Source organism: Cervus canadensis, chromosome 1 (genome assembly GCF_019320065.1).
Source record: "Cervus canadensis isolate Bull #8, Minnesota chromosome 1, ASM1932006v1, whole genome shotgun sequence".
In the NCBI taxonomy this organism is placed as follows: Eukaryota; Metazoa; Chordata; class Mammalia; order Artiodactyla; family Cervidae; genus Cervus; species Cervus canadensis.
Genome location: NC_057386.1, coordinates 101,129,030 through 101,270,888, shown reverse-complemented (window position 1 = coordinate 101,270,888; position 141,859 = coordinate 101,129,030). Strand labels below are relative to the sequence as shown.

The following is a 141,859-nucleotide window of genomic DNA, read 5'->3' as shown; positions in this document are numbered from 1 at the left end:
AGTTCAGCCAGTGACAGTCTCCAGCAGAGATGGGAGGGAGGGAAGAGGAGGAAGCTCCTGAGAGGGGGCCCTCCCCTTCGTCCAGCCCCACAGGAGTTAGGCCCCGGTGCTGCCGGGTCTTGCGGGCCCACCACCTACCCCCATGCTGGCCCTTCACCAGGTGTCCACGCTATGCCCTGCTGCCACCCCGGTGGCCCTGAGAACCCACTGCCCACAGCCCGTGTCCTCTTCCGATGCCTCAGCCGCGCTCCTGCTGCAGCATGCAGCAACAGGAGGCCAACTGGCAGAAACAACTGGCGGCCTCTCCTGGAGGGGACGCCCACCCACACACATGGACACACCGCCTTCCAGGTCACTGCCCGCCTGCCCTCAGGCCGGCCGTGGGATTGAGCCCCCCAGGTGGGGCCGGACTGGGTTCCAGGACTCACCCAGGGCAGGCACTGGAGCAGGATGCCGCTCTGGGGGACGCAGCGGCTGGGGCTGAGCTCGTTCAGCCGGATGCAGCACTTGCTGCGACACTCTCTGTGGTAGTCGCAGTAGTCCCAGTTGGGCTGGGGACAGAGGTCGGAGGTCAGAGCCGGCGGGCGCCTCCCTCCAGCCCCGTGGCCCCTGGCCTCACCTTGCGCCAGGGCAAGCACTGCAGGAAGATGGTCTTGGCTTTGCAGTACGTGTCCACCCCGTAGTTGCTGATGGCACAACATTTGCTCTGGCACTCCAAGTGGTCCTTGCAGATGTACCCATTTGGCTGCAGCAAAAGGAGAGCGGTCCGCTCTGCCAGGCCCCCGGCCCTCCTTTCAGGGGCTGCCCTCCCCAGCCCCTTGCCCCCCATCTGTCACCCGCCCGGGCAGGACAGACCTTCTTCCAGGACAGGCACTGTTGGAACGCGGTCTGGGCGGTGCAGAACTTCTGAGGGTTCAGGCTGTTGGTGACACAGCAGTCGCTCTGGCACTCACTGTGCATCTCACAGGGCTCTCCGATGCTCTGCAAAGTTGGGGCTCCTTTACGTGCGCCCCCACAGACCCAGCGTCCCTGCAAGGCTGTTGTCCAGCCCGGCAAACTTAGCTCGCCTGCCCAACACTGTTCCGGAAGGCTAAGGGAGCCAGGCCCAGAGGATGAAGGATGCTGGGGAGCAGAAGCAGCTCACCTGGCCCCCTCCACGTGCTCTCACATTTTATAGGTGAGATGTCACGGCTCAGAGAGGGTAAGCGACTTTCCCAGGTCACACGGCCAACTAGGAGTTGGAGCGGAAGCCCAGTCCTGCTGCCTGCCCACCTCCTGCGAGGAGGGGCCCTCGACTTGGTTCTCAACGTCTCGAAACTCCTTTACAAATGCAAAATTACTGGAGGCTGCAAAGAGTTGTCGTTGCGGGTTTACTATTGGGTGTGAGTAATTTTACCTCTTCTTGGCTGAGATAAAAGCCATCTGGGCTCAGGAACTGGAGGCCAGAAACCCAGCGGGGGAGCGGGAGGGACAGAGGCGGGAGCTGCATCTGGGAAGCAGCAGCCACACAGCGAGGTACCCTCCCTCCTGCGTCCTGCACAGGGGCACCTCGGACCAGGCAGGATGTGGGGATCAGGGGTTGACACACGGCCCCTAGGACTGACAGACTGTGTTGTCTTTGCTGTCGCTCCACGACGCACAAGAGCTGGTCACATCACCCCACCAGACCACCCACTGCCCCGCCTCCTCCCATACTGCCTCTTCTGCACACACCCCCCAATCCCGTGCGGGGTCCCTCGACTTGGGACTTGGCATCAGGGGTCTGGGTGTCCACCAGGAGTCAGTCATCCTGGGGACCTGAGAGCCTTGGGAAGCAGATGCATTCATGAAGTGGGGGTGGGGCAGGAGAGAAAGTGCGGAGCACCTTGCAGGGAGGGGGCTGGGAGCCCGGGTGCCCTGGGGTGGGTCTGGCGAGAGTTAGCCCTGGGCCCTACAGAGACAGGGACGTGGCGCTTACCTTATGGGACAGCTGCTGGTACTTCTTGATTGTCAGCACTGGGGCCATGGGTAGCAGGCAGAGCAGTGGCAGCAGCAGACGCCCAGCACTGGCCATCGCTCGGCCTGTTGGTGCCAGAGGGCATGGATGCCTGCCCACGAGGCTCCCCCTCCCCTCCCTCCTGCCTTCCCAATCCTTCTCCATCAACATGGATTTTCAAAAATGAATAGACAGGGACTTCCCTGGCTGTCCAGTGGTTAAGAATCCAGCTTGCAATGCAGGGGGTGTGGGTTCGATCCCTGGCCAGGAAATTATGATCCAACTGTGTGCTGTGAGCTCAATCACTTCAGTCGTGTCTGACTCTTTGAGACCCTATGGACTGCAGCCCACCAGGCTCCTCTGTCCATGGGATTCTCCAGGCAAGAACACTGGAGTGGGTTGCCATACCCTCCTCCAGGGGATCTTTCCAACTCAGGGATCGAACCCATGTCTCCTGCATTGGCAGGCAGGCTCTCTACCACTGAGACGCCAAGATCTCACAGCTAGTGCAGCAAATAAGCTCACTAGCTCTGGAGTCCACAAGACACAACTGGAAAGAAGCCCTCACGCCACAAAGAAAAAAAAGATTCCACGTGCCATAGTGAGAACTGATGCAGCCAAATATATAAACAAACAATAGTAGGGGCAAAACGGCATGGTGTTAAAAAAAAATAATGAATAGATGTGATTTTCTTAGAGGGGCTTTGTTTACAAAACCGTGTAGGATGTGCAGAGAATTCCCGTCCTTGCCCCCCCCTCCACCTCCATTGTTAACTTCTTAATTGGATGCATTTGCTGTGACTCATCAGCTAATACTGACACATTATTGTCAATTTAAGCCCACTGTCATGAGGGTTCAGTTTTGGTGTTGTACCTGCCATGGGTTTGGACAAATGTATGATGTGTACCTGTGATTGAGGATCATACAGGGTCATCTCACTGCCTGGAGAACCCTCTGCGCTCTGCCTGTTCACCCCCCACCCCTGGCACCGCCCACCCCACCCCTTTACTGTCCCCACGGCTGTGCCTTTTCCAGAGCATCCTGGGGTTGAATCGTGCACTGTGTGGCCTTTCAGATGACTTTTCCCCTTCCTGATACACACCTGAGGGCCCTCCGTGTCTCTTTAGGGCTTGGTAGCAAATTTCTCTTTATTACTGAGTGGAAAATAGATTTTCAACAGCACTTTTCTCTGGAGACCGATCAAGCCCTTTTTTGCTTCAGAGGAGAATGTCTCTGAGGTTAATGTGTGCCCGGGGGGTCTACCCTCTGCAGCCTGCTTCCTCCCGCGCCTCCAAGTCCCTCAGCAGAGGCCCTCCAGACCCCCAGCCTGAGCTGCTCCGACCCACTGGGGCTATGTGTTGGTTTGCTGGCTGTTCATAGAGCCAGCAATTTGGTTTCCAATTTATTCCTAATTTTTTTTCAATGGAGATGATATTCAAACAGCATAAAATTAGCCATTCGGAAGTGGACAATTCAGTGGCATTTCATGCATGCATTTTTAATGTTGTGTAACCACCAGCTCCATCTAGAACAGGAGTCCTCAATCCCTGGGGCTGTTAGGAACCAGGCTGCACAGCAGGAGGAGACCGGCAACTGAGCAGGGACGCTTCATCTGTAGCTACAGCCGCTCCCCATCGCTCACATGCTCACATTACCGTAGCCTGAGCTCCGTCTCCTGTCAGCTCAGTGGCGGGATTGGATTCACACAGGAGCGCCAACCTTTCTGTGAACTGCGCATGCGGGGGATCTAGGTTGGGTGCTCCTTATGAGAATCATCCTGAAACCATCCCCACCCCCCAGCCCTGGAAAAACTGTCTTCCATGAAACTGGTCTCTGGTGCCAAAAAGGTTGGGGGCCACTGATCTAGAATATTCTGTTATCCACCACAGCCGGGGCCCATCAGCAGAGCCACTTGCACAGCGCCCTGCAGGGAGCGGAAGTGATCCGAACACCGTCCTTCCGAGTCCTTCCGAGTCCTTCCGAGTTCTGCCGAGCACAGGGTAGAAGCCGAGAAGCCCTGGGAAGGTCGGGGGTGAGCGGGGAGGGGTTCCCCAGGCTGCCGAGTCCCCTGCTCCCCTCCCTGCCTCCATCCCATGTTCCACAATCTCTCCTGGCTGTCTTTCAGCCCCACCTTGTCACTGGCCCCTGTGGTCTCCAGCTCAGGACCCTGTGATGTGACAGGAACAGTGTCCTCAGGGACCACAGCCCCCCCCCCGCCCTCAGACTCTCCCAGGTCACTCTATTTGTTGTGGGGCCTTGGGGAGACCACTGGGTCTTTGGGGGGGTCTGGTTTCCATCTCTGTGAAGTGAGGGGTGGGCTCCCTTTCAACTGATGGTTTTCAGATGATTCTGTGAAGTCACGATGTCATCTGCCTTCCAAAGCACAGTGGAAATCTGCTTTTTATACTCCCTGAAATGTTGAGGTCCCAAGCCCAGGAACACGCCCAGCTCTCCAGGTTGAGTCCTCCCCATCCTCGGCCTCCCCCATCTGGCTGCCTCGTCTGGGCCCCATGCTAGGAATTCAGAGCCTTTGGGAGAACAGAACTGGGGAGGAGCACAGACCGGGGCAGTGGTGCGTGAGGGGGAGTGGTTCCCTCCCACCCAGACAAGCCGACCAGGAAAGTTTTGGGCAGTGGTGTTGGTGGGGAGTGGGACAGCACTGGAGATGTGGGGGTGGGCGGGCAGGGGTCTGGCTTGCTTCCTGCTCCTCTCACCTCACACAGGAGCACCTGATCCAAACGAGCGAGGCTGGTATTTACTCCAGAGCCGTTACTGTCAGCACAGATTCTTTTGGCCCAGTACAAATACTGAGAAATAACCGTATGCCTCCCGTAAGGACAGAACTGAGCAACACAAAACATCTCAGAAAGGCAAAAGGTGTTTAGCCTCATTTATATGTTTTTGTCAATGGAAATAACAAATCAGGGCTTCCCTGGTAGCTCAGTGGTAAAGAATCCGCCTACCAATCCAGGAGACTCAAATTCAATCCCTAGCCCGGGAAGATCCTACATGCCTCAGACCAACTATTGAGACTATGTGCACCACAACTATTGAGGCTATATGTTGCAACTACTGAAGCCCAAGGGCCTAGAGCCCGTGCTCCACAATAAGAGAAGTCACTTCAATAAGAAGACCACACACTTCCACAAAGAGTAGCCCCCACTGGCAGCAACTAGAAAGTAGCCCCCGCTCACCACAACTAAAGAAAAGGCCACACAGTAACAAAGACCCAGCCCAGCCAAAAATAAATAAACAAATAAAAATCATATAAAAAACAAGTCACAGGATGCGTCACTGCTCTGAGTTTCGGTTTTCGGTAACTTTAGATTTAAATGTATTGGCAGTAAGCCATCGCTCATGAGCCACAAAAAGCATATGCATGTCACTCAGAAGTTTTGCTCATTGCTTCAGAAGAGACACAATAGCATGAACTCAGAGCCCTGTTTGGAGCTATTTGTCACTGAAAAGTGATAAAGATGAAGAAAAAAGAGACCAGAGGAGGCTGGTCTTAGTGACAACGATACCATTTCTCTTTTAAATCCTGCCTTTAAAAAAGCAAGTCAAGGACTTCCCCAGTGGTCCAGGAGCTAAGAATTCACCTTGCAATGCAGGGGATGTGTGTGATCTCTGGTTGGGGAACTAGGATCCCGCATGCCGAGGGGCAACTAAGCCCTTGCCCAGCAACTACTGACCCTGTGCACCACAACTAGAGATTCTGTGCAGCACAACGAAGACCTACCAAATAAATGATTTTTTTTAAAAAAAAGCACCTTCAAAGTCTATTTCAACATGTGACAACAGCGTTCTAAACTTTTCCCCTCAGAAAAAAAAAGAAAAGCACCTGTAAAGCTGGGACACACCTTTATCACATGAGCATCCTACATGTTGACAGATGTCCAGGGGTGTGTGCAGGTCTCCTAGCACCTCACTGCGGCTCTGCAGGTGTGAGCAGGCTGTTCTGGGTTCTGGGGACTCACTGGGAGCCCCTGCACCTCCCAGTCTTCCCACCCAGACTCCTGACCCTCTACTCCAAAGTGGCCCTTGGGAAGAAGACAAGTGTTTCCATGATGGAACCCAAGACACAGTTCCTGGTCCTGGGAGACCGAACCTACAGACAGACCCACAGCCTAGAGCAGCCAGTCAGGGGAGCCAGTCAAACCTCTCAGTGACCCCAAATGTCCACCGTGGTTGTGCCCCTCTACCAACTCAGGACCAGCCTGAGAAGCCAAATGTGCCCCCTAACCCATCACACAGGACGCCCATATCAGTCTGCTAGGCTGCGTAACAAACACCACAGACAAGGATGGTCTTGCATCCTGAAGGCTGACAGGCCCAGATCAAGGTGTGGGCAGGGCTGGTTCCCTCTGAGGCCTCTCTCCTTGGCATCTCCTCCCCATGTCCCCACATGGCCATCACTGTGTACCTGTGTTCTGATCTCCTCTTATAAGGACACCAGTCTTATGGGATGAGGGCCCACCCTTTAGACCTCATTCTACCTCAGTCACCTCTTTAAAGGTCCCATCTCCACAGAATCACATCCTGAGGTCCTGGGGTAGGATTTGGGAGGACACAGTTCAGGCCATGACAACACCCCACGTCTAGTCAGTCGCCCCACCTCCCCCACCGACATCCTCCCCTTGCGTGCACTGGAGACGATCTTTCCAGCCATCAGTGTCTGCACACCGCCTGTCTTCAGGTCTGGTGCAGGGATGGACCAGCCCGCATGCTGGGAAAGCTCTGGATCAGCTGCCCCTCGTCCCTGGCTGCAGCCTCCTCCCTGCAGCTGACCACCACCCTTCTGCCTTCCTGCTGATCTGTGAGGGCCATCAGCAGAAAGGTTGCAGGAACTTCGTTTCCTTCACGGCAGGTCAAAGGTCTCAGATGCTGCACACACATCACATGATTTGAGGAAAATGACACCAGACAGTTGAGTCCTATAAACATGTTCCAAGATAAATGGCAGCCCCACAGTCATTGTTTGAACTTTGTACACTCTGTTTCCCTCCCATGTCAAATGTATCAAATACAATCATTATTTCCAAACTGAATAAGAGCTAAATTTCAATCACAACTTGAACATTTTAACATTTCAAATCTGCAGTGTTCTTTTTTTTATATTATGGAGAAGATTTTTCTAAACAAATTCTTTTATTATTATTTTATTGATTTATTTGGCTGCACAGTTTCTCAGTTGCTGCATGTGGGACCTGGTTCCCTGACCAGGGATCGAAGCCAGGCCCCCAGCATTGGGAGTGAGGAGTCTTAGCCACTGGAACACCTGGGAAGTTCCAAAGTAGAACTGGACATGGAACAACAGACTGGTTCCAAATCGGGAAAGGAGTTCGTCAAGGCTGTATATTGTCACCCTGCTTATTTAACTTATATGCAGAGTACATCATGAGAAACGCTGGGCTAGATGAAGCCCAAGCTGGAATCAAGATTGCTGGGAGAAATATCAATAACCTCAGATGACACTACCCTTATGGCAGAAAGCAAAGAACTAAAGAGCTTCTTGATGAAAATGAAAGAGGAGAGTGAAAATTTGGCTCAAGACTCCACAGTCAGTAAACTAAGATCATGGCATCTGGTCCTATCACTTCATGGCAAATACATGGGGAAACAATGGAAACAGTGACAGACTTTATTTTCTTGGGCTCCAAAATCACTGCAGATGGTGACTGCAGCCATGAAATCAAAAGACACTTGCTCCTTGGAAGAAAAGTTATGACCAAACTAGATAGCATATTAAAAAGCAGAGACATTACTTTGTCCACAAAGGTCTGTCTAGTCAAGGCTATGGTTTTTCCAGTAGTCATGTATGGATGTGAGAGTTGGACTATAAAGAAAGCTGAGCACCGAAGAATTGATGCTTTTGAACTGTGGTGTTGGAGGAGACTCTTGAGAATCCCTTGGACTGCAAGGAGATCCAACCAGTCCATCCTAACGGAAATCAGTCCTGAATATGCATTGGAAGGACTGATGCTGAAGCTGAAACTCCAATACTTTGGCCACCTGATGTGAAGAACTGACTCATTTGAAAAGACCCTGATGCTGGGAAAGATTGAGGGCAGGAGGAGAAGGGGACGACAGAGGATGAGATGGTTGGATGGCATCACCGACTCAATGGACATGAGTTTGAGTAAACTCCGGAAGTTGGTGATGGACAGGGAGGCCTGGTGTGCTGCAGTCCATGGGGTCGCAAAGAGTCAGACATGACTGAGCGACTGAACTAAACTGAAACATACTTTATTTTATTTTTAAAAAATTTTGGTCATACTACTTGGCATGGCATGTGCGATCTTAGTTCCCCAACCAGGGATCAAACCCATGCCCCCTGCAGTGGAGGGCAAAGACTTAACCACTGACTATGGGGGAAACCCTATAGTGTTCCTTTTGTATTTTAAACCAGGGGGGAAATTTTTTTCTGGTCTCATATTTTTTCTTAGGCCCTTGAAAAGTACTCAGGCCCAGTTTCAAAATTGGGTACGTTGTACCTGGCCAATCAAACAGCCCCCACAACACAGAAGCACTGGGCACCGCTCCCCCCCACCCTCAAGAAAGCCTAGTTCATGGAAGGTCACAGTCCACCTGTGCTCACAGACTATCACTCACAACAACCAAGACAGGGGAGCTGCCCAAGGGTCCATCAGTGGATGATGGGCAAACAAAATGTCTGTCCACATAATAGAATATTACGCTCCTTAAAAAGGATGGAGACTCTGATGCCGGCTACAACATAGAAAAACCTGGAGGGCATCACACTCAGTGAAATAAGACAGACACCAAGGGACAAATTCTGTATGATCCACTTTTATGATCCTCCCTAGGAAAGGAGTCAAATCTGCAGAGAGGGGTCTAGCAGAGGGGTTATTATTTTATGGGGAGAGTGTTTCCCTTTGGGAAGATGAAAGAGTCCTGGAGAGAGATGGGGGGAAGGTTGAACAATGAAAATGCACTTAATCGCTCTAAACTGTGCACCTAAAAATGGTTAAGATGGTAAATTCTATATTGTATGTATTTTACCAGGGTTAAACTCAGGGCCCTGGAGGCATAGTTATCTCATATTTGCTGCCTCTAGTTATTCTGAAATATTCTTTGCAGAGAATCTGTTTTCTTGAATATTCGTTTATACATCTCTCAAATCAGGCATCTTTGCACAGGTTTGCCTTCCAAACACCAACATCAGGTATGATTCCATGATATCTCAGTCTGCCCAATAAAAGCCTGATATCAAACCTTGCCCAAAACCTTACAAATCTGAATAATTTAAATTATATGATCAAACTACAGTTACTGTATTTACAGCATAAACCCCTTGTGCTGGAGCCATACCCACGCTGCTTGTTTCGGTCTCTGCACAGGGAGGCAAGCCTAGCCTCTGGTGCCCATGAGAAAGGTGACCCGAAGGTGCAGCCCAGATGAGGGGTCGCGGGCAGGTCGCCCGGGACATTCACACACAGAAGAGCAAGACTCGCCAATCACCATGTGAGACTGGGCATCCCTGTGGGAAAACCGCCCTCTGGTAGCCAGCTGATAATGGGTTAAGTTCACAGCGATCCTACCTTTAAATCTTGGGGCCCACTTGCTCCTTTGTGCGGAAGCGACACTGGCCAGGCTGTGGCCACAGAAAAGACGCCCAGCCCAGAAGCAGAGCCTCGCCCAAGAGAGCTGCTCAGAATCACTGGAGCGGCCCCCAACCCCTCCTCTGCTCCCACCGTGTCCCCATCTCTGCCCTCCAGGAGAAGTCTCTTCCTTGTTCAGGAGAGACCAGATGCACAGTGGCCGGTGGCCAGGGCGCTCAGGTCAGCAGGACGCGGGCCCACACAAGAACGCCAGAAACCAGCCGCAGCCTCTGCAACCGCGGCCGCCGGTCAGTGACCGCAGCCTCCCCGGGTCTGCCCGCCTCCACTCGGGACCAGCCCCTAGCCCATCACCTGGGACACTCCGCTTCAGGTCAGCCGCCCTGCCCTTCCCACCAGCACCCTCAGGGCCCCTGGAGCCCACCTCTTTCACCCTCAGGGTCCCTAGCTGCCTGCCTGGGGGGCTGCCGATTCCAAGCCATGCTTGTTCTCATGTGGGTGGTGTGAACACAGTGTTCATTCAATTAACATTGAGTGACATTTACCTTTGGCTCCATGCCCAGCTCTGGGAAGAAGCCGGTGCGTCAGCATCTGCCTTCTCACCCGGAAAGGAGTTCTGGGCTTATTGCGGGGAAGAGACCCGTGCACAGACTACCTAGAGACTTTAGGGAAGCAGTGGGGATGCCAGGAGGGAGCACCGGGGTTCTCCAGGTGGAGTTCCCTAGGTGGCGGGAGGCAGGTCCCGGCAGAGCAGGGGGATGGGCTGCGAAGAGGCTCCGCCTGGGTTTGAGGGGTGGGTGAGAGGGTGGGGCCGGGAGAGCCGGCGCGAGAACCTTCACGGGACAGAGAGCGTCTCAGAAAGCTCGGGCACCACGTGGGACAGGACGAGATGGCACTGCCGAACCTCGGGGTCATTGGGCACTGAGGAGCAGGCAGCTGCAAGAACCAGGACTGGAGGACTTCCCTGGCGGTCCAGTGGTTAACAACCGGCCTTCCAGTGCAGGGGATGTGGGTTCGATCCCTGGTGGGGGAAATAAGATCCCACATGCTGCGGGGCAACTACTGAGCGCGTGCTCCGCAGCAAGAGAAGCCTGTGCTACAGCGGAGACCGGCACAGCCAAAAAAGAACTGGGGCTGGGTGCTGACCGTGTGTGGGAGGTGAGGGCGTCAGGGACCCAGGGCAACTCCAGGTTCTAGGGGTGAGGCTGTGAGGGGCTCTGTTCTGCACAGCATGTCAAGGGCCCACCACTGCCAGCAAGCCCCCCAAAGCTCAGTGGCCCAAAGGGCAGTCTGTGACTGCCTCTCTGGTCCTGTGGATTGACGGGGCTCGACAGGGAGGTTCTCAGTGGATCTCACACAGCAAAGGGCAGTCAGATTGCGCCAGGCTGGTGACGTGACCTGAAATGAAGCCTCTTCCACCGAGGTAGCTGGAGCTGGACCGGCTGGGGCGCCTCCCCCACACGGCTTCCTGGCAACACAGTCCCAGGAGGACCCAGGCCGGGAGCCAGCACCACCCCCGGAGATGCCTGGTCAGCGTAGGAGATGGGGTGATCCTCCCAGAGCTGAAACCCAGGAGTAGACACTATCCCTCAGGGAGGTCGCAGAGGGTGAGGAGGGGCCGCTGGCTACGGGATGTGGTTTCTTACAGGGGTGAGGAAGACAGTCTAAAACAGAACTCTGTAATATACTAAAAACAATGAATTCTACACTCTAAATGGTGAATTGTATAACCTGTGACTTTTATCTCAATAAAGCTATTTAGGAAAGGAAATTTATTTGAACTTTTACTTATAACTTGATAGTTTTATACATTTTAAAAATTCTATTCTTACTTTACTTTTATTCTTATCAGAGTAGCATTTCCTTTTAACCAAAGGTTTTAGAATTCAATTGTGTAACTTGATTTTTTTCACTTGTAAAATGACTTTTTAAGTAAAAAAAAAAACAAGAAAACCTTTATAGGACTCAATCCTCCTAGACTAATTTATTTAACTTATTATTTTTTAACCATCTTTTAAAATTGAAGTATAGTTGATTTACAATGTCGTGTTATTTTCTGGTGTACAACAATGTGATTATTTACGGGAATCTCTGGTGGCTCAGCAGTAAAGAATCTGCCTTGCAGGAGAAACAGGTTCAATCCCTGGGTTGGGAAGATCCCCTGGAGAAGGAAATGGCAACCCACTCCAATTTCTTGCCTGGAAAATTCCATGGACAGAAGAGCCTAGCCGGCTACAGTCCATAGGGTCTCAAGAGTCAGACACGATTTAGCAATTAAACCACCCACCACTATATATTTATATATAAAGAGAGAGAGAGACTAGAAATCAACTACAAGAAAAAAAAAAACAACTGCAAAAAAACACAATCATGTGTCCATGCTAGACAATATGCTACTAAACAGCCAGTGCTGAGGGGAGATTTGCATCCACTGGCCTCAGGGCAGGGGTGGGTGTTGGTGTCAGCCACTGTTATAGCCACGCTTTCCGGGAAACAAACTCACTCAGAAGGACAATGCAGATAGTGGAGTGCAGTTTTATTACACCGGCGGGCCCAAGGCAGAGTCTCCTCTTAGCCAAGGGCCCCAACCAGCATTTGTGAAAATCTTTTATACTCCATGTGTACCTGTCCAAACCCACTACCCTAATTCCCTTGAGACTTACATAAACAAAGGAAGGGTAAATACAACTACAATAACCCCATCATTCACGTGTTATGTGTTCAAACAGTCAATAATCAATAAGCCCGCAGTTACATTCCAAATAGTTAATAACCGATAAGCCTGTGCTTACATTCTGATAGATGGTGTCCGGAGGCAGGGGTGATTAGTGTCTGTTTTCTCTTCTTCAAGATTCCCCTGCCCAGAGGGGGTCTTATCCTTCCATTGTCATTCCCACAGGCGCTAAGCACAGAGTTCAGAGTCCACTGGAGAGGTGGCCGCGCACAATCAGCACAGACAGGCCTGAGATGGAGTCCAGGCCCTATGAATTCCTTCTTCACCAGAACCCTTAAGGGACCCACACCCTGGGCTCTCCCCCTCCACCTGGCCAGCCTACTATTCACTCTTTGTCTACCTCACGTTGTCCGCTTATCTGGAGCCTTCACAACCTATGATCCTCTAGTTAGCTCTGTAGGTAAGTGGGTGAGTGGGTGAGTCCGTCCGCTTCAGTGGGGAGATAGCAGAAGGTGAGAGGGTAACAGGCAGGAAGGCCAAGGGTCTCCAAACGGAGGAAATAGGCTGCAGGTGCCAGATATTTTTATCTCTCTTAAGCGGCAGGAGGAAACAAACCAGCGATATGTTTTTCCTTCTCTATACTAATTTAAAAGGAGGTTTCTCTTAAAATGCTGTGTTGCCATGACACCTGGTCTCACCTGAAGCTAACTACTCTCAAACCTTGAGTTAACCAATACATTTCTTTTTCTTATGGAAATGTTGTCTTAAGCTATGTTAATGTACCCCAGACTCTATCTTCAAGTTGGTTCCACCAAACGGCCTAACCTACTTACTCAGATATTGTTCCCTAATCTATGTAAACGAAACTACTTGTTGGTAATCTGCCCTTCTACATGATTCAAGTCAATCGTTTTATGGCCAGGGATGAATTATCTGGTCCCGTTCTAAATTCTAAGACATTCCTTTCTTTTCATTAACAGACTGTGAGTGACTATATAACTTACAGCTAAAGACTAGGAGGCGGGTACTCTTTTGCCCCCTTCTGATGCCTATGTCAGAAGCTTTCTCTATCTCCTTTATACTTTAATAAAACTTTATTACACAAAAGCTCTGAGCGATCCAGCCTCGTCTCTGGCCCCGGATTGAATTCATCCCCTCCTGAGGCCAAGAATCCCGGCGTTTTATCGTTCAACAACAACCTTTCAAAGGTCTCCACTCCAGAAGGAGGACCAAGCAGCATCCTAGAAATTAGCTTCGCCAGAAGTAAAATGGGTATCTTGCTCACTCTGAAGAAGGAATTCATAGGGCCTGGACTCCATCTCAGGCCTGTCTGTGCTGATCGTGCGCGGCCACCTCTCCAGTGGACTCTGAACTCTGTGCTTAGCGCCTGTGGGAATGACAATGGAAGGATAAGACCCCCCTCTGGGCAGGGGAATCTTGAAGAAGAGAAAACAGACACTAATCACCCCTGCCTCCGGACACTATCTATCAGAATGTAAGCACAGGCTTATCGGTTATTAACTATTTGGAATGTAACTGCGGGCTTATTGATTATTGACTGTTTGAACACATAACACGTGAATGATGGGGTTATTGTAGTTGTATTTACCCTTCCTTTGTAAGTCTCAAGGGAACTGGGGTAGTGGGTTTGGACAGGTACACATGGGGTATAAAAGATTTTCACAAATGCTGGTCAGGGTCCTTGGCTAAGAGGAGACTCTGCCTTGGGCCCGCCGGTGTAATAAAACTGCACTCCACTATCTGCATTGTCCTTCTGAGTGAGTTTGTTTCCAGGAAAGCGTGGCTATAACATTTGGTGCATGGGCCGGGAAACTCCTCACTTTGAGGAGACAGGTCTCATTTGAGGCCACCCCGAGGCTTTGTAGCTTGAATCTCCTAGAGGGGGGAAGGCGCCTCGCCCCTCTGGAAGAATTCTGCTTCTCAACGCCCGGACCTTTCACGTCAGCAGGTAGTGGACGGAAGCAGGGGAACTGAGCGCTCAGGTGAGGAGGAACCCACCCAGCAGGGTGGAAGAGGGGGCCTGATCACCCCCCTGGGAGGGACTAGAAGGGGCGGGGACCCACGGGAGCCTGGAATAGGCAGGCGGCGATTGCTTGGTACACAGGTCGACGAGCGTGCTAGGGTTTAGGAAGGAAATTTGTGAAGGTCATTTAGGAGGTGTGTCCACGCCGTCTCTGGGAAAATTATTACCAAGCGATCGCCAGGGGATTTTTAGGATAGGAAACTGGTCCTTGTATGCTTGTATTCTGCCCTCCTCCAGGAGGTGTCCTGTCTGCTGTGAAATTCTTGACCCCCTCGGAATTGTTAGGCTAGAAGGAGGGGGATACAGAAGTGAGTATGAATTGGCTTTTCTGGAGATGGCCTGGGACATGAGATATTTAACCCATCTGTGTTTTCATTCGCACCTGATCAAGCCCACCAAGGCAGAATGGACTTTAAGGGAGAAATAGTCTTGGACCATGTGATGTTCTGGTTCAGCTGTGCTGACTGGCAGGTGAAGACACGCCGATCCCCCTTCTCCCTCTGGGGTCTGGCAGGTAAGGCTCTTCTCATCCCAATTAGGAAGGAGGCAGAATGGTAATTTAAGTGTCACTGAGTGGAAATATCAGAAGTACATAGGGTACTGAGAACTTCGTAGACAGAACGAAAAGGAAAAGTAGAAGAAGGTCTGAGAAGGTAAGCAAGATGGGGGGAAGTGAATCTAAGCAACATGATAAAAATTTAAAGAAGGGATTAGGAGGAGACTATGGGGTGAAGATGAAGCCTAACTGCCTCCACATACTCTGTGAGGTCGAATGGACCCCTATGGGAGCAGGATGGCCACCAGAGAACACTGTGAACTTAAACACAGGAGAGCCAGGACACCTGGATCAATATCCATCTATTGACTCACGGCTAGGTTTAGCTTGAGACCCTCCTACTTGGACAAGGTTCTGTATCCAGAAGGGAAAGGGAAAAATATTAATGGCACAAAAATTGACTGATGATAAAAAAGGAAATTCTACAGGATTTGGACGGGGATGACCTGACCCCTCCCCCATGCTGGATAATGACACGCCTGCCTCCCAGTGCTTCACCAGGACCGGAGGCCGCCTTAATGCCCGATCCAGGGCCAGGTGAAGTTTCTGCAACAGCCACTGCTCCTCCGCCAGCTTTCCCGGAGCTCGTAGAGCCGCCATTTGGGCAGGCTCCGATCCCGGTGACAGAAGCCTCCGGCCAACACTTCCAGGATCCGGCTCCAACCGAACTGCCCAAGCTATACCCGCCTCTCCCGGTGAATACTGACACTGGAGGGAATGAAAGAGAACAGACAAGAGACTTGCAGTGCAAGCTGCTGCTCTGGGAAAGTCTATCTCGGGCCCTCCGGAAAACCTCATCTGCCCCAGGGACAGGACAGTCCTTCAGCCTGTCCCAAGGGAGGTCCTGGGCCCGTTACAGCCAAACCAGTGTGCCCGGCGCTGAGCTTTTGGCCACTGGAAGAATGAATGCCCTAAGGCAAGGAAGAGGAAGCTCCCGCAGTTGTGGGGCTTGCTGACCTGGAAATTAACTAGGGCTGCCAGGGCTCAGAGATATCAGGTCCCTGAGAGCCCATGGTAACCGTAAAAGTGGGGGACCAAAACATTGACTTCATGGTGGATACAGGAGAACTGTCAGTAGTAACAAAACCTGTGGCACCTCTGTCCACAAAGACTACCGCTGTAACTGGGCTATCGGAAGAAGAGATGATTAAACCGTTTTGCCAGCCCAGAAAATGTCAGATGGGGGGGGGGGCACCAAGTGATTCATGAATTCCTCTACATTCCTGAGTGCCCAGTACCCCTGTTGGGAAGAGACTTGCTCTCCAAACAAGTGACTTTCTCCCCTGAGGAGAGGCCCACCTTCTGGACGGACTCTATGACTTATTTGCCCTCTCTCTCAATACCAACCCAAGATGAGTGGAGGTTGCATGAGCCTCTGAAGGCAGAACCGGGTGGGCCAGAAGAGCATGAGAGAGCTAACTCAATTATTCCCTGAGGTCTGGGTGGAAGACAACCCCCCCTCCCCCCAGGCTGGCTAAACATCACGCCACAGTGATAATGGAACTCAAACCAGGCACCATCCCGGTTAGAGGGTGCCGGTACCCGCTATGGATGGAGGCCTGAACCGGCATATTGCCCCACATCAACAGATTGAAACAAGCAGGCATTCTAGTAGAGTGCCAGTCGGCTTGGAATACACCAATCCTGCCAGTCAAAAGGGAAGGAGGACAGGACTGTAGGCCTGTACAAGATCTCAGGCTAGTCAACCAGGCTACTGTGACTTTACACCCCACTGTTCCAAACCTATACCTTACTTAGCCTCCTCCCACCGAGGACTAAAGTTTACACTTGCCTAGATCTCAAGGATGCCTTCTGCATATGGCTTGCCCCAGCGTCACAGCCCATCTTTGCCTTTGAGTGGGAAGATCCAGTGGGGAGCACCAAACAACAGCTCATCTGGACTCCCCCACAAGGGTTTAAAAACTTCCCAGCCATCTTTGGGGAAGCCTTGGCTTCTGATCTGGACTGATTCCATCCAGAAGAGTATGGATGTCAGCTCCTACAATAGGGGGATGACCTGCTGCTGGCTGCCTGAGACCAAGGAAAAATGCTGGAAAGGGACAAATGCACTGCTCCAGCTGTTGATGGAAGCAGGTTACCGGGTGTCGAAGAAGAAGGCACAGATCTACAAAGAGGAGGTAAGGTATCTGGGGTTTGTTTTAGAGAAGGACTCAAGGTTCCAGACCCTAATTGGGTCCTACATACTGATGGCACTAGCCTGATAAAACAGGGACAACAGCTCTGGGGTATTCCAAAGTGGAAGGGGACATCAAGACTGAAAAGAGAGGGTGGGAATTGCCAAGTGGCAAATTATTGGTACCGGAGGAGCTGGCACACACTCTGGTAAGCCAGACACACCAAGCGACCCACCTAGGCCATGCTGCCTGCTCACAGGTTAATGCTGCCTCTCAGGTATTCAGACAAAAACCTCCGGGTATTCAACTGAAAGGCACACTGCCCCTTGAACACCTGGGAGTGGACTTCACTGAAATGAAACCTCACCGACACTACCGTTACCTGCTGGTCATGGTATGTGCATTCTTGAGATGGGTAAAAGCTTTTCCTACCTGGACTGAAAGAGAATCAGAAGTATACCAGTGCCTGATTAGGGAAATGGTTCCTAGATTTGGATTTCCTACCAGCATTGGATCAGGCAATGGCCCGGCTTTTGTAGCTGATTTAGTTAACAAGTAAGCAAAACTTTAAATTGCACACTGCATATAGGCCCAGAGTTCTGAGATGGTGGAATGAACCAACAGACACTTAAAGAGACTCTCCAAGTGGATCAGAGAGACTGACTGTTCCTGAGTGGACTTGCTTCCGATGGCTCTGCTCAGACTCAGGATGACCCCACGGTCCCAAGGCTATTCTCCATACGAAATTGTGTATGGGAGGCCTCCTCCCATAATAAAACAGGCGTCAACAAATTTGCCTCAGGTAAGGGGGGGATAGGATTTCACAGCAGATGGAACTGGGTAAGGTAATAAATCGGGTAACTAAGTTTGTACAAGAAAGGGTGCCGTTCCCCCTTGGGGAACAGATTCATGAGTTTACACTTGGTGACCAAGTGTAAAGACTGGAAACATGATTTGCTAGCCCTTTGGTGAAAGGGCCCTTATGTTATTCTAACTACCTCTACTGCAGTTAAAGTTGCAGGTATTGTCCCTTGATCCATCACACCAGAGCGAAGAAGGCATACCACGCTGACCCGGAGGACGCCAAGTGGACCACCCAGAAGGACCCCACCAACCCACGGGAAACCAAGATCATTCTGAGGAGGAAGAAGAAAACGAGGTCCCGGACGAGCCCTCTACAGGATGGAGCTGGGTAAACGACTCCTGCTGCTCGGCCTCACCAATGCAGTTCTGAACCTGACCACTGCTCCTGCACAGGACAACGTCTTCATCTTGTGGGCCACAACTCCGCCAACTGTTGGGTATGTGGGGCTATGGCCTTGTCAGTAATGGACAGACTCCCCTGGTGGGTATCGCCACTCCGTTCCTCTCTCTCACAAACCATAACCTTTCTTTGCTCTCCTGCTGTAAGAAGAAGCCATCAATGGGCCAGGGACATAGGGTTACATTTAACATGAACACCAGCCTTACGGAGATAACAAAGGCTTATACCTCATATATGAGAATTAAAGAGGAAAAGGGCTCCCTTACAAAAGGGGGACAGGCCTCCCGGTGCCTTGAGCAATACTACCAGGTCTGGGATGAATATTTCTGGATGACTCCTGAGAAAGGACAGTTGATTGCCCCTGCTACTATTTGCTGGGAACAAAAAGAACAGAAAGTTGGATTTGGAGACCATCCCCTAGACCCAAAAGAATTGTTATTTGTCCCCTGAACAAAGTAAACAAATCTTGGAAGTTACCTCTCACCCCAATCAGTCTGCTCAGTGGCCCGGTTCCGACTGGAAATATAATCCTGGAATCCGCTGGGTAGTCCCCAATGGGACCCAGTGGCTCTGTGGGCTTAACTTATGGCCATGGTTACCAGTTGGCTGGGTGCGGCGTTGCACATTAGGATTTGCTTTCGCCCATGGCAGAGTTAAGCCTAGCCTACACCAGCCTCCAGTCAACCTGCCTTATCTGCATGCAAGATGGACACGATCTGTGTTCCAATGGTATGACTATCTTGCTGCCTTGTTTATATCCTCTGTAGGGACAACGGATATCATGGTTAAGGTAGAGGCCTTAACTAATTTCATTAAACAGGCCCTCTTAAACAGTACTAAAGCCATTCAAGCTTTGAATGAAGAACAGATTCAGATAAGGAAGGCAGTAATTCAAAATAGGATGGCATTAGACATACTCACAGCAGCCCAAGGAGGGACTTTGGCGAATGGTGTGTACATCCCTGACCTGTCTGAAAATGTATCTGCTGCCTTGGAGGATATGCAAAATCAAGTGAAAGCCATGTCTAATGAACTGTTGTTATAGTAATCTTGATCATACTGCTTTGTGGGCCCTGCTTCCTACAATGCCTTGTGAATTTTGTAACCCAGAGGTTGATAGCATTCTCTCATGTGGGTGGCAGGAGGGCTAAGGTACAATGTATCTCAATAAATGATGCTCGTTATGGAAACTAAGAGCATCAAGAGGGGGGAATGAAGAAGGAATTCATAGGGCCTGGACTCCATCTCAGGCCTGTCTGTGCTGATCGTGCGCGGCCACCTCTCCAGTGGACTCTGAACTCTGTGCTCAGCGCCTGTGGGAATGACAATGGAAGGATAAGACCCCCCTCTGGGCAGGGGAATCTTGAAGAAGAGAAAACAGACACTAATCACCCCTGCCTCCGGACACCATCTATCAGAATGTAAGCACAGGCTTATCGGTTATTAACTATTTGGAATGTAACTGCGGGCTTATTGATTATTGACTGTTTGAACACATAACACGTGAACGATGGGGTTATTGTAGTTGTATTTACCCTTCCTTTGTAAGCCTCAAGGGATTTGGGCTGGTGGGTTTGGACATGTACACATGGGGTATAAAAGATTTTCACAAATGCTGGTCAGGGTCCTTGGCTAAGAGGAGACTCTGCCTTGGGCCCACCGGTGTAATAAACTGCACTCCACTATCTGCATTGTCCTTCTGAGTGAGTTTGTTTCCCGGAAAGCGTGGCTATAACAACTCTCTCTTACTCCTAGTTTCAGTTAGGTTGGCCCCTAAATTAAAGAAGGGATGGTGGTTATCACAGCCGTCTCCAGGGAATCTGTGCTGGGACACATCTGAGTTGCAGGCTCATTTGTCTCTTTTGAGCACCAGGACTTGAAATTTAAATCAAGCTAGATTAGATGATGTCAGTCAGAATGGATTAGCTTTTAAGTTAATAAATGAACTGGCACAGAACTACAACACAAACATTTAGGAATTTTGCTGCATACATATATTCAGGAAGATTCACTATAACAGACAAATCTCAGGAAAAGAGAGGCAGAAAATACCTGTGTCTGTAGAGTCAGAGAAAAGACCAAAGACTGATGCAGAAAACAACCTGTCTCTTCAAGACAACAGAGATGCCTCTTACTAACCAGAGGAAGGATCATATGAAGAAAATAATAATAAGAAAAACAGAAGTTTTATATGATATTTCACTATATCTGCGTACTACCCTATGTATGAAAAATAAAAGGGGTCCACACAAAGATAGGGCTTCCTAGGTGGCTCTGTGGTAAAGAATCTGCTGCCAAAGCAGGAGCTGCCAGAGACACAGTTTCAATAAGCTGGGTCAGGAAGACTCCCTGGAGAGGGAAATGGCAACCTTCTAGTATTCTTGCCTGGAGAATCCCACAGACAGGTGAAGCCTGGAGGGCTATAGTCCTTGGGGCACAAAGAGTTGGACACGACTGAGTGGCTGAGCATGCACTCACACAAAGGTAATCTCCAAATACAGCGTTTTACTTAGGAAGAATAGGATCAAGCTCATCAGAAGGGTCCCAGTGTGTGGGATAACCACTATCCCTTCTTTTATTTAGGGGCCAACCAAACTGAGAACTAGGAGTAAGAGTCAGAGAGTGAGCAAGATACCATTTTATTTCTGGCAAAGCTCCTTCTAGGATGCTGCTTGGTCCTCCTTCTGGAGTGGGGACCTTCTGCTTAATTGCAAATCATGCATTAAGCCAACAATTCTGATAAACATGGTAATTCAAAATGAATAATAAATAAAGCTTGTCCACATTCTGTCAGCTAGGGGGACTTTTGGCTCATGTAGTGCTTGCTCATTTTCTAATGTCCCATGTCCTAAGTGCTATGGGTGTGCACACATTCCACCTTCTGTTCTTCTTGGAATTGACTTTGTAAAGGTCATCACTCCAATTGCTTTATTTCCATGTCATAGAAAAGTACTCTGCACCAACAATGGATCCAGTGTAGCTGGCTGTGACCCAAGAAGACCTATAAGTTGGCATCCATTTAATTGAGGACTTAACAATGGGATTGATCAGTCTTACACACTTAGATGGAGAAGGAAATGGTATTCTTGCCTGGAGAATCCCATGGACAGAGGAGCCTGGTGGGCTCTTGGGGTCACAAAGAGTCGAACACGACTCAATGACTAAACACAAGCACACACTTAGAACAACCTCATTTGACAGTACACAGAAATGAATCTGCCTACTGGTAGCAGGCTGATATTACACTAAACCCATGCAAATGACATGAAACCAGTCACTAAGGGAGATTAGATTTTGCCAGAACAGGTGGAATTCACGTGTAGGATAACAGTGTCAAAGAGAATCAAGTAACAATCAAGCTAAAGAGAAAGAAAAGAGAATTTTACTCAAGCCAAACTGGAGATCATAACATAGGAAACATCCGAAGCTCTGAGAACTGCTCCACTGATCAAGAGTTATAGATATATTTTGAGACAAGGAACTGTGCACAGTTCATCAAAGTTTTTTTTTTTTTTTCAAAGTTTTGTTTTAGTCATTTATGCATGTACAGAAAAAGCTTTTGGTCAATGTGACTCCTTGAAAAAGATGAAAGATCCATTTACAAGATGAAAAAGGAGTATTAATCTTAGAATCACAGTACGATCATCTGAAGAAGGAGACCAACTTTTCTCAAAGGTTGATTTCCTCCTCCGGCTTTGAAGAGGTCTGGTTAATATATAATGTGGATGCACACTGCCCATTGAGAAAGGTCTACCACAAAGTGGGAATGTCATTTATTTTTTTTCTTCCTGTCTTGGTTAGATTATCCTGCCATAGAAAACTTATGAGTTTTCGTCGTCACAAGTATTTCTTTCTATTTTCTAAAAGACCAGCATCCAATTATGCCACTTGTAGTAGAAAGAGCCCTAAAAGCACATCACCATAGCAACAGACATGTGAATTATGACATGTAGGCTTCCCTGGTAATTCAGTGGTTAAGAATCTGCCTGCCAATGCAGGGGACATGGGTTTGATCCCTGATCTGAGAAGACCCCACATGCTGTGGAGCAACTAAGCCTGAAAGCTGCAACTACTGAGCCCAAGAGCCTACAGTCCAAGCTCTGCAACAAAAGAAGCCACTGCAATGAAAAGCCCACACACTAGAGAATAGCCCCCACTCTCTGCAACTAGAAAAAGCCCACACAGAGCAATAAAGACCTACCATAATCAAAATATAAAGTAAATAAATAAATCTTAAAAAATTACAGCTTGTGCTAAAAAAGAAGCTCTCATCCCATTTTATGTTAAATTTATAAACATAAACAGAACAGTGAGGTATATTTTAATGCCAGAGGAATATTTTAATATTTATTTATTTAAATTTTTATTTGACTGCCTCCAATCTTAGCTGTATCATACAGGATCTTTCCATCTGGTGTGGAGACTCTAGTTGTGGCTCAAGGACTCACTAGCTATGGCACATGGGCTTCGTTGCCTTGCAGAATGTAGGATCTTAGTTCCCCGACCGGGGATCAAACCTGTGTCCCCTGTGTTTCAAGGCAGATTCTTAACCCTTGGACCATGAGGGAAGTCCAGGAATGTATTGTTTTGCTTTGTTTTAGTCATGTTACTAAAATTTAATAAGAAAACTTTGTATAGCTTTCATCTTTAATACATTTGCTTACTTTATCTTCTTGTTCTTAATCATTATGACAAGCCTAAAGCAGAAATCCTGCACTCTATGGAATACATGTGATGGAACAATTAAGGGTCACTTCAGCATAGAAGAAAATACTTTGAACCAGCAAAACCTGATGTTCAAGATCAAAAACAGTCAGAAGCTATGACCAGGAATTACTTAGTTTGAGACTCTCAGGGGTTTGTCAGTTATAAGAGGATGAGCTTTTTACTCCGGTTTCCGTGACCTGGTATTTTATGCCAAGTGGGCTGTTGTGCCAGGTATGGGGTTAGTCTAAGCATGTTACTCACTCTGTTAAATGGACTGGAGGCCACAGATCTCTGAGAGTGTATACACTGGAGCAAGGGCTGCTGGGCTGTGGTGTGATTCAGAGATGACATCAATGTCATAGCTTACATGTCAACCAAAAACATTTTGAGATCTTTCAGAAGAAAACTGTGAAATAAGAAGTTTGATTTAATATTTGCTGTCAATGATCCACCAATTTTAAAAGCCTACAACCTGAAGGATAATTTCTTTCATTTTAGTGACTGGATCTCCTGATTAGTTACCTCTGATGAAATTCCAATGCTATACCAAGGTATGGTGCATCAGTTTACATTAGTTCATATGAGAAAAGATCTGTAAAATAGCCACATGTTAAATCCTTCAATAGGGTTGAAGGACATTCAGACTTTACACTAATAAGGGATTAGCAATGTTTGTGGGTAGAAAGAGATTATGATCACTGATCTCTTGGGGAAGGATGAGAAAGCTACAGCCAGCAGATAGAAAGTAGCACTGAAATGAGCTCTGAATCTCCCCTTTTTATGAGGCAGCTAGTCATCTTTCTTAGTGAATCTTGGTCAGGCGTTCCCACTAGTAGACGACTGACATTTCAAAGTAGTCACAACAGGGGACAAAACTCAACACTGGAGAGAGACCAACACTGACAACATCAGAGGCAGGAAATAGGGAGGAGAGGGGGAATTAGAGAGGCCAAGAATGCAGGCCAAAGTGGAGAAGAATTAAGGTTGATTAGGCTGCTGGTTGTAAAGAAAATCCAATTTTGTGCCCAGTGCAGTTCCCACAATGCCCTTTGTGAGAGGTATCTCTAAATTCACACTGAAAATGCAAAATAATATTAAGTATGATAACACTGCAAACTGATCATGCCCTAGCACTATATAATTTCATAAGCAATTTACAATATTATCATGCCTCATTAAAAAAAAAAAAAAGAAATTGAGGCTTAGGTGGAGTAAGGGACATGCCGTAAGTCATATCAACCATGAGGTAGAGCTGAGATTCAAAACTATCTCTGTCTTTTTTTTTAAATTATTTTTTGCTGTGCTGGGTCTTCTTTGCTGCATGGGGTTTTCTCTAGTTGTGGCAAATGGGGGCTACTATCTAGTTGTGGTGCTAGGGCTTCTCATTGCAGTGTCTTCTCTTGCCACCGAGCATGGGCTCAATAGCTGTGGCTCCAGGGATCTAGAGCACAAGCTCAGTAGTTGTGGTGTGCTGGCTTAGTTGCTGCACAGCATGTGGAATCTTCTTGGACCAGGGATCAAACCCGTGTCTCCTACATTGGCAGGTGGATTCTTCACTACTGTGCCATCAGCAAAGCCCTGTCTGTCTTTAGTTCTACACTGCATTACCAGATGGAACACAAGGTCAATCAATGATCAGGTCTTTGGACAAAAAGAAACATCTGACTGTAAGTACTGTATGGAATTTTAAAGCAATGGACTTATTTGATAATTTGATAATTTTATTAATCAAAGAGTGTGTGTGTGTGTGTGTGTGTGTTAGTCCCTCAGTTGTGTCTGACTTTATGTAACCCCATGGACTATAGCCCTCCAAGTCCCTCTGTCCATGGAATTCTCTAGGCAAGAATACTGGGGTGAGTTGCCATTCCCTTCTCCAGGGGATTTTTGTGACCCAGGGATCGAACCCAGGTCCCCTGCATTGCAGGTGGGTCCTTTACAATTTGAGACACCAGGGAAGCCCCAGTCAAGGATTAAGTATTATTAAATTATATAGTGCCTTGGTATACAACCATCTTGGGCTTCCCAGGTGGTGCTAGTGGTAAAGAACCCACCTGCCAATGCAGGAGATGTAATAGATATGGGTTTGATCCCTGGCTTGGAAAGATCCCCTGGAGGAGGGTGTGGCAACCCACTGCAGTATTCTTGCCTGGATAATCCCCTGGACAGAGGAGTCTGTCAGGCTACAGACCCCATAGGGTCGCAAAGAGTGGGACACAACTGAAGCGACTTAGCATGCACATGCAACTAACTTATCCTTTATTACCCACCAGGTGGCAGACTGGATGACGCTGTGGCTTCCTCAGCTGGGAACCTGGAAAGACCTCTGTTGTCATGGTGTTCCCTCTTCTGTCCTCTTCACCTCTAGCCTCTCTCTGATGTGACCCCTTCCACAGGCACCCCGAGGTGTTTTGTTTGTACTCTTCAACTTCTGTGTGTTGCTCTTCTTTCCTGAACTTGCTTTCCTCTTAGATGGCCTTCACTATGCTTGATTCACACTCAAGACCCACTTTTCACATTTCTCTCCATCTGCTTCAAAGTCTCTGCCTCCTCCAATGCTACAGCCTTCTCTCGGGATGTTGGACCCCTAGGGAACCTCACGGTCCCCTCATCTTCTGGCTGTACTGTGCACAACTTTCCTGGTCTCAAATATCTTCACCCACTCTGCCCACCCTGATTACACGGCAGTGCTGGCCAAGTCCTGCTCATTGCTGTGGTGTTAAGGAGCTGTCCACACAACTCACCCCTCCAGAGATTCTCACTGCCAGGAAGAAGTTGTCCACTTCGGGGTGAGGAACAACAGTGACTGTGACATGTTGGACATCTCAGTGAGGCAAGGGAACATGCAGAGTCAAGGATGAAATGACAGGAAGCTGTCTGTGAGGGGAAGCTGACCAGGGCAGCATGGGCAGCCCCTCTGTCAAGGGACAAATTGACACTATTGTTGACTGAAGCAAACACATATCAACCAGAGTCCCAGGGGGAGATCTGTTTGGACTGGTTTAGAGCAGTCTGAACTGACTTATACCAGTCTGGTCCAGTTTAGACTGGTTTGATCTGGATTAGGCTGGTCTGATTTGGTTTAGGCTGGTTTGATCTGATTTAGACCAATTTTTATTTTAGGCTGGTTTGAACTGGCTTAGATCAGTTTAGCTCAGTTTAGACTAGCTTATATCAGCCGCAACTACTTTAAATTTATGGAATGCAGCTAACCTATGGGATGCAGCAAAACATTTCTAAGTAAAATGTTTATAGCAATACAGCCCTGCTTCAAGGAAAAACAAAAATCTCAAATAAACTACTCTTACACCTAAAGCAACAAGACAAAGAACAAACAAAACCCAAAGCTAGTAGAAGGAAATAAATCATAAAGATCAGAGCAAAAATAAATGAAATAGAAATAAAGAAAATGATAGCAAAAATAAAATAAAATAAAAGCTTGTTTATTGAGAAGATAAACAAAATTGATAAACTTTTAGTTAGACTCATCAAGAAAAAGGACAGAGGACTCAAATCAATAAAATTAGAAATGAAAAAGAAGTTAAACTGACACTGCAGAAATACAATGGATCATAAAAGAATACTACAAGCAATTATACACCAATAAAATGGACAACCTGGAAGCAATGGACAAATTCTTAGCAAAGTACAACTTTTCAAAACTTAATCAGGAAGAAATAGAAAATATGAACAGACATATCACAAGGAACAAAATTAAAACTTCTGAATTATTTAATCACAACTTGTGATTAAAATCTTCCAGGGCTTGATAGCCTCACAGAGATGAGCTAACATCTATTTTTCTCAAACTCAAAAAATTGCAGAGGGAGGAACACTCCTAAGTTCATTTTATGAGGCTACCATCACCCTGAAATCAAAATCAGACAAAGATATCACCAAAAAACAAAAAAAAGAAAATTATAGGCCAATATCTCTGATTAACATATATGGAAAAATCCTCAGCAAAATACTAGCAAACAGAATCCAACAACACATTAAAAGGATTTTACACCACCATCAAGTGGGATTTACCCCAGGGATGCAAAGATTTCTCAATATACACAAATCAATTAATGTGATCCACCACATCAACAAATTGAAGAGTAAAAATCATATGATCATTTCAGTAGCTGCAGAAAAAGCTTTTGATAAAATTCAACACCCATTTATGATTAAAAAAAACCTCCATAAAATGGGCATAGAGGGAATCTACCTTTACATAATAAAGACATTATTAAATTTTGGATATTAAATTAACTATTGATTTACTAGTTTTTGAGAATTTTTGCATCTATGTTTTAAGGAATTAGTCTGTTCTTGTCATGTCTTTCTTTTTTTCTCACAGAGTAATACTAGCTTTGTAGGATGAGTTGGGACCTGTTCCTTCCTTTTCTAACTTTTAAAAGTTAACGTTTAAAGAAGAATTAACGCCAATCCTTCTCAACCTTTTCTAAAGAAATTGAGGGGGAAGGAACAAATTCTAATTCATTCTATGAGGCCAGTATTACACTGATACCAAAGACACTACAATTAAAGAAAACTACAGACCAATATTCCTCATGGATATAGATGCAAAAATCCTCAATAAAATACCAGAAAACTAAATCCAACAGCATATTATAAGGATCATACACCATGACCAAGTGGGAATTTTTCTAAAATTGCAAGAGTAATTCGATAATGAAAATTAGTCAGTACAATGTACCATGTTAATAGCATTAAGGGTAAAGAGTGCATGCTTATCTCAATTGATGCAGAAAAAATTTTTCTGACAAAATCCAACATTCTTTCATGATAACAATCAGAGAAGTAGTAAAAGGCAGGAACTTTCCCGACATGATAAAAGGCATTTATGAAGAAGCCACACCTAACATCACACTCAATGGTGAAAGAGTGAAAGTTTTTCCCCTTGCATCAGGAAGAAGACAGGATGCCTGCTATCTCCACTGCCATCCACACTGTGTGGAAGTTCTAGCCTGAAAGATCAGACAATAAAAGGCCTCCAAGTCAGAAAAGAAGAAAAGTCTGTTTGTAGATGACAGGGTCTTTTTTTCAACTTTTTATTGTATATTGGGGTATAGCCAATTACCAATGTTGTGATAGTTTCAGGTGACCAGCAAAGGGACTCAGGATCCATCCTCCCCTAAACTCCGCCCCTATCCAGGCTGCCACATAACATTGAGCAGAGTTCCCTGTGCTATACAGTTGATCCTTGTTGGTTATCCATTTTAAGATAGGATCTTATATACAGAAAATCCCAAAGAATCCACAAGAAAACTACTAGAACTAATAAATGTGTTCAGCAAATTTTCAGGATAGAAAATCAACCCACAAAAATCAGTTGTGGTTCTACACACCATCAAGGAACAATTAAGAAATTAAGAAAATCATTCTCTTAAAGTAGCATTCCAAAAAATTACACAGGAATAGATTTAACCAAGGAAGTGAAAGAGTTGTATAATAAAAATGACAAAATATTGCTTAAAGGAATGAAAGAAGATGTAGATAAATGGAATGACATCCCATGTTCATGTATTGGAAAACTTAATATTGCTAAGATGACTATACTAGTCAGAGCAAACTAGATTCAATGCAATCGCTATCAAGATTACAATGGCCTTTTCTGCAGAAATGGTACTACTGATCCTTAAATCCATATGGGATTGCAAGGGGCACGGAATAACCAAAACAATATTGAGAAAGAACAAGTTGGAGGATTCACATTTTCTAATTTTCCTATAAAGCTATAGTTATTAAAACAATGTGGTGCTGGCATAAGGACATACAGATAGAACAATGGAATAGAAAAGACAGAAAGACCGGAAATAAACTCTATGCCTGTCAGTTCAGTTCAGTCGCTCAGTCATGTCACACTGTTTGTGATCCCATGGACTGCAGCATACCAGTCTTCCCTGTCCATCACCAGCTCTTGGAACTTGCTCAAACTCTTGTCCATTGAGTCAGTGATGCCATCCAAGCATCTCATCCTCTGTCATCCCCTTCTCCTCCTGCCTTCAATCGTTGTCTTCAATCCTCCTGTCTTCAATCAAGAAGGATGAGACATAAAGAATGTCTATAGACATAGACAATTGATTTTCCACACAGGTGCTAGACTCTCAGTGGGTAAAGAATAGTTTCTTTAACAAACGGTGCAGGAACAACTGGATATTCACATGCAGAAGAATGAAGTTGGAGCCCCTACCTCACATCATATGCAAAAGTTAACTCAAAATGGATCAATAACCTAAATATAATGTCTAAAATCATAAAACTCTTAGAAGAAAAGAGGGGCAAAATTTCACGACCATGCATTTGGCAATGGATTCTTAGAAATGACTTCAAAAGCAGAGGAAACAAAAGGAAAAAAAAAGGATAAATTGGACTTCATCAAAATTAAAGACTTTTGTGCATCAAAGGTCATCATCAATAAAGTGAAAAGACAATTCATAATGGGAGAAAATATTTGAAAAATCATATATCTGATAGGGGTCTACTATCCAGAATACATAAAGAATTCTTACAACTGAATAATGAAAAGGCAATCCAACTGAAAAATGGGCAAGGGACTTGAACAGACATAATCCAAATAAATTATATAATTTCACCCAGTAGGGTGGCAATTCAAAGTGAGTGGAAAGTAACAAGCGTTTACAAGAATGTGCAGAAATTGGAATCCTTGTATATTGCTAACTGGAATGTAAAATGGCCCAGCTGCTTGGGAGACATTTTGGTAGTTCTTTTAAAAGGTTAAATACAAAACAGAATTACCATGAGAAATCCAGAAATTCCACTCCTAGGTATATATGCCAAAGAATTGAATGTAGGTGTTCAAATACTTGTACACAGATGTTCATAGCAGCACTAGTCACACTAGACAGAATATAAAATACAAAAGCTCAAACCTCTATCAGTGGGTGAATAAATTGTGGAATATCCATACAATATTATTTCGCAATAAAAGGGAATGGAGTACTGGCACATGCTACAACCCAGATGCACTTTGAAATAATTATGCTAATGAAAGAAGTCAGACACAAAAAAGGCAAATATTCTAAGTCCATTACTTGAAATATCCAAAATAAGTAAATACTAGAGAGAGAAGGTAGATTGGTGGTTGCCAGTATGTGGGAGGAGAGGGGAATAGGAAGTTCTTATTAAGCATGGGTTTTATTTGGTGATGATGAAAATGTTTTGGAAGTAGATGATGGTAGTTGCAAACTATTGTGAATGGACTAAATTTCAACAAGTTGTTCATTAAAACGGTTAATTGAATGCTGCGTGAATTTCATCTCAAATGTGACATTTATCATTTGTGAAACACTATGATATCTGAGATTTGTTCCAAACTAATGAAGTGAGGGTAGAGATACAAAAAGTAAAAACAAAAACAAAACACAACAGTGTCGGAAATCGATAGAAACCTGGAGTGTCAAGTTACTGCCGGAATCCATGTGAGAAACGAGGCTGGGCGCTTGGGTGGAGGAAGAGGCTGGAACCGAACAGCGCTGAGGTGTGTCTGTAGATAAAAGCAAGAAGACTGGGGCAAGAAAGAAATCCAGATTTTTATGTGAACCCTCGAGGCAGGGGTGTCTTTGCCGAGCTGCGGAGAACCGCGGGCGCGAATCAAGGGTTGCCCTTGGGAAATCATCTCCTTGTACACCTTAAACTTTACTTCACGTGCCGATTGTATCTCAATAACATTGGGAGAAATATACATATATTTATTTTTAAAGAAATTGCTATTCGGGCTTAATGCGCGCTGCGCATTCGACACTAGTGGAGAAGCCGAGGAGGCGGGCCGTGCTCGGGCGTCTTAAGTGTCTGATCTCCGAGGGACGCGAGGGTGTGGTCCGTCTCCACGCCCTCTCTGAGCGGGCTGGGCCGAGGGCTGCCGCGACCCCGGGTCTGCCAGCTCGGGGTCCCATCTGGTGACACCTGCCAGGTGCGCTGGGCGTCTCCGCCCCGCGCCCCGGCTGCTAGCGGACTAATCTGGGGCCAGAGGCGGGACAGGGCGGGGCGCGCGAGGCCACGCCCAGGAGGCGGCGCGCGGGAGCCCCCCAGCCCTTGCTCCCAGCCCTATCGAGCTCAGGGCCATGGCGGCCGCCGAGCCCAAGACCCCCGCCGGGGCGGCCGCGGCCGGACGCCTGGCCAGGAGCTGCTGGTCAGCGTTCTGGGACTACGAGACGCCCAAGGTGATCGTGGTGAAGAACCGGCGCTTGGGCATCGTGTACCGCGCGGTGCAGCTGCTCATCCTGCTCTACTTCGTGTGGTGGGTGCGCACGGGGCCGGGCGCGGGGAGGGGGCGCGTGGGGCGTCCGGCGGGAGGGGATGTCTGGCGGGTTCACGAGGGTGGGGAGTGCTAGCGGCTAGGGCTGCTTGGACGTCCCAGGTTGGAGGGGCAGCTCTAGACTGTGAGCAGGGAGAACGGGTCGCAGTGGGTGGAGAACGCGGGCGACTGCCGGGCTGGCCCCTCGGGCTCCTGCAGATCCTACCCGGCCCTCGAGAGGCGGTGACGCAGCCTCGTTCCCGCCGGAGTCGAGCTTATTCGGCATGGGAGAGGTCCCAGGCCTGTCCCAGGATCGTCCCGAGAGTCGGCCCTGCCCGTCCGCACAGGTACGTGTTCATCGTGCAGAAGAGCTACCAGGACAGCGAAACGGGCCCCGAGAGCTCCGTCATCACCAAGGTCAAGGGCATCACCTTGTCCGATCACAAAGTGTGGGACGTGGAGGAGTACGTGAAACCCCCGGAGGTGCGCAACCCGGGCCCCGCCCTGCACCCCGCGCACCCCGAGGGTGGGACTGATCGGTGGCCTAGCTGCCCCCCGCCGGCCGACCGTCCCTTCTTTCTGAGCCCAGGGGGGCAGCGTGTTCAGCATCATCACCAGGATTGAGGTCACCCCCTTCCAGACCGTCGGAACATGCGCCGAGGTGAGGCTGCGTCGAAAGCAGAGCTGGGATGGGAGGGAGGGGCCCTGCCTGGTCAGCTGCGCCTGTTTGGCTCCTGAGCAAGCGGTCTCCTCCATAGAGTATGAGGGTCAGCAACGCCACCTGCGACTCGGACGAAGACTGTGTGGCTGGGCAGCTGGACATGCTGGGAAACGGTCAGTGTGCACCAACTGAGGGTGGGGGCGGGCCGCGCCCCTCGCCACCTGAGCGCGCGTCTGCCCGCAGGCGTGCGGACCGGGCGCTGCGTACCTTATTACCACGGGTCCTCCAAGACCTGCGAGGTGTCGGGCTGGTGCCCGGTGGAAGACGGGGCCTCAGTCAGGTGTGCGCGCCAGGTGACCCCACCCACCTGGGACCAAACTTCTTCGTTCCTTTCTCCTCACCTACCGGGAGTCGGGATGTGTTGGGGGAGGGGGAAGGGAAGGACAGAGCAGCTGGGAGGCTGGGAGAGGCTTTGGAAGGGAAGGGAGACTAAACACGCCCAGTCTGCCTCCTCAGCCAATTTCTCGGTACGATGGCCCCCAATTTCACCATCCTCATCAAGAACAGCATCCACTACCCCAAATTCCAGTTCTCCAAGTAAGAGCCATTAGGGTGTGGTGACAAGGGATGGGCTGGGGTGGGAGTTGCCTCTTGGAATGTGTTGTTTGGGGGAGCATGGCTTCTCAGCATCTGATGCCACTGGGCCTTGTCCTTAGGGGCAACATCGAGAACCGGAAGGATGGCTACCTGAAGCATTGCACATTCCATGAGGTCTCTGACCTCTACTGCCCCATTTTCAAGCTGGGCTACATCGTGGAGCAGGCAGGGGAAAACTTCAGAGAGCTGGCACACACGGTGAGGGTGCCTGAGAGTGGGCAGGACAATTGTCTGGCCAGGTGCTGGCTGTCACCTGCATACAAAGGGTCTCGTTACAGCCCAGTCCCTTTTCAGTTTTGGCCAGCCCTGGCCCTGCTCGGGCAGAGGAAAGAGAAACAAGATCGGCTGACCCATCTGGGTGTGTGTGACTGCTGCTAAATTATTGACTCCTGGTCACACAGTTGCCTGCTGGCACCCATCGTGCCTTGGAAGCAGGGCACTCAACAAGCCCCCTTCCCCAGTGAGCTGCCCTGGGCTGCCTGGGTTGCCCAAGTATGCACCCCATGGGCAACCTCAGTAGGACCCCAGGGCTGTTGAAGGTCCCCTGTGAGCCCGTCCTGACCTGTCTGTGTCCACTTCTGGGCAGGGTGGTGTCATTGGGGTCATTATCAACTGGGACTGTGACCTGGACCTTTCAGCGTCAGAGTGCAACCCCAAATACTCCTTCCGGAGGCTGGACCCCAAGCACATCCCAGCTTCATCCGGCTACAACTTCAGGTACCTTGGCTTTCAGATGCTAGGTCCTGGTCTGCCCTGGCTGTGGATGTTCAAGAACCAACAGGGCAGGTCCCCCAAAGCCCAGGGACACCAGTAGTTGGTGGTCTTGGAGCCACCCCATTGGGCAATGGGCGCACCCCACTGTCATGCTTCCCAGGGCTCTTGCACCCAGGTCATCCCATCTCAGGTACTGATGTGCTTCTGGGTCATCCTGCCCTAGGTTTGCCAAGTACTACAAAATAAATGGCAGCATCACCCGCACACTCATCAAAGCCTATGGGATCCGCATTGATGTCATCGTGCACGGACAGGTAGGCCAGCCCACCCTGCTTACATGGGATCCAGGCTGACCCAGTCTTGGTCTACCCTACCACACCCCACGCCTCCTTTGGGCCCAATCCTGACTATCTAAGGTAGTGCCTTTGCCCCCAGGCAGGGAAGTTCAGCCTGATTCCCACCATCATTAACCTGGCCACAGCGCTGACCTCCATCGGGGTGGTAAGAAAAGCACACTAGGGTCGGGGATGGGTGTGTGGGGGCGAGATGGGGGCAGGTGCCAGGCCCTCATGCATCTGTCTTGCTGGCCTCAGGGCTCCTTCCTGTGCGACTGGATCTTGCTAACATTCATGAACAAAAACAAGGTCTACAGCCATAAGAAATTTGACAAGGTGTGTACTCCAAGGCACTCCTCAGGCAGCTGGCCTGTGACCCTGGCCCTTGTCTTGGGCCAGGCCCCTCCCCCACTCTATCCCTGCTCTACAGACCCAGGCCAAGCTGGCCAACTGCAGGGTGAGGGGCAGAGCCAGGCCCGGGCTGTCCCACCCCCATGGCCTTGCTCCACCTCTGCCCCATCTGAGCAGATGGTGGATGCTCCCGAGCAGGGTGCAGGACCAGGGCTTTGCGCTTCCGAGCCTTCCCAACAGGACTGCGTGCTCACAGATGCCCGAGGTTTGGCCCAGCTCTGAGCCTACTTCCACCTTCTGCCACACTGCACTTAAGGCCCTGGGCGTGTCAGGGACCCCTGACGTCTGAGGCCCCAGGACAGCCCCATGCTCTCCAGGGCAGCACAGCTGGGACCATGGACACAGGCCCCGCCCACATACCTCAGCAAAACCAGCAGCCAAAGGGTCTCCATGCAGCTAGGTCATGGGGTGACATGAATGGGACGACCTCCTGCTCCATCTTAGCCCCCAACTGATCAGGGGTTTGTAAGGGCCAAGTCCCCACCTCCTCCCTAGCTGCCTGCCTCCCAGGCTCTTTGCTCCTGCCCACCCACCCAGCCCTACTCAGACCCTCTGCTTGCCTCATAGCTAAGAAATCACACATCCACTGTCCAATAAAACTGTGACCAGACCTTCTAGCCTCATCTTTGGGGGAGAAGCATCTTGAGCCTCTTGACAGACACACCATGGCAGGTCTCTGCACACGGCGGGTGGTAGGTGTGCCTGGTCCTCATCTTCCCCTAGCCCGCCTGGGCACAGTGTGTGGATGCATCTGCTGCCCCCAAATCCAGTCAGGTTACAATCAGGTCTCATGGGGGATCAGTGGTGGGGGACACACAGGCTGAGGGCATCCCATCTGTCCTTCAGCTTCCTGTAGGCATCATCCCAGACCCCAAACCTCAAAATAGGGGGAAAAGGGTGGTATGTCTAGAGGAAGAAAGTCAGGAGGCGGGCAATGAGAACTGTACCCAAGGAAGACAACAGCTTAGGCTGACACCAAAACGCCCACCCAGAACCCCATTTAACATGGGGATGGGGGCCAGGGAAGGAACTGGGTGCTGGGGAACAGGAGTGGACACAGCGGCAGGGGGAGGTTGGAACAGCCGGCACTAGCCGCATCAGGCCTACGGATAATCTGGTTATGAACTTGGATGCTACAATGGTCACTCCACTCAGCAGCTCTGACACAACTTGGCAGATGGTGGTTTCAGTTTCCCCAGCAACAGCAATGACCAGTGCACAGGTCTGAGGAGGCACAGTGCCTCCCACAGATCATTTCACCTGTGACCGTCACAACCAGGGTCAGAGCTGGTCTTCCCACCTGCTGACTGGACCAGCACCACTCACTGGAGCCAGCAACCCCCCAAGAAGCCCCCCTCACCCTTGCAGATCCTCCTGTGCCTGTGATGTCAGCTCCATGGGCCACTGAGGTGCTCAGAGCTCCAGCTCTAGTTTTAGGGAAACTGGCTTTTCCAGTTGGGGCTGGGCTGTAGCTCAAGAATTTGGGTCAGGGGCTCAGGTTTCCCATCCCCCAGCATGAATGACCCTGGGACCTCCACCACCCCAATACCCCCAGCCCCAAAGCTGGCCTCTGAGGGGACCACTGGGAGCTGTGGTGCCCCTGCCCTGCTGCAGGGAGCACAGGGTGGGGGTGAGTCACACAGCCCCAGCTCCTCACACCTCCGTGCTCCCCTGGGACTTCTCTGGCTCCGTTTCCAGGAAGGCTGGTGAGTCTTCCTCCTCCCCCACCCAGCCCTAATTTGATTTGCTCTCCATCTGGGGGCTGCCAGGCGCCATTACCTTCCAAGCAGAGTCAAGTTTCCTGCAGTCACTGGACCTGGACATGCCACGGGCAATAGCAATACCCAGCCAACAAACCTAGCCGGACAGACGTCAGCTACTAAGTCTTCTTTCCTCCTTCCTTCCAGAGACCCAGGCGCGAGCACGTGCGCGCACACACACACACAGTAAAGACTATAGGAAATGTAGAAGTCAAATTGTAAATTAGGTAACAGGGACAAATCTAAACCAGGCTCCAGAGCCAACAGTGTGACTTCCACTGCCCACCCGTTTGGGCTTCTGAGTTTATGATTTACATTTAATGTGCCTGCTGCCTTGCCAATCTGACTGGTTTTCTTCTGTTTTCAGTCGCATTTAGTTAAAAATGAGGTACAGGCAGTCAGTCTTATGTTCTGGAGTTGCTGGAGGTACAGAGGGAGCAACTCCGGCTCAGCAGAGGGTTCCCCGGGCTGCTGGCAGGCAGACTCTCCAACCCAGCTCCATCCTGGAGGGGAAAACAGCACGGCCCACATCTCTGTGCAACAACAGGGCCCTGAATAAGCTGGTGGTATCACCTTTTAAAGGCGGCACAGGCCAACGACCCTCTTTGCCTCAGGCAGTCAGAGGCTGGGCAGGCCCTTGGGGTCAGAGGTCTTGGACTGATCCAAGGCTGAGAAGAACAACACAATGGCCTCAGTCCTGGTAACATTTCTGTTGCCCTTTTCTCCATCCTCTTCCCCGCACCGCTCAGAGCTGAAGGAAAGAACCTAGTGTTGCGCAGGAAGAAATGCTTTTCGAGAATCCAGGTGCTGACATATGATGTCAAAGTCTGCGATAACGGTGTGCCTCAGCCCCGCTGCGGCCCCAGACCTCCTGCTGCAGTGGTCCCCTCACAGCAGGTGCAGAGGGAGAGGTGCCGGGCCCCTCTGTGGCTGAGCCCCAGTCTGAGCCCCGCCCCCTACTCAGCCTTCCTGCCCCCAGCCCAGTCTCGCTGCTGTTGACGAGGTGACTGCGCCATATACAGACAGTCCAGCAGACCTCACTCTGACCCTGAATCTCTACCGACAGAGGAGCCCAAGCCCCGGAGCTCAGTGTATGAGAGACGCCCAGGTGACTGCGGGTTCAGTCAGGATCCCGGGATGCAGCCCAGAGGCTTCCAGCGCGGAGTGTAGAACAGCACTACTCCTGGAAGCCGGGGCTGCACACTCCACTCAGGCGCCCCTTCACCCTGGGTCTGGCTCCCAGGCCTCTTCAGGACCCCAGCTCAAACAGAGGACCTCCGAGGGCAGCTTAGGGCAGCAAAGGAGGGGCAGGAAGGGCTGGGGCTACAGGAAGGGCCGAGCAGCAGCAGCAGAGTGTTTGTCCAGTGAGACCCCAGCCCTGGGACCCCCTCGCTGGAGACGCTTCCTGGGCCTAAAGAGGGCTGCCCTGCTCAAGGCAGGGAACCCCAGAGAGATGGGAAGTGAAGCCACTTCTTGCTCTGACTGGTTCACGCTTCTTCTGGGCTGTGTGACCTGCTCCCCAGGGGCAGTCCACCTGGGTGCCCATCTTGGGTGTGGGACATGGGAGCAGAGAATAGGGCCACTGCCTAGACTGCTAATGGCCCACTTGGGGGTTCTGAAGCTGCAGCCAATCCAGGGTCTCCTTGAGGTACGACATGCCATAGTGCTGCGCGATGTTCCGGAAGATTCCGATCTGTTCCATGAAGACCTACAGAAATGACCAGTCATAGTGAGACCTAGTCCCAGAGGAGGCACAGGGAGGCAAGGGCAAGGCTCAGAGAGGACAAATGGCCCGGGTGGGGGAGGGAGGAGAGGCGAGGGTGGCAGGGTCGGCTGTCCATGGGAGCCCCCACCTTAGTGTGGATGGTGAGGGAGAAGCCCCCCGCACAGCTGCAGTACACGGCCATGTTGGTCTCCTTCACACCCCGGCACTTCAGGCAGACCTGCAAGGAGAAGCAGCCTGGGTCAGAGCCTCCCCGCCCAGGCCAGAGCCGGCCAGTCGCTTGGCACCAGACAGGCTTTTCACCTCAATTACAAATAAAATCTGAGACGTCATATGGGCTTTATCCAAACATGCCAACTGCTTCCCAACACCCTCCCTGTGGACACCTCCCTTTGAGTCTGCGGTCCCCTATCCATCACACCAGGCACCAGCTGTTCCCTGCCTGAACCCCAACACCTCCCTTGGGTCTTCACTCCCCTATCGAAGACTGAAAGCTTCCCTCTTTCACACACACACTGCCTGTCAGTTCTTTACTCTGACCATCACTATCTTGTCTTGTTTACTGTCTGTCTCCCTCAACTAGAATAAAGGTCCATGAAGCCAGCAATCGGCCCCTGTGGTGCCCAACAGATGCTGTAAGAGTCAGCTGGGCCCGTGGACGAGGCTGACCCAAGAGGTGTCACCTTGGAGGATCAGGTTACAACTTGAGACTTGCGCACACCTCTCATTTCCTATGGGTGCAAACTGCTTACTGATGAGGCCTCCCCCTACTGGAGGGGTGGTCAGACTGGTTGCAGACCCAGCACTAGGCCCGCCGCTCACCAGGTCCTGCAGGGTAAAGGCCATCAGCTTCTTCTGTAGGGCTTCCACCAGGGCCATCTCAATGACTGATGAGTCGTAGGCAACCTGACAGTTGGAGCAGAGCCACTGAGGCAGCACGGTCCCATCCTGGACAGACAGGGAAAGGGACAGGTCACCTTCCCTGGTCCCCAGTGCTGAGAAGGGACGGAGGGATTCTCGATGAGAAGTGTGCCACTGCGCTCACAGCTCCAGGGCACACTCACATCTCCACTGTCATCACCCATGTGATTACCAGGACAAGGTTCTGGCATGTGGCAGCTCAGTGGCCTGAAAAAGGGTGCTTGTTTCTAACTCACATCAGAGTTGATTGGGGGCCCTGCAGGAACCCCCGATCCGCTGAGGCCTGGATATTCTGACTGTACCAGCAAGGGGCCTGAGGGAGTCGGCCCACCTGAGAGAAGGAGGGGTCTTTGCACAGGTCCAGATCCCGGCAGAAGTTACAGTTGTGGCAGATGACCTCAGGGAGCACGTAGGAACGGCAGGGGTCTCGGAACTGGGCCTCCTCTGAGAACTCGCCTACATCTACCAGGCGCAGCAGATCTCGGTTTAGCTTGTTCACCTGGTTTGTGATGTTGGTGTCCAGAGACAGGACCTGCAGAGAACAGAGCCCGTGTCAGGGACGGCTCCCAGCCCTCGCTGTGGTTGTCTGGACCAGAAAACCCTGCAGCCAGTTCTTTAAGCTACAGTTTCTCAGAAGCATCTCAACTCTTCCTTTTCCTGTTAGAAGCATCAGAGGTAAGAAGTGCCTCTTGCCCATCAGTGATTCCCCAAGTTAGGGTCAGAGGCATGGAGGCGCTGCCCCAGGCCTCGGGGTGTCTGGGACACACCAAAGCATGCTCTACCTGTCACCCTTAGGGACTCCTTCTTCCTCAATGACAGGCAGCCCCAAGTCCACCAGAGCTTTACCATCTCAAATGCAAAGGGGTTGACTTCAACCTTCCATGGTGGAGGGATTTCCAGGCCAGCCCAGAAAAGTCCCTGGAGCAAACGTGTATGTTACAGCCCGTGGTGTGGACATGGGAGGTCCGACTCCCACCGTGGTGCTGGCAGAGCCATAGGGAGTCATCAAGTTTCCTGTCTGTAAATGAGAGGACAGGACCGACATCTTCCCCAGGTCTCTCCCAGCCCTAAAGCTCCTGTCCTAGCACAACACCAAGACCACAGAACCAAACACCACTTAGGAAATGTCTCTGAGGGGAGTGTTTATGGTCAATGTGAAGCAAAGTGGGTGAATTTGAAAGTATATTTACAATGAGGATCGGTGGCCTATTGGGAACTATTGTTTAAAATATATATACATTATACTCGTCCCTTACATAGGGAGAACACTGGACTTAATTAAAAGAGACAGAAAAAAGTGAAAGTGAATTTACCAAACATGAAGGAAGAAGTAATACTGTTCTATACACAGCATTTTCCAAAAAACACAAGAGGGAGAACACTTCTAACCTCACCTGTGAGGCCAGCATCACCCAGGTACCAACACCAGACAAAGACCGTGTAAGATAACTAACGACTGTCATGTGTACACACTCAAGTATCCTCAACAAAAGACGGGCAAATTGAACCCACTGATATTTTGACCAAGTGGGATTTACCCCCGGAATGCAAGGCTGGATCAACACTAGAAAATCAGTGCAATTCACCAAATCAACAGACTAACGAATAAAAACCAATATGATCATTTCAACTGAGGGAGAAAAAGTCCTTAACACAATTCAACAGCCATCCATGATTAAAACTCTCAGGATGGGGCTTCCTTGAGGGTCTAGTGGTTAAGACTCTGTGGTTCCCAAAACAGAAACATAGACAAATGAAACAAGATAGGAAGTCCAAAAATAAACCCATGCACCTCTAGGTACCTTATTTTTGACAAAGGAGGCAAGAATATACAATGGGGCAAAGACAGTCTCTTCAATAAGTGGTACTGGGAAAACTGGACAGACACATGTAAAAGAATGAAATTAGAACACTTCCTAACACCATACACAAAGGTAAACTCAAAATGGATGAAAGACCTACATATAAGACCAGAAACTATAAAACTCTTAGAGGAAAACATAGGCAGAACACTTGATGACATAAATCAAAGCAGGATCCTCTATGACCCACCTTCTAGAGTAATGGAAATAAAAACAAAAGTAAACAAGTGGGACCTAATTAAACTTAAAAGCTTTTACACAGCAAAGGAAAGTATAAACAAGGTGAAAAGACAACTCTCAGAATAGGAGAAAATAATAGCAAATGAAACAATTGACAAAGGATTAATTTCCAAAATATACAAGCAGCTTATAGAACTCAATACCAGAAAAACAAACAACCCAATTGAAAAGTGGGAAAAAGACCTAAAGAGACATTTCTCCAAAGACATACAGATGGCTAACAAACACATGAAAAGATGCTCACCATCACTCATTATTAGAGGATGCAAATCAAAACTACAATCACCTCACATTGGTTAGAATGGCCATCATCAAAAAGTCTACAAACAATAAATGCTGGAGAGGGTATGGACAAAAGGGAACCCTCTTGCACTACTGGTAGGAATGTAAATTGATACAGCCACTATGGAAGATGGTATGGAGATTCCTTAAAAAAAAAAAAACAGAAATAAAACCACCATATGACCCAGCAATCCCACTCCTAGACATACACCCTGAGGAAACCAAAATTGAAAAAGACACATGTACCCCAATGTTCATTGCAGCACTATTTACAACAGCTAGAACATGGAAGCAACCTAGATGTCCATTGACAGATGAATGGATAAAGAAGTTGTGGTACATATACACAATGGAATATTACTCAGCCATAAAAAGGAATGCATTTAAGTCAGTTCGAACGAGGTGGATGAAACTAGAGTCTATTATACAGAGTGAGGTAAGTCAGAAAGAGGAAGATAAACAGAGTATACTAATACATATATACAGAATCTAAAAAGATGGTTCTGAAGAATTTCTCTGCAGGGCAGCAATGGAGAAATAGACATAGAGAACAGACTTATGAACACGTGGAGAGGGGAGGAGAGGGTGAGATGTATAGAGAGTAACATGGAAACTTACATCACCATATGTAGAATAGATAACCAATGGGAATTTGCTGTATAGCTCAGGGAACTCCAACAGGGGCTCTGTCAACCTAGAGGGGTGGGGTGGGGAGGGAGATGGGAGGGAGGTTCAAGATGGAGGGGACATATGTATACCTCTGGCTGATTCATGTTGAGGTTTGACAGAAAAAAACAAAATTCTGTAAAGCAATTATCCTTCAATTAAAAAATAAACAAAAATTTAAAAAAATCCACAAAAAAGAAAAAGACTGCTTCCACTGCAGCGGACACAGATTGGATCCCTGGTTGGGGAACTAAGCACCACATGCTGCAAGATGCGGCCGAAAAACAAACTCACTCTCAGGAAATGACAGTTATCAAGGCACCAAGGAACTTCCTTAATCTGCTGCAGGGTGTCCTCTCAATAATCTACAGAGGATTTTTTTTAATGGAAACTGATATGCTGATTTGAAATTTGTAAGGAAAGGCAAATTAAGTCAAAATAATTGGAAAAAAGAAGAATAAAGATAAAGCATTCACACTACCTGGTTTCAAAACTTATTGATAAAGTTACAGAAATTAAGACAGTGTGGTGTTTTAGAATAGACAGACATTTAGACTGATGGAAACCCAGAAACAGACCCATACACATACATAGCCAGTTAAGTTTTGAAAAAAAAAAAAGCACAAACATAATTAGATGGAGAAAGGCTAATTTTTTAACATATAGTGCTAGAATAATTGGATATGCTTATGCATAAATATGAAAGTGTTACTCACTCAGTTGTGAGTGACTCTTTGTGACCCCATGGACTATAGCCTGCCAGGCTCCTTAGTCTGTGGGATTTCTCCAGGCAAGAATACTGGAGTGGGTTGCTATTTCCTTCTCTAGGGGGATCTTCCCAAGCCAGGGATTGAACACAGGTCTCCTGCATTGCAGGCAGACTCTTTACTGTCTGAGCCACTAGGGAAGCCTCAATTTATAACATACACATTGTACAAAAATTAACTCAAAACCTAAAATGATAGAACTTCTAGAAGAAAACCTAAGAGAAAAGCTTTGTGACCTTGGTTAAAACAAAGATTTCTTAGATATGACACCAAAAGCTCAACCCTTAAAAAAAGCGAATGATTAAATCAAAGTTAAGATCCACTGCTCACTGAAAAATACTGTCAAGGAAATTTTGAAAAGGCAAGCCAAAATTTGGGAAGAAATATTTGGAAATCACACATTTGACAAAGGACTTATATCCAGAAATATGAAGAACTCTCAAAACTCAACAATAAGAAAAATAACCCAATAACTGATTCACTTTGTTGTACACCTGAAGCCAACACAACATTGTGAAACAACTGTGCTCCAATAAAAATTATTAAAAAAGGAAAATAATGGGCAAAAGATCTGAACATTTCACCAAAGACACAGAGCAAACACACACAGGAATAAAATCCCCACATCATTAGTATTGTGGAAAGTGAAAGTGACTCGGTCGTGTCCAACTCTTTGAGACCCCATGGACTATACAGTCCATGGAATTCTCCAGGCCAGAATACTGGAGTGGGTAGCCTTTCCCTTCTCCAGGGGATCTTCCCAACCCAGGGATCAAACCCAGGTCTCCCACGTTGCAGGTGGATTCTTTACCTGCTGAGCCACAAAGGAAGCCCAAGAACACTGGAGTGGGTAGCCTAGCCCTTCTCCAGCAGATCTTCCCAACCCAGGGATCAAACCAGGGTCTCCTGCATTGCAGGCAGATGCTTTACCGACTGAGCTATCGGGGAAGCCCAAGTAGTATCAGGGAAACCCAAGTTAAAAACATGATGATATACCACTACACATCTATTTGGACAGATAGACTTTGAAAATTAACAATGCCAAGTTCCAGTGGGGTGTGGAGCAGTTGGCACTATAGTCACTCACCACCGATGAAAATGCAAAACAGTGCCACTTTACAAACAAACACGATATGACCTAGCAATTCCCCCGCTGGGTTTTTACTCAAGAAAAATGAAACTCATGTTCACACAAAAACCTATATGAGAATGTTTACAGTGGCTTTATTGACAATCACCCATAAGTGCAAACAATCTGAATGTCCTTTAATCTGGGAGCTATGGTCCTCCCATACAATGGAGCACTAGTCAGCAATGGAAGGGAACAAGCAACGACATGGAGGAACCCCAGGTGCATTCTGCTCAGTGAAGGAAAGTGAAAGTCAAAGTGAAGTCACTTAGTTGTGTCCGACTCTTTGCCACCCCATGGACAGTAGCCTGCACCAGGCTCCTCCATCCATGGGATTTTCTCGGCAAGAGTACTGGAGTGGGTTGCCAGAAGGAAGTCAGACATAAAAGGCTACATGACCAACCACTCCACTCATGTGACATTCTGGAAGAGCTTTCAGCACAGGGACAGAAGACAGACTGGTGGTTCCAGGGATGCGGGCGAGAGGAGACGCTGAGTCCCAAGGGGAAGCACGGGGAAACTCTCAGGGGTGGAGAACGTTCTGTACCTTGCTGTTGGTGGCCAGTTCACATATCCACATGTGAAAACACAAACAACTGTACTTCACAGAGAAAAATTTAAAAATTAAATAATTGTAGGAAAAAAAAAACTAAATAATTGTAGGGACATGAGGGCTTCCCTGGTGGCTCAGTGGTAAAGAATCTGCCTGCCAATGCAGCACACACCGGTTCAATCCCTGATCCGGCGTGATCCCACATGCTGAAGAGCAGTAAGCCCCTGAGCCACAACTATTGAGCCTGTGCTCCACAGCCCGGGAGCTACAACTACTGAGCCCTCGGGCCACAAGTACTGAAGGCTGTGTGCTCCAGAGCCTGTGTTCTGCAACAAGAGAAGCCACTGTAAAGAGAAGCCTTTGCACTGCAATGAAGGCCCAACACAGCCATAATACATAAAATTTTTAAAATAAAAAACAGAGACAAGACAGATCAGCATGTACCATGGGTGAGGAACTCTGGAGGGTGATGTACGACTTTGTATCCTGACTGTGGTGGTGAATACATGACTGGCTGCCCCATGGAATGCACTCTAAAAATGGTGAATTTCACTGTATGTAAATTATACTTTAATAAAAACAGAACTTAAAAATTCTGAAGTCTACCAAGAAGTTAAAGTGGTATATTAAACCATTTCTTCACCACCATGAGAAGTCACTTGATCACTGTGAAACAGAGTGCTGGGAGGTAACTTAATGGATAGTAAAGTGCTCTGTAAGGGACGACGCCTGCCAGGTCCTTATCTGGTAACATTATCCCTCGTTTGAACCAGCCTACCTTTCCCAGAAAGGCATTCAGCGTCAGAGCAAGCTCTCCTCATAGGTTCCACAACAGCCTGGACACTGGGTGCCCTGTCCAGTTCCTTGTCTGGCCCACCAGCCTCACATGACCTATGAGCTGGCTCTGCCATCCCGCTGCTCACCTGCCCACCTTTCACCAGCACCGCCCTGTCACCCCTCCTCCCAGGGGCTCTGTATCCCCTCTGCCCAGACTTCATTCTTCTGTCAGATTCACCCACTGCCAGGCCCTCTTGGTCCTCGTGGTCTCAGCCCACGACCCATCAGAGGTCCTTCCTCACCTGCCCCTGCCCTGAACCCACCTCTCGGCACCTGTGCTCTCTGAGCTCACCTGTGCCCTCCAGGGGAGTGCTGTGGTCTTTCCCACAGCAACTGCACAGACTGGGTGCAGTGGGTGTTTGTGGAACAGAGTGACTTGCACACACGTCAGTGAGTGTCCTCACCTTGCACACATATTTGATGAACTCCAGAGCAGGGTTATTGAGCAGCAGGTGAGAACCGGGGAGGACAGGAAACATTCCCGAGAGCTCAGTAGAGTTCCGAGAGCCTGTGACTTTCTTCTGAATCTTCTGTGTGATGGTGAAGAAGTTCTGAGTGAGTTCGTTTGCCACATAATCTTGTGAGAAGGTGATCATTCCTGGGAAGAGAAGCAACATGGCGCCTGCTCCCTAACTCACCCGGTGACAAGGACACCCAGGGAAGGAGATGGGGACCCCGAGAAGCACACACTGGCGGCCTCACACAGCAAGGGTGCTCACCAGGAAGGGCTCCGGCCTCCCCCTGGGCCTCCTGGGAGAGCTGGCTGGCTCCCCTCCTCCTCACAGGGGTGCTCCCTGGGGTGCTGCGCCTCAGCTCCTCCTTCATGCTGTGGTACACAGCCACGATGTATGCTGCAGAGAGAGGGCACGCTCAGGCCACAGGCCATGAGAGTCGGCGACGCCTCACACATCCCAGAATTCGGGGGTACCCTGTGGCTGGTCCCGCTGCCAGCCAGACGAGGCTGAAATGTCATTATTGGTGATGATTCTATTTGCTGCACTGAGATAAGCCAGAGTCAATTAGAGAAATGGGAACAAGCAGGGCACTCGCGGATGCCCAGGTTCATGCTTAGAGAGACTGTTGCACAGCTGAGGCAGCGAGCACCAACCTTCACACCAATTGGTGCAAAAGAGGGCTCGCCTAGCCTCTTGGGATCAGCACACTTCTCCAAAAACTCCATGGGTCCACTCGTTCCAAAAGAGAACTTGAGAAGGTGAAGAACTCAAATATAAATTGACAGGGGATAAAGTAATAATAAACAGAACTCCCTCTGTTGCTATATACATAGATGTACCTATATCTGTTTGCTGACAATTTATGATGCTGTTCATCAACTGTTCCAATGATTAGTTCTAAATTACAATGGGTGTTTAACTTCTCATTTCTTTTTCACATCAACCTAAATAACTTGGTTTGCAAACACTAAACTTTTATTTCTTTTTTAAAATTTTGATTGGAGTATAGTTGATTTACCATGTGGTGTTACTAATGACCACTAATGCCTTTAGCCTCAAATGAAATATAGGGGTTTCTCACACTAGAAGTTGAGCCTCAGAGACCAGCCAGTGGGGCAGCTGATTTAGGAAGTATCTGAACTCCTCTACATGGGATCCCCTTCAGTCACTCTAAGTGTAACATGCACAACCTCGGGGGCAGGACTATGAAGCTTTTGTGATGCCCCAGGACAGCCTTCCTCACTGTGGGGCGCAGTGAGAGGTCTGGGGCCTGGGCAGAGCCCGAGGGTTTTCTTTCTGCCTCTCACGGTGCTGTGTAGCCCGGGCATGCATGCTGGGCATGCTCCCAGGAGGGCCACATTATTCCCACTGCACGACTCAGATGTGATGGTGAGTGTGGACCACTCACCTGAAACGATCATGAGGAAGTAGCTCTGGCAGGAGGCTGCCTGGGGCAGGAACTGCAGGATGTTCCAGTTGTTTTCCAGCAAGTCCTCGACATCCAGCTCCTGTGCGCCTCCCTCATCCTCCTTCTCCTCCTCGTCCTCATCCTCCTCCTCCTCAGGATCCCCCTGCTCTGCTCTGCCCTCTTCTGGGGTGTCCTGCTTTGACACAAAGACAATCCCAGTAACGTCTGCCCACAGCGGCACCTCATGGTGGGGAGTATCCCAGTGGAGCCTGGGTCTGTCTCGTGTCCTGTTCATCTAGTCGTTCTAGCCCCCGAGCCCAAGAGATTCCTGCAGGATGGCTGCAAAAACAAGGTCATGTACAGAATGTGCCTGGTGTGAAGACACACTCAGTACACCACTGACTGTTACTTTCATTTGCTGTTTCACAGGATTCACTTTAAAATTATTCAATTCCCACTTCTCAGGAAGGGAATAATCAAGGGTGCTTCCTGGGTGCCCACCTCTCTTGTTGAGTTCCGGATCTCTTCCTGGGACGGCCACAGTTCTGAGCACTAAGCTTAGGTAGGACCACTATTCCACTCAGACCTTGACCTCCTGCAGTAATGTCCACTCAGGACCCAAGTGGAAGTCAGGCCCTGATACTTGCCCATTCAGAATCTCCCCATCAATAAAAGCCAAGTCTCATCACAGCCCTCGGGCCCAAGTGGCCTGGTCCCAGCCAGCTCTTTGTCCACATCTGTGACCACTGTCCCTGCCTGTGCCATAACTCAAGGCAGCTTCACATCTCAGTCCCTTTACCTCCTCGGAGGACTCCTAGACCCCCTATCCATATTGGTCCCTACCCTAGGGCTCACTCTCTGCCCCTACCAGCTCTGTCTACTCTGAGCCCTTACTGTTGTTGACACTGCCGTATACATCTACTTGTCTGCTTGTTCGTGATCCTTTCCCTCACAAACTTCATGATGTTTACTGCTGCATGACTGGGGCCAAGAACCGTGCCTGGAACTCGGCTTGTGACCATCAAGTGTGCACTGAAGGGACAACGTGGACCCTTCAAGTTGCTTCAGATTCCACCCTCAGCTCTCCAAGACTGGTTACCTCTTACCTGTCCACAGTGAATCCGAGACGGAACAGTTCCTTTGATTCCACCGTAATTAGAGGGATCCATCCAGAGAAGAAATTCCCAGCATCGAGAAAAGGAAATTGTCAAAGAATGGAAGATCTCTTTAGAGTGGATGCTAAAAAGAAACAAGACAGAGAAATTGCTTAAATGAAGTCAATAGTCTTCCCCTTTTACTCTACTTTCCTTTTTTTATTATCTGTTTACCCTCTACTTATTTAAAAATGAATTTAAAGTGGATTCACATTTTATTATCCCTCAAGCTTCCTAGGGAAAATGATAATCATAGTACTAAGGAGACATCTGAGTTAACCAGGAGGGGGAAACAGGGACCAGTACTGAGAGAACGACAGGTGAGAACCCCTGGGAGTTCTCAGTTCCGCAGAGGGAACCCCAGGGAGTACTGAGCTCGTCCTCCAGCACTTAGCAGAGCACAGATCACACTCATGTGGGAGAAAATCACACCAGCCTCGAGTACCTGCTCCTACCAGTGTCAGAGCCTCATATACAGGGGCATGTGGGGCTGTGCTCACCGAAGTCTTGCTTCAACAGAGGTAATAATGAGCCCAAGACTAAACATTGCTCTGGCTCTGACTATAAATCTCAATAAACGCCCAAAAGGATCAAACTGTTTTCAAGTAACACGAAGCTCAAGAATATCTACAGGAATGCAAAAATAGCCAACAGACAAGCCAAGGTCCTAACGTCTGGCATCCAGTCCTGTACCACCAGGTGTGCGAAGAAGCAGAGAAACACAACAAATGGGAAGAATCTATCAGTTGAAAACAAATCAGAGTTGACATGCAGAAAAGGACATTAAAACAGTTATAATTGTACAGTTATTACAACTGCATTTCATGTGTTAAAAAAAAACTAGAAGGAAGATTGAACATGTTAAGCAGACTCTAGAAATGTAGGAGACCCAAATCAAGCTTCTAGAGATGAAAACTGTCGTGTCTGAAATGAAAATATACTGGATGGGATTAATGGCAGATAAAACACTCTAGAAGATCAGTGAACTTAAAGATATAACAACAGAAACTTATCCAAAAAGAAACACAAAGAGGAAAAAAGGACTTCCAAAAAATATCTATCTAGGGGCTTCCCTGGTAGCTCAGTGGTAAGGAATCTGTCAGACAACACAGGAGACATGGGTTCCATCCCTGGTCGGTAAGATCCCACACGCTGCAGAGCAACTAGGCCCATGTACCACAACTACTGAGCCTGTGGTTTAGAACCTGAGAGCCGCAATTACTGAGCCCATGAGCCACAACTACCGAAGCTGGTGCACCCTAGAGCCTGCTCCACAACAAGAGAAGCCACTGCAATGAGAAGCCGGTGCACCACAACCAGAGAGTAATGCCCCTCTCTGCAACGAGAAGAGTCCGAGCAGCAATGAAGACCCAGCACAGCCAAAATAAATAAATAAAAATAAAATCATATATACATATATATCCATCTGTAATTCTATGCCCAGCAAAAGTATCTTTCAAAAGCAAAGGTGAAATAAAGGCATTTTCAGATACCCAAAGGCAGAAAGAATTTGTTACCAACAGAGCCACACTACAAGATATGTCAAGGAAGCCTGTTAGCAGCAGGTAAATGGAGCAGATGAGAACACGGGCAAACGAAGGGGCAGGAACGCTGACACCTGTTGGTGATGTACTCCACGTAGGCCAGGGCGTCCTCCACCCGCCGCTTCTTGGTGCAGAGGATGATGCGGTTGAAGTTGGCATAGACGACCGATGACCCCAGGCGCTTGAACTCAGCGATGAGCCTGCAGACCAAGTTCAGAAGCAAAGGTCAAGACACCACAGAGAAAACAGTTAATGGTCCCGAAGCAGAACACATACCTAGAACCCAGAAGCAACAAAGAACAAAGCGGTCTGCATGGCCAAACCCTACCATAGACAAAACCATAGACAAAGATAGGAAAAAATCTGGAACTTATATCACAGAAAAATGGTTACTTTTTATCTAGAAAGAACTCATACAGATCAATGAGAAAAAGACAAAACAAAACTATGGAAAAATGGTCAAAGGAAGTCCAATCTCATTCATAATTAGGACTGCAAATTAATGGTATAACGAGAGAGCATTTTATCCCATCAGGTTGTTGGTGGGGCTTGGCATGGGGACACACATTCCCAATCTGGTTCCCAAGTGCTGGTAGTACAACCAACTGTACAACCTTTACAGGGAGCTGACAACATTGATTCAAATTAGCATTTACCACTCTCGATTTATCTGAAAATATCCATCAGACTTGCAGCAGTGTTACTTCCTGGAGATTATTCTAGACATGTTTGCATGACCTCATGCACAAGACCATTCCTTGGTTGGTTACTGTGACAACAAAAGTTATGGAAGCAGCCGAAACATCCATTAGTGTGGTACATCCACACATAGCTCTCCAAGACCCATTGCTAACGAAGGCAAGCGAGGTGCGGAATGATAGGCACAGTGTGCAATGACTTACAAAAAAGCAGCAGAGACTCTGCACCATACAGAGTGCCTCTGGAAGCTGCGATGGCAGCTAAGCTCTTCCCGGACCCCATCTGATCGCTATGGACCACTAGCCTAGAAGTGGGCTCTTGATCCGGAGGTGCTGACTAGCCATCTTTCTGGTTTGGGGACCAAGGGATCAGCAAGCCGGGAGAAAGCCACTGGCGGCACTCACTGCAGGAAGAGCTTCTTCATCATGCTGTGCAGCGTGCGGTGCAGGGCGGGGTCGTGCAGCAGTGAGGACGGCGACCGGAGCCAGCGGTAGAAGTGCATCACCTGGTTGTCGGCGTAGACGTTGCGGTACTGCGTGATCTCCTTCACCCAGCCCACCACCATGCTCTTCAGGATCCTGCAGGAGGGGTTCAGAGGGTGCCCCCCACTGTCGCTGGCACCAGCTCCTCACCATTCTGCTGTCGCCTCTGCACCCTCCTTCTCACTGTCCAGACTCCATTCCTCGCCCCTCTGTAACTCATCCGCACCCCCGACTCAACACCACCTTTCTGGCTTTTCCAACAGAGCCAGGACAGAGCTAAGAAGATGCGGGTGCCCTTCAAGGAGGCACCTCACTGCTGCGAGAACCAGGAAGAGACTCACAGCTGAGACCTCAAGGGCCCCTCTCCCTTGTGCCAGTCCGGGTCCTAACGAACAGCTTCATCACAACTGCTCCTGGTTAAGTCGCCCCAGATGACTCTGCAAACAGCATCACAAAGCCAGTGTGATGGTTCTCTCACCTGCAGTCTGACTACACCACCTTTCGGGACTGAACTGGCTGCTTCTCTGCCCAAACAACCCTTGGCCCTGACCACACCATGTGCATTTTGGCTGCTGAGGTTTTCTTTCTGCAAGTCCCCTGGCCTGAAGCCCCCTCCCTCCAGTTCTGTCCTGTTTCTGTGAGAAGGCAACAGGGCGGCAGTTATAGAAAACAGTTTTGGAACCACAAGACTTGCTCTTGAACACCAACCTTTCCCCTCAGCTGCACCATGACCACAAGCCTGGGCCTCAGTTTCCTCATCTCTACAACGGGCGACAGCCATCTTGCCTGGTGGGGCTATGAGAGCACATGCTCCTTGCCCGTGCCACCACTGCAGTTCTCTCCCGATACCCATGCCCTGCAACTTGCACCACTTTCTGTGTGGCTTTACCCATGTTCATGTCCGGCTGTGCACCCCACAGCAGGTGCTCGGTGAACACCCACACCCAAGTAAATTGGCGACTTCCTGCAGGCACACCTCCGGCCATAGGAAGCGGGCCAGAAGGCGGCACCTGGAACTGTCACTGGTACCTGGAGGGAGGCACTTGTGAGTGCCACCTGTGAGTGAAGGAAGGAGCCTGGCCCTGTGCTGGTTTCTGACCGGGCAGAGGGAAGCCCCACTGACACTGACTTAGCTCTCAGTTTCCAAAACAAGGACAGAGGATAAAAGGATTTCTACTGCTCCTTCTAGAGGCAAACTGTTGCTCTGCCTTTGGAGAGCAGAGGGTACAAGAACAAAAGGGCAGGTGATATTCTCAGGGTGGCAAGCTCCTGGGTACCTAAAGGTGTTGGAGCAGAGGGCCGTCTCATCGTAGCTGGCAGGGGCGCTGGCAGCCTGATTGCCCATGATCATGTCTTCCAGGGAGGCCTGCTGGATCACATCGAAGCTGATGCCAATGCTGTCGGCCCCCTCCATATCATTGACGTGGTGAGACTGCAGGATGGTGTTGACGGCCAGGTTCTGAATATCCAGTTCCACGCACACTACACACAGACATCACTGCTTGTGCACTGACCCCTCCTGGGTGTGGAGCCCGATCCCAGCAAGCACCATCTCAGAAAAATCACTGCTGCTTGAGGCAGCTGACTGCACAGCCCACACCCACAGGGGCCCTGCAGGCTCAGCTCCCAGCCCAATACACCTGAGTGCTCCCACCGGCCCAGAATGGCAACAAATAGCAGGAACAGCAGTCCCCGGTGCGCCCTGCCCACCCACCTGTAGAGTAACAGCCGGAACTGTTGATCTCCACAGGAGCTTGGTCATCAAACTCCATGACAAGCCTGTTGTCGTCAGCCTCCTTCCCACCCAGGTCAGGGCGCGACGTAGGAGACAGCCAGAGCAGGTGGTTGTGGCGCTGGAGGTGGCGGGCAAAGAAGAGGTCGGAGCCAAAGGTAGAGATGTCCTCAGGCAGATTCCCAACGGGGACGTGGAAGTACCTGCAGAGGCACGGGGTCAACCCCGGGACTTGAAAATGACTGGGGAATGCCTTCTTGCCCCCAGAGACCAGTGAGACCAGCGACAACCAAGATGGCCAGAGGCACCCCTCCCCTCGGCCCACCTGCTCATCTCGAAGGCCTGTGACAGACACGTATCCAGGTTGAGGTAGTGGCGGATCATGCGCCGGGCTCCATGGCGCTGCCAGTCCAGGACCCCGTAGCTGATCTTGTCAGCCACGCGGACAGGCACCAGCGGGAATTCCTCCAGGACAGGGATCTCGCCAGCCAGCCTCTTCAGCTCCCAGTTAGACTGAACAGCAATGAGAGTCGGCCCACGGCGCTCCTCCTGAGTACAGGGAAGGAAGCAGTGAGGGGGACCAGGCCCTGGGGAGGGGGCTTTCATAGCATGGGACCACAAATGGCACTCACTTTGTAGGCCAACAGGAAGCGCTGAATGGCTCTGCAGACGATCTTTAAGTCTGTTTCAGCACGAACTTCAAAAGCGTGTTTTTCTGGGGGCAGGAGCTCGGGGCCCACTTTCTCCAGCAGGAGGCTGTGCTCGGCTGAGTACAGGGCGTTGAGGCTGGGCATCTGGTTGCTTCGCACCTAGACAAATAAGGGCCGGGTCAGCTGTCTTCCCATGGGGAAGCAGGGGCAGCCCTGCGAGTGGACACAGGCGGCAGGGCTACCTCTGCAGATCCACTTCTCACTCTCATAAGAACAAGGCAGTGGTGGGAGGGAAGGGGGAGCGGGAGCTTCCTGCCCGGGCTCTATGCCTCCCCCAGCGAGGCTGTCCCACGGCCTGGCCCGGGACTCACGGTATCCAGCACAAATACAGCCGCCTTCCGCTGTGAGGGCACAAAGATGCCGAAGAGAGCCTTGTGGCCCTGCGCGTGGTGGTACAGGTAGATGTGGCGGATGCTCCCTGCAGGAAGACATGGCCCGTCACCCTGGGATGTGCAGGAGGTAGGGCCAAGCAAGGGCAGCCGGCACATGCCATACCTGGTTCCAGATAGCTGAACTGGGCCAGGGAGCGCATCTCCAGGTGCTCAAGAGTGAAGGTTTCTGCTTCCCAGCCTGAAAGGTGCCTCACCAGCTGTTTATTGACCACACACACACAGCCCAGCTGCACCAGGGCCCGAAAGACTAACGGAACCTGGAAGAGGGGCAGACGGGGCTGTGTGAAGGCTGAAGGGGGAAGGCAGAGGTCCAGCTGCTGCTGCCGGCCTGTCCATGCCTCGATTGGGTTTGTTTCCCTCTATTCCATTTAGGTAGATCCTGGCACCGTTCAACTGGGAAAATAATCACCTGAGTCTCATACACGCCTTCGATATCTGGCGCCGCCAGCTCAGTGTTGATCTCGTTGATATGTTCTTGGTACATGTCCTCTGGCACCGAGTACTCGTAAAGGTTGTAGACCATGTTGGAGCGAGGGAGGACTCGATTCACCTGGTGACACCATGTGACAGTGACCTCACCCCACAAGTGAGCTAAGTGGTAACATTTGTTACAATGCACAGGCAAACACACATGCCCACACTCTTACACACATACATGCATTGTTTAAACAGTCCTAGGATGTCTGCACACAACCATAGCGTAAAGTCCTATAGCCCATTTCTCCCTATCAGTAAAATTAAAAGGTCTGGGTCTAGCTTCAAGAAGCTGCTTGAGGCTTCTAAAAAGTAGACAAGTTCCCAGACTGTGAGGGGCAGGTACTCCTGCTACATTTTCCTCTGTTCTCTCCTGGGTGTAACCTAAGGGTGCAGGAAGCAAAAATCTGGAGAGAAGCTATGTTTTCCGGGACAGAAGACTAGGAATGGAACCCCTGTCCAGCCAGGGTGTGAGTATTTGGCGAGGAGGGAGCAGGAGAGGGGTGCCCCAAGGGGAAAACACCTTAAAAGGAAGGATGTTCTCCTACTTATATCACACACATCTAAGAAAGCTACAGAATCCCAGATCATCTGTTCTGTTGCCCACTCCTTCCCTGTCCTCTTCCAGGATCCACATTCTGCTGAATCTTCTGGTTGGAACTGGATTTCACCTTTTCCAGAAGCATCCTGTCCAGCTGCCAGTTACAAATACTCTAGTCTCATCTCCTCAATTAGGTGTCACCCTGTTCATTGAATTTTAGTACCAGCCAAGAAATGTGCTCATTTGCTCAGTAAATGATCCCTGGGCAGAGCTAACTGGGAGCTTGGATGGAGACATCGGGCAAGAGCCTCTGAGGACGCCCCAGCTGAAAGGAGGACCACCTGCTGTAGGATTCCACATATGTGAAATGTCCACGACAGGCTAACCTAGAGGCAGAATGTGGACCAGTGCTTACTGAGGGCTGGGAGAGGGGAAAGGCTGCTAAGGGGCTGAGGTTTCTTTGTGGGGTGATGAAAACGTTTTAAGGTTGACAGGGGAGATGGCTGCATAACTCTGTGAATACACTAAAAGCCACCGAGTCGTATACTTTGAGTGAGCTGTATGGCATGTGAATTATACCCCAATAAAGCTGTTCACATCAGAAGCAGCTACGGAGACAGAGCCTGCAGCTTCTGACAAACGTCCACCTAGTCCATTCCCTGCTACATGGACGACAGATGCAAGAGACGGTCCACCAGGACAATGATGCCCGCAGCTTCCTCACTGAGCATTCATTCAGCACTTCACAGCATCACTGCAACTAATTTATGCAGCATCCCAAGAAGGTTCTCAGGAGAGATGGAGGCACCAGAACACCTTGCTCAAGGTCACAAAGCTCACATGGTCTTTGTATCTGCAAAGCCTGAATCGGTATGTGGCTTCTGCCATAGTGGAGGCAACCTCAGAGGCTGAGCAGGCCGCTGACTTCAGTGACCAGAAACAAGAGCTGCCCCCCATACCTTCCGATAGGAAGGGCCCTCCTCCGCTTTGGCTACCCGCTGGTTCACGTAGAACACCCGGGGAATGTTCAGCTTGATGCAGTACAGGTCACTGCCGATGACAGCCCATACCCTGAACAAGCCAGCCTGGCTGGTCTCACTGATCTGAAAAGGAAACACAGATCGTATAGCACTCCATGTCTCACCCTGTCACAGAAAGCACTCAATACCTGTGCACAGGCCATCTCCCAGGTGGCCTCCGGCACCAGCTCCTTTACAGAGGCACACAGGTAAAGCCCTGCCCCTTCTGCCCCATTCCAGACCAGGTCCCCAGGATTGTGAGCTGGTCAAATACCCCTTCCCATCAGCCATGCTCTTGCCCTCAGGGGTGTCCTGCCCTCCCTCTGATCACTGTCTGCACCTGCACAATCTGCCACGGAAGGTCCAGAATGCTGCGAGCCGTTCTTCGAAAGAAGCCCCCCAGTCCTGTGGAGGGCCCCTCTCGGATGGCCCCAGGTCTTGGTGCACCCTCTGCCCCCTCCAGATGCCGCCTCTTCTTGTGAGCAAGGCGCTGTTGAGCCTGCAGCCGCCACTTCTTCTTGTGGAACTGGAGCCAGACCAGCCACTCTTCCTGGGACAGGTCAAGAGGAGGAGACGAGGCAAACAGAGTTGAGCACGCAGTAAAACAGAAACATCCTTCCACAGCAACTAAACCTCGCAGCTCCCAGGCTCTGTCAGATCCGGGCACATCACACCAACTTCCTCAGGCCCCCACACTACTCGGCAGACCCCACAGGGAGATGGCTTGTCACAGGTCAGGCCTGACCAGCATCCCTGCTCCCCTCTCCCACCAGCCACTCCAGACTCCCTGAGAATTCTTGCCTGGGTGGTTCCAAGTGCCGGAGGCTGCCCCAAAACCTCCTGCCAGGGCATCGTCAGCTCCAGGTCCTGTGACCCCTCTTGCCTCTCACAGTGGATACGCTTTCTCTTGGTAGCAATGGGCACTGCCGAGTGAAGTGGCTTCGTGAGGCCAAAGTCCTCCATGTCGGGGGAGCCAAGGCTTTGGGTACCTTCTGAAGCTTGGGCCATGACCACCTGCAAAGATCCAAAGGAGCCTTAAAATAGCTCTCTCTTGATAAATCTCCCTTCTAGAAACCCACCAAAAGTGAACTCCTGAATAAGGTAAAATACTTGAACACATTCATTTACAGACTAACCTATTCTTTTAATATTTTTAAAAATCCATTTATTTGGCTATGCCAGGTCTTAGTTGTGGCATATGTGATCTTTTTAGTTGCAGCATGCAAACTTTTAGTTGTGGCATGTGGGATCTAATTTCCTGACTGGGAATGGAATCTGGGCCCCCTGCATTGGGAGCACAGAGTCTTAGCCACTGGAGTACCAGGGAAGTCCCAAACTAATCTATTTTTAAACTTATAACAGTGAAAAGGTCAGAAAGAAAAGGTTACTCAGGTACCACCATTACGAAGTGAATGTTATATTTTTCTGTGTTTGCTCCAGAACCATCTCCTTTTTATACGAAATATTGTAAAAAAAATAAATAAAAGAAATATTGTAAAACATAGGTAAAGGACCTCTTTCTCAAGCCCAGCCCCCAAGTGTCTATCACTCCCCGCACATTTTGTACTTTTACTCTGAAGCTATAAACCCATAAACTGTTCCTTTAAGCTGCAGTTTTATATGAATAGAGGCACATGGTACACATACTGTGACTTCCTTTCTTTACTCAATGATACATTTTTGAGATTGATCCCTGTTGATACATGTGGACACTGTCCATTCATTCTAACTGTAGAATATTATGCATATAAACCAGCTGACCTATCCATGACATTCTAAAATGAAGAATGGTTCATTTCCACTCTTTCAGAACCAGAAACTGGGTTCAACAACCATCTTTCACATGCTGCCTGAAGACCTTGTGCTCACACGCCCACCAGAAATACAGACAAGCTCCTACTTCCCCACGTGTTAACACTTGTTGTCACCACACTCTTTTTTTTTTTTTTGCTGTGATGTAGTATCTAAATATTTGATTTTGTGTTTACCTAATTGACAGTGGGGTTGACCCTGGGGCAGATAGTCTTCTAAAATGACCCCAACTCCAGGTGTTCATGCCCTGTATGACTCTCTCCTGAGTATGGGCTGGACCCAGTGACTGACCTGCCTCTAATGAAGAGATTACAACAAAAGTGACAGGATGCCATTCTGAGACTAGATTATAAAATACAGTGACCTCTGCACTGCAGGCACCCTCTCTGGCTGGTACATGGGGCCTGCTCTGGAGTCAGCCGTCAGGCTGTGAGCTGTCCTGTGGAGAGGCCCGTGGAGCCAGGAACGAGGATGGCTCGACCAGAGTGAGCTTGGGAGCACATCCCTCCTCACCTGCTGGGGAGGTCTTCACGTGGGAGCACAGCCCCGGCTGACACCTGACTGCTGTCTGCGGAAGACCCTGGGCCAGGGGACCTGGATAAGCTGTGCCCAGATTTCAGACCCATAGGGCTCAAAAAGTGCAAGATGATAATAAACCCATGATATTTAAGCTGCCAGGTTCTGGGATCACTTGCTGCACAGTAAATAGCAAAATAACATACATGTTTATGGACCATTTCTAACTTTGTACGTTTCAAATATCTTCTTTGAATTGTGACTTTTCTCTGTTTTATCGTGACTTCTGTGCTAGAAAAAGCTTGATTTTTAATTACAAAAGTAAAGTAATGAACACCCATGTTCTTATAACACAAATTCAATAAATACCAACATTTTGCCTTTCTTGTTTCAGACTACAGAAAATTTACATTTTAATTAATTGAATTTGCTGGTCTTTCCTTTTGCGATGTGTGTTTTTTAGGAATGACTTAAGCCCTTTCTACCCCAGCATCATAAAGATAGCCTCCTGTGTTTTTTTCCCCAGAGAATTCTCTTTTTTCAACTTATCTTTATTTGGAATTTGTCTTCATACACAGTGTGAGATAGCTACTTTCTTCTTAAAATATGAAAAAACATTTCCTCCAGCATCATTTATTGAATAAGCACTCTATTCTTCTTAATAGTGTATAACATTACCTCTGTGATAGACCAAGCTCCCAGGTGCATTGGGATCGTTTCTAGGGTCCCTATTATTAGTTCCACTGTTACATGGTCTTGCCTTAATAAGAGTGAGTTTTGTTACACATTAAGATAAACCTCCCGTTTTTAATCTTCAAAATTGTTTTTGTTTTTCTTATCCTTATTCTTCACATGAATTTTAGGATTGTCAAGTTACACTGAATTTTACAAATTACCTTGGGACAAATCACCCCAAGGATTCTAATATTGAATCTTTTCATCCATGAACATGGTATATCTCCTTATTTATTTAAGTGAATTTCTCTACTCTTCAGTAAAATTGTATAATTTTTTTCCATAAAAGTTTTAAACACATTTTGTTACTATGATTTATTCCTTGGTATATTATTTGCCATCATTATAAACAGTACCTTTCAAACAATACTTTCTAAGGAATTCTCTAGTGGTCCAGTGGTTAAAACTCTGTGCTTCCTTTGCAGGGGGTGCAGGTTCAATACCTGGTTGGGAAACAAAGATCCTGCATGCCACACAGCCAAAATAAAAAAAAAACTAATTAATTTTTAAAAATTCCTAACTGTCTCTAATATAAAAGAAAGCTATGGGTTTTTATATACTAGCTTTGTATCTAATGACCTTGTTGAAATGTCTTAGTTAAAATAATTTTGGGGTTTCCTTACATTTTCTGTGTTAACAGTTATATTTACCTACAAATGATATTTTATATCTTTCTATCCTTAAAATTTAGCTTCTTTTTCTTGTTGAATTATGCCAGCCAGGACTTCCAAACAATTTTGAACAGAAGTGGTGGTAACAGGCATCCATTTCCTCTTCCTCACTTCAGTGATTCGAATGTTGTGCCTTTAAATATGATGTGTGCTATTGAGTTTCAACAGATGGACTTTATCAGAGAAATATATCATCTTTTCTGATTTTGACTGTTCAAAGTTTTATCATGAATAGACATTAAAGTTTATCAAATGTTCTTTCCTGACTCTATTGAAAATGACACCATAAGTCTTCTCTTCATGATGAATCGATTTTTCCTAAAATGAACTAAACTAGCAGATTTCTGAAGTTAACACCTGCCATTCCTTGCATAAATCATACTTGGACACAATGTTACTGTCTTTACACAGTGCAAAATTTAGTTTGTTACTATTTTTATACCTATTGTTCTATCTGCAAATGGCCTTCCTTTTCCTGGCTTGTTAGCTTGCTACCAGGGTAACAAAAGTTATAAAGATTACCAAATGAGCTAAGGACCCTCTTTTTTTTATTCTGTGGAATCATTTCTTTAAAAAGTTTGGTAAGGGGATTCCCTGGTGGCTCAGTGGTGAAGAATCTGCCTGTCAATGCAGAGGACACAGGTTTGATGCCTGGTCTGGGAGGATCCGACATGCTGTGAAGCAGTTAGACTCCTGTACCACAACTAGTGGCACTCTAGGTCCCAGGAGCCCCAATACTGAGCCCATGTATCTAGAAGCCATGCTCTGCAACTAGAGAAGCCACTGCAATGAGAAGCCTGCACACCACAGTGAAGAGTAGCCCTCCACCACTTGCCACAACTAGAGAAAGTCCAAACATGGCAGTGAAGATCCAGCACTACCAAAATTTTTTTTTTTCGAAGTTTGATAAAATCCCTCTGAGAAACCATCTGGGCCCAGTATCTGTTTCTTTTTAATGCTTGAAGTTCTATTCAGTTTTTCTATTGTTTCTTAGGCTAATTTGAATAGTAATTCTAGGATACTGTCTATTCCATCTAAGTTTTCCAATTGTTTAGGAAAGATAATTCAGTCTTTATTTTTCTTAGACTTTATAATAGCTGCATTGATAATCTGTTTTCATTAACACAAAACCTGAAATATCTTGACAAAGATTTATCTATTTCATAAGTCTTTTCAAAGATAAAGGTTTTGGCTTTATTGTTTCATTCATTGCTCTCCTGCCTTTATAACTTCTTTCTACTTTCTTGGTTTCTACTGTTTCTGAATTTTTCAGTTGGAAGTTACTTAATTTTCTGTTGGTTTTTCTTTTCTATATATTTAAATAGATTATGTGCTATTTATAGTCTTCTTTAGTTGCAAACTACAAATTTTAATAGTATTTTCATTCAGTATTTCTCATTTCCATTGTGACTTCTTGATCCATGAGTTATTTATAAATATATTTCTTAATAGTTTTCAAACAACATGATCTGTACATACATAAATTATTTGGAATCTGTTACAAGCTGCTTTGCAGCATTCAGTCTTATTTTAGGTGTTCTTAAAAAGAATGTGTATTCTTTAATTACTGAGTGCAAAGCTCTATTTGTTAACTAAATCTAGTTAGCAACTCTGTCATTCTAACCTTACACATTTTTACTAGTTTTTGGTCTGCTTGATCTATCAATTGAGAAATGTGTTAAAATCCTAAACTGATTAGATGTCAATTTTTTTCTAATAGTTAAGTAAATTTTCACATTATTTAATTTGAAGCTAAACTATTAGAATTACTAAATATTTCTAGTGAAATTTGACTTTTAGTAGTATTTAATACCATCATTATCATTACTAATACTTTTTTTTAAAATATTTATCTATCTGACTGTGCTGGGTCTTAGTTGTTGCACTTGGGTATTTAGTTGCAGTAAGCAAACTCTTACTTGTGGCACGTGAGATCTTTTAGTTCCCTGACCAGGGATCCTGGAATCGAACCCAGGATCCCTGTATTGGGAGCGTGGAGTCTTAGCCACTGGACCACTAGGGAAGTCCCTACTAATACTTTTCAACTTAAATTTTTTTTTGGTCTTGCATTAATATAGCTACATCAGCTTTGTTTGGGTTAATATTTACTTGATATATATGTTTTTGCATCCTTCTAATTTTTTGGAGCCGTTTTAGGTATAACTCATAAATAAGGTAGTTAGATTTTAAAATTCAATCTGAGGATCTGGTTTTTAGCAGGTAAGTTTGTATACTGCTCTGGTTTAAAGCTCAGTTTCCACTTTCAGCACCTGAGAATTTTCTTCTTGCTCTTCTGATTTTAGCTATGCTTTTCATTACACTGGTCTTTAGTCTTTTTTGGTGTTTATAACAGCTTTTTTATAGTTTGGAAAACTGAAGTCTCAAGGTGCAGTGATGCATTCCAAGTTACTGAGTCTAATTATTTAGTACATCATATATTTAGATAGTTTTTCATCCTAAAGTGATGCATTACAAAGCTTCCTATCACAGAAGAACACAGAGAAGAACTAAAGGATTAAGTATCAAGATATGTATTTTTAGAAAGAAAAAAACATTCCGGATGCTTGAACGGAAGCATACAAAATGACGGGCAGCAGCATGGAGACTGGTGCCTGTGTGCCCACAGGACGCTGCCAGCCTGACTATCACAGCCTCTGCTGTCCTGGGCCAGGCCCCATTACCTGTCTCTTGCCCTCAAGGACGAAGAGCTCACTGATCTTCTTCTGCTTATAGACGTCATTCTTCTCTAGCAGTTTTTTGTGTAGCCAGTCAGGGTGTTTGACACGTGGTACTGGGTTCTTCACCTACATGAAGGCGATACTGATCACTTGTCTGACTCTGTTAGTTTAGTCAGGTCCACGTTTCACACTGGGCTCCGTTTCTGCTGGTCTCAGCCTCACCTGCTGCAGGGCCGCAGGGATCGTGATGATCTTCTGTATGGCACTCCCCAGCCGCTCGATGTAGTAGTCCCAGTCCAGAATCTGAGCGTGCAGGAAACCAGCGATGGGTGCATGAGAGAAGAGCAGCAGAGCAGCGGCACACCAAGCCAAGCACTGTGCTGGATGGATGCTTCATGTGTCTTATTTAATCCTCTTAGAAATTCTAGGCTGAAAGGCCCCATTTCACAGAGGAGGAGATGGAAGTGGAGAGCATAAATGATCCCCCAGGATCAGAGCAAGTAAAGGAGCCAGCAGTAAGACCCTGTGCCAGACCCCAAGCCTTAGTTCATCCCAGAGAACAGTTAAAAAGGCCTCCCCAGCATCTAGTTTTTCCAGGTTTTTCCTAAAGTGTAACTATTTCTTCATTCATTCCATAATAGAAAAGAGGAAATCAAGAGTGAAGTCCCCAGACAAAAACATGACCCGAGTCTGGGATTCTCTGCCCTGTCTAGTCTTCCTCCTCAATTTCTAAGAGTAGGAAAAAAAATCAGCACTCACCGTCCGAATATCAAAGTCCTGAAGGGAAGAACTCTTTAGCCATTTCCGGAGAAAGTGCTTTCTCACTGTGGGCTCTGCCTGGAAAATGGCCAGTGGAATGGCCCTGGTCAAGAAAAGATACAAAACTCACAAATGTGAAAATCTCCTGTAGTTTACATGGAAATAAGTATTTATGACCTACTTTGTAACCTATGTTTTTAGTTCATGTAGTTATTTTGTATAAACTATACCTGTATCTGATATTTATCATACTTAATAAATATTAATACTTCATATTAAAATGTCATAAAAAATTTTAAAAAATAAATAAATAAAAATAAAATGTCATGATTTCATGCACAACCCCTCACCATTGGCCATCTAGTGTATGTCTGACCACTGTTATCAGAGCTATTTACAGATGTCTTTACATAAATTATATATTCATGTGCATGTGTATAATTAAACATTAAAAATGTTATTCATTGGGTAAAATATAGACAGGGCCCACATGCTTGCCTGAAAATGAAACCAGTTTTCACATCACTAGCAAAGTAACACGGCAACTGTCACTACCCCCCTTGTTATTTTGAAATATCATAAAGAAACTTAGAAAGAACAGAAACCTGTGCACCCACCACCTAGTTCTATCAAACCAGCCATCCCATTTTCATGTCATGGATGAAAAATAAAAATGACGATGAAGTCCCCTGTGTAGCTCTGTTGACCCTCCTAATATAGAAGTAAAGACAATGTTCATCTTGGTGCTTATCAGTCCCCTACATGCTTTTATAGTACTCCTATTGTACTTCCCCGTGCGTAAACTTAAATAGACAGAAGTACACTCTGCCTTCATGTATCACCCTGCTTTTCTTGCTGTCAGTGTGGTAGCATGTAGCTGTGGTTCAATAATCCCAACTCGAGAAGTGCAGCATCAGTCTGCTCGTGTGTGAGTGACCCGGAGCTCTGCCCTAAACCTGAATTGGACCTTGTGTTATGGCTCATTGAAGCAGACCCTCCAAGACATCCCCACTACCCTATGCCTGACTGAGAGGGTACTCTCAGTCTGGCCACCCAAGAACCCAGATTCTATGGGCTCCAAGTGGACAAGCTCACTACACCCTCTCAGGATTCCCACCAGGGCCCCAGCAGCCTTCCAGGCATCTGCTCTGCAAGAAGTCCAAGGCCTGGTTCCTCCCTCTTCTGAGTCCTGACTACCTCTGCCCTGTTTAAGGAAGCTCATCTCTCTATGGAGGGACAGAGGCTTTACAGAAGATGCCGGTTTTCAGACAGCAATCAAGACCCTTAAGGAATTCCTTTCTTCAAGCTGGAAACCCTTACCTCTCTGTGACTGGAGACCCCTCAGGCTTCCGGGAGATGATGTAGCGGCAGCTCAGCCCTGCATCCTTCACCATCTGATCTCCCAGGAACTCAGCCAGGCGCTTGGCCGTGCTGATGGATGTCGACTTCTGCTCCCCATAATCTTCCAGCTTCCGAGACATGGAACGGTTCTCAGAGATCAGCTCGAACAGTTCGGAATCAGGCATGTTAGCTGCCTGGAGAGAGAGGCAATGGGTAAAAATATCATACAGAGGAAGGGAGCACCAGCCTGAGCTCACCCAAGACTTTCTCCATGTGAAACTGCGTTTATCTAGCCTGATGAGCTGAAGGTAGTGATGAGTGTCTCATACCACTGCACAGCAACACACCACACACAAAACCTTAACTTTATTAAACTGTGCCGGAAAATATCAAGAAACATTATTGAGCTTTTAGTACCAAGACTGCAGAATAATAGGAAAGACAAAGAATTGATTTTTGTCCTAAAAGGAATAGAAAGACAGGGAAAGGAGGAACCAGGAGGGAGAAAAGAAGAGAGACGTGGGCAGGTTGGACAGCAGATGGACCAACCAAGGAACCAGCCACTTTCTTTAACGATGAGGAGCCCAAGGGGCCTGTCTGAGGTCGAATAGCTTACAACTGGCTCATTATCATGCTAATATTTGTTTCCTTCACAGAATTCTGTCACTGGACACAAAAGTTAAGGGGGATTCGGGGTAGCCCTGGCACTAAGGAAGTTATGGGATTTCATCAGAATTAGCCTTGAGTTCATCTGTCACCTTGCTTATCAGGACTCTGACTGCAGGACCCTCAGGGCCAGGAGAGGAGCCTTACCTTGCTGTATAGTACGTCCAGCCAGTAATCAGCCACCTTGGCGACAGAGCCATACACTTCTTCTAGGGTGCTGCCCTTAAGAAAGGCCTCAAACACTGAGGACTGGAAGATTTTAATCAGCTGCAGCTCCCCACGGCGTTTGACCTCAAAGCCCTTAAGCTCAGCCAGGGAACCATCCTCATTGAACACGGCATACCTAGAAACATAGGCAAAGAGAGCAGAGGAGAGAGTCTGGGATGCTAGCTGTTTCTCATCACCCCTCTGCCTTTTTCCTTCCCTTTCTCATCCTCCCTTTTAGCATCCATCAGGCAGCAAACATCTCTCTACTCTGATCTCCAAAATGAAAATGACTTAGGGCCTGCAATCTGTAGAACCAGAATATAACAGGTGGAGAATAGAATTTGTGGGTGTCAAGAAAAGCTTTCCAAATTGAATCAAAAACTCAAGAAACCAGAATCGAGGTCTGTTCCCATTGTGGGTCCTGGTCCATTTACTAGAGTTGTTAGACCTTTCCCAAGCATAAAGACTGTGGGATTCCTACCTCTTCTTCAGTTTCTTGCCTTCTTCCTTGGAGGCTGGAAGGATCATGGCAAGGTAGGGCCCATCAACCTCGAAAAAGATGCTGTTCTCTGAGCGAGTGACGTAGGTGAGTGAAGAAGGCTCAGCCAGCTCCTGGTACTGATCATTGGTGAAGCCTTCCTGCCCAGCAAGAGTGAAGAGGGGGTCGGCCTCACTCATCATCACCCAAACCTGGAGACGACCAGCTGCGCTCCAAGGGGTGGTTGGATCAGCAAGCTGGGGCTCGTCCATACAACGGACACCACTTGGCAAGGGAAAGAGGTCCAGTTCTGACATATGTCCAACGCGGACGAACCAAAGTGCTTCCTGCGTCATCTACCAACTTTACACAGCATGTTTCAATCCACAGGACACGCTGGAAGAGGCAAAACCATCGCACAAAAGAACACACAGGGGAACCAGGGAATGAGAAGGGCTGACAACAAAGGGGCAGCACCCGGGAACCTCCGGGGCAGTAGGCTGTTCCGTGCTGCTCTGTGACGGCGGATACACGCCTCTATGTCTGGGTCAAAACCCATAGACGTGCTCCCTGTAAAACATGAATTTTGGACTTCCCTGGTGGTACAGTGGATAACAATCTGCCTGTCAATGCAGAGACACAGGTTCGATCCCTGGCCCGGAAAGATTCCACACGCTGAGGGGCAACTAAGTCTGTGTGCCACAACTACTGAGCCCGCGTGCTGCAACTACTGAAGCCCATGTACCCTAGAGCTCGTGCTCCACAACAAAAGAAGCCATTGCAATGAGAAGCCCATGCCCAGCAACAAAGACCCAGAAGTAAATAAATAAAAACAACAACAAAAGCGTGAATTTTACCGGAAGCAAATTAAACAACATTCAACCAGGATCTAGGGTGACCCCAAGAAAGCCTGCAGACTGGAACAAATGAACTCAACTGCACTATCATTGCTTGACAGAACCCTGCCAGAGGGCTGGTTTAAGTAACTTTGGCAAATCTCATATGGTGTGGGTGGTGTAAGATTAAAGAATGAACACTGTACTGCAGCTGGTGGGCTTACTGCTCCAGACACAAGACTCTGAACCTACTTTACACAAACACTAGGGTTGAACAAATAAATACACACACTGGGAAAATCAGAGATAGGACAAAGGAGTCACTAATAAGGAAAGGAGAATAGACTAGAGCCAGATATATCAATATGCTCATGTTATATCTATTTAAATAACTATGCAGATAAACAGAGAAATAAATATAGACACACATGTGTGGGGTTATTACACACACACACAACTTCCTAGCCAATCTGCTGTGAGCAGCTGAGACACTCCATCTTGGTTTCTACCACCACTTCCTAATAAAAGGAACTTGGCCTCCTTGGAGAAATGGCTGATTCCAAGGTGGGACGGAAACACAAGATGAGGCTGGAGTGTCTTGTAATCCCAGGAAGTAAAGCACTTCCCAAAAACCCAAATCCAAACCACAGAACAGGGTGTGTCTCAAGGACACAGGGGGCTAATGTGAAGGAGCCCCTAGTGGCCAAAGCAGAATAAGCTGAGCAACACAACAAACCAGGATGGAACTGGGCTGTTACCACACACAGCACACCTCCACACATCCACACGTCCACACTGAGCTAACAAAGGACTCAATCAAGTGATAAGTGAGGGACTAAGAGGAGAGAGGGGCTTCCCAGGAGGTAAGAGGAAGTGGTCCAGTGGGAAAGAATCCACCTTCCAAGCATGAGACTTAGGTTCGACCCCTGGGTCGGGAAGATCCCCTGGAGAAAGGAATGGCAACCCACTCCATTATTCTTGTCTGGAGAATTCCATGGACAAAGGAGCCTGGAGGGCTACAGCATGTGGGGTCACAAAAGAGCTGGACACGACTGGGTGACTAAACAACAAAAGTAGGAGAGAAGTGTGACAGCTCTTCCTTACAAAAGGTTCCAGTTAATAATGTACAAAGAACGAGGGAAATATGGAGTCACCTTGGGCAGCTGATGCCCACTATGACAGGACACCGCCAGCACCAAAACCAGAGGGCAAAGGTTCACAGTGAAACAGCACATCTGCAGAGTCTCAGTGTAGAGGACAGTATCTCCTCCACAGTCTTTACTAAGGACTGGGGTGGCTTTGCTATGTGGCTGGGGTCTGCCACTCCTCCTGGGAGTGTGGACTCGTGGACTTGTTCCTATAACGTGATAGTTGGGAAGCCAGCAGGAGTGCTGATCCTGACTCAGTGCCCTGAAAGAATGCCAACACGAAGCATGTATCTCTCGTTTTTTTCCTCCAAAAAACCCAAATAACCTCAGTCTAGTAACAAAGAACAAGGGACAAATTCAAACGGGGGTTCAGTCTGCAAAGCACCTGACCAGTATTCACCAAAGTGTCTGGGTCATAACAGACTGGAGAGACCAAGAGGACTGCCAGGTAGGAGGGGACTAAGGAGACAGGTTGGCCAAATGCAGGGCATGGTCCTGGAAAAGCTGGGAAATGCAAACAAAGCTATAGTTGAGTTACAGTGTGGTGCTGGCGTGACTTCTCAGTTCTGACAATTACACTGCGGTTTATAAAAGTTAAAGAGAAGCAGGCAGGACTTCCCCGGTGGTCTACTGATTAGGAATCTGCCTTGCAATGCAGGGGACGTGGGTCAAATCCCTGGTTTGGAAAGAGCCCATGTGCCACAGAGTGGCTAAGCCCGTGTGCCACAAACTACTGAGCCTGTGAGCTCCAAAGCCCACGCAACAAAAGACCCCAGATGATACAACGGAGATCCCAAATGCCACAACTAAGACCCATCACAGCCAAATAAAAAAATAAAGAGAAGCAGGCTAAAGGATATACAGGAATTTTTGTTCTATTTTTCTAATTTTGCTGTAAGTCTGGTTATTATGCTAAATAGGAACAGAGACACAGGTAACTTTTGAACACAACATCTCTGGACAAGATGTTCAGGCTAGAGAAAGATAATCTGAAAGTCAGTGACATTCAGAAATGGGAGTACCCATTCAGAAAGGGGAGGGCCTCAGTGTAAGGGCCAATGCTTTCCCCTTTCCCACACTCCTATCAGAGAGGTGGCACGAGAAACCCCAGCCCAGACAATAGGTCCTTGCTAGAGATGCAGGCTCACCTTGACCATGATGTTTAACATAGCCCCAGGGTAAGAGATGGTCACCTTGGGCTTTTTCACATTGGTGGTCTTGATGACAAAGTTTTCGGGGAAGCTGTTGGGCAGGACACACCATATTCCATCTGTGTCCAGCTCTAAGGGCCTCCTTCAGAGAAACAGGGAAATGAGACCACATGAATGGTGGGCATGGATGTCTATAGAGCAAGAACCCTGTGTCAATGCCTGACAGTGGACGAGGTTCCTCCTGGCTGGGAACCCACAAAATGAAACACCTTCCCATCTCCAGCATCTCCAGCTCTATTGTCACCAGCTTGCTCCTTCTCAGCCCCTGCATCCAGCCTCCTCATCTCAGGCCATACCCCTCAAATCCCAGTAGCTGGTGGCCAAATGCAGCACTCACCCGATTTGCTCAATCAGCTCCCGCGCCTGGGTGATGATGTTGGCCCCTGTGAAGCAGACGATGCCAGCCATCTCCATGGAGTACCAGCGCGCCCTGGGGGGACAGTCACAGCTGAGGGGCCGGAGGGGCACCCTCGAGAAGGACGTTAGAGGAGTTAGGGTTGGGAGGAGTGGACATCTGAAGCAGAGAAGGAGAACTAGGGTGGGATTTAGTTCTGTGCTGAGGATACTCCTCTGTTCCTACTTCAAAGCAGTGCTCAGCTCAGGAAAGTTCTGAAAGGATGCAGCATGCTGCCATGGCAATAGCTCATGACCTCAGCTCAGCAGGACTCTCCAGGGCAGTGGCCAAGAGAGCCCCCTCAAGTTCTCCCACTCTCCCAGGCACCACCTCACGCCTTCCTTGTTCTCCCAAACCCCACACTCATCCTCTTGACTTCTCAGGCAAAACACCAGCCCACCTGGCTCAGTACTCACATCTGGTCTCACAGATGTCAAGTGACCTGAGGCCAGGCCCTCCTGCCCCACGGAACTCTGCTCAGGTGCTAGCCTGCTCTCAGCCCCTCCCTCTCTGCCATTAAAAAGCAACAACAAATAAACAAAACCACCTTCCCTCAAACCAATCCTTGGCCCCACCACCACCTTGCTCCTTCAGGGCCACCCATGTTGACCCTCCTGGGTTCCACCCACAACAGCTAGGCCTCACCTTCAGTGACCTGCTCTGCCGAGGCCCCCACCCACCTGGCTGCTGGTTCACTGGACACACTCAGGCCCCATCTTGCCTCATCCTCCTTTGGCACTCTACCCTGGGAACATACTCCATGTTGGCTTTAAGACCTCCCCCATTCCTGGCTTTCTTCACTTCTCAGAAGACTTTACACCCCTCACTAGTCATATGCCCTGGAGTAGGAAGTGGCAAGCCACTCCAGTATTCTTGCCAGGATAATCCCGTAGACAGAGGAGTCTGGCGGGCTACAGTCCATGGAGTCACAAAGAGTTGGACGTGACTGAGCACGCATGTACTAGTCGTATGCCAGAGACTACCAAACCGCTCTGCAGCCCAGGATGCTCCGAAGAACACGTCCAGGAGTGCTGACGCCCCAGATGCCCAGAACCCTGAGTGAGTGTGACCTCAACCCCCACCACCCGCCCTCGCCCGCACCCTGAACAAGGCCCTGCCTCGCCCCGCTCGCCCAGGCCCGCAGGCCCCAGCAGGCAGGCGCCTACCCCTTGCGCATGACGTAGCCATAGAAGGAGTTGAGGATGCACTTGTGCGCCAGCTGCAGGGAGTCGTATAGGACCTCCATGTTCCTGCAGCGCTTCACCTCCGCCGCGTCCCCCACCTCCACGGCTGCGGACAGCTTCTTTTTCCACACCTGCAACCCACACAAAGACTGATCACCTCCTAGGCTCTTCCACCTCACATTCTGTACAAGGCCCAAGGTTTTGATATTTTGAAAATTTCAAATCTATAGAAAACTTCACACACACACAAAAAGTACAACAAAGACCATATATCAGAGAGGTCACTGTTGATACTTTTTGCCATATTTCCTTTATTTTCTCTACAGAGAAACTCTACTGGCACAACCAAAGGCAAGTTGAAGCTATCATGACCTGACCCCCCCTAAATACGTTAGCAAAAAATTTCCAGGAACAAGGACATTCTATATAACCTCAACACTATACTACACCTGAGAAATTTAACATGGATATATCAGCTTATCCCCCATAGTGTCTGCACACTTAGTGCTCACCTACCCTGAAACACTTTCAATCTAGAACTGCCCCACGTAAGACAGATATCCTGAAAGGACTTATGAACACAAAGAAACATATCAATATTACATTTTTATTACTTGTGAAACTAAGGACTAGGAGAAAATACTTTGTGATAGCAACAGTCCACTTCGACACCTCAGACCTGGGGCAATTTCAACCCCCATAGAACAGAATCCAGAACTTGGCAGCTAAGTGGAGAAGCAGAGGAAATCTATACCTCAAAACCAGTGACAGAGGCAGGGGCTTCACCCCACCAAAGAGGCCCAGAGGCTCCCAATCCAAGTACTGTTACTTAATTTATTCTCTTATTAATGTACTCGATGGGCTGAGTTATAGGGTTTCTCAAACAATAGAACTCAGAAACCACTGACAGGCTGAAAGCAAAGTGCACATTCTTAGAGGCAACATCTGAGAATAACAATTTACTCCTTAGCCAATACTTACGGACCAACAACTGTTTATCAGATACTACACCAACCGCTGGAGGATGGACACAGCTGTGTTAACAAGGGCTGTGTGCTATTGTAAATGGTTGCGAAGGAAATGTTCTGGTCACTGTGGTGGTGGTTACACAGGTGTATGCATTTGTCAAATCTACAGAACTGCCCACCTGAAAGGGTCAGACTTAGCCCACATCAATTTTACCTCAATAAAGTAGACATGGTCACCACCAGGGAGGGCGAGAGACAGGGATGTGACTCAGGGGTCTCTGAACTCGCTTCTAGCCTGAGTGGTGTTTCTTTCTGTTTGCTAGGCTAGCTGCTGTCACAGTGGTCAAACACTGGACATTCTCCTTCATCTCAGTGCGTTCCACTGTTACTCCCCCACCTGATGTGGGGTGTGTTACTCCCCCACCATCCTAGAAGAGGGTCTGGCACAGAACAGGTGCTCACTCAACGTGCTGAGTGATACAAAATTTGTATCACACTGGAAGACATCAGACTGTTACTGCTGAGGGGAGTGGGGAAGGGGCATGCAGGACCCCAGTAATGCCCAGTGCCAATCAGGGCTGGGGGGAGGGCGGGAGGCAAAACATGGTGACACCCATCTCTCGCATCCACACAAGCTGCACCTCCTGGGATGCTGAGCTTCTAAGACGCCAGTGGACAGCTCAGCTCCCAGAACGCTGCGAGGCTTGCATTTGGCACGTTAGCTCCTGCTTCACCATGACAAAGCGAGTCTCAGATAACAGAACTGTGGGGCGGGCTTGTGACACTGCACTGAAAGCTCCCATGATGTGAATGGCCTTGCAGAAGTGTCCCAGGACGAGGAGTCCGGCCCGTCTGTGTCTTATTAACTTAGGGGAACAAGAGCTACTTAGGAGGTCCCTAGTAAAAGTGACTGATAAAGAAATGCAGGAACGGCCATATATATTTCAGCAAATTCCCCATCCAATGTGAGAAGAAAAATTTTTTTAAAGGTTTGGAATTTAAAGAACAACAACAACAACAAAAAGCCCCACAAGATATTTATTGAGTGCCTACTATGTGCCAGGCACTGTGCTAGATTCTAAAACATAAGATGGATAGCCACAACACTGTCAACACTCATCTGATGAGGAAGATAGATGAACACGTAACTCAACAGTTTAATTAAGATACTGAGGCAGTATGACAATTCCTCTAAAGATTAAAAATACAATTACCATATGATTCAGCAATTCTACTTCTGTGTATATACCCAAAAGAGCTAAAAGTAGGATCTCAAAGAGATGTCTGCATACCCATGCTCACAGCAGAATTATTCAAAATACCTAAAACATGGAAGCCACCCAACTATCCATCAATGGGTGAATGGATAAATAAAATGTCCATACAATAGAGTATTACTCAGCCTTAAAAAGGAAATTCTGATACATGCTACCACGAATGAACCTTGAGGGCATTAGGCTAAGAGAAATAACCTAGTCACAAAAGGACAAATATTGTATGATTCCACTTACATGAGGTTCCCAGACTCAATAGTCCACAGAAACCAGAATGGAGGATCACTGTTAAGGGAGTGCAGTTTCAGTGTTGCAAGATAAAGAGTTCTGGAGATGGATGGTAATGATAACTGCAATGTGAATGTACTTAATGCCACTGATCTGTACACTTAAAAATGTTAAATTTCATGTTGTGCATATTTTACCATAGTAAAAATACAAAGTTAACAATGATAATAAATATCAAAGCCTGATGATGACAGTCTATCAGGGCAGTTCACGATGTGAAGAATGAGTCTAGTGGTGAAGGAAGGTCTCTCAGAAAAAAACTCGATATGCTTAAATATAAAACAATTACCTGTTGATATTACAACTGAGGTACTGCTATGTTATTTCCCTAGTCCTACTGGTGAAACATGTCAGTAAACACACTCCCCTCACCCCGGTCAGAGGCTGGCAAAGTAAAGGGCCACACCTGTACATAGGAAGTAACGGACCACACACGGACAGTGCACACCCTCAGTCTCTGCTGCTCCCTGCCTGCTGCGGGCAAACACAGCTCAGATCCAGGAAAACTTATTTATAAACATGGCCAGCCCAGCCGTAGCTTGCTGACCCTTGCTCTAAATAATTACTTTAAAAGCAGTCATTCAGAATAGCTTCGAGGCCCCAGACCCTTAATTCTTCAAAGTTAAAAACAACTGCATGTTTATTGTCTGAGTGCATGCACTGGGCCCAGAGATAGGGAGTAACACATCCAGAGAGTGCTGAGCAAGGATTTTCACCTCGGAAACTAGATTCTGCTCCAACCTCACAAAGGTCAGGCTCACCTTATGGAGACCTTTGAACTCGTAGCGCCTGTCCCGAAAAGCCCGTACAGTGTCCACATAGAAGGAGTTCTCCCGCTGGCAGATGGTGGTGAGACGCTCTTCCACTTTGGTCATGTGGATTTTCTTGTATGCCTTCCGGCAGTAATCTGAAACACAATTGAGAATGGGGGGCACATGAGACTCCACATGGGGGACAGGCCTCCTGGACACAGCCAAAGAAAGCTAGGGAGTGGATGCCAACAAACATGGGTTTTTTGGGTTAACTCAAAGGAGCAGAAAACTCAGAAAGACAAGCTGCTAATGAATCACATCAACGGGCAGCCCTGTGTGAACAGACCAAACAAAGACTGCAGGAAGGAGGGTTTGGGAGCCGGAAACTCGCAGAAGGACAAATGACAAAAGGAAGCCTATAGGACGAACTAGTTCACAGTGGTCTCATCTACTTCAACAACTGGTTCGACTGACCTCAAGGTGTGACACACCAACATGGCCCAACTGCTCACCTGCCAGCCTCCGCTTCTCATATTTAGCCTGCTCCTCACGGGACAGCTCATGAAAGGCCCGGGCTGGGCCCTCGGGGGTCAAGGGAGGGAACTTCTCTGACTCCAGTTGGTGCTGGATCCGATGATACTCACTGCGACTGGCTGGCACTATAAAGAGTGTTGGAAGAGAGGATGTGACAGAGACCCACCCACCCGCTTCCTGCTGAGCAGCCCCCAGGGCCGACACTCACTGAACTCGCCCCTCCACTGCCAGGCCATCTTCCTCTGGCAGTTCGCTCCAGGCTTGTTGAAGTCGCAGGCTGCACAGGTGGCCTCGTCTACCATGGCAGAGGGCTGTGAGGGGACAGGAAGAGAGTCATTAGGGTTTAGGCAGAAAGAGCTTGATTCTGGTATGAGAATGTGTCTCACCTGTAGGCGGTTCGTCAAGATGATGTTGGGGTACATGGCTCCCACGTCCAGGTGGTAGATGAGGGGACACTCAATTCGGTTAGGAACATCTTTCAGGGAGGTGAGCTTGGTCTTAATCTGATCACACACCTACAGAGAAAGTGGAAAGAAGTGAAGGCTGGTGACCAAGATGCAAACTGGAGACTGTACAGGGTAACAGGGAAAACACCAAGCGTCCCAAATGGATGACAGATAACAGGCACCACACACCAGACCCTGGAGGTACAGGACAGAGCACTGCAGCACAGGAAGCAGCAGTCTCCACCCCAAAGGAACTCTGGAGTTGGGAGAGAAATGTGTAATATGTGGCCTCATATGGCACAGCCCGTCTGCTAGCGAGTAGGGGGACCCGCTAGATTACCAACAGCCACACTTCCTGGGTGCCCCGAGTGCCCCCACAGTGCAGGCAAGTGACACACCATCAATGTCCCTGCAATTCCTCATCTAACGTATGAGAAGTTTCAAGTTAGTATGGACTCAAGAACGAGCCCTCTGAGACCAAACACCATGCTCTCAACTGTGATACTAGATGGTTTCCGGCATTACTTTATAAACCAATGAATCAGATTCTGTTTCCAGCCAAGGCTCTGAGCCTAAAAACCCTCCTGACACCAAACACATAGAAATCCTAAATGAAATATGAAAACTATCCCTGTAAATGCAGATGTGAGCTTCTAAGTTATCCCTAGAGAACAAATGTGATGAGGAGATTCAGCATCAGAGCAGTGAGTTGACTCTGGTGTCTGGCAGAGGCCAGGCCCTGTGTTGGGATCCCCAAGACCACCCCTAGGTTTGGTGACTCACAGGGGAAGACACAGAGCTCAATAGGCAAAGGGCAAAGGCGCTTGGGGGAAAGTTGGGAGGAGCCCAGGTTCAAGCTGGGATGAGCTCCATTCTTCTAGCAACAAGCTGTGATAACACATGAGAAGTGCTGTGAAAAGTACTATCCCCCAGGGAAGCTCATGGAGACCCAGTGCCCAGAGTTCTTACAGGGGGCTGATCACATAGGCAACTCTGCCTGCCTGGACCAAAACCCAGACTCCCGGAAGGAAACAGGTGCTTAGCACAAACCACACTGTTTGCACAAACAACCTGAGCACGTGTTAGTGAGACATTCTTATTAGAGGAAGGTGAGAAACCTCTTGAAGCCCGAGTTCCCAGACACTGGCCGAGGGCAGCCATGCAGCAGGCCTTTCTGAGGTTCACGGCCTCAGGCCTGTGCCGTGAGCTCTTTACCTCACATTTCTCATGCTGCCTCAAGGAGGGGCAAGCTACACACAACAAAAGGGAGACAAAATGCACAGCCCCAAATAAAGGCAGGACTGTCAAAAGCCACCTCCATAAAAGAATAAACTACAAGTCTGCTCACCATGTCTATTTTGGACTCTGGGCAAAGAAAACATCTTCCCTGAGCATTTATCATAACAGGCACTAACAGGTCTCCACTAGTTCTGGACTCTCCAGCCAAGGAACCAGGTAAGAAGGGGCATCGGGCCCATGTTACTTTTGGGGAACCCAGAAGAAACTGTCAAACTACTAACAGCCCTCCTCTGAAGAGGAGTTCAAATTCCAAAATTGCAGAGTGACTGGACTTCCCTAGATGTCCAGTGGTTAAGACTCTGCGCTTCCAATGCAGGGGGTGGTGCATGTTCGATCCCTGATTAGGGAACTAAACTTCCAGAGGCCACGTGGTACATCCAGCAAGGGAAAAAATGTCTCAAAATTGTAAAAGCATGGGGAAAAAAAACCCCACCATGACTGAGAGCAGACACGGTGGGAGGAGAACCCTAAGAACATCAGAGAATAAACCTCCTGGAATAAATATGGTAAAATAAGGCTAGTTAAAGATAAGTGAATAGATAAAATCTAAAACACAGGAAGAGAAACAACAAGGGCCTACTGTATAGCACAGAGAATTATATTCAGTCCTTGTAATAACCTATAATGTGAAAGAATCGGAAAAAGAATACATGTGTACACACACACACACGGGCTTCCCTGGTGGTTCTTGAATTCACCTGCCAATTCAGAAGACACAAGAAATACTTCCTGATCCCTGGGTCAGGAAGATCCCCTGGAGAAGGAAATGGCAATCCAACTCCAATATTCTCGCCTGGGAAATCTCATGGACAGAGGAGCCAGGCGGGCTATAAGTCCATGGGGTATGAAGAGTCAGACATGACTTAGTGACTAAACAACAGCAACAATAATACAGATACATGGAATTCCCTGGTGGCCCAGTGGTTAGGACTCTGTGCTTCACTGTAGGGGGTATGCACTCGATCCCGGGTTAGGGAACTAAGATCCTGCAAGCTATGTGGCACAGCCAAAAAAAAAGGGAAAAAAAAAAGAATATATGTGTGTGTGTGTGTCTTAAAAACCTGAATCACTTTGCTGTATACCTGAAACATTATAAATCAGTATACTTCAATAAAAAGTTTAAAAAAATAAAACACAGGAAGAGAAAGTCCACTATAAAGAAATAAAGCACATTTGAAAAACAACCAACAGAGAGCTTCTAGAAATAAAAATATTGTCCTAAAACACAAACACAGTCACTGAAACTAAAAGACTAAACAAGCTTCTGATAGTCATATACTTTTATTTTCTCTCCCTAATGTAACACCTAAATCAGAACATTAGATATGTACTTAAAATAAGTTCATTTTGTCCAAAACTTACGCAACATCAAGAAATGCAACATTAAAACTTGAGAACTACTGTACTTAGGAGTTATTCTGAGAAAAGTTGGCTTTAAAAACAAAAACAAAAACAAAAAACACCTTTAGATCTGGGGTCAGCAAACTTCTATGAAGGACCAGAAAATAAATATTTCAGGTTTTGTGGCTACAGTCTACTTTTTCTTTTAAAATATTTTAAAAATATGAAAACCATTCTTAGCTTGCTGACTGTACAAAAACAGCCCTTCTGTGTTATAGCTTGCCAACCTCTGGACAAAGTATAAATTGGAAAACATCTAAATTACACAAAAATCAACCAGAAGAAGAAAGGAGTATCTATCAAGTAGAACAGGATACCAGAAACATAATACTTACTGTTTCTAACTGAATTTTAAGCAAATGAACCACTCAGAGAATAATTCCCCCATCCTTCTGTGCTAGGGCATGCTCTGAAATGCTGCTCGGAGAGGGAAGATGAGACAACAGTAGTGGGAAGGCTAGGATGACACCTGGACAGGCCAGACGCTGCTGTGTGTCCCCAGCTGACATCTCCCACCAGCTGTCACCACACCACTGCCGAGATGGTCACTCAGGAACACAAAGGTGAACCTGCCACCCTATCCCTAAAGACCCTAGGCCACCCTACAGAGAACAATTTCAGGGACTTTGGATGACCATCTGTCATCTAGAAAAAGTCCACGTCCAAATTCACTAAGGTGTCTTGGGTCCCTCCAATTAGCACACCTTCAGCCCATTCCTCACTCATTTCATCGGTTCATAGACTTGAAAGTAGTATCTTTGGGGAATTCCTTTGTGGTCCAGTGGTTACAACTCAGAGCTCTCACTGCCAGGGGCCGGGGTCTGATCTCTGGTTGGGGAACTAAGATCCCACAAGCCTCATGTCAAGGCCAAAAAAGCAGTATCTTTGTTTTGTTCAAGTTGCTCTTTAACTCCTATTTGTCATTCAGCCTACATTCTCTTCTTCCCAAGTTGGTTCATGGAAAGTTCCCAAAGCATATGATAGCTGTAGCTGACAAGAGCTGCACAGAACTCTGTACTATGCAGAGCACGTGCACACGTTCTTGCTTGAACTTTGCCTGGTGAATATGTTACGCTTCTTGAAATCAATCCTAGAACTGTTAAGAACTGCAAACCACTCGAGTAGCGAATATGCCGAAGCAGGGCCTCTGATAAGAGACCCAAGATGCGTCACATCCAAGGGAACAGGACCAGCAAAGCAGGCGGTGCCTGGTGCCTCTGGTCATGTAACACACTTTGCAAATGGCACTTTCTAACTACTATGTGAAGGACTTTGTAGTTACGATATTTTACCCTGTAATTTGTAGGAATTCCTATCATCATTTTTAAAGTCTATAGACAGAAAAAAAGTAAAAACCTCCAATGGCTCCTTGCCGCCTACAAGACGCAGTTGTATCTACCCTTCACCTACCTCCCTCTCCCACATCGGCCTACCACTTTGTTCTGAAAGCCATCGCCTCCTCTGTGAAAGTCTCCTGTTCACAAAGTTGAGTCCCTCACTGTGAACACTACGCTGTCCTGTCCTGACTACACGAGACCAGGCCCCATGTCCTGTCTCGGCAACCAAGTACTATCACACAGTAGGTGCACAATGAATAGGCCACCGAAAGAAGCCACTCTGCAAGGCAGGGCATGTAAACAGACTGTTCTCCCCACATCACTTCTCCGAGCCTGTGCATCACCTCTTGGAAGTTGATGACTTGCTCCATGGGCACCTTCTCCTCTTCCTCGATGGCGTGACGCATGGTTTTCTCCACCCGCTGCAGCAGGAAGTCAAAGGCAGCAGGATTCTAACACAAACAATCCAGAGAGGATGTGAGTAAGACAGGAAAATGGCCCCACACCACATAACCTATACCTCAGGTGGGACTCTATCAACAGAACACTCCAGAAGGAGCGGCACCCTAAAGGGCAGGCCAGACAAAGGACAGCTGGTGAGGAGTCCACAGGTGAGAAGGGGGCGAGGACTTTATTTCAGCCCTTGTGGCTGGGTCCCTCCTGGGTCCTCCCATAGCACTGGCGGGACGAGGCCCAGCCTCAGGAGGGGCGCACCATCCGGAACCGGCAGGGGATGTCGCTGCGGAACACGCCCGACTCCAGGGCTTCCACGTGGCCACCCACGTAGGTCTCAGCATCCAGCACGTGGCCGTCATCTGTCAGCTTGTTGAACTCCTGCTCCTGCTTGTTGGGGAAGACGATGTTGGCATGGAAGGCCTGCACCATCAGCAAGGCCTCGCACAGCGTCCCAGAGCCTTTCCGCAGAACCTATCAGGAAACACCAGGCTGTGAGCCAAACATGGAAATCCAACAGCTACACCCACACCAGCTGCCTGGGGGCACCCTGTCAGGCAGTGGGCCAGGAGAGGCACTGACCTCATCGGGCTCCATGGGGATGATGGTACACAGGGCGAATATAAACGGGTGGACATACTTCATATACAGGTAGTATGTGGCCACTGCATCCGAGACCGAGTAGGTGGCCAGAGTCTAAAGAGAGGACATCAGACAGTAAGGTCAGTGAGGGATCCAGTGGCCACCACCCCCCTGCAGAAGGTGACTCAGTGAGGCAGCACACGTGCCTGGGGCTGCTCAGTGGCCATCCGGCACATGTCTTCAGGGTCCAGTTCCACGGGGTCGTAGCCCAGCTTGGCTTTGGCCGCCGCCTTGAGGTTGTGGCTGCCCACTGGCAGGTAACTGTCCCTCTTCACCCACCTGGAAAGGAGAAGGAAAGCAAAAGCCAGAGATAATTCTGAGACAAACCCTAGGAACCTACAAGACATGGCAAAGCTGGACACTCTACAGGAAGATGCAGGGTCCTGACAGGTACCCTAAAAGATCACCAAGACCTCACATGGTGTAGGCCCCTTGTGAAAAGCTTTCACCTGGACCCAGTCAACTTCACAGACAAACCCACAAACACAAGGAGACGACACAGCCGGTCCTTCTAGTCCTTGCGAGGCCTTCCTCTCACCCTCACAGAGAAATACAAAGGGGACCAGGCAGGAACCTGCCGTCTGAACTTCTTGATTCCTCCACAGCTTATCTGCTACAGGTGCTGCCAGGCTCTGTCCTGCTCTCCCTGCCCCTCACACCCTGCTGCCAAACTCCCGTCCTCCTCTAACACGATCCCTTCTGTGTAAAAACACTCAAGACCCCCTCGTGCCCATCTCCACCTCTTCCTTTCTCACAAACTCAGCCCCAAGACAGACACCACTATATCTCGAGGACTCACAACTTCCTACTGGCAGCATCCAATCTCACCTTCTGTGGCCTCTGCTCTGTGGGTCATCCTCCCCCTCAGAAACGCCCCGCTGAAGGATCTCCAGTATTGCTGCCTCCACTGAAGAACCCCACCTCTCTTTTACCTCTCTTACTTTGAAAAAAAAAATTTATTTATTTGACTGTGCAGAGTCTTAGCTGCAGCCATGAGGGAGCTTCAATCTTCGTTGTAGTATGTGGGACCTTTTTTAAAAAATTCATTTTTCTGGCTGCATTGGGTCTTTGGTGCTGCGCGTGAACTCTCTCTAGTTGTGGCGAGCAAGGGTTACTCTTCATTGCAGTGGCTTCTCTTGCTATGGAGCATGGTCTCCAAGTCTGCGGGCTCAGGAGTTGTGGAACATGGGCTTACTTGCCCCTTGGCATGTAGAATCTTCCCAGGGCAGGGATCAAACCCATGTGGCTTGCATGGCAGGCAGATTCTTAGCCACTGAACCACCAGGAAAGTCCCTATTTCTCTTCTTGAGAATCCATCAACTATCACGTTTTTTGGTCTTACCACCGAGCCCTGCAGTCTCCAGGTCCTCCATGTGGATGGGGCGCCCAGGTCTGCTTTTATTCTGAACCTGAACTCTGCCCTATTTCCCCAGGAGCCCAGCCCAAGCCCTGAGAACCAGAGTTTCCTAATGCCTCTTGCACCTGTCCCCAAATCTACAGATCCCCAAGTCCTCGACTCTCAGATATCTCAAGACTAGCCTTCTCTTCACTCCTGTTCATGTTGCAATCTGCCTGCCCCTTCAATCCACGCACCATAACACCAGGGGTAAGGAGAAAATTCATCAAGCTTTAAATGTGTCAGTGGCGCCCCATGCCACCAAAATAAAACCAATCTCCTCACTGGGCACAGGAAGCCCACAAGACCTTTCTCTCCAGCCTTCCTTCTCAGCTCTCTGGGCCACCTTGCACACTTGTCCTGAGTCTGGACACCCTAGCCTATCTGGACACCGTACTTGTCCTTCAAGACAGCCTGGCTGCCACAACCCAATCTAATTCAGGGAAGCCAAGGCCCCTCTGTGACCTCCCACAGCACCAGACCTCACTCTACCAGGTCTTTCTTTCTGGTCTGGTTTCTATACCCTGGGCACCAGCCAGCAGCCACTGTCCTCTCAGGGGACAGGAGCTACTTCTCGACAGCTTCTGTAAGAAGGTGTGGGAAGGACCAGTGTGTATAAGGGAGTCTCACTTACAGAAAGCCCTCATGAGACACTGCGATGAGCCACCACGTGAGCTGCAGGGCCTACCTGAGACAGTCCATGTGGATACACTGGGGTGATTTGTACTCCCCCTGGCTGTCTTTCTGGAACCCTATCTCCTGGTACATGCTCAGTCCATGGACCGCTGCTCTGGCCTCCACAAACGGCCTAAGGACAAGAGGACAGACAATCACATGGGACAGTGAATCTCTAATTTCCACAGAGGCCAGGAAGACTGCCCCAGGGGACACCTCACACCATCTCCTCTTAAACAGGGTGAGCAGCTCACCCACGCTACCAAGTGGTGCTTCCCCATCGCTCCCTCCCCTTTTCTGACTCACCAGTCAAAAAAGTCCCCATTATAGGTGACCATGACGGTGGGTTTGGCCTCCTGGATGTGTTCAAACCATCTTTGGATTAGATGAACCTGAATTTAACAAATTTTGGCAGTCAAGGGGTTACTTTACTCTTCCTCAAGTGATTTTAACACCTCTCCAAAGCTGAGGAGTAACACTTCACATGACCCCTTTATTTCCACCCTAACCTTATGTGAATGAGGACCAACCACTGGGGATTGAACCCAGCTGCTATTATGATTAAACGAATGCTGAGGTCTGAGAGGGTCACCATGCCTGCCTCCTCTTCCTATTCCCAAACATCAGGCACTTTCCCAAGTGGCATCTCTACCTCATCAGGCTCATTGAAGACACAGAAGGGTCCTTCATACTCTGGCTTGGGAGTGAACTCGAAATCTTCTATATCTTCTGAGACAATCTCCCTGTTGGTGATGAGGTAGCCCTGGGAAGTTCATTAGCAGTCAGTGCGAGTTACAGAAACAAAGACTAAGACACACCTCCCACATGCAGCCTGGAGACTCTTGCTACAAAACCTTTGCAGCAACTTGAAACACCATGGCTTTCCCAAAAAAGACAGGCTACTTAATCCTAAGGTTTGCCTGGAAGGCAGAGAGTGGCTAGATGCCAGAATAGCTTGCTTGTTCACTTGTTGGGCTCCATTCACTCATTAGTCACCAAACAAATACGAACCACGGGTGGACACTGTTCAGGTTTGGAGACCAGACTTGGTCCCGGTTCACAGAGAGCTCACATTCCAGAAGGCACCCACTCACCTGACCATCAATCATATAGGAAATCATCATAATCTGGTCGGTCTCAGCATCTGGAAACTTGAGGGGCAGTTTGGTTGTCTCAATGTCAAATGCTAAAACCACAGGGTCCTGAAGGGACAAAATGTAGCATTAAGTTGGCCAAGAACCAAGCTGAGCTCTGGAGACCCTGGTGGTTCTCTTGACACCCATGACACCTCCACCCCTACTGCCAGTTACTAAAAGCAAGAGTTGAGCTGCTGTGGGGAAAGGTCCAGGAAAAAACAGGACAGGCATCTTGGGGTGGACTGATCTACCATGATGATATGAAAACTGGAACATACAAGATAAGGCTGGAGCCACTGTTCACAGGAAAAGTCTAGAATTACAGAACACTTGAGTCTCAAGACACTTTAAAATGAATCACCTCATTTTGACCTTTATGACAACTTTGACAGGAGACTGTGATACAGAACTGACAATCTCATCTTAGATGTGAGAAAACAGAGTATAAACTATCCCAAGATCACAAAGCTGCTCCTGAACCAGTTTTGAATCCATTTTTCAACATAACACTTGGCTCTTAACCATCAAAAATGGAAGTCAGAGCTTTACCTCAAATGTTCAGATCCAGCCTAGCTCAAATACTGACAGCACACGATGATATATATGTGCAAGGTCAGAAACTGATAAAAAATACCAATTATTTCAAAATTCTTTTAAGAAAGTATTTGAGGAAAAAGAAGCAAACCAATCTCGAAATCAAATTCATCTTTCATCTTTCTCACCAGAAACAACTGAAAAGTTTAGGATGGAGGAAATGCAAGCAGTACTTACTGGTCGTTCAACGAGGTCATCGCGGCGGGCAATTTCCACTGGAAAGGCACTTCCTCGGTACCGGACATTGTACCAGTGAGCCTGAAGGACATGTGGTGCATTAACCAAAGATTTCTACACCTGTCCAGGGAAGTCTACTCTATGGATCTATCCTTTAATATCACCTCCTGGCTGTCAGTAACTACCCCCATGCAACAGACCACTTACCACGTGGATCTTCAGGTCGATGGAGAGACGGATGTGGTAAGGTACATCGTACTCTCGCATGTCCACAATGTTGTCCATCTGGTCGGCAGTCTTCTTAGAGGTTTCCTCTTCATCAATAATTACACTGCTTCCTTGCAGAACACTGCAAAATAAAGAGACCAACTTTTTCAACTATACTCTGCTAGGGATTGAAGTGGGGAAAGGCCAGAGGAGTTCACATAATGTAAACACAAAGGTTTATAAGGTGGCTGAGATGATCAGGACAGGCCCTTCTTAAGGAATGACCTTGGATGACCCCCATCTGACCAAGCTGCAGGCCACAGACACAAGGAAGTTCAGTACACTTAGGACATGCATTTTATTGGATGTAAGTTCCACCCCAATGAAAAGAGCCAAGAATAAAGGAGACTATTACTCGTAAGGTATGTCTACAGATGTGACCCACCTTCACTGAGGTTATTCTTCATCAAGAAAACAAAGACGACAGGAACAGGCCCACCCAGCATGAGCGTCATAAGGTAACATGCTCACAAGCTCTTAGCATGGTGAAGTGACTGGTAAACAGTAACTATTTCTGTGTCATAATTATTCTTATCATATCTGAGTGGGAATCACTGTCACTAGAATATTCACTCCAATATTAGTCCACTAAGCTTCCAAATACTGAATGGACTATTAAAGGGAAGAAAAAGGCAATGAGTTTTAGAGAGGGCTCAGGCCTCTGGGGACTCAGTCCCTGGATACAACTTGCAGTATTCTGAAAAGTCATTAATGAGCCACTGGGCAGGGGGTGCTGGTGCAGAAACATCCAGGGTCCCAAACTGATCTACTTTTGCCAGAGGATACAATTAGCTCTTTTCCGAAATCATCATAAATTTCTGCATGTCTTTTTTTAGTTGATTTACAATGTTGTATTAATTTCTGCTACACAGCAAAATGATTCAGTTATATACATAAACACATTCTTTTAAAAATGGTTTTCCATTATCATTTATCACAGGATGTTGAATACACTTTCCTGTGTTATACAGTAGGACCTTGTTGTTTATCCATCCTATATATAATAGCTAGTATCTGCTACCCCAAACTCCCAATCCACTCCTACCCCGTGGCAACCACATGTCTGTTTTCTATGTCTACGAGGTTATTTTTGTTTCATAGATAAGTTCATTTGTCAAATTTTAGATTCCACATATTAAGTGTTATCACATGATATTTGTCTTTCTCTTTCTGATTTACTTCACTTAGTATGATAATCTCCAAGTCTACCCATGTTGCTGCAAATGGCATTATTCCATTCTTTTTTATGGCTGAGTAGTATTCCACTGTATATATGAACCACAGCTTTATCCACTCATCTGTTCATGGACATTTAGATTGTTTCCGTGTCTCAGTTACTGTGAGCAGTGCTGCTATGAACACAGGGGTGAATGTGTCTTTTTGAATTATAGTTTTACCTGGATATATGCCCAGGTGTAGGACTGCTGGGTCATATGGCAACTCTATTGCTAGTTTTTGGAGGAACCTCCATGCTGTTCTCCAAAGTGGTTGGATCAATTTACATTCCTGCCAATAACTTAAGAGCGCTGCCTTTTCTCACACCTTCTCTAGTGTTTGTCATTTGCAGACTTTTTAACGACGATCAGCATGAGGTGGTACCGCATTATAGTTCCAATTTGCATTTCTCTAACATTTAGAGATGTTATGCATCTCTTCATGTGCCTGTTGGCCATCTGGTATGTTGAAGTCATCATAACTTTTAATTAGCCAAGATTTCTTCTTACTCTGTTACCCTGTTTCTTATTACTGTTGATGTTTAAATGTTTAATGAACAGTGTTTGTTGTCCTTTAAGTTTCTCTGTATAATAACCAGGGTTCTCTGGAGAGGATGTGCTACATAAATCTAGATATTTAATAAAATTTGCAGACATCTTAACGATTTCTAAAAACCATGAAAACAGACTCTGTTATGGTGGTGGGATCAGAAATATAAAATGTCTTTATTGTTACAGAAACTCAGTTTGAAGCCAAATCTATCCCCATGTAAGAAAGGAGGGACAGCTGAACTACAACCTGGGAATCCACCATTAATTTAACACAAAGGGAACATATAAGAAAGTCTAACTAATTGCTCTTAAGTGTTTCGCATTGAACAAAGCCAATCATTAAGGTAAATTCATTGCTGAGTTTTCCCATGTCCTGTTCATCTTGTAAACTTAGGATAAATGGGAAACAGTCCTATGAACCAACTGGCTGCTTTGCTTATGTGAACGAAGCTTACCTGGAGAGCATAGTTGTGTAGGCGTCACTGGCATGACCCTGATCCCGGTTTTTCTTCACAGCTGGGGAGATCTCCTTCCTCACTTTGACGAGGTCCTCCACGGTGTTGAAGGACAGCTTAATATAATTTCGTTTCAAACCAACCAAGTGATTTGGCTATGGAGTGAAGAGATGGTGTTCATGAGTTCAAGCGAAAAAAATACTACGTTGGAGAGAGAAAATAAGGGGAGAATGAGTCAAAGGTACATAAATGAGGTGAAGAGTTGGCAACTCCAAAGCAACTTGTTCAACTCTGCACGTGGCACCAACAATGCCACTAGAGTTTTTGAGGAGGAGGTAGGGACAGTCATGAAAGTCCATTATCTTCACTGCCCCACAGGTACCAAACATGTCCTCCTCCATCTCACCCCATGGGCAGAGCAGACCCAGCCTAATTTACCCAGAAGGGCTGGGTGATACTCACCAAGTCCAGATCCTCCTTAGGGACAGTCTCTACTTTGGCAATTTTACCCTGAAACTTCTTAGAAAGAAAAGATGAAACTTCTCGCTCACAACCCTAAATCAGGAACAGAATGAAAAGACATCCCATTAGAAAAATCTATTTCCTTCCTTGCCTGTTTCTCTAGAAGCCTCTTTATTTCCAGTTTTGACTCTCCCACAAGATGAGGCTAAGGTCATTTGACCTAATGCCATAAACCACAGACCTACCTTTCTGGTTGCAATGTAGAAATATGGCTTGTAGGGCAAGGCCACCTGCAAGAATCACAGCCCATTTGGGGTGATGACAAAGAAAAAAATGAGAAAAATGAAGATAGGCTGTTTTTATTATACTTGTGAGCAGCCTAGATTCAATGCGTCATTGACCTGGATATATCTTAAGAGAGATGATACAACAGAAAATTAGACTTGCACATATCACAAGGGCAAGAGTCTAAGAGACACAATACTGCTCATCTTTCAGTCTTCCTGAGCTAGCTTCTCTTAGGATATCTTAAGTGGAGACTAGTGTGGCTTCATGGGGCCCATGTTCCTGAAGAGCTTCAGGCAGCTGCCTGCTACAAGTCTCCCATAATCCCTCTCTCCTCACAGCTGCAGAGCTAAAAGGACACACATCATTTTGGGCCCAGTTATGCCTTATCACTGAGTGGTTTTTAGCTTCTTGGGGTTCAAGGGCCTTACCTTAAATCTGCTCCCATCGTCTTGAATAAAGTAGTAATCCACAGCACTAACTAAGCGTTTATCTTCATCTAAAATCTCAGTCTGCAAGAGAGTCGGTCAACAAGAGCACAAGGTTTTCCTCTACAAAGTAAAAGAGCCTTTTCTTCCTTCTCTGGGAAACTGAGTACTTTAAAAACAAAATCTTTCTCCACCTTTGCATAAACTCTACCAGACCCATTCACAAGAATCATGTCACAACAGCATCCAGATGGGAATCTCTCTGTCTCCTCCTCATCTTTGAAAGCTTTATTCTTATGGGTAACAGGGATGCCCCTCATCTTTGTTATTCCAGTGACCTCTTAATGACCCGGACAAGTTAAAGAGGAAAGCAGGAGAGCTGCAAACAATCCCATCTCTACCTGGATGGTCCACAACATGTTCCCTCCAGGTGTCACCTACTCTTCAGATAAGGGCTGTGCTGCCCTCCTGAATGGGAGGAGGAAGATGGAGGAAAAGCACAGGAGCTTACAGGGTGCATGTTGATGAGCCAGCCTGTCTTCTCACCCGGCTCCTTGAGTCTTTCAAAACCAAACCGCAGATCCATCTTATCTGTCCACTGACTGCGCTCCAGACGCTTGAGTGCGGAGACAGAGGAAGAGGGGCCATCATCCCTGAGTGAAAGGAGGGAAATCCAGTCTCCACTGATCATGACACTCTACACCCGCAACCCTCAGCCCACCCAGTGTAAGCATTTCAGATGTGACATGGTAGGAGCATCCCTGAAAAATGCTCATTAAGAAAACAGGACTCATAGGAAAAATATGACTGGGATGTCATATTGTTTGACATCATACTGACGTCAAAACTTGTTTAACTATGTAACTAGAACACTAATAAAAACAATCTTGGCTGGACATGCTGCCTCATGGGGTAGTTAAAAAAAATGCATAAAGTCCAGTATTGCAATCCTGAGCAGTTATCCCAGACAAAAGAAAACTCATGCTCACACAAAAAACTTGCATGTGCACATTCTCTGCAACTTTTTCATTATAGACAAGAAGTGGAAACAACCCAGATACCCTTCAACAGGTGAATAATTAACCTGTGTTATATCCTTCCCATGGAATACAATTCATCAATAACAAACTTATTGATACATGCAATAACCTAGAGTGGTTTCAAAGGAATTATTAGGCTGAGTGAAAAAACCAACTCCCCCAAATTACATACTTTATTCCACTTATATAGCATTCTTTAGAGATGGAGAACAGATTAGCCATTAATGGAGGAAGGGAGATGGCTGTGGCTATAAAAAGGTAGCATAAGGGACCCTTGGGTCAGAACTGTTCTGTGACTTGACTGTGGTGGGGGTCACGAACACAGAAAGTGCACAGAACTAAATCTACACACACGTAAACGAGTGTTCATGCATTGTTGTATCATGTCAATTTCCTGGTTGTGACATTGCACTCATGTCAGCTGTTACCACTGGGGGAAACTAGGTTAAGGGTTAGTCTGTGTAATTTTTTTTTTTTTCTTTAATTTTTTTCCCATTTATTTTTATTAGTTGGAGGCTAATTACTTTACAATATTGTAGTGGTTTTTGCCATACATTGACATGAATCAGCCATGAATTTACATGTGTTCCCCTCCCATCTCCCTCTCCATCCCATCCCTCTGGGTCTTCCTTCTGGGTAATTTCTTACAACTGCTAAGAACCTACAATTATCTCAAAAAGTTTTCTCTATTTTTAAAATGATGGTACTCAAATTTATTATTAGTTTGTTTCTTGCAAAAAATGCAATTAACCATATTCGACCACACAGGATTTTCAGAGCTTGGGTTTGATCCATGGTCCGGGAAGACCCCACATGCCGTGGAGCACCACAACCACCGAGCCTGTGCTCCAGAGCCCGGGAGCCCATGTGCTGCAACTACTAAAGCCGGGGCACCTAGAGCCCATGTTCCGCAACGAGAGAAGCCACGGCAACGAGAAAGCCTGCTCACTGTAACTAGACAGTAGCCATGGCTCGCTGGTTCTCTGCAAGTAGAGGGAAGATCCCGCAGCAATGAAGACCCAGCACAGCCAATAAATAAATAAATAACTTTTTAAAAAATAAAGAATGACCAAGTTGGAGACTACTTCTACCAAAAATCAACAGTGATGATTAAATCACATGATACATATGATGTGCAGACAGAATTTTTTGTAGAGTGGGTGCTTGATAAATAGCATTTGTGACATTTATTGAAGACCAACAGAAACAGAGAGAAATACTTTTTGTTGTCTTCAAATAAAAATTCTGTAACGTCAGAGTTATTTGAGATAACTTGAATGAACTAATTCATTTGTGTTTTCAAGTCAGGTAACTTGCGTTGGAAAAATACTGAACACTTTTCAAGGCACATGTAAATGAACACAGCACTCATTCAACCACCAGGCGGCTGCAACACATCTGGGGAAGTGTATCTCATGCTAGGAAAGTGAAACAAGGATGGCTGCAGTGTGCTGGGCTGCGCAGTTCAGTGTCTGAGTGCACAGAGAAAGCAGTGTTCCATGCTAAGCCATTTTCTCTTTTAGCTGGCTTATAACACTGAAAGGTAGCTTTAATTTCTATACAGCAAAGTCAATAACCATGTTTCTACAGAGTTGTTTGTTTAAATGCATAACACGAGAGGCAAGGTCCTGGTTTATGACTATTGAGTACAGGAGAAAAGTGTAGCCTGCCACCTGAGATTGGAGGGAGGCACTGGTACAGGCACTCAGATAAAATTTTCTTCAAACAGAGCCAACAGGGCACACATCTGTGCCACACTCCAGCCAAGGGCTCTTTCCTTCTCTACTGAAGATTGTTGAATTCTACTCGATTCTGATCCCCTTGCCTAGGGAAAACTGCAAATGAACCAATACAATCTCCATATTTTACTGATATTCTCCTGTTTGCCAAACTACACGTGAGCAAACTAGGGTTACAGAAATACCTTTCGTGGTGGAATAAACTGTACCTTAAAAGTATGATATACCTTCTGGGACACCTGAGTCAAGATGTTGGAAGAACCACATGTGGATAAAAATGGGGATATAACATTGTTCAGTGTGAGAGGAACTATCTCAACTGACAAGGGAAATCACTTCCCAGCTCAGTTACATCTGCCTCAACCCTCCCAAGCCTTCCTCAGCTTAGGGTTAAATAACTGTTCATATAGATTTTATCATAAACCTTAAATTAAGTACTTGACAAAGACTTTCCATCAACAGAACTATCCAAACCTATTTTGATTCCAGAGATTAAAATAATCCCCCCAAAATAAAATAAAATAATCCCAAATTGTTCACAATCTTTTAATTTCACAGGTGTGATCCCATCTAGATAGAATACGATAATTATGGCTTATTCATCTTCAAAACAGAATAATTACCATATTAGCATTCCAACTTAAAAAGCAAATGCTATTAATAGTTTCTTCTTTAAACTGCAGTTCTGAGATTCTGGCTCCTGTATATTTTGGGCTGAAGGCCTCTTTATTAGTTAAGCCAACTATATTCTCCACTCCTCAAAAATGTACAGCTAAGAATCCATACTCCATGACTTTTTGTCTTAATGTAAATAAATGAGCTACTTTATTATAAATCAATAAGCAGAGAAAAAATATGTATGTGTCTAGAATGGTGCAGTCTAAGAAAGGAAACAGTCTAAGAAAGCTAAATATACAAAACAGAGACTAGTTAGAGAAAAAACAAAAGATCTGAACCAAGCCTGTGTAGAATTCATGTCTTTAATTACTGTAACATGATTCATTAGTTATTAATTTATAAACATAAGTGGTCAGAGAATTTTGCTTAAGAAAAACTCTTTTGCCTGAAGATATTCTTTCGGTCACCTACACGTGAAGAACAGAATGACCTATTTCAAGATAAGGACCCTTATTTTTCACAAAAAATTATAGCCACCTGCTGTAGAGAGAATAATTGACAGCCCCCACACCAAAGATGTCTGTGTCCTAATCCAAGGAACCTGTTATCTTACATGACCAAAGGGAGTTTGCAGGTGCGATGACTTTAAGTATTTTGAGATGGGGATTATCTGGGTGGACCCACTGTAATCATAAGGTTCTTTATAAAAGCCAGAAATTAGAGACAGAGAGGAGAGTGAGGCTGGAAATGTGACAGTGTTGTTTTTGAAAAGAGAGGAAGAAGCCTCTACAAGCTACAAAGGGCAAGAAAAGAGATTCTCCCCTAAAGCTTTCAGAACGAACAAACCCCTGTCACATCTTAATTTTTAGGACTTCTGACCTTAGAACTAAGTCAGAAGCTGCTCTCCTTACTCCGCAGCCTTGCCGACACCGCGGTCAGGGCCGCCCCGACCGCGGGAGGCAGTAGGGCTGGACCCGAGAGGCCGGAGCCTTGCGGCCCCCCGCCCTCACTCCAGTACAAGACGCGCCGACCGCGGGCCTGAGGCGCCGACCGAAGGTTAGGCTGCAAGGCCTCCGCGCGCTCCTAGCATAACCGGACACCCTCAGCTACTTACTACCCTGAGAACTCGTGGGCAGCGCATCATCAGCAGGAGCCAGGCTGTGGCGCGTTCCCCCTCCCCACCCTCGTCCTAGAGCCGCCCCTTCCCCGTTGCGCTGCCACCGGGCCGCAGGCGGAGGACCTCGGACACCGCGCCAACAAGGAGACGGCGGGGAGAGGGGGCAGCTTTGGAGAGCTGCCGGACTCTTAACCGCGAGGCCACGTCGGGCGGCCGAGTGGAGCGCCCCAGGCGCTCTCGCCGCTGCCCACGGATGACGCGCGCGCGCGCTAAGCAGGGGGTGCTCCTGCGCCGTCAGGCCGAAAGGAATGTCCTCGGCGCCCGCCTGCCACCTGTCTCACCGGCTGGGCTCCCCGTCCGCGCCCGGCTCCGCGCGCAGTCGCCCGGTATTCCTCAGAACCATAACGCTGCAGCCACCACCACCACTTCCCCTTAGAAATTTGGCGCGCTCATAATAACTCTCGCGAGAGGCCGGAAGCGCCCCACCGCCCAATCAGGAGGCTCGTCGCACCCCGCCCCACAAAGCTCCAATCGCCGCCGGCGCCCGAGGGGGAGGTGGCCCGTTAGGGAGTCCGGGAAAAGTGCGCGGAGGTGCTCGTCGCGTATCCAGGGGTCTGTACCAGGCGGCACTGCGGGACGCGGCGGGGCGGGAAATGTCCGGCCGTCCCCGCCCCGCGCCCTGGGCCCTGCGCCCCGCAGGCCAGGAGTGGGGTCGGTGTCCCCGGTGGGCGTGGCCCGGGGAAGGAGATGGCGCCGGCGGCGTCGAAGCTGCGGACGGAGGCTACAGTAGGGCCGCTCCCGCAGCGGGCACTTTCCCAGTACCTGCGCCTCTTGCGGCTCTACCCAGTACTCACCAAAGCGGCCACCAGGTCTGCGCGGAGCGGCGGAGGAGGGGACGGGGTGGGACGGGACGGGGCGTGGCGGGGGGGTGGGGGCGCGGGCCAGAGCTCGTCGGCCGGTGACCTAACCCCATAGGTGCATCCAACGTGGGGGTTTGAATGTGGAAGGCAAAATCCCGGTGTGTCAGAATGACCCTCCAGCTGCCTTAAATTAACTAGAACTCTTAGCACGTGCGGTTCTGTATATTCGGTTCCGAGCTGTAACTCGTAAACACCCTAAAATGTGGACCCAGGGACCAGACTAAAGGAGTGCACGAGCTGAAGGACTTGCTGCAGACCTCGGGGCTTCTGGCCCCTCTGCCCCGGAGGTAGTGGTCGTCCGGGGTAAATGGGAACGGGGGAAACATCTATCACCCGCTCGGCTCTGCGCGGGTTCTGCTGCTACCTTCCGGCTCGTTAGTACCAGCTCTTGTTTTGAGGCTAGGTTAGACTGGAGCTTCCCTAGTACCTGCTCTTGTTTTGAGTCCAGGATAGGCTGGGAATTCCCTGGTGGCTCAGTCGTGAAGCATCTGCCTGCAATGCAAAAGACCTGGGTTCCATTCCTTTGTCAGAAAGAGCCCCGGAAGAAGGAAATGGCAACCTATTCCGGTATTCTTGCCTGGGAAATCATGGACAGAGGAGCCTGGCGGGCTAGGGCTACAGGCCTTGGGGTCCCAAGAGTCGCACAGGACTTCCCAACTAAACCACAACCACCACAGGATGAACTAAATGGGTTGAGGTGAATGCCTTTAGGAAGAGGAAGGCTAGACCTGGTGGGAGGTGTTAAGACATGCTTCAGCAGCTTTGCATTTGGGAGAAAGCTGACACGGTGCCCTCCGTGCTGCGGTTAGGTGGGCCCTTTGATTTGGAGTACTAAACATTTTATGAGACATCCCCCCTTCCTTTTAATTAATCCGTTTTACACGTTTGTCCCCTTTTATTAATACAGCCTTTCATACATGTGTACAGCTGCCTGTCTGGGGAGCATTAGCAATGATTAAGATAAGTAGGTCCTGTCCCTACCCTCATGGATCTTGCATTCTAGTAAAGAACTAGTCAAAAAGTAGATAAATGTATAACACAGATAAAGTGGTCAGGGAAATTTTATTTGAGGAGGTGACACTTAAATAGAAGCCTGAAGAAGGAACAGACCATGCAACAGAGGGAATCAGAGGGCAGAGGGCACAGCCGGAGCAAAGGTCCTGAGGGAGGAGCAATCTAATGGTGGTGGAGTGGAAGATGGGCCTGTGTTCCTGGAGAAAATGAACAACAACCAAGGAGGAGGATGAGGAAGAAGTAGTGAAAGATCAGATCAAGAGGCTCCTTGTCTTGTCCAGGAATTTTGGACTTTATAGCTTAGAAAGCTTCTCAGAGTGCAGTTATAGACCAATTATTTAGTAGCTGGGCCTGTCTGCACCTTTCCATTTGAAGGTTTTATTGTGATGATTGTAGATTTACATGTGCGTGTGTGCCGGGTTGCTTCAGTCATGTCTGACTCTCTGCGACCCTGTGGACTGTAGCCCACCCGGCTTCTCTGTCCATGGTATTCTCCAGGCAAGAATAAGGAGTAGGTTGCCAGTCCCTCCTCCAGGAGATCTTCCCGATCCAGGGATCGAACCCATGTCTCTTGTGTTTCCTGCATGGTGGGTTCTTTACCACTAGTGCCACTTGGGAAGCTCAGATTCACATGTAGTTGTAAGAAACAATACAGGGAGATCCCTTGTATACTTCCCCCAATTTCCCCCATTGGCAACATTCTGTAAAACTAGTATCACAACCAGGACACTGCATAGATAACAGACCATAAAACATAATCAGATTTCCCCAGCTTTTCTTGTACTCCTCCGTGACTGTAGGTGTTAAGTTCTATGTAGTTTTGTCACATGTATAGGTTTGTGTGTCTACCACCGGAGTCAAAATACAGAAAGCTTTTGTCATAAGGATCCCTTGCATTGCCCTTTTATAACTACACAGGGTAATTTTTTCCAAAGTTATAGGATAGCATCACAATCCAGATATGACACTTATACAACCCACCGATTGGAAATCTTACCATGCTTGTGTGTGTGTATTAAGTTCTGCCGTCTCCACCTTTTCATGCAGGGAACTTAACATTTCACTGCTTTGATAAGGGTTCATCTCCACCCATCCCCAGCATGTTCTTCGAACCACTGTGCTAATTATGTGCAGTAATAGATGCCCCCCACCTCCCAGCCCCGGTAGTTCACTTCTGTTTTCTGAATACCCCTCTCTCCACAGCGGCATTTTGTCAGCACTTGGGAACTTCCTGGCCCAGTTGATTGAGAAGAAGCAGAAAAAAGAAAACTGCTCTCAAAAGCTAGATTTCAGCGGGCCTCTCAGATATGCCATCTATGGGTGAGTTCCATAAAGGGACTGGTTTACTCAGTAGCAGGCTAAGTGCGACAAAGCTAGGATATCAACACCTGGAATTACCCAATTCGGAAAAGTAATTTTTAAAAAAGCATTGAAATCATTATGGGAGAAAAATCAGAATGATGGATAACATTAGCTTCGCTTATTTTGTAGTTTTATTTGGTTTTTATTTTGAATTGCATGGGTGAGGGTGGCCATAGTAATTGAGCTGAGAGACCTGAGGGCACTTAAACCTGAGATCAGACTTCAAGACCCAAAGACTCTGAAAGAGAAAAACAGACTCAAATATGACCAGTTAGTTTCTGTTGTTAAATTCAGAGCATAACCATTCAGAAAAGAAATCCTTAGGTATCCTGAAAATTGTCATTTCTGAACTACTTTTTAATCGCAAAAGCACAGAGATTCAGAAGTTTTATCTAGTAAATCCACCCCAAGTTCTCTGGCCAACAACAGTGTTTGTATAGATGGATTATTTAGAAATCTTTTGCAATAGGATTGATTTTTTTCAATTCAAAATTCACAAATAGCATTTTTGTATTGTAAGCATGCTAACTTGAGTCATCACAGCTTTTCCCATAATGTATTTAAAGTCCTAATCCCTCCAAAAAGGGGGTGATAATCCCTCTACCTGGAAGTGATTCTGATGCATTCCCCATATCTAGTCACAGTTTTCCATCCTCAAGTCTTCCTGTTTCTCTTCCTCCTGAGAAGCCCTGCTCTGGGCCAGTTAACATTCTGTGAAAGGGTGGAGAAAGACGAGGGAAAACCACTTGTTTAAAGGCTTGGCACTGTGGAGCTGGAAGGCCCCTGGGCCCCTGCTCATCTTTTGATTCTGGATTTCATGGAGTCTCAGATCTGTTGACCCAGTAGACGTGGTGGCAGGGTTCAGTTTTCTTCCTGAGTACACTGTGCTGTTTGGAATGAAAAATAATACAGACAAGCCAGCGCACAGCACCAGATCTCAGCCCTGATAATGATCAGAGAGAGTTTGATAAAAAGCTCTGACACCCGGGATGCCTCTGTTTATTTACCGAGCACCTTCTCTGAGCCAGGCCCTGTTCCAGACAGAGCAGTGAACAGACAGACACGATCCTGTCTTGTGGCATTTACCTTCTAAGGGTGAAGAGAGGGCACTGTATAAACAAATGAGACCATGACATCCAGTGATAAATGCTTTGAAGAAAATGGACAGGACCTGGAATAGAGAGTGGCTGGGACAGTGGTAGGTTCGTTATTTAGGACAGTTGGAAGGAACTCTCCAAGCCAGCAGTGTTGAGAAGGAGCCAGCCATGTGATGACAAGGGGCTGCAAAGCAGGAACAAGCCTGGTCTGTCAGAGGCAAAAATGAATGCCTGGAGCAGATGCATTGAAAGCATGTTTTTTAGAAGGGCCACACAGACCTCTGTGGTCAGTGCTGAGGGACTCCAGGGAGGCAGGTTTTAGGATCTGGGGTTTGAGGGTGAAGGGTGTATCCAACTCACCCCCACCGCGGGCCTCAGGTTTTTTTTTACAGGGCCGCTGGGTCACTTCTTCTACCTCTTGATGGAGCGCTGGATCCCTTCCGAGGTCCCCTTGGCAGGCGTCAAGAGGCTCCTCCTGGACCGCCTTCTCTTCGCACCCGCCTTCCTGTCATTGTTCTTCCTTGTCATGAACTTCCTGGAGGTTGGTCTCTAGCACTCGTGCACGCCAGCTGTTCGTTGGCATAAGGATGCTTTGGTGGAATTCAGAGGGTCTCTGAACTTTTCACTCAAGTTGAAGTTTCACATTGTCATCTATGAAATATCAGAAGCAAAGCACAGTCGTATTAGCAGCACCTGTTGGCCCAGTGTAAGCGTCCTAGGTAGTGGGCTGTCCACGTCCATTGTCATAGTTACCCCGGAGTATTGTTTATGCTCATCACTCTTAACACCTTTCGGCAAGTCTCATCACTGAATGTGTTAGTGAAGAAGCACATATACTGGTTTATAAGAATGTTTTCTGAATGTTTCGATAGCTGTCCAGTTCAATTCAGTTCAGTCACTCAGTTGTGTCCGACTCTTTGTGATCCCATGGGCTGCAACATGCCAGGCCTCCCTGTCTATCACCAACTCCCGTACTTCAGTATAATTGACTTCTTTGTACTCCCACATATTTTATTTTATACATTTCAAAACATGATTCTGGGAAGTGGGTGCATGGGCTTCACCAGACACCAGAGGGGTCCATGGACCTTGCAGAACCCTGTGCTCACTCGGAGTCTGGACATCACAAGTGCTCTGAAGAGGTTAACTTATCAGTATAGACTTAACGTTGCAATGAAAAACTTGAGAGGTGTGTTCACCCAACCTCATTCCCACTACCTACCACCCTCACCATCTCCTTTCCGTCCTCTGTGTGATGAGATGTGTCACGTTCTGCCCTGGAAGTGATTTATTTCTGCCAGTCACAGCAAGTAAACACTTCTCACTTGGGTTTTATTTTGAAACCACATCTCAAGTTCTTGTTAGTAAGGAGAACACCCATTGCTGTCTAAAGTGACCCTGGTGGGAGGTAGGAAAGATGTTTAAACTTCCCTGTGATTCCTAATGAGTCCCTGATAGTAAAATATTTGGGAAGTCCTTAGGAAATCAGATGGGAGAAAGTGAAAGGGTGCCTATGTTAGGATTGAGGGTACCACAGCAGTTTCTCCCTATTTTTTCCTTCCAAATAGGAAGTGAGTATATTTTCATTAAAAAACAAATACCCTGCATGGATAAGGCAAATGTTACCAAGGCGCATAAAGTTCCCACCACATAATGACACATGTGGGACCACACTCTCCATACGGCACACACACTACAAGCTGCTTCCACATCCGGCATTCTCTGATCCAGACATCGTGTTACAAACCGTATGCCTGTCCCTGTTGTATAGGGATTCCTGCTTGGTCAGTTCCTAGAATTGTTATCCAAAAAGGCTGTCCTTGTCTGTCCTCCCTACAGTGGTGCAGAATGATAGCATCAGTTCAGTTCAGTCACTCAGTCATGTCCAACTCTTTGCGACCCCATGAACTGCAGCACGCCAGGCCTCTGTGTCCATCACCAACTCCTGGAGTCCACCCAAACCCATGTCCATTGAGTCAGTGATGCCATCCAACCATCTCATCCTCTGTCGTCCCCTTCTCCTTCTGCCCTCAGTTTTTCCCAGCATCAGGGTCTTTTCAAGTGAGTCAGCACTTTGCATCAGGTGGCCAAAGGATTGGAGTTTCAGCTTCAACATCAGTCCTTCCAGTGAACACCCAGGACTGATCTCCTTTAGGATGGACTGGTTGGATCTCCTTGCAGTCCAAGAGACTCTCAAGAGTCTTCTCCAACACCACAGTTCAAAAGCATCAATTCTTTGGCGCTCAGCTTTCTTTATAGTCCAACTCTCACATCCAGACATGACCACTGGAAAAACCAAAACCTTGACTAGACAGACGGACCTTTGTTGACAAAGTAATGTCTCCGCTTTTTAATATGCTGTCTAGGTTGGTTATAACTTTCCTTCCAAGGTGTAAGTGTCTTTTAATTTCATGGCTGCAATCACCATCTGCAGTGATTTTGGAGCCCAGAAAAATAAAGTCAGCCACTGTTTCCACTGTTTCCCCATCTATTTGCCATGAAGTGATGGGACTGGATGCCATGATCTTAGTTTTCTGAATGTTGAGCTTTAAGCCAACTTTTTCACTCTCCTCTTTCACTTTCATCAAGAGGCTCTTTAGTTCTTCTTCACTTTCTGCCATAAGGGTGGTGTCATCTGCGTGTCTGAGGTTATTGATATTTCTCCCGGCAGTCTTGATTCCAGCTTGTGCTTCATCCAGCCCAGTGTTTCTCATGATGTACTCTGCATATAAGTTAAATAAGCAGGGTGACAATATACAGCCTTGACGTACTCCTTTTCCTATCTGGAACCAGTCTGTTGTTCCATGTCCAGTTCTAACTGTTGCTTCCCGACCTGCATACAGGTTTCTTAAGAGGCAGGTCAGGTGGTCTGGTATTCCCATCTCTTTCAGAATTTTCCACAGTTTATTGTGATCCACACAAAGGCTTTGGCATAGTCAATAAAGCAGAAATAGATGTTTTTCTGGAACTCTCTTGCTTTTTCGATGATCCAGCGGATGTTGGCAATTTGATCTCTGGTTCCTCTGCCTTTTCTAAAACCAGTTTGAACATCTGGAAGTTCACAGTTCACGTATTGCTGACGCCTGGCTTGGAGAATTTTAAGCATCACTTTACTAGCGTGATAGCATCAGCTCACAGCTATTGAGCACTGAGCTCGGCATCCAGTGCTTCAGATCTTTGAGCCTAACGTCCGTCCACTTGACGGCTGAGGAAGCTGAGGCCTTCAGTTATTTAGGGGTAAACACTGGCCTAAGGTGCTGTAACTGTGAGTCATTGAGTCAGGATTCAGACACAAGTTTTGTGACCCCAGAGACCTCTCAACTCTTGTTGTGGAGCTCAAGCTCTAGGCACACAGGGTCAGTAGTTGCAGCTCTCCGGCTCTAGAATGTGGGCCCAGTAGTAGTCGTGCCCGACTCAGTTGCTGTGCAGTGTGTGGGAGCTTCCCCGACCAGGGACCAAACCCGTGTCCCTTGCACTGGGAGGCAGATTCTTAACCACTGCCCAACCAGGGAAGTCAGGTGAAAAATATTTTCTGTACCTTTATGAGGTTGGGTATCTTTTTATACGCTTATCTGTATTTCTTCCACTAACTCTGCTCATTTTTTCTTAGAATGTTTGCATTTTTTCTTTCTTATTTGTATGTTCATACATGTTAAGGATATCCATCCTTTGCCAAATAAAAGTTACAGATATTTTCCCCATTTTTAGGTGTTTAACTTCATAAAAATGTTTGTGTAAGTTATATAAAGTATTTTATAGTGTCGTTCTCCATACAAAAGCTTAAAAAGTCATGTATTCAAATCTTCCAGTCTTTTCCTTCATAGGCTTCTTTAAAGGAAGATACTGGAAATATTTTCCTGTATTTTCTTCTTCTACTCTTATGATTTTATTTTGTACATTTTGATAGGCCCAGAGATAATAGAAATATTCTCCTATGCTTTCCTGTAGTATTACGTGTTTGTTTTTAATATAGTGTGAGGTATACTTTGGTCTATGGACTTCCTGGGTGGCTCGGCAGTAAAGAATCCATCTGTCAATGCAGGAGATGTGGATTCAGTCCCTGGGTGGGGAAGATCCTCTGGAGAAGGAAATGGCAACCCATTCCAGTATTCTTGCCTGGGAAATCCCATGGACAGAGGAGCCTGGTGGGCTACAGTCCATGGAGTCTCAACGCAACTTAACGACGAAACCACTACTGCCACCACCAGACTTTTTAATTGCCCTAACTGTACAGAATTTTTAAAATCTCTAGTAAAGCAAGCCTTCCTTTCTTACTCTTTTTCAAGATGGGTACTCTTATGCATCTATCCTTCCAGGTGACATTTACAATCATTTATTGGTGTCTATTTTTTTAAAAGAACTCCTGACAAGTTTTGATATGAAATGCATCAGCTTTGGAGGTTATTCTGGAAAGAACTGACAGCTGAGCCATCAGCAGCTGTAATTCTGGTGCCCAGGTTAGCAGTGTGAATCACACCATCATCAGCTTAGCTCTCAGGGGTCACGGGCAAAGGTCACACACAATGAGAGCACTGTTCCAATGATCTTCCTACTGGATTGTTAGTTCATCCGGCTGTATCACTGATCAAGCACACGCATGTGCTATGTCCAAATAAATGGAATAAAACATGCAGTTTCAAAGAAATCGCTGAGTTAGGCTTTGGGGTTCTTCACCTGGAAGACCAGTATTGCTCACGGTCTGCGTTTCCCCCCCTTTGCAGGGGCAGGACACCGCCGCTTTCACTGCCAAGATGAAGAGTGGGTTCTGGCCGGCACTGCGGATGAACTGGAGAGTCTGGACACCCGTGCAGTTTATTAACATCAACTATATCCCTGTGCAGGTGAGGCCAGCCAGGTGCCAGCGTGGAGCTACAGGGGCCTTCAAGCTCCCCTAGAGCCCAGCCTTCCTCCCGAGCCTTGGGGTCATCCCAGGTTCCGGATTCCTCCCAAAGCTTTTCTCTCTGCCCCGAGTTGTTACCATTACTGGATTTGAGGAGGCAAAGCGACATAGGGGGGCCCAAGCTGGGTCCACACTGTGCCCCTTCATCCCAGGCTGTGCTCAGGTTTCTAGGGTTGGATGCCCACCCCCACCCCCCACCTCCAGGGCTTCACGGATTGCAACCCAAGGCAGCCTCACCCGCAGGGACATCAGAGCCAAACCTGAGTGAGGCAGGGGCGGGCTCTGAGTGGTAAGGGGCAGGGCGTCTGGGCGTGAACCAGTTCACTGACCTCTGGCCGCTGGCCCTAGGCAGGCAGCTGAGGGGCCACCCTCCGGGTGGTTGAAGGCCCTGCCATTGTCCACTGTCTTCACACCCAGTATAGCTCATCTGTGACTGGGTCCCAAGACCACTGCCAGGTGGACAGGCTCACGGCTTAGATTTATTAGGGCCATGCAGAAGGGATGTACAACTGGGTCCTGGGAAGCTGTTGCAGGCGCCCCATGCTCCCTGCCCTGAGGGCTACTGGGAGCAAGTGATCATTTACCCACAGAGTCAGCCACAGCAATATTTCTGCCCAGGGTTTTACTTGGGGCTGGCACATGGACACTGCTCCCTGCACCAGAGTTCCAGACCCCGGGGAGGAGAGCAGGCACTCATCTTCAGCCACACTGATTTTGTAGGCACTCTAGGCCCAGGGAGCCATTCTCATCAGTTGGAGAAAAGTGGGAACCCACATCTAAGTTCCCAGACACCAACCTCTCAAACAGGCCTTTCCAGAAATTCCCAGGCCTCAGCTTGCTGTGTTACGATTTTTCTGCACACTATTTAAGTAATCTACCTGAAATTAGCTCATAAAAGCTGGTTTCCACCCTGCTTTAGATAGAGGAAAGATACCCGGGGCAAGAGCCCCCCTGGGAAAGAGCTACCTTGAAAGGGTGGGAGGAGGGAGAAAGTGGGCTTAGTAATCACACACTACACACACCAAGGATAGCAGAAAACCAGAGGCAGTGATGGACAGCAGTAGCTAATGTTGTTGGAAGTTAAAGCAAAATAAAAATCGGTAAGTCTCCATTAGCTTTAAAAATGACCTTTCCAAGATCAATCTCAGTGGCTCCATGGGGCTGAAGCCAGATTGTTGAGGACTGAGTGGGTGGAGAAGTAGAAGATAAACTACAAAGTTTAACTACAAGTTTGTGAAAACTACAAGTTTGTGATGCACAGGGGGAAAACAGGAGTTAGCAGTGGTCCAGGGAAAGAGAAGGTTTGCCAGCTAGAAGAGTGGCCATGTGACATGCACGTGGCACCCCAGGCTGCCCCAGTGAGGGGGTGGGGGTGGGAATGGCACATAAGCAGAGAAACACTTCTTCCTGTTGAGCAGAGAAGAGAGAGGAGGTCACTTTTACTGGGGACTCCCGGCCACACCTTGTGTTTCCTCTGGGAGGGAGGTGGGTAGGGCAGGGGAGGCTGATGGGTATTTTGAGGGGAATAAAGTTGTGGTCAGCTTGGCATTGTGAAAGATAGGAGAGGAGGCTGATTGGAGATGGGGGAGGCAAGAGAGGCTAAAGACCCTTTTGTGCAGGGGCCTGGGGCAGGTGAGAAGCAGGGAGGATTGGGGTTTTTCAAGAGAGTACAACTGAGCAACAGGAAGGGAAGAAAACCGGGGATATGGACCATAGGTTCTAAGACATATAGAGAATGAAATAAAGACATGAGAAAACAGAACGGCTGAGGATGTGAAGGGGCCTGTGGGTGAGAGTAGAGAGGCTGGAAAATAGAATCCTTCTGAGTAGCTTAGGGGCAGTACTGCAAGCGTGAGGTCAGAGAGCTCCCTAAAAGGTGGTTGCAGGTGAGTGCTTAAGGGGCAGGGATTTTATTCAACACATATATATTGAGCACCTGCTGTATGCCCTGTGGCTGTAGACTCTGGGCTAGAGCGATTAATGAGATAGGCCAAACTGCTACTTTCTTGGAGCTCGTGTGCAGGGAAGACTCAGTAATTGACTAAAGGTGATTTTAGGTGGGAGTACGTCTGTCGGATCATTGAAGCAGATAGTGGCAACAGGATGGGTCTGAGTGAACTGGTCATGGAGTTGTCAGGGAAGAGCCAAGTGAAGCTATGCACATGATGTCTGGTCCTGGGGTGAGAGAGGCCTACCAGGAGCTGAGGTGACTGGTGAAGGAGTGTTTTCCCTACTGTCCGGTTAATGTCATCGGGCAGGGGGACTGTCCTCCTCACTTCTCTCTGCGGGAGCCGAAGCACAGTGCCTCATGCAAAGTAAAGACTCAGTAAATCCAGCAGTGGGTGGATGGGCTGACCAGTGGGTGAGCGCTGTCCTGGGGGCCTCGTGCTTGATGAGCGTGCCCAGGGCCTTCCTCTTACTTCTTACCCTACCATCTGTTCTCTCTGGCAGTTCCGGGTGCTTTTTGCAAACTTGGTGGCCCTGTTCTGGTACGCCTACCTGGCCTCTCTGGGGAAGTGAAGATGACCCGGAGAGGGTGTCAGACACACTGATGGCTGGGGTGGGGTGACAGAACGGAAATAAGCCAGCCTGACTCTAGATCATGAGATTCAAGATGACTCGAACATGACGGATGGAGAAACAGAAATCTTTTAATGTCAGAATCGTGTTTTAAAAAGGCAATCATTGTCCTCAGGTGGTGCTGCCCTAGAAACATAAATATAGCAGAGATGATTTCACCTGTCACCTTGGATTGAATTAGGATCACAATAAACTATAATGTAGCATTTTCAGTGGTGATTTTAATTTCTCAGAATAATTGCTGTTGCTCTGATAGAAATGAGTGACCAGAGGACTGCTCTTGGAATTTTTTAAATGTTTAAAAATTTGTGGTAAAATATATCACAATACAACTGTTTAGCTACTTGGCCCCATAGGGCAAGGGCCCCTTAGACCAAGACTTTCCCTGACCTTCTGAAAGGCCCTGTATACCACCCTTTCCACTGGGTCTACTCTCCTGTTGCTCATTTACATTGGCCCTCCTTCCCTGCTTTTTCATTCTTAGAACCTTCCTTCCTGATAGTCTCCCATCCTCATTTCATGGATACAATATCCCTTGGGATCTCAATTGTATATATTTTAAAATTTTCTTCTGTCTTGTGTGCTGTTTTCTGTTTTCACAGGGTTCTTTTTTTTTTCTTTTTCTATTTGATCTTTGTTGTTGTCGTTCAGTCACTAATTCATGTCCAACTCTGCGACCCCATGAACTGCAACATGCCAGGCTCCCCCGTCCTTAATATCTTCCAGAGTTTGCTCAAATTTATGTCCATCGAGTCAGTGATGCCATCCAACCATCTCATCCTCTGTGCCCACTTCTCCTTTTGCCTTCAGTCTTTTCCAGCATAAGGGTCTTTTTCAATGAGTCAGCTCTATCCAGTCATTCCAGTGAATATTCAGGGTTGATTTGATCTTTGTTTTACCCTATCAGGATTTCCTGAAATGTCTGTAGATACTCGGATGTGTATCATTGTTAAAAGAGTCAAAGCCACTCAGACATTCTTCAGAAGATTTGTGTACACGGGCTGCAGTTGTGACACCGTCCTTGGCAGTGGGCTGGCCAAGCAGGAACCCAGTTTTGTTGGGGCTAGTACCTGTAACTCATCTGGCTCTTCCAGACTCACAGGACTGGATGAGCTTGCTTCTTGGCTTCCCTCAGTGAAGGCAATTGATATTCCATCTTCTCAGATCAATAACAACCTGATTTCCAGCTTTCAACATTTTGTCAGCTGATCTCTTTGCTTGGTTTCTTCTGTTTCAAGTACATCTTTTTGAATTTGTCCTTTTTATTTATTTACTTATTTTTAATTTGTCCTTAAAAAAATTTTTTTTTGCTATCATTTTTAATAAGTGACCTTCTGGAAGCAGACATAAATATATGGGTTTAAGACACCATGTTTATGCAGAGGTCTGGGTATTTCTGTGGAATACATTCATTCTTCAAAATCCAGGGTGACTTTAAAATGTAAATCAGATCATATCACTTCCCCATTCAAGGCTGCCAAGATGACCCCGCAGTTCCCCTTAGTTGTACACACCCAGGAGAACAGAAAGCAGGGACTTGAAGAGATGTCTGTGTACCATGTTCACAGCAGCGTTATTCTCAATAGCTAAAATGGGGAAACAACCCACATGTCCATTGATGAATGAAGAGAGAAAATGTTGTCCGTCAATACAATGGAATATTATTCACCCTTTAAAAGGAAGGACATTCTGACAGATGACTCGGATGAACCCTGAGAACATTGTTAAGTGACATAATCCAGCTCCAAAGGACAAATACTGTTTTTTGACTCTCTTTCTTTGGGATTCCTGGAGCAGTTGAACTGAGACAGGAAGCAGGATGGCGGATGCTAAGGGCTGAGGGAAGCGGGTGAGGAGTTTAGTGTTTTAACAGGCACAGAATTTTAGTTGGGACGATGAGGAAGTTCTGGAGATGGATGCTGGTGATACTCGCACAACAAAGAGAACGTGCTTAATATCCCTGAACTGTACACCTAAAAGCGGTTACGGTGGTAAATTCTGCAGTACGTGTATTTTGCCCCCGTAAAAACAAAGCAACCAGCAAACCCTGCTGTAGTTTCCTAGTTCATCTGAACCAGAACCTCAAGTTATCAGGGTTCCCCCTGGGCTCTTTCCGCAGGTGTAGGTGTAAGTATTCGGGTACGGGTCGGGCGCCGTCTGAGCCCTCGCTCAATGGCAGAAACGACTCGCACAGCACGCCTAGGTCTCAGACCCACCGCCTACCACCCGGATCCGCCTTTATCCCCGGAAGCCACCGCGGCGGACAAGACGATCACGGCGGCTCCCGCGCAGCCCGTCGGCCGGAAGCGTACGCCCGACGAAGCGTGTCCCTCGTCGCTCGCCGTCCACACCCGAGCGCGCCTGCGCGGAGCCCGCGTGGGGTCGACGCGGGACTTGACCGGCATGGCGTTTCGGCAGGCGCTACAGCTGGCGGCCTGCGGCCTGGCAGGGGGCTCGGCCGCGGTGCTCTTCTCGGCTGTGGCAGTGGGGAAGCCCCGCGCGGGCGGGGACGCGGAACCGCGCGTGGTCGAGCCCCCGGCGTGGGCGGGGGCCGTGCGCCCGGGGCCCGGCGTCTGGGACCCCAACTGGGACAGGTGCGGGGCCGGCGGCGGTAGCCCTTCCCGGGTCCTAGCTGTCCCGTCTGGTCGGTGTGGTGGGTCCCACGGAGGGGCGGGCGGGGCAGGTTTGCTTGCTGGTTTCTCTTTCGGTTCTGGCCGTGAGGCTGGCTTTGGACGTGAGGCGTCCCTCGACCCCTCTTTTGAGCACCAGTTTCCTTGTCTGCCCAGGGGGTCATTTTGAGGAAGGAGTACCGGGATGCCTGGAGTGGTCGTTTTCAGTCCGAACGGAGGAGTTGGACCTTAGTAGGGCTCTTGTCCCTGTTTCTGTCTCTCAACTTATGAATATTCAGATTGGGTGACGGCATGCTAATCCCATATTTGGGATACTGCCGAGAGGGCCAGGTGGAGGTGGGTTCTGGAAGGGGCCTCTGCGAGGAGGCCGCGCAGGGACAGGGCCAGCTGACATACTGAGTAGGAGCATGAGGTCCAGGGGTCCCAGGCACCCCGGCCACGCGCTCTCAGTATTCTACCGAGCGCTTGGAAATGCTGAAGCAGTTTTTAGTCTTACTTAATGTTAACTTAAATTTAAAAACCAAAGCAGTGCAGATCTTACAATATTGTTTTGAAACGATAGTACTTTTGATATGCTGGAGTGAATAAAGTGAGTTACTGGAATTTCCCCTGTTTCTTCCTACTTTGTAAATGTGGCTACTTGGAAATTTTAAATAACATACGTTGCCGGTGTTCTATTTCTATTGGATGGCACTGCTCTGGGTTGTGGGATGGTTTACCCAGTCCCAGCTCTTTCCTACTTAACACTTTGAGTGTGGGGCACAGAACTAATATTTATTGTTAACCTCCTTGTATAGGAAACTTCAGAGGCATTCTTTTTAACCTTTAATTTTTAAAGATGAATTTATTTTAAAATAGTCTTCTATTTACAGAAAAATTGCAAAGACAATAGAGTTTCTATTTTGCTAGAGTTCCACACCTAACTTCTTCTGTTGTTAACACCTTACTCTAACATAGGGTATTTGTTAAAATCAGTGAACCAGTGTAGGTACAATATTATTAACTGATGTCCATACTTTATTGAGATTTACTCAGTTTTTACTTGTAGTCCATTGTCTCTCCCAGGATCCCATATGACAGTCAGGCTTTGACAGTTCCTTAGACTTAACTTGTGATGACCTTGACAGTTCTGAAGAGTGGTGATCAGGTATTTTGTAGCATGTCCTTCAGTTGGGATTTGTCTGTTTTTCTCATGATTAGGCTGGGGCCTTATTCTCTTTTAAACATCAGTACAATCTTCTTAATTTCATGTGCCTTTCCAAGGAAACAGTCACTGTGAGGTTAAAGGACTTACTTGGAGAGCCAGACTTCAGCTTTCTTTGAGGCTGACATGCTATATTTGCTCGCCAAGTCTAGATTTATGAGGGAGTAAGGAGAGTGGTATCCATGCTAGAAAGAGCCTCATTCAGTGAAATTTCCAGCCTCTTTCTGAGGAGCCAAGCTTGCATCTGTGCCTGCGGTACCAGAGGTCTTCTCTGGCTAAGCCCCAGCTCCCCCATGACTGCCAGTGTGGCATCTCAGCCTGGTTGTATATGGGTACCCCAGGTTCACATGGCCCAAGCAGAACCCTTGAATTCACCATGACTTCCCTCAAAACTTACTCTTCCAGCACTGTCTCAGCAGAGTACATTCTTTCCCAGCTCTGCTAGTCTCACAGGCATTTAACTTTTACTGACTTCCGGTCCATGAGCTAACAGAGCCTGTCTTCACCAGACATCGTTTCTCAGCATCTTTGCTACTGCTGCGCCCTCCCAGGCCCCTCCCCACCCCCCCAATCAGCCCTTTCCTAGCACCCGGCAGGGCCAACCGGGGAGGTTCCCGTGATAATGGGGACATTCTTCTCCCTGTCCGGTGTGATGGCCACTGTCCCACTTGCTGCTGAGCTTTGAAAATGTGCTTTGTGTGACTGAGGAAATGGGAGTTTTAATTGTACCTAATTTTTATGATTTTGAGTGTAAGTAGCCATACGATCAGTGGCTACTAAGGGGCAGCACAGCATCCCTGTCAGCGAGGCCACCCTGTGGGCATTTCCCACCTGCCCTCCCACAACCACTCCTTCCTTTTCTCTGCATCACTGGTCCCCTTGCTGTGACTGTCTCCTCATGAGGACATGAACAGCACAGAGGCTTTGCTTATCTGTCTGTCCACCATCCAGCCACCCAGCACAGGCCTAGCACTGAGAACAGAGGACGTTGGCTTCTCCCCTACACCTCCCAACACAGGAAGCCCCTCTGTTAGAAAGACTAGGGGTGACTTGTGAGCAGGGGCACAGAGCGCACCGTCTTGTGTTTCAACGTCAGGAGAGAACCACTGTCCTTGGTCAACCTGCGGAAGAGGAGCCTAGAGCCTGGAGAAGAGGAGCTGACATCCAGGCTGGACCACTGCAAGGCCAAGGCCACACGGCACATCTTCCTCATCAGGCACTCCCAGTACCACGTGGATGCCTCCCTGGAGAAGGACCGCACGCTGACGCCCCTGGGTATGTGGCTGGGCTGTCTGCTGATCTGCGAGGCAGGCCTCCTTGGACCTGTGTCAGGCGTTCTTGGCCCAGATGTGAGCTTTGTCATTAATAGTAATAATCAGCTTAATCTGACTCAAGACAGACTTTGCAAGTGTCCTCAACCTTTTTTTTAAATAAGTTTTTAGAAATTAATCATTTTTGGCTGTGCTGGGTCTTTGTTGCTGTGAAGGCTTGTCTCTAGTTGTGGTGAGTGGGGGCTGCTCTATAGACGTGGTGTGCGGCCTTCTCTTTGCAGTGGCTTCTCTTGTGGAACATGGGCTCTAGGACATGTGGGTTTCAGTAGTTCTGGCATGTGAGCTCAGTAGTTGCGGTTCTCCGGGCTCTAGAGCACAGGCTCAGTACTTGTGGCACATGGGCTTAGTTCTTCCACAGCATGTGGGATCTTCCTGGATCAGGGATTGAACCCATGTCTCCTGCATTGGCAGGCAGACTCTTTGCCACTGAACCACCAGGGAGGCCCCTCAACTTTAAGAATATTACCATGGATTCTGCCTGCAGGTGCTCTGCAGTGGCTCCGCCTGGTGCCCCATGGCTTGACTTAGTTGCTGAAGAGCTTCAGAGGCTGCCTTATAAACAGTGGCGTGTCTCAGGGCCCTGCCCAGTGCTGGCATCTATGGCAGTTTCTTGCTGCTGTGAATGGTGCTGCTGGGCACATCCTCTCACTTTGGCCTTTGTGTGCCTGTATCCACAGGAGAATTCCCTCAGACAGGAAACACAGGGTGTTTGGAGGTGGAGTTTACATTTCTACAAATATTTTTGTTGAGTGAGATGGTACCCTTTTGTGTGAAGGGGCTGATGGCCTGTCCTCAGGCTCAGATAGAAGTAAAGCCGCTTCTGTGATGTCACATGTCCAGCTAAAACTGACTCTCCAAGGGCGTTTCAACTGGATTCTAAGATACGTTAGAGGAAAAGCATTTGTATTTGCACCCAGACCTCAGCAGTGCTGGTTGTCCATCCTTACATGTTGACATCTGTAGTGATTGCATGGCTGGTCACTGGAGCATTAAGATCCAATCTTTGGATAAAGTTGAGTAAGAATAGTGTAACGGACCCAGAAATAGTAAAGAGGACTCCATCCAAACTTCAGCCACCCTCAACCATGGCTGGGTGGTGTTTGTTTTAAGATTGATTTCTATATGGATGCTCTGGGTCTTTGTTGCTGTGTGTGGGCTTTTCTCTAGTGGTGAGTGGGGGCTGTTCTTCATTACGGTGCACAGGCTTCTCACTGCAGTGACTTCTCTCGTTGAGGAGCATGAGCTCAGTAGTTGTGGTGCACAGACTTAGTTGCTTTGCAGCATTTGGGAGCTTCCTGGAGTAGGGATCAAACCCATGTCCCCTGCATTGGCAGGTGGATTCTTATCCACTGTACCACCAGGGAAGTCCTTATGGCCATTGTTTTTGATGCTTTTTCTGTATGGGGCTGAAGGTGGCTGGTCTGTCTCACTGACTTTACCTGTTGAAAGCCTGACCTCTTCCTTAGGCCTGAGACCCAGGAGGGGCTGCCCATCTTGTCCCCCAGCCCTAATGGTGCTTGGTAAGGACTGAAGTATTTGTGCAGTAGAAACAAGCAGGGTCTCCCACCACCTGTAATTCTCCAGTGTATTCCACCTTCAAGGTCGTGAGCAGGCTGAACTAACTGGTCTGCGACTTGCAAGCTTGGGGTTGAAGTTTAATAAAATCGTCCATTCCTCCATGACCCGTGCGGTAGAAACCACTGACATCATCAGTAAACACCTGCCAGGTGAGTGCCAGGCACCCCAGGTGCCCAGCAGCAGGGAGGGAGGGGTGGCTGCTCCTAAAGGGACTGAGTCCTGTGCTTTCCTACAGGCGTCTGTAAGGTCAGCACAGACCTGCTGAGGGAAGGCGCCCCCATCGAGCCCGACCCCCCTGTTTCTCACTGGAAGCCGGAGGCTGTGGTAAAAAAAATCCTCCCGGGGCAGCCTCCTATGGGGAGCAACCTCCACTCTGCCCTTGGGCTCCTCGTGGCAGCGTGACCCATGCTGCCTCCATATGCACGATTCCTTCTTCTGCCCCTAGCAGTATTATGAAGATGGAGCGCGGATTGAGGCCGCCTTCCGGAACTACATCCACCGGGCAGACGCCAAGCAGCAGGAGGACAGCTATGAGATCTTCATCTGCCATGCCAACGTCATCCGCTACATCGTGTGCCGGTGAGGGGTCCTGCTGGGTGCCCTTGGCCCTGCTCCCCCTCCTGCCCGCCTGTGCCTCCAGAGTTTCCTCCAGGTCCAGCTGGTGGTCTGGTAGAGTGGCTTTCAGTCCAGTTTTCTCATGACTGTGTGTTTTTGGTGGGAACAGACCAGACCAAGTGTCCTCCGTCGGCAGTCTTTCCTGGGCGATGTTGTGGTTGCTTGGTTCAGGTGCTATGCGCCGGCTGCTCACATTGCGAAGTCATAGTTTATATGCCAACACCCCGTTTCCCTGACATGCAGTGACTGGTTTGGCACCTGTCGCTGGATCATGCCACTGTGGTTACTCAATGTTTGCCTCATAGTTTCTTATTTCTTTTAGCTTATTAACTGGAAATTTTTTGCAATTATGGACTCACGGACCTGCTTGTGCAGGGTTATAACCTGAGTATGTTAGTCACTTCCCTGCTTCAGCTGATCCATTGTAGGAAGTCAGGAGCTTCTCCAGGGGCTCCTGTGTCATTGGAGCCAGCCAACCACTTCCCTGTGTCCTGGCCCCACCGCGTTCCAGGCCTTCCCAGTGATGGCTGCCCTGAGCCACATCCTGAGTCACAGAGGGCCTGGACCTGGAAAGGCCAGCAGGGTGCTCATGTATTTGATCAAATCCCACATAGAGCCAGATGTTAAATAACTGTAACCCTGCCTCCCCCAGATCCATTAGAAGCTGTTTGGCAGGTGCTTCAGGAGCTGAGGGGATCCCCCTTCTCACATGGGCCCACTTGTCCAGACGTCACACACGGCTCCAGGCGAGAAGCGCCATGCCGGGGGAGCGTGGTCCAGGCCAGGTCGAGTGCTGCTGGGAGGAAGGGCTGGGCTGCAGGCTTGTAGCTTGAGCCTGTGTGTTGCTTTTAACACCAAGAAGCCAGCCGCCTGGGCTTTGACTTTTGGGCTGTATAAACACACATCCTTCCATATCCCAGGACAACACTGACCCAGCATCACTGGGAGGCAAACCCAGTGCTGAAAACAGGCCAGAAATGACCAGGCTTGGAGCAGTGGTACCTGTGCTAAAGACAGTGCTGCTGGGAGCCAGGGCCTCTGCCCCAGGAAATGGGAGGACGACCTGCCCCCTAACTTAGGACAGTTTCTGAAAGTGGTGAGCATGACATTGAGACTTTAAAAAGCAGTGTGTAGGTAGTTACTCCTTCAAGTCAGCAAAACTCTTGACAGAGGTGGTGAGACAAGCCACGGGGCTGCCGCTTGTCGACCCCACAGTTCTAGGGCAGGAAGAGTGTCTGGTGACATGGACAGAGGCTGTAGTCATGCTGTGCCCTTCAGCAAATACTGACTGTGCCTGAAAAGCACTTTTAAGAGCATGAAAACGCTCCAGGGGCCGTGGTTGCACCTGCTGCACCATCTGGCTGCTCTCTGCCCCCTTCTGGTTACACTGGGAAAGCAGATGAAGTTGCATGCATTTGTTAACCAGTGTGCTTGTGACTCACCTGCAGGCCTCGAGCGCGCTTTATCCCCATCCCAGAGGGACTGGATTCTCCAACCCCTTGTTGGACTGTTGGGTTGACATCTGCCCGGCAGCTCCTTCCTCTGAGAAACCCCATCTGAAAGCAGGAGGGACTTAGAGATGCTGGACCCGGCCCCTGGAAGTCTTCCCAGGGGCTTCTCATCTGGGGTGGGGTACCCTCAGCTTTGTTGAGACCTGGCCCACCTGGCCTGTTTCTAGCACATTCTGTCTTCTCCTCAGGGCGCTGCAGTTCCCTCCAGAAGGCTGGCTCCGCCTTTCCCTCAACAACGGCAGCATTACCCACCTGGTGGTCCGGCCCGATGGCCGAGTGGCTCTCAGGGCCCTCGGGGACACAGGGTTCATGCCTCCTGACAAGATCTCCCGTTCCTGAGGGCCGCTTTGAGGCCCTGCGTCCTCCTCAGCCCGTTGCCGGCCTGGTGTGCGTGCCGCCAAGACCGCAGGTTCCCCCGTGTCCCCCCCACAGGCTGCGCAGCGGGGACGGCCACCTCTAGGTGGCGGGAAAGCAAAAGGATCTACAACACAGAGTTCTTAACTCACGGTCCAGGATGGAAAAGGGAAGCACTCAGATCAGACCAGCTTCATCTCTTTCGCAGGGTGTCTGCCTCCCTCTCATCCAGGACGAGCCTGAGGGGGTCCAGGCAGTCCTGTTTGAGGGACTGGATAAGGCCCCCCAGATGCCATGACTGTAGGGACCAGGCAGACACCGCAGCAGGCTGTCCGCCAGCAGAGCCCGTCAGGCAGGAGGAAGAGGAGGAGGGCGCAGCGCTTCTGTTTGTAACTTATTCTGCTTTGTACATTCGTTTCCTAAAACTTGTCACTTACATAAAGATTTTTCTCACCTGGTTCTTGCTTTGAAAACCAGTTTCTCACTCCAAAGTCACACCTCCCTGACACTGTGGGATCTGAACTTTTGTGTCGTGAGGCCTTTCTGGACACACAGGAGGAGCACCTTGGCCAGTGAGGGAGGTGACTTGAGCTGCTGGCCTCACCAGAGAGGCAGTGATGAATGCCCCATGAGCGGCCCGTTTCAGTAAAACGTCCAACTGACAGTTCAGTCCTTGTTTGCCTCTTGTTTGTTGGCTGTTAATCTTTTATGCTTATGGATTAAAATATTTAGTGTGTCCCTCCCAAATTTCTGTTATTTTAGGAGGAAGTACAATTTTTATTGAGTGGTTATGAATATTTTCTGTAATCAGTGCAACTAATTGGAGTATTTGATGTTTCTGTCAATTTTGGAAATAACTACAAAATAAAATTTTATTTTACTGGTTTTTCAAAGTACTAATTGTGAATGTTTTAAAACAAGCAGCCTGTGCATGACAAACAGCAGCCCCAACTAGCTGAGAAAGTCTCAGCAGAAAGCCCTTTCCCCAGGATCTGGTGTACCCTGGGCTGAAGTTTCGCAGGGCATCTGCCCAACAGGGGCCTCGGTGAGAGGCCCTGACCCAGGACAGTGAGCTCAAGTGGTTTTCTAAAAGCAACAACCATGCACCATTCTGTAGAAATAGTTGTGACAAGTTAGCCTGGGGCCGTGCCAATGTCTAAGACCAGAAAAGCGTCAGGCAGCACCAGGTGTCTGGCCTCGGGTGCTGTGAGGTCCCGTAGTCGAGCCCTGGGCACCTGGACCCTCGGCACCTGCAGGTCCCCCCTGTCTCCCTGGGCTTGTATGGTCACATACTGTCCTGTCTGCAGACCTGTCTTCAGTGGCATGTCCACCCTTTGTACTTCACCGCGGAGGAGCAGGGCAACGTTTCATAAACAGGAAGTGAGCCCAGGAGCAAGGACAAGGGTGTTTGGATGGGGTCACTTACAAGGGCCCAGGAAACCACCCTGAAGTGGGACATATGACCGAGAACTTAAGAAACATCAGGAAAGACCTCCCAACTGTGACTGACATAAAAACTCACCCCGAGAGCCTGTGCGTCAGGACGGATCCTGAACTGACTGCAGCGGGAATGAAGGTGGTTCCCACTGGCTGCATTGCTGTTTGTTCCAAAATATCTCGAGACAGTTGAGGAAGGAACCTGAGGGCACGTGTTACCCAGAGCTGCCTGCGGGTCTCCACACACAATGAGAAACACATGCCTCCAACTGCCTGAGCACACCTGGCTTGGGGATGGGGTAGCAATGTGCCCAGTGACTAGCAACTGTACCCAATAAGACAATCACCCTATAACCATCCCCTCTGAGCTTCTGGAAACATCCAAAAACTACCCCAGAAGATCTGCTTGCCACATGTGGCGCCAGCTCTCCCCCAGGAGCAGGGGACCCTCTGAAGCCCCCTGGACTGCAGCCCACGGCACAGCCAGCACCCACCATGATGGGGTTCCCATCACCTCTTTTCAACCGAAGACGTTACATACTGATTGTCAACATCACAGAAAAAGGCTCCCTGTTTCATAGGACACTTAGGAAATATTTGCTAGTTTAACTGATGCCAAGGCTTTTCACAACTGTGTTAGGAACGAAAGGGCCCCAGACAGCAAATAAACTGCTCTCAGATTGATGTTCTGTTTAACCCAAACACTGCTTAAGAGTTTGCTAAAAAGGGCACTTTTCCTGGGCACAGCTGAGAGAGGTCTTTCTGAAAGCTTAGAATGATTACCACATGGTTTTAAAAATAATTTATTCCATTAAGTAGTTTTAAAAAGATGTAAAACCACCACGGGACACATGATAATGCATTCAGTGGAACCAGGGCCAACTTACATAAACAAATGGAGAAATAATCAAAGGTCTAAACTTGAGAAAACAGGAACAGCAGTCTGTGAAGTTAGGGCACATCCCTACTTTAATTTCCATCTGAATATTTATAACAATATACAGGACGGCATGGTCAAATTTTAGAGAAAACAGATCATCACTATGACTACATCTGTGTTCTTATTTGAGAATAGAGATGTCTTTTAAAAACGCCATTTGGTTTGTAGAACAGAATGTATTTTTCTCTTATGTCTACGTCATCTGCTACACAAGTGAGAACACCCTTTTGAATTTTAAAACCTTAATCTCAGGTCCCGATATTCCTGACCTGTCTCTTGTTACTGTGTGAAAGAAGTAAGCTTTTTTTTTTTTTTTTAAACATGTTTCAATTCAGAATCTTTACAAATAAAAAATCTCACTTATGTCTACCTCCTATCACTGTATAGTCTCAAAGAATAAGCAGAGGAGAATCAAAAGTGGTTTACAAAAGGCACTGGACAGCAGACGCATTGGCAGTTCTCACTTTTGATCAAACACTGGCAATGCCCCCAGAACCCTGCTGTGAGTGGCCACTGCTAACACGGGAGAAACAGCCCTCAGCGCGGCTGCAATGTCCCAGGCCCTCTGGGATGCAGAGCTCTGTGTGCGGAAACCCTTGAGCAGGTACGGCCCGGGGGAGGGAAGACCAACCACACTGAGAGGACAGAACTGGGATCAGGTATTTCCTCCAAAGCAAACCTTTTGTCTCTACTAAAACGTGATGCTCTTTCATAAAGCAAGTCCAACTGAAATGCATTCTAAAATACGGGGTACACCTCAAAACCAGGGAACAACATTCAGGTTACTTTATGACACTGCACTTGCAGCTACATAAGGTGCACTGTGAAAGGCCAAGTGCTGGTGAGAAAGGACTCACCCTCCAAGGACCGCTGGTGAGTGAGTCCTGTGTGAGACTATTCACATGACTCCCAGCAGCTACCATTTTTCTTCTAGAAAAAAGCTACTTTCATCTTCTGGTCACTCAAATATCTTCAGTGACTCCCAACTGTAAGTGTCGCTGCAAGTGTCCGACACACGCAAGGCTCCTTTACTCCCGATGCCCACCTCGTCAGCATCTAATCAATGGTTGGCAAAGCAGAGAGGATTTTCTGTCATGAACTAGAAAGTCAAAGACCCTCCCCAGAAAAGGCAGAGGCACAAACTTCCACCTGTGTTTCAGGAAAAGAGCAGAAGGGAGCGCAGCACTGTCGAGGGAGGAGGGGGGCTGCCGCCTGTGGGGCACCCCGGCCTCTCTGGCGCCCTCTTCTCTTATGTGTGCACCTGGGGCGGCTAACAGAGCCTGTCTGTAACCACACGGAGGGTTTTCAAAAAATCTCCATGAGTTTGCGTTCACCTTCTCTCCAAATAACAGAAAGCTAAATTTTATACAGAATATTTGCAATTTCTAAAATTCTTTTACTCTCTAAATAAGGACTGATAAATTAATCAGAATATTATTTTGGCATGTGAAATTTCAGCAATAAACACATTACTTTTCTTAAAAAAAAACACAAAACAACGAAGAACAAACCAAGAATCCCAGCAGTGTGCACGGGCCCTACAAGGTGGCAAGCTGGGCCAGGCGCGCCATCCGGCGGAGATGGCCCCCGTTGGCGGGGCTGTAGCGCCCGGGGCTGCCCAGGCCGGAGACGTGAGGTGTGGAGCCAGGCTTCCCAGGGCTGCCGCCTGCAGGGCTGCTTCTCCCAGGGCTGCCGCCAGGAGGGCCACTGATGTCCAGGAGCTGAGACTTCAACTTCCCTTTCAGTGAGGGGCTGGACCAGCTGAGGAAACCAAGAACGGGCAGTCAGCATGGACGGCTGGATGGGATGGGGCGAGTGGAGGCCACAGACAGGATCTGGGCTCCTGCCCCCGAGAAAACACCTGCAGAGATGCTGCAAGCCTGGGAGCCATGGGCCCTGAAGACTGAAAGCTCATTACCATTCTCCACACGAGTGGCATGTGACCCTGAGCAGGAATCTGGGCTACTTCCATCCCATACCCACTTGTCAGCAGCATCCTTCCACTTTGTCACCCCCAGCCATACATCAGGGGACTCCCCATCAGCTTGGCTAACGGATCTGACTGTGTGAACTTTCCCACGAATCTAGCAACTCTGCCCCCTGGGTCTGTGGGTACCTCTGTCTGTCCGAAGGTGAGTAGCAAAGGACAGCGCTCCTCCACCTGTGTATGGCCGGGTACTGGCGAGGGTCCACGTCTGTGCACTCCAGGGCTGCCAGAACATCCCGATCCAGTTTTGATGGCTCTTCTCTAGAAGGCACGAGAAGGAGCAGAAACCTCCATGATTACACCCAGAAATTCAGCACCACTGAAATTACCACTGTCCATTACCACCACCACAGGCACTATCTGCAGGCTACAATCCAGGTCGCGGGTGAGGGTGAAGGTGGGGATGGCAGAGGGAACGTGCTGCCCACAGGGAGGAGACCCCGGCCCCAGCCCTGCTGGCAAGATGCATTCTGCGTATTACCACCTCCAGGAAGACAGAGCAGAAGGGGGAACAGGCCATCAGCTGGACAACTGAGACTGACCCCAAGATGGCCTTTCTTCCTAAAACTCATAGGACAGCTCAGTCACGGTGGGAAATACAGTGGACGCAAGGAGGAGCCAGGAAGGAAAATGCTGTCTCCCACTGGCTTGGAGGACCAATGAGGATGGACAGAAAGCCACCAACTCGTGAGACAGATGGAACAAGTGCCTGTCAGGCTGGCCGGGGTGGAGGGAAGTGTCCAAGAATCATACTGGCACCTGTGTCCACCACCCCCCAACACACATGCATGCTTCCCGACTCATACCCAGAAAGGAAGAGCCTCTGGACAGGGTCCTTCGAGGTGGGAACCTCCGAGGGCTCCGGGCCATTGCCATAGCGGGGCTCGTGCATGGAACTGTCCGGATTCAGGCACATGTTAGCAATTCCAGCAGACATCTCATTTTCTGTCCTTCCCTGGTTATTTCCAAGTCTATCAGCAGTAAGAGGTTCTAACACGTCACTTCCTCCTGCGTTCACTCTTGATGTCAGGATCTTCTTATCTCTAGTTTTCACTCTTTGATTTGGTGTCTTAGAAAAGCTACTTTCTAGATTCTGCAAATTCAATTTATCAAACTCAACAGTCAAGCCGGAGACTGGTGACAGGAAGTCTTCCTCCCCACTCTGGGCCTTGGGCCTCTTTCCACCCAGGGTCGTGCCATCCCTCAGGGGGCTGCAAAACCCATTTCTGCTGCTGTGGGGACTGGTCGGGGCTGAGGCTTCGATAAGTTCTGTCTGCTCCAAGGGGAGGATGTCACACCCCAAGTCTCCAAAAGCAGCTGCCCTGGGCGGGGTGTTGTTTCGAGCTGTATTTTGCCGGTTTTTTATCTCTTCCAAGCTCATGTCATCATCTTCATCTAGAAACGCCCTCACAGAGATGGAATTGCTGCACTTCCTGTGACGGCCTGTGAGGGAGAGAAAGCAGCTCTCAGAGGTGTTGACAAGGGGACTTCGGGATGTCACTGCACATAGTACAAACCCTGTGACAAGTCACTCCCGTATTCAAAGCCTCCTCCTCATTGTTTAAGACAGAAAACCTTGGAAAAAGTCAAGCAGGACCTTGCAGACAGAATTACAGGCTCCAGGCCCAGCTGGCCCCCCTCATGGGCAGGAAAATGAGAAGCCACAGGTTCCCACAGACCTGGCCACAGGACGGGCTGCCAGTCTCACCAGCCCTGGACACACTGCATATCCTTACCTAGGGCTGAAGCGTCCTCCTGGCGACATGCTGCATTTTCTCCCATGTCTTGCAGGTGTTTTTTGCCTACTTCCTGCTGAGTAAGGTACTCTTCTAGCTTTTGCAGGCCTGCCTGGGAAGACAGATCAACAAAACAGCCCAGAAAGTCCCAGTATTCGACCCAGGGATACCCCAGTTCATGAGCCAGCTCCCTGTAAGAATAAAGCAAATTAACCAGCTTTGAGAGCAGAAGAAAAACTCACAGAACCTACTACACAGAAAAGAGCCACTTTATGCTGGAAGTACACAAACTGCACCTGCAACCTTGGTTTCATTTTATCCTAAATTTGGGGCTGAAAGAGTACACTTAATTTCCTAAAGCAGCACCCCCCTCACAGGGTAAGACTGTGCTACAGAATGAGTCAAGGTCACAGGTGAGAAAGGTACCACTTACAAACAAACCGTTCCACTCACACCAACACTCATAAGAGATAAAAAAGGGCAAACTGTAAAACTCCACTAACAAAGAACATTTTGGTTTTCATAAAACAACGGTACCAAGTTGAAGACAATTCTGGTTTGGGCCAGACATAAATGTTTAGAGGTCCTTTTCAAGTTGTGAACTTAAAGCTGGGCACATATTTTGAGAAAAAGTTCTAAAACCATCCAGTTAAGCATTATTTGATACGATGTAAATTAGCTTCTTGATTGTGGAAAACACTTTTCAGGGACGTCTCTCAGCAGTTCCTGGCCATGTCCTCCTCTGGTATTTTATTTTCTCCTTCCTCGTGTGGCTCCTTTCCCCACACACCCTCACGCCCCTGGGACACCCCACCTGACTGCCAGGAGGGACTGTTTTCATGGAGCCTTGCTGCATAGGCTGCAGTGTACACCTCTGCAAATTAGACCTTAGTAAAAAGGCTTTAAAGTCAAGCAGTAAACACTTCTGGGAATTACTGATTTGAAAGTCCCAGTCAGCACACAGCACACAGCATCCCAGCACTCAGCCCTGTCCCTCGGTGCCCTCCAAGTACCTTCCCACTCTCTCAATGCCTCTTTCTGGATCAGATTTCCTGACACTGTGGAAGAAGCCGGCTTTCTCTCGAGGCGGGGTTTTCCAGAGTCGGCGAAAATCTTCTGCCTAGAACAGAAAGTGTGCTGAGATGTGCTGTGCACCCACGTCGCCAGGCGGTGCCCCCTGCCCCCAACCCCAAACACAGTGCAGGCAACGTGCCCCCTGCCCTGTAGCTAAGGAACCTCAGCTGCATCACAGCAGAGGCCAGGAGGGACCCTGGCAAGGTCTGGGCTGGGTTCAGGGTCAGAAGTGAACCAGGAGGCTTTGAGGGAGACCCTACAGACCTGCTGCCCAATAAATGTGTGTGCTTTTTAGGTTTCACGCAGCTAAATCTATTCCTAACATTTTATAGTTTAAGGTAACTAACTACAGCTTTCTTTTACCAAGAGGAAAGAGTGCATACAGGTCAGTATATCAAGTACCTCCATCTGGAAGGTGAACTTTAGAGTCTGCAAGTGGAAGTTTCCTACTGACAGCACAAATCCAAGGACAATGGAATGGGCATACGCTGTGCAAGGTCCATGGGCACGGATGGGGGGGCACAGGTAATGCCAGCATGAGGAGAGTAAGCCCAGGTAAACCTCATTTCTTGGGAGCACCGCTTGTCACATACCTACCCTGGCTAACAATAATAGGGTCAAGACACTCTTGTTCCTCCAGGAAAGTTCTGAAGCCTCACTGACAACTCACTGGAGTTTCATGAGCTCTGGTCTCCAGGACCAAGCACAAAGCGAAAGGCTGGAAAAACCCAGCACTCCTGGTGGGGACGGCCAGGAGTTGTTCCAGAACCTTCTACAGATGCTCACCTTGGATGGACTCAGGGGCCCTGCGAAGGCTCGAAGGGTTAAAACAGGGTCTTTGGGGAAGCATCCAGTGTGGCCAATGTTAGAGACCTCGCCGGTCTGGTCTGAAGACCACAGCTCCCCGATCACAGGAGAAGACGTGTCCTCTGCCCTCAGGAGGGGCACATAGTAGTGACCTGGGAGGAGAAAACACACGGGGCTAAGTGATGTGTGTGGAGCCTGCACCACAGTGGCCGTTAGGCCCTGGGCATCAGCCTAAGAATCAGCTGGGTTATTACCCCACAGGCTCTGCATGCCAGTCAAAGATGCTAACAGTAAAAAGGCTGAGAAAGCTCTGGAGCCAGAGCACCTGAAGAGAGGTCGGTCTGCACCAGACTCCTGTACCTAATGAGCCCCACGCTCTTCCTCTGCAGAGAAATAAGGAGGAGGAGAAAAAAGGAAAGGGGAGCAACAAACACATGCTTGTTCCCAGGTTCATAGGAGGACTGAGAGGTGGGACCTGTGAACCAGAGCGGCTGAAGACGAGCTGGAGAAACCTTACAGAGAAGATGCATTTCAACCTCCGTCCTCCCCCAACTCCTATCCTGTTTCATACATTACAATTTTGTTACCACTGAACACACATCTCCAAGCAGACCTGGAATGACACACTTTGGTACAGAGCCTGGGAAGGACACAGGCTGAAGCCACAGGGACAGTGTGGCAGGAAAGCAGCAAGGACAGCAGGCGCGCCATGTGGGGGCCGCCGGGGGCCCGTGAGACTCCACGCCACCAGGCCTCACCGAGCGCTGCTCGAAAGAAACCACCAGGGATCTGGGCAGGAACGGAAACCAGAGAGAAGCAGATAAAGACGAGCACACAGGGGAGGCCAAGAGCTTCCAGTATCTGCAGCAACGCCACTGAGCGAGCTGCTGCCAACTGCTCAAACTCCCTGGAAACAACACAGAGTCGAAAGGGGGTAGGAAGGGGGGCTTTCCACCGCCAGATGCCCAGAAGCCTGCAGGCTGGCTGGGACACAGCCTGGGAGCTCTGCACCAGAGGCTGGAGGCCCCCGGAAACCAAGCAGGAAGGACTGGCCCACGGGCCATGGTCTGAGAAGCCCTTGGCCTGGAGAGTGGTGATCCAGGGCTGGGAGGTCACAGAAGCAGAGATGGGGACAGCCTGGGCAGAGGGCGGTGGAGGACAGGGAGCCACCAGACTGACATAGGGGATCCAGGCAGGCCTCTCCTGCCTTCTGGCTGCCCTGCAGGCTGTGGCCAAAGAAGAGGGGCCGGAGGCACCTGCTGCCCAAGAGGCTGCAGAGGTCAAGGGGTGAGGCCGCAAGCAACAGTCAAGTGACAGACAACTTGGTCTCCCAGAAAAGGGAGGTGGAACTCAGGGTAATTCTGAGGGGGTCCCAACAGCCCCCTGGCTTTACTCCCACACACAAGGCGGCCTAGTCGCTGCCAGGGCCTTCACCATGGAGGGCCTCCTCACTCTGGGCGCCCACTCCCCTCTTTACCCTTTAAGTAGTCTCGAATCCGCTCCTTCAGTTCCACAGATTTGTTTTTGCTTCTTTCACAAATAACCTATTAAAAAAATAAAAATAAAAAGTGAACACTCTGAATCAAATTTATCCTATTTTCTTATCATGAAAATGATATTGCAGAAGCAAATATTAAAGTCAAGAGAACAAGGATAGATAGATCCTAACACCTGAGTATTTCATAAAGCCCACAATAAAAAATGTTTAACAGTGCAATCTTCCTTCTTCAATGTTTTGTAAAAGCTCCAAGGGGCCAGGACAAGGAGAACAAACTCTGAGATTACAGGTAAATTTTACCTTCTTTCTTCAGGATGTCTATATTTCCTAATTTTCTGCAAGGAAAGGAAACCTTAAGGTGAACCATCAGGTCAGAGCAGGCATGTCCACACCTCAGGGCTATACACTTCACTGCCTGGGAGCCTGTCTTCTATGGTTTGGCTGGACTGAATTACAACTTCTACTGAACAGGGACACAAATGTTTCATTTTTGCGACTACAGGAATCAATGTTCTCAGACATTAGAGAATTGTGAACATTTTAGCTACAAACAATAAAAAACCAATAACCTTAAAATAAAAAGGAAGGAACCATAAAATTACCATCTCCTGCCAGCCTGTGAGAAAAACAAACTACCACTGCACAGTGAATCCTTCAAGGAGTGCAACATTTCCTTTTAAACTCTGTAACTGATTGTAAGAGATGTCCAATGCTTTAAAGACCTGTCACCACCTACTGTATAGCACATGGAACTCTGCTCATACTATGTGGCAGCCTAGATGGGAGGTGAGTTTGGAGAATGGATACATGTGTATGTATGGCTGAGTCCCTCAGTCAGTTCACCTGAAACTATCAAGGCTATCAGCATGAAACAAAATAAAAAGTGAAGCAAAAATGTGTCACCATCTTATATTGAGAAAACACACACACATGCACACAGAAAGTTGAGTCAGATTTAAGCCAAAATAATGGTAATTTCTGAGTTGCAGAATTGGCTGGTAAATTTTATTCTTTTTATGTGAATTCTAAACTTGCTATAGAAGTGGGTGCAACTTACATAATCACAGCAAATGAAAAGGAGGTGACACTGCCAGAACAGGATCTTACAAATTCTATTTCCACAGGGTTGGCAGGTCCAAGCCAGCCAACAGCTCCCATGCATGTTACAAATTACCTCATCTTCCAGTTCTTTCAGGTCCACTTTCCTCTCTGCCTCACTGCACAGAGGCACTGCTGCCTTCTCTAAAGCACATTTTGCTCAACTGCTGACATACATCCTGAAAGGCCTGTTCCTAAGGCTTGTGCGGGCCAGGGGAGAACACAGAAGAGGCACAGGACAGCTCCTGGTGCACACTGGGCTGAACACACGAGCAGCATCATCTTCATCATCACATCATCACCACCATCATCACTACCTCCATTATCCCTCACCAGTTACCATCATCCTCACCACCGTATCACATTACCACCACCACCATCATAACTGACTCCATCCTCACCATCTCCATCATCCATGACCACCACCATCAGCAGCACAAGTACCACCTCCTATGTTCTCTGACCCTGGTGAGCTGAAGGATGCAGAGGGAACTTGTCAAAACACAGTGACCCACTGAGGACAGCTTGACCATCCATTTCAGGAAAATAAAATCTGCAAACTAGGGCAGTTCACTCCCTCCTGGCGCTATAGAAGCATCTTCTTCAGAGTATATCTTACTTGACAATCAAGGTTCTGTTGCCACAAGGTAAACACATGCACACAGTTACTTGTGTCTTCACAGTAGCTGTGGTTGCAGACCTTGTAATTTTATATATTTTCATTTCTAAAACTATGTAATAAGATTTTAATAGGTACTTACGTCTTCAGGTGTTTTATCATATTTATTCCTTGGGTTTTTTACAATCAAAGGGTGTGAAGAAAGCACATTGACCACATCTACGTTTCCAAACTTACAAGCAAAATGCAATGGTGTGTCATAGCCCTGGGAAAGATGCAAAAGAAGAACACTTCTATATACTTTTTTGGTTCATAAAGTTCCTTCAAGTTACTAAAAATAAGTAGTAAAACAAACAAAACCCTTAAAAGACTATAAAAAGGCAGTGTCTTTATAACTGAAAAGTAATTGGCACACTAGCATACACCCACTTTATGCCAGGGCGTTAGCCCAGCATAACGCTAAGTTCCTGTATGGCTGGGGGGCGCTTACAACAGAGCTAGGGTGTAACACCTCGTCAGCAAACAGCAGCTTTAACAATTCAGGACCCAGTACAATGTCTTAAAATCAATGCTCATAAGGTATAACAAATAGATAAAAACAAGATCTAGAATTGAGCAAAGCCCATGATTTGGTCTATACGCAGAACTCTCTCCAATGGCTAGTATTGCAGTAAATGAAACTCTTCCCTTCTGACTTCACAGGTTTTTCATTTCAATCCCTCCCCAGTCTCCCTGCAGACCAGCAGGCCCCTGAGCTGTGGAGCTACCACCCCCGGCACATTCATTGGGATGGCCGCAGACTAGGAGGCAGTTCGGCCAAAACAGAATCTGCTCAGGTCCACCTGCAACCACCACACGTTCCAGCCCTCGGGTTCCTCCCTCTACATGCCATGCTTTGTGCTCAGAGCTTCTCTCCTAGCTATCTAGAGTCCCAAGGGCCCTGCTACCCGTACCCACACCCCCAGTTCCAGTCCCCCTTCTCCAAGGTGACCCCAGACCCCTGTGCAAGCAAATACCCTCAGGGCAGCTCCACCCCTGCCCCCTCCCCGCTCTGCACCTTTGAAGGTCATCTCACCGTCTCCAGGAGCTGCTGACACCGCCCGTGGCTTTCCCACACAGTAAACAGCCGGCTCCGAAGACTAGGCTCTGCCACACACACCCGCCCCACCCAGCACAGCTGTAGACACACAGAAGGATCTGAGCTGGGCTCCAGTAAAGCTATACTGACTGAATGGGACAGGCTGCCCCTTGCCAGCCCTGGCTTGACTGCCTTCTCCCAACCAGGCCCTTCCTGGTCCACCATCTACCTGAGCCGCCTCCAGCCCTGTGGCCAAGGCTGCAGCATCAGCACAGCTCCCAGCCAGGCCCCGGGGGCCGGGGCCGCTGAACATCAGGGCCAGCTGTGCCCACTCAGTGTTCAAGATATCAGAGTGCAAAGTGCCCTCCACACTCCCCTTCCTTCTGGCTACCCCTCTTCCTCAAGCACAAGACATCCTTCCCTAACCCGCTCTGAGCTTTAGCAGCTTGACCCCAGTCACGCCCCTCACACCTGCCAGCTACCTTCATTCCCGCACAGCTGGGGGGCTCTGGGTCCTCTAGCCACTCCTGGCTGATCCAGCCTCTCCTCCATACTATACCCTCTGCTGAGCCCCTGGGCTTGGAGGTCAACACTTTAAGCAATTCCTACTCTCAGTGCTTTGTGGTCCAAGAATGGGATCTGTAACACCTAATATCAAGAACTTATCCAGTGGTCTCTGTGGACACACAGGCAAGTTTTCAATGAGCGCTACACAGGCATGAAAAACACTGCATTATACTTCCGGCGGGGCACACGGGCCTGTATCGCATCAAGAAGTCACATTTCCCCAACTGCACTGTCACACACCCTGATTCAATTTGTTCACTCTTAGTCTAACGTACTATGATTTTGTTCTCTCTGTCCTATTCCACACTTACTACTGCTTTCATGTAACCACTGTTTTCTCTTTTATGCTCCTCTTTAATTTTGCCAGCATGGCCAAAATTTTTCTCTTTGTCCTTTTCTCTCTTGTGAGAAAAGTTATTCTTGCTTCCAGTTCTGCAGTTCAATGTATCATATTCAATATGTTACAAAATAATCCACTAGGCTTTCTTTATTTCCTCTCCTGCCAACCACGACTTCTCAAACTCCTAGGTTTCGCTCAGAATTTACAGCCCTTGGCTCTCAGCCATCATTGGGTTCTCCCTTATATAAATATGTAAAACTCTTCTGTTTCAAGAATCCTTACTTAAGCCTTATGCACCATTAAAAATCACCCCACTGGGGGGCTCCCTGGTGGGTCAGTAGTGAACAATCTGCCTGCCAACGCAGGAGAATCAGGTTCAATCCCTGGGTGGGGAGGAGCCCACGTGCCGCAGGGCAACTAAGCCTGTGCACCACAACGACTGAACCCACGCTCTTGGGCCTGTGAGCTGCAACTACTGAGGCTGCATGCTGCAACTAGAAGCACGCACACCTAGAGCCTGCACTCTGCAACGAGAAGCCGCTGCAATGAGAAGCCTGCGCACTACAACTAGAGAGGAGACCCTGCTCTCCACAACTAGAGAAAAAAGCCCGAGCAGCAATGAAGACCCAACATAGCCAAAAATACCTGAATAAAATATTTAAGAACAAAAAAAAATCACCCCACTGAACATTTTAACCCTACAGGAAATATTCTTCACATAATGTTAGATGGAAAAAACAGACACACATAGGACACTAGACTGTAAGGCACCAAAATCTTTTTACTTTTCCCTTTAGCTTTGGGGCATTCACTCCCCCTCCTTTCAGCTCAAGCCTCTCTGAACAAAGGCCATGAGGGAAGTGCCCTGGGGGCGGCTCCACCCCAACTGAGACCCAGGTATGCAGGCCAGCAGGGGGCTCTTCTCAAGTGTGAGCGGGTCTGTCTCAAAACACTTCTTTCTAAGCTCAAGCCTCTCCTCTGAGCTGATGCAGCTCAAGGATGCAGTAAATAAACACCCAAATACTGTTTCCACACCAGGATGGCTACGAGGCATACCACTCTGTCCGGTGTGTTGAGGTACAGGTCCACCACGTAGCAGATGCGCTTCTCCAGCATGTGCGGCTCGTCATCCGGGTACATGAGCCGCATGAACTCGGGGTTCTCCAGCGTCTCCAGGGTGAGCTGGCACACAGCAGCCTGGTTCTCTTTGGCAGCCACATGCATGACATTGTACCGACACCCTTCCTGAAAGAAAACGGCAGACTCTGAGCTTCGCTTTCATCACCTGCAGTCCTGATGATAATGACGCTAGAAGTAGGTTTACCTGTACAATGGTTGGGTTGTCCCCCGAACCAATCAGATACCGGGGATTACTCCAAATGAGGTCGGAAAAGGTGTCTTCGTCTCCCTTCTCCACGGCTTTCCGAAGTTTGGCAGTCAGGTCTTGTGTGCGCGGATTTTTATAGCTGTTTGCTCGCTCTTTGCTTGCTGTTTCTGACTCAGACAAGTACAACCCATCTGTCACGAAGAGACAATTGAAGAACACTGAATTTCACAAACATTTTCTCATCATCCACTATGTGCTTCACTGAGGGTAAGAAAAATCTTTCCCATAGACGCTGATGACCTACTTGCAGCAGACAGACGCGTGTCCCAGCCTCGGGCAGTGAAGGACAGGCTGTGAAGCTCAGCAGGGGGATGTGGGCACACAGCCAGGGATACGATCCACTCCTGCATGGGACCTTCCAAGAGCAAGGAGCATCCCCAGCAAGGCAGTGAGTCAAGAGGAAGGTCTACTGGCTGAATCACAACACCTGTGGGTGTGTGAAAGCCACTTGAGGAACTGTCACCAAACGTGAACAGGGAAACCTGTTAAGTGTTGGGAATCATCCTGGCTTCCATGGAGGAAACGCCTCCATGAAGTGATAGAAGAGGAGGCACACCGCACTCTTGATCCAAGGCCAACTGCCTGCAAGGAGAGCCGCTTGCTTCCTCAGGAACCCCAGCCAGCCTGGGAAGCAGGGCTGCTGTGAGCTCACGGAGGGGCCAGAATGAGGCTAGTCCACTGGGGTTTTGTATGATGCTGACAGCAAAGGCCCCTCACAAGACCCTGGTCCTGAGCTGGGAGTGGCAGTGGCCAGGTTTCCAGCTGGACGGCTCCCGCAGGCAAGCTCAACTACTGGGAACTGTCTGAGGCCAAGCAAGTACCACTTGGGCTTCCCTGGTGGTGCGGAGGTAAAGAATCCTCCTACCAATGCAGGAGATGTAAGAGAATGCAGGTTTGACCCTCGGTTGGGAAGATCCCCTGGAGAAGGAAATGGCAACCCACTCCAGCATCCCTGCTTGAAAAATTCCATGGACAGAGGAGCCTGGTGGTCCTCCGGGGTCCATGGGGTCACAAAGAGTAGGACATGACTGACTGAGCACATGCACAACAAAGTGCTTTCACAAGTACAGGTACAAGCAAGTACCGTGGGTCTTAGAAGGTGTAGCTTCAGGGCGGAAGTAGACAGGTCTCAGCATCTAAAAAGGCCAAGAACCCAACAGGCTGCAGGAGAGAAAGTGCCATAAGAGGGACAGAACACAGGGCAATGGAGGCCCTTTCGCTGCTCCTCCCACGGCCCTGTCAGCTTTGGGGCCCAAGAGCGGCCTGGCCCACTCAGCTCCTGTTGCCTCAACCCAGGCCAGCTGACCCGTCCTCCTCCAGCTGCTCCGTGGCCTGGGCCTCAGTTCTCTACTCCCAGCACACTGAACTTCTCTCAAAGGCGGAGAAAACTAGTTACCAAGAAAGAGGGTGTAAAACACCCAGGAGTAAATCTGATAGTAATGCCAGGTATGAACTGCTATATAAATGACTTTTTAACCCACCATTGTTAAAGAGTGGTGCCATTTTCACAGGAGAAAGTGGTAAAGAGGTTTTGCTTGGAGAAGGGAAATAATCACAAATTCCTCTGGCAAATTTCTCAGCATCTTCTCGGTTTGTAAAAGCTTTAAATCGGGATCCTTTGTTCATCTTGACAGCTTGTAAGGCTTCCTTTTTATCTTCATAAACGTGAATCCTTTCTGTATGGAAAAAGCGACAAAGGAAAATCAGAGACGATTAACTGGAGCCCTTGTCACCTAATTCACACTTGAAGCCCTGGGTTTGTTAATTAACAATTGTGATCCAGTAGCCTGATTTTTCTCTCATTAATATTTCAGATTTTTAATCTTCACAAAAAAAGGGCTTCAGTTAGCAAAAAGAACACAGTAAGTTTGATCATATGAATATGCATGGATATAAATGATAAATATTTTATATCTACATATGCAGTTTTTATACCTAAGGACATAAAGATAAAATTTATAGGCCAATGATCTAAATAATTTTAAAAGTAAGTCAAAAATCTATGACTATTGGACTTCCCTGGTGGTCCAGTGGTTAAGAATCTGCCTGCCAATGCAGAAAACATGGGTTCAATCCCTGCTTTGGGAAGATTTCCACATGCCACGAGGTAAGGCAACTACTGAACCCTTGCCCTAAAGCCTGTGCTCTGCAACAAGAGAAGCCACAGCAATGAGAAGCCCATGTACTGCAACTAGAGAAAGCCCAAGTGTAACAACAAAGACCCAGCACCACCATAAATAAATAAATAGAAAATACACACACAAAAAAAGGGTACTAGATATAAAAATACGACAGGTTTCCCTTATTTGAAAAGACCAAAAGGGAAGTTTAATAACATGCAGTATGGTTGATGGAACAGAAATAAGATTCTTGTTTTCCCTTTTCAGATAGACAAAAATGTACATTCATACTATAGAGAGGCTAAAAATCACTCATCCATAGCAAATAGTGATATCTTTTGGAAGACCATAGCTTTCAGTTTTAAAAATGCATACTGAAAAAAAATACCAAAAACCTTTTGACCTGACACTCTTACCAATTTTATAAAAATAAAAATAATGTACATACATACATATATATGTTAAATGTAAATTAAAATATATTAAAAATATAAAAGTAATTAAAATTTAAATACACAAATAAAACATAGTAAGCAGGGTCAGGAATGATACACAAAACAGTAAGATTTGGCTGGGGAGGAATAGATTTCATCTTTATAGACTACACACACATATATAAAATGTATATATTACGTACACTGTTTACAAAAAGTAACTTCATTGTGATCAAGCTTTCATTACTTCTTTCCAATGTTATTTTAGTCTTATTTAAAATTACAATTCTTTAATGTTGAAAATTATAACTTCACTGGTCATTTGCATTCATTAATATAAAAGGTGGTCAGGTTACAGAGAATTAAAAAAAAGTGAGGGAGATGATTAATCACAAAATGGAGCCAGTCCATAAATATTTATAAGTGAACTGTATCTCCATAGAATCCAATTTCCTTAATTTCTAAAAATCCCTATATAGATTTACAAAAAATTCAGGAGCATTCTATATAAAGATGTGAACAATGGTTAGTTTAGAGGAATGAGAATATGGTGATTAAAGTCTTCTTTCTTCTCTTCTGTAGTTTGTGATTTTTCAAAATCCCTCTCCCCTGATGTAAATGAACCACCTGTGTAACAGACACCCTACTGGTCACATTACCATTTCTTGCCGGGGTGTCCTCGAAGGCTGGGCACACCCCATAGTACAGAGGCGCCTCTGCGGAGGCTCTCAGCACGGCTTTCTGGCTGTTGACGCCGCCCGAGGCACTGAAAGGCGCTGAACAGGTCTTAGAAGTCATGGCGTCTTCTTCCGGAGGATTCAAGCCCACACTATAACCAAAGTCTCTGTCTTCAGAAAAGCTGACCTGCTCAGCTGGGCTCCCGACTGCAGACTTCACAATCCTTTGTGTGTCCTGGCCCAGGGACGGGGCATCTGCGGCACCAAGGGCGGGCAGGTGTGAAGGCAGTGTACCATGCTCTAACAAAGCCTGAGCCAATTTTTTCTCAAAAATGAACCTTGTTGTTGACGTAATGGGTCCACATTTCAATCCAGCTTTGACAATCTCTTCTCTAAGCTCGTCTGGATTTAGGAGCTTCAATCGCGCCAAGATGGTATCCATTGTCATTTCACCTAGGCCCAAAAGAACGAAAATCAATTTGATGGCTATAAGTACGTCTCCTCTTAAACGAATTCAGCAAAGTTGCAGGATACAAGATTCATGTACAGAAATCTGCTGCTTTTTTATACATTAATAATGAACAACCAGAAAGTAACAAATCCTGTTTAAAATCACATCAAAAAGAATAAAATGCCTGGAAATAAACTTAACTACAGAGGTAAAGACCTGAAGACCTGTGAAGACAGACATTTCTCCAAAGATATACAGATGGCCAACAGGGACATAAAAGGTACTCAACATCACTAATTATTAGAGAAATTCAAGACAAAACCACAATGAGATATCACCTAACACTGGTCAGAATAGTTATCATCAGAAAGTGCACAAATATCAAAGGCTGGAGAAGATGCGGAGAAAAGGGAACTCTTGTACACTCTTGATGAGACTGCAAAATGGGATAGCCACTATGGAAAAACAGTATGGAGGTTCCTCAAAAAACTAAAAACACAACTACCATATGATCCAGCAATTCCACTTTTGGGATATATCTATCTATCTATACACACACACCCAAAGGAAACAAAAACACTAATCTGAAAAGATATGAGCACCCCAAAGTTCATAGCAGCATTATTCACAATAGCCAAGCTACAAAAAAGTGAAATTTTGCCATTTGCAACAACATGGAAGGGCTTAGAGGGTATTATGCTTAGTGAAAGAAGTCAGACAGAAAGACAAATACTATGTGTAGTCATGTGTACGAGGAATCTAAAAAATAAAACTAGTTAATACAACAAAAAAGAAACAGACTCACAGATAAAAAGAGAACTAGTGGCTACTGGTGGGGAGGAAGGGGAAGGGCAAGATCTGGTATGGGATTTAAGAGATGCAAACTACTATGTATAAAATAGACAAGGAATAAGGATAGGTTTACATCAGAGGAATTATAACCATTATCTTGTAGTAACTTTTAATGGAGTACAATATGTAAAAATACTGAATCACTATGCTGTAACCTGAAACTAATATAATATTGTAAATCAACTATACTTCCATTTTTTAAAAAAAAGTGGTAAAGAGCTGGCTTCAGGGAATTCCCTGGTTAGGACTCCATGCTTCCATTGCAGAGGACTTGACCCTTGATTAGGGCTTGACTCTTGATTGGGGAACTAAGATCCTGAAAGCAACACACTATGACCAAAAAAAAAAATCATTGACTTCAAAGTTTCATCTCAATCCATTATTTCCCCATATTCTCTGGAGTCTATGATACAATCTGATCACACCAACATTTAGCGAGGCCAGCATGCTGGAGAATCAGGTACATCACTTGTCACCAGTTGCAGTATGCATGCATGTGTGCTAAGTCGCTGCAGTCATATCCAATTCTTTGTGACCCCATGGACTGTTGACCACCAGGCTCCAATGTCCATGGAATTCTCCAGGCAAGAATACTGGAGTGGGATGCCATGCACCTCCAGGGGATCTTCCCAACCCAGGGATCAAATCTGTGTCTCTTCAGTCTCCTGCATTGACAGGCAGGCTCTTTACCACTAGGGCCACCTGGGAAGCCCAGCTGCAGAATAATTAAAAAGAAATCCCCAGGAAAGCAACTGACAATGTCCATCAAAACTCCAACTCCAAAAAAAAAAACAAACAAAACAAAATTCCAACTCCAGAAATTTATCCTACAGATACATCTGTACTTTATTCCATACATGATGAGAAATTACGCAAAGATTTAAACAGAAGAGCCACACAGATAGCTCTGGAAGTCATTTTGCTAATACTGATGACAAATAGCTGATGTTTAACATGTGGGGGGATTCCCAAGTGCCTGGTTCTATCCTAAGCACTCTGTCTGCACTAAGTTGTTTAAAATTCACGGTAACTCCCCAAGAAAGTTTATTGCCATTGCTCACCCCTGCTTCAGAGATGGAAATCCTAAATCAGAGAAGCTAAGTGACTTGTTCAAGTTATACAGTCACCAATCAAATGGATGTGAACTGGAGCTGGAGGTTTCATCAATACATTTAGAGAAAGAGCAGTTAAATCTATGGTACAGGTTTAAGTACGGTCAGCTAGAACTGGGAGAAGGTAAGAAAGGACAGAGCACAGATCACTGCTGCAGTTACTGGGGCTGGAGGTGAGGGCTCAGACTAGAGAAACAGGACGTATTGACCACAGATCAGATGCCAGGAGTGGGGTCTTGAAGGACTGTAGTGGGCCTATAGTAATACCTAGATTTCCAGTCTAGATGCCTAGAAAGCGATTCCCCCTAAGGCAGAGAATATGAAAGATGCAAATGGGGATTTAGGAATTGAGCATAAGAGACACCCACTGCACATCAAGTAGGCATTTTGATTTTCAAGTCTGAGATTCAGAAGACGTTCAGAGTGAGAAAAACAGAGCTGGGTGTCAAGGGTACATAAATGAGTGCTTAATCCTTGCCTCAACACCTTGTCTCCAATTCATTAGCCTGTTATGCAGCGAGCAGAGTGAGCCTGGACTCAGTAACAGCTGAATAATTTTTCTTTTTAATAAATTTTTTTTCTTTTTAATAAATTTTTATACCACCCTTCCCCCCACTCACACATTCCAAGACTTCAAAAATCTTATCTTAAACAATCAATGTATTGCACAGCCCCCTCTAGAGCTGCCAAAGAAAACCAAGGGGGAGGCCAACTGACTACAGGAGCCCACTCAGGGAGAGCCCCTAACGGGAGTCTGAACATTAGGCATAAGGTCAACAGGTGTGATAAGGGGCTGGTATGAGAAGTACAGGACAGGCTGAAGCCACACGCAAGGCAAAGCAGAGGTGGGGAGGACTGGGGCAGATGTTATGAACAAATGGAGAGAAACGCCACCTGATCCTGATAATATTCTCTTTTGCACATACCATCCTTGTGTCCTGACTCTAAAGTTACCTTTTAAAAAAATTTATTAGATTGATGAAAAAGTAATTGCAGTTTCTGACAGTGAATTTTAAATCACTATAACTAGGCTCAAACACATCTTTATTAATCAAAATAGGAACCATTACAATCAACACATTGTTTTTCCAATGAGAAAAAAAAAAACCCATGCTTCAAGACTCCTCAAACTCGCGGAAAGCATTTTCTGCCTCCTACTGGTGTGGAAGTGCTTTCCCTGCAAAAAGTTGTTGAGATGCTTGAAGAAGTGGTAGTTAGTTGGTGAGAGGTCAGGTGAATATGGTGGATGAGGCAAAACTTCGTAGCCTAATTCACTCAACTTTTGAAGGGTTGATTGTGCAACGTGCAGCCAGGTATTGTAGAGAATTCGGCCCGTTCTGTTGACCAATGCCAGCTGCAGGCGCTGCAGTTTTCAGTGCATCTCAGCAATTTGCTGAGCATACTTCTCAGATGTCATGGTTTTCCCAAGATTCAGAAAGCTGTAGTGTATCAGTCCAGCAGCAAAGCACCAACAGTGACCAAGACCTTTTTTTGCTGCAAGTTTGGCTTTGGGAAGTTATCCTTCTTGGAACTTCTCGGTCCAACCACTGCACCAGCTATTGTATACAATCCACTTTTTGCTGCATGTCACAATCTGATCAAGAAATGGTTGGCTGTTGTTGAGTAGAATAAAAGCTGACGACACTCCAAAACAACGATTTTTTAATTTTCAGTCAGTTCATGCAGTACACACTTAACAAGCTTTTTCACCTTTCCAATTTGCTTCAAATGCCAAATGACCACAGAATGAACACAGGTCGATGTTGAGTTCTTCGGCAACTTCTCGTGTAGCTGTAAGAGGATAAGCTTCAGTGATTGCTCTCAACTGGTTGCTGTCAACTTCTAATGGCCAGCCACTAAGCGCCTCATCTTCAAGGCTCTCGTCTCCTTTGCAAAACTTCTCGAACCACCACTGCACTGTATGTTCATTAGCAATTCCTGGGCCAAATGCACTGATGTTTCAAGTTGTCTCAATGCTTTACGGCCCATTTTGAACTCGAATAAAAAAGAAAAATCGCTCAAATCTGCTTTTTGTTTAACATCATTTCTATAGTCTAAAATGAATATAAAATTAACAGCAATAAGTCATCAGCAAAAAAAAAAAAAGCGAGAAACACACATTAAAATGATAACATAACCACATGTATTTAAGAATATATTCCAATACCAAATGGCAAAGTTTAACAATGCAAAACCGCAATTACTTTTACACCAAGCTAATATTTTTAACTGGAGGATAACTGCTTTATAATGTAAAGATTTCTGTCATACATCAACATGAATCAGCCATAGGTATACATATATCCCCTCCCCTCTTGAACACCCCTCACCTCCTATCCCTCTAGGTTGTCACAGAGTACTGGGTAGAGCTCCCTACATCATACAGCAAATTCCTATCGATTTTACATATGGTAATGTATGTGTCAATGCCACTCTCTCAGTTCCTCCCGACCCCTGCTTCCCTGCTGTGTCCACAAGTCTGTTACCTACATCTGTGTCACTACTGCTGCCCTGCAAATAGGGTCATCAGTACAATTTTTCTAGATTCCATATATATGTGTTAATATATGATATTTTTCTCTTTCTGACTTAAACTTCACTCTGTATAATAGGCTTTAGGTTCATCCACCTCACTAGACCTGACTCAAACTTGCTCCTTTTTATAGCTAAGCAATATTTCATTGTGTATGTATGTGTATACACACACACACACACACACACACACACACACACACACATACAACTTCTTTATCCATTCATCTGTCAATGGATATCTAGGTTGCCTCCATGTTCTGGCTATTATAAACAGTTAAAGCTATCTTTTTAATGTAGGCTAATCTGAAGGGGCTTTTGTCCTTGTAACCAAGTAAGCCACGAAGAGAACAATTACATTATATCACTAACTGTGTGACACTGAGCAAGTTATGTAAACTCTAAGCCTCAGTTTCCTCATCTATAAAACAGACATAATAATAGCTCCACTTCTTAACAAGAATTAGATAAAATAATGCATGTGTTTGACATTGACAAAGTATCCATAAATGTCAGGGATATGAAGTTATTACTAAGTAATATAAGCTTATTAGCCTTGCAGAATACACAGTATGCTAGAAAGTCAACTTGAATAAAGACAAACATATATCCTCTGTTACTGATATTCTTAATACACAAATATTTGCTCATGTGTGGGAAAGAAAAGATAAAGCAGGAAATAATGAGACTAGTTAGTTTCAGGGGAGGGTGGGAAACAGACAGCAAGGCCAGAGGGCAGGGGAGAGGACACTTCTGAATGATTTTATATGTTCTGACTTTTAGTAACTAACGTCTGTGATTCACATACACAAAAATCATGTAAATAAACAGATAGAAGAGACCTCCAAGTGGACTATAAACCAAAACAAATGTGCTCATCAGTATTACAAGTTAGTAACATAATGAATGGGAGAAGGAATGTAGCCACTGAAAAATAACATGTGCTCCTCTCCTCTAAAGACAGGAAAGGTACACAGACACTCTAGCTGGAAGGTGGGTTTTCACAGTGGTATAGGTTAGCGATTCTGAAGCTTTTTGTGTGTCCTCTAGGTATCAGCAAATAATTGGATATATTGTGGCTGCTGAGACCCAGACTCCTCACTGACAGAGAAGGGAGAGGCTACAACAGGCCTCAGAAAATTTCTGTAAAGGGCCGAGAGTAAATATTGAGGCTCAATTTTCCGTCCCCATGGAAAAGAAATGCAAAAAGGCAAAATGGTTGTCTGAGGAGGCCTTACAAATAGCTGTGAAACGAAGAGAAGTGAAAAGCAAAGGAGAAAAGGAAAAATATTCCCATTTGAATGCAGAGTTCCAAAGAATAGCCAGGAGAGATAAGAAAGCCTTCCTCAGCGATCAATGCAAAGAAATAGAGGAAAACAACAGAATGGGAAAGACTAGAGATCTCTTCAAGAAAATTAGAGATACCAAGAGAATATTTCATGCAAAAATGGGCTCAATAAAGGACAGAAATGGTATGGACCTAACAGAAGCAGAAGATAAGAAGAGGAGGTGGCAAGAATACACAGAAGAACTGTACAAAAAGGATCTTTATGACCCAGATAATCACAATGGTGTGATCACTCACCTAGAGCCAGACATCCTGGAATGTGAAGTCAAGTGGGCCTTAGAAAGCAACACTATGAACAAAGCTAGTGGAGGTGATGGAATTCCAGTTGAGCTATTTCAAATCCTGAAAGATGATGCTGTGAAAGTGCTGCACTCAATATGCCAGCAAATTTGGAAAACTCAGCAGTGGCCACAGGACTGGAAACGGTCAGTTTTCATTCCAATCCCTAAGAAAGGCAATCCCAAAGAATGCTCAAACTACCGCACAATTGCACTCATCTCACACGCTATTAATGATCAAAATTCTCCACGCCAGGCTTCAGCAATACGTGAACTGAGAACTTCCAGATGTTCAAACTGGTTTTAGAAAAGGCAGAGGAACCAGAGATCAAATTGCCAACATCCGCTGGATCATCGAAAAAGCAAGAGAGTTCCAGAAAAACATCTATTTCTGCTTTATTGACTATGCCAAAGCCTTCGACTGTGTGGATCACAATAAACTGTGGAAAATTCTGAAGGAGATGGGAATACCAGATCACCTGACCTGCCTCTTGAGAAACCTATATGCAGGTCAGGAAGCAACAGTTAGAACTGGACATGGAACAACAGACTGGTTCCGAATAGGAAAAGGAGTCCATCAAGGCTGTATATTGTCACCCTGCTTATTTAACTTATATGCAGAGTACATCATGAGAAACGGTGGGCTGGAAGAAGCACAAGCTGGAATTAAGATTGCCGGGAGAAATATCAATAACCTCAGACATGCAGATGACACCACCCTTATGGCAGAAAGTGAAGAGGAACTAAAAAGCCACTTGATGAAAGTGAAAGAGGAGAGTGAAAAAGTTGGCTTAAAGCTCAACATTCAGAAAACTAAGATCATGGCATCTGGTCCCACCACTTCATGGGAAATAGATGGGTAGACAGTGGAAACAGTGTCAGACTTTATTTTTTTGGGCTCCAAAATCACTGCAGATGGTGACTGCAGCCATGAATTTAAAAGACGCTTACTCCTTGGAAGGAAAGTGATGACTAACCTAGATAGCATATTAAAAAGCGGAGACATTACTTTGCCAACAAAGGTCCGTCTGATCAAGGCTATGGTTTTTTCAGTGGTCATGTATGGATGTGAGAGTTGGACTATAAAGAAAGCTGAGCACCGAAAAACTGATGCTTTTGAACTGTGGTGTTGGAGAAGACTCTTGAGAGTCCCTTGGACTGCAAGGAGATCCACCTAGTCCATCCTAAAGGAGATAAGTCATGGGTGTTCACTGGAAGGACTGATGCTGAAGCTGAAACTCCAATACTTTGGCCACCTCATGTGAAGAGTTGACTCATTGGAAAAGACCCTGATGCTGGGAGGGGAAGGGGACTACAGAGGATGAGATGGCTGGATGACATCACTGACTGGATGGGCCTGAGCTTGAGCAAACTCCGGGAGTTGGTGATGGACAGGGAGGCCTGGCATGCTGCGATTCATGGGGCCGCAAAGAGTCGGACACGACTGAGCGACTGAACTGAACTGAACTGATGAGCCAAAGAACCTGCAAACACTCAAGAGCCATAGATGAAAGATGGCTGTCTTCCACAAACAGGTGGGAACCAGATTTGGCCTGTGGGCCATAGTTTGCTGACCCTTGGGCTAGAGTTAGAAGTATCTGCAACATGTCCATTCATTTGACAGAGACATAAAGACACAGATTAAGAAACTGAGGCAGGTCTGCAGACTGTATAATACTTCCTGACCTTATTACTAGCAGTATGATTACACAAGATCCTAACATTTGGGAATCTAAGTGGATGTATACAGGGTTTCTTTAACTCTTTATTTTATATTTTAATGATAAACACAAGGAGTTGAAAAATGGTACAGAGAAGTCTTGTGGAGTCACTATGTGGCTTCTCTCAGTGGGACACCTGAAACACTGCATCCAACCCAGGCAGCCGACCCTGGCACTAACCGCAACCTCACCAGGTTCTGCAGTCACTCTCCTCTTGTGTCTTTGTATGTAACTCCGTGATCCCTTACCATATGATCGTTTATCACACGAATAGCTTCACACAGACATGCTAAATTACTGAACTGTTCCGTCACCACAAAGATCTTTCTGCCAACCCTTGACTGTCACATCCAACTTCCTCCACTGTCCCCTACCCATGAAAACCACTGAGGTGTCCCCCATTGTTATAATACCTTTACTTCATGTTATATAAATGGAATTATACACTACAGACCTTTTGAGGTTGGCTTTTATCACTCAGCGTAATGCCTTTGAGATCCATCCACGTTGCTGAGGGATCAACAGTTTGGCCTCACTGCTGAGCAGCATTCCACAGCATGAAGGTGCCAGTTTTATCCTTCAGACACATCTGGGCTGTTCCAGTTTTTGGCAATTACAAATGAAGTCATAAACGTTTGCATAAGGGTTTTCGTGTGAAAATAAGTTTTCGACCCTCTAGGATAAATGCCCAAGAGTAAAGTATAGGTTCAACTATTTGAGAAACTGGGAGTTTGACTTCAGAATGACTGCACCTTTAAAATTTTTACCAGCAATAAAAAAAAAAAAAATTTTTTTACCAGCAATAAGTTAAAAAAAAAAAAAAATTTCTACCAGCAGTAAATGAGACCTCAGTTTCTCAGCGTTTCCACTAGCATTACCAAATGTCATTGGTATTTTTTATTTTAGACATTCTCATAGGTGTGTAGTGATATCTCACTGTAAGTTTAATTTGCAATTTCATGACTGGCTAGTGATGTTGAACATCTTTTCACATGTGTTTATTTCTTCTGTACCACTTCTGTAATTTTTTGTCTGAAGTGACTTAGAAATATAAGTTGAAAATTTAAAAAGAACTTAATAAATAAGACACTCCAAACTGTAATTTCTTAGCCTCTGGTGGCTCAGACCCTAAAGAATCTGCCTGCAGTGCAAGAGACCCGGGTTCCTTGCCTGGGTCGGGAAGATTCCCCTGGAGAAGGGAAGGGCAACCCACTCCAGTATTCTTGCTTGGAGAATCCGGTGGACAGAGGAGCCTGGCGGGCTACAGTCCATCAGGTTGCAAAGAGACTGACAGCGGCTTTCCCATCACTTTTCAGACACCACTGGCCCCCACGGTCTTCAGTCTTAGTGTTTGCATAGCCTTTCACTGGGGCGTCCTGTTTTCTGATAGGGTTTTCTGTCACAGTGGGTTTTCTGACACAGTGCTGACAGTGTACCTGGACACAGCAGCACGCGATTTACTAAAGATGTCACCTGAAACTTTCTGAAGGGGATGAGAGAAGGTAAACAACCAGAAACCCAACAGGTTGCAGGGCAAGCTGGACCTCGTGTCAACAGGCCTGCATCTCCACACGGCTTCCGCCTCGGACTTGTCATCCCCGCCGAGCGGGACCTTCCTGAGGCCTGCTCCCTCTGCTGTAAAAATTAAGTCATCTGTAAGGACCGCTGCAGCCCCGAGATGTCTAGGTAGGGTCATCAACGTGTTGATGCTAATAAAATTAGCTTTCTGCTAATAAAATTCTATCTCCTTATCAGGGTATTTGAGAAACTGTTGTTTATCCTCCAGGAAGAAACCAGACTTGCGGGCAACGCGGTGAAAGAAAACTGAACGAAGGAGGATCTGGGATGCACGCAGGGTGCACACTGCCTTCTCGGTCAAATCAGGGGGCTCAAACCCACAAAACTGGGCACAAACGTGCCCCCGGGCATCCAGCATTGCGGCGCTCTCACCGCCTGCAAGGCAACGACTCGCGCGTTTTACTTCAGGTCTCTTCCCAGAACACCGACTCAGGCCGGGGAAGGGGATCCAAGCCCGGAGAGGAAAAGCACCGGGGGACCCGAGCCGGGGAGGCGGGTGGGAGAAGAAGGGAAGGAGGACCCAGGCCCGGGCAAGGGAGCGGGCCCACCCGCGAACCGGTCTTACCTGGATCGGGGGCTGGGCCCGCGGCCGCGCGGGGCGGCGGGTCGGGTGGACCGCTCTGACCCAGGCCCCGCGGCCGCCTGTCCAACCGCCGCACCAGCCAGCGCACCGCGATCAGCAGCACCGAGGCGCCCAGCAGCTCCCAGGCCAACGCCGCCCACTCAGTCGCCGCCAGCCGCGGCCACAGCATCGCCACAACTCACCCGGTTGCCGCCGCCGCCGCCGCCGCCGCCGAGGCCCACTCGCCCGAGGACCCCGCGCGCCAGGCTGCCTGCACCACTGCCTGACGGCGCCGCGCCCGGGGGCAGCCGGGGCGGGGCCGGATCCGCACGCTCGAGGCAGGGCGCTTGATCCCGCGACGGCGCCCGGCGGCCCGACAAGGGAGCGCTGCCGCTGCCGGCGCGCCTTCAGGCTCAGGGCGCGTGAGGGCGTGGTCGGGCAGTGGCGCGGGCAGCCGGCGCTCGGGGTCCTCGGGCAGGCAGACGGCCCCCAGGGGCGGGTCCGAAGACAGATCCACAGATCCTGAGGCCCGGGCCTGGAGCCCTAGAAAGAGGTTGCCCAGGCGCGGGCGGGTCTCCGAGGGAGTCCCTGGGGTCTGGGAGGTTGTGCTGGGGGTTCAGGCCAGGCCCGGGTTCCAGTCGCGGTGGAACCACAAATGAACCGCTTTGGTTTCTCTGTTGCGCTAGGTGGAAACGCGGCTGCTTTACGGCTCAGAGCGACCAAACTCCTATAGGCCAGCGCCTGGTATTTTACTTACGGACATGCTTTCAAACAAGGTTTCTAACAGCTTGTGATTCTAGAAGACAAGTTTCTCCGTGCACTTTCTAGCTGCAGCATGACTCTGTTACCGAGTTGAAGCTAGCTGTGCTCGCGCAAGGCGGGCCCGATGAGTCCAAGAGTCGAGGTGTAGTGGCAAGGAATAAGAATTTATTTGGAGAGCTGTCTGACTGAGAAGATGGCAGACTAAAGTCTCAGGATGGCATTTTTTTTTTTTTATAGACAGAGAATTAACGAGGAA

General features: G+C 47.7%; 5 protein-coding genes across 8 annotated transcripts; 3 read left to right on the top strand and 2 right to left on the bottom strand.

Annotated features, from left to right (window-relative positions):
- Positions 1-31,023: 31,023 nt before the first annotated feature.
- On the top strand, positions 31,024-34,571 carry P2RX2 (purinergic receptor P2X 2). Of its 2 annotated transcripts, XM_043434728.1 has the most exons (12): positions 31,027-31,202; positions 31,547-31,682; positions 31,789-31,860; positions 31,958-32,033; positions 32,104-32,200; positions 32,377-32,457; positions 32,577-32,715; positions 33,104-33,234; positions 33,455-33,545; positions 33,667-33,732; positions 33,825-33,902; positions 34,116-34,571. In XM_043434728.1, the coding sequence occupies exons 1-12, from the start codon at positions 31,027-31,029 to the stop codon at positions 34,197-34,199; spliced, it is 1,227 nt and encodes a 408-aa protein (XP_043290663.1). In that variant the 3' UTR covers positions 34,200-34,571. The 2 variants fall into 2 exon arrangements, with proteins under 2 accessions (XP_043290615.1, XP_043290663.1); XM_043434680.1 differs by having other exon boundaries at positions 31,024-31,202; positions 33,825-34,571.
- A 1,357-nt stretch (positions 34,572-35,928) lies between these two features.
- POLE (DNA polymerase epsilon, catalytic subunit) lies at positions 35,929-91,965 on the bottom strand. 2 transcript variants are annotated; one of them, XM_043488358.1, is made up of 49 exons: positions 91,854-91,965; positions 87,510-87,651; positions 87,002-87,082; positions 86,531-86,575; positions 86,286-86,378; positions 85,824-85,978; positions 83,543-83,684; positions 83,336-83,416; positions 82,523-82,630; positions 82,081-82,191; positions 81,735-81,820; positions 81,442-81,561; positions 79,504-79,636; positions 79,298-79,411; positions 78,977-79,189; positions 78,607-78,714; positions 74,166-74,294; positions 73,988-74,090; positions 73,758-73,904; positions 73,255-73,400; positions 69,946-70,094; positions 68,723-68,815; positions 68,323-68,467; positions 65,194-65,351; positions 64,653-64,848; positions 63,819-64,033; positions 62,499-62,601; positions 61,962-62,042; positions 61,743-61,865; positions 56,129-56,341; positions 55,668-55,877; positions 55,268-55,411; positions 53,703-53,843; positions 53,397-53,550; positions 53,213-53,319; positions 52,824-53,000; positions 52,517-52,740; positions 52,174-52,394; positions 51,737-51,941; positions 50,382-50,555; positions 49,353-49,478; positions 47,687-47,819; positions 46,581-46,776; positions 45,437-45,568; positions 45,122-45,315; positions 38,713-38,913; positions 38,283-38,408; positions 37,591-37,680; positions 35,929-37,445 (listed from the first exon to the last, which is right to left on the bottom strand). In XM_043488358.1, the coding sequence occupies exons 1-49, from the start codon at positions 91,913-91,915 to the stop codon at positions 37,332-37,334; spliced, it is 6,864 nt and encodes a 2,287-aa protein (XP_043344293.1). In that variant the 5' UTR covers positions 91,916-91,965; the 3' UTR covers positions 35,929-37,331. The 2 variants fall into 2 exon arrangements, with proteins under 2 accessions (XP_043344293.1, XP_043344299.1); XM_043488364.1 differs by having other exon boundaries at positions 46,581-46,773.
- A 101-nt stretch (positions 91,966-92,066) lies between these two features.
- On the top strand, positions 92,067-103,591 carry PXMP2 (peroxisomal membrane protein 2). Its single transcript, XM_043488350.1, has 5 exons — positions 92,067-92,381; positions 94,650-94,766; positions 96,284-96,446; positions 100,627-100,746; positions 103,257-103,591. The coding sequence occupies exons 1-5, from the start codon at positions 92,260-92,262 to the stop codon at positions 103,323-103,325; spliced, it is 591 nt and encodes a 196-aa protein (XP_043344285.1). The 5' UTR covers positions 92,067-92,259; the 3' UTR covers positions 103,326-103,591.
- Positions 103,592-105,039: 1,448 nt separating this feature from the next.
- Positions 105,040-113,494, top strand: PGAM5 (PGAM family member 5, mitochondrial serine/threonine protein phosphatase). Of its 2 annotated transcripts, none has more exons than XM_043488339.1 (6): positions 105,040-105,979; positions 108,316-108,494; positions 110,152-110,277; positions 110,364-110,452; positions 110,577-110,707; positions 112,443-113,494. In XM_043488339.1, exons 1-6 carry the CDS (start codon positions 105,558-105,560, stop codon positions 112,591-112,593), a joined length of 1,098 nt encoding a protein of 365 aa, XP_043344274.1. In that variant the 5' UTR covers positions 105,040-105,557; the 3' UTR covers positions 112,594-113,494. The 2 variants fall into 2 exon arrangements, with proteins under 2 accessions (XP_043344274.1, XP_043344268.1); XM_043488333.1 differs by having other exon boundaries at positions 110,574-110,707.
- A 1,338-nt stretch (positions 113,495-114,832) lies between these two features.
- ANKLE2 (ankyrin repeat and LEM domain containing 2) lies at positions 114,833-141,094 on the bottom strand. Its single transcript, XM_043488321.1, has 13 exons — positions 140,845-141,094; positions 130,390-130,860; positions 128,658-128,852; positions 127,114-127,307; positions 126,846-127,034; positions 123,947-124,069; positions 122,067-122,133; positions 120,569-120,741; positions 119,722-119,828; positions 118,709-118,899; positions 117,779-118,415; positions 117,102-117,233; positions 114,833-116,746 (listed from the first exon to the last, which is right to left on the bottom strand). The coding sequence occupies exons 1-13, from the start codon at positions 141,029-141,031 to the stop codon at positions 116,524-116,526; spliced, it is 2,889 nt and encodes a 962-aa protein (XP_043344256.1). The 5' UTR covers positions 141,032-141,094; the 3' UTR covers positions 114,833-116,523.
- Positions 141,095-141,859: the final 765 nt, after the last annotated feature.

Excerpts from the sequence above, each read along its gene's own strand:
- P2RX2 (XM_043434680.1), top strand. The coding sequence starts at position 31,027 with ATGGCGGCCGCCGAGCCCAAGACCCCCGCCGGGGCGGCCGCGGCCGGA. Across the intron at positions 31,683-31,788 it reads AGTACGTGAAACCCCCGGAG|GGGGGCAGCGTGTTCAGCAT; the intron begins GTGCGCAACCCG and ends TTCTGAGCCCAG. Across the intron at positions 32,716-33,103 it reads TCAGAGAGCTGGCACACACG|GGTGGTGTCATTGGGGTCAT; the intron begins GTGAGGGTGCCT and ends ACTTCTGGGCAG.
- POLE (XM_043488358.1), bottom strand. The coding sequence starts at position 91,915 with ATGGTTCTGAGGAATACCGGGCGACTGCGCGCGGAGCCGGGCGCGGAC. Across the intron at positions 79,412-79,503 it reads TGGCCACTGAGCAGCCCCAG|ACTCTGGCCACCTACTCGGT; the intron begins GCACGTGTGCTG and ends TCCTCTCTTTAG. Across the intron at positions 64,849-65,193 it reads GGCAAGAAACTGAAGAAGAG|GTATGCCGTGTTCAATGAGG; the intron begins GTAGGAATCCCA and ends CTATGTTTCTAG.
- PXMP2 (XM_043488350.1), top strand. The coding sequence starts at position 92,260 with ATGGCGCCGGCGGCGTCGAAGCTGCGGACGGAGGCTACAGTAGGGCCG. Across the intron at positions 92,382-94,649 it reads CTCACCAAAGCGGCCACCAG|CGGCATTTTGTCAGCACTTG; the intron begins GTCTGCGCGGAG and ends CTCTCTCCACAG. Across the intron at positions 96,447-100,626 it reads TTGTCATGAACTTCCTGGAG|GGGCAGGACACCGCCGCTTT; the intron begins GTTGGTCTCTAG and ends CCCCCTTTGCAG.
- PGAM5 (XM_043488333.1), top strand. The coding sequence starts at position 105,558 with ATGGCAGAAACGACTCGCACAGCACGCCTAGGTCTCAGACCCACCGCC. Across the intron at positions 108,495-110,151 it reads CCGCACGCTGACGCCCCTGG|GTCGTGAGCAGGCTGAACTA; the intron begins GTATGTGGCTGG and ends TCCACCTTCAAG. Across the intron at positions 110,453-110,573 it reads ACTGGAAGCCGGAGGCTGTG|CAGTATTATGAAGATGGAGC; the intron begins GTAAAAAAAATC and ends TTCTGCCCCTAG.
- ANKLE2 (XM_043488321.1), bottom strand. The coding sequence starts at position 141,031 with ATGCTGTGGCCGCGGCTGGCGGCGACTGAGTGGGCGGCGTTGGCCTGG. Across the intron at positions 122,134-123,946 it reads ATGATAAAACACCTGAAGAC|GTTATTTGTGAAAGAAGCAA; the intron begins GTAAGTACCTAT and ends TTTTTTTAATAG. Across the intron at positions 119,829-120,568 it reads GGCCCCTGAGTCCATCCAAG|GCAGAAGATTTTCGCCGACT; the intron begins GTGAGCATCTGT and ends TTTCTGTTCTAG.